General features: G+C 41.6%; 5 protein-coding genes across 5 annotated transcripts in view; 1 reads left to right on the forward strand and 4 right to left on the reverse strand.

Annotated features, from left to right (window-relative positions):
- Positions 1–5,254: 5,254 nt before the first annotated feature.
- Positions 5,255–53,190, forward strand: LOC129712906 (2-oxoglutarate dehydrogenase-like, mitochondrial). Its single transcript, XM_055661659.1, is given in 24 exon segments — positions 5,255–5,376; positions 8,046–8,256; positions 14,796–14,960; positions 17,094–17,196; positions 22,889–23,004; positions 24,544–24,698; positions 26,323–26,469; positions 28,644–28,734; positions 29,738–29,917; positions 31,857–31,985; positions 32,086–32,265; positions 33,289–33,441; positions 34,036–34,138; positions 34,558–34,686; positions 38,097–38,247; positions 39,843–39,970; positions 44,324–44,502; positions 45,313–45,384; positions 45,958–46,083; positions 46,734–46,806; positions 48,117–48,280; positions 49,734–49,817; positions 49,819–49,889; positions 51,037–53,190. Coding segments are annotated over 23 exon segments (2,997 nt in total). The 5' UTR covers positions 5,255–5,376; positions 8,046–8,058; the 3' UTR covers positions 51,137–53,190.
- Positions 53,191–60,721: 7,531 nt separating this feature from the next.
- c34h10orf53 (chromosome 34 C10orf53 homolog) lies at positions 60,722–68,590 on the reverse strand. The gene is made up of 3 exons (XM_055661660.1): positions 68,443–68,590; positions 65,314–65,433; positions 60,722–61,727 (listed from the first exon to the last, which is right to left on the reverse strand). Exons 1-3 carry the CDS (start codon positions 68,534–68,536, stop codon positions 61,663–61,665), a joined length of 279 nt encoding a protein of 92 aa, XP_055517635.1. The 5' UTR covers positions 68,537–68,590; the 3' UTR covers positions 60,722–61,662.
- Positions 68,591–74,093: 5,503 nt separating this feature from the next.
- Positions 74,094–99,450, reverse strand: chata (choline O-acetyltransferase a). The gene is made up of 14 exons (XM_055661661.1): positions 98,804–99,450; positions 97,155–97,346; positions 95,182–95,300; positions 94,040–94,093; positions 91,033–91,213; positions 89,992–90,169; positions 86,464–86,633; positions 85,713–85,813; positions 84,361–84,489; positions 83,723–83,845; positions 80,110–80,251; positions 77,560–77,622; positions 76,049–76,186; positions 74,094–75,553 (listed from the first exon to the last, which is right to left on the reverse strand). The coding sequence occupies exons 1-14, from the start codon at positions 99,008–99,010 to the stop codon at positions 75,281–75,283; spliced, it is 2,070 nt and encodes a 689-aa protein (XP_055517636.1). The 5' UTR covers positions 99,011–99,450; the 3' UTR covers positions 74,094–75,280.
- A 3,776-nt stretch (positions 99,451–103,226) lies between these two features.
- slc18a3a (solute carrier family 18 member 3a) lies at positions 103,227–105,890 on the reverse strand. The gene has a single exon (XM_055661663.1). The coding sequence runs from the start codon at positions 105,437–105,439 to the stop codon at positions 103,895–103,897; it is 1,545 nt and encodes a 514-aa protein (XP_055517638.1). The 5' UTR covers positions 105,440–105,890; the 3' UTR covers positions 103,227–103,894.
- A 22,000-nt stretch (positions 105,891–127,890) lies between these two features.
- The window catches only part of rgra (retinal G protein coupled receptor a), a 7,528-nt gene continuing 583 nt past the window's right edge, over positions 127,891–134,835 (reverse strand). The window contains exons 2-7 of the mRNA XM_055661664.1: positions 134,097–134,253; positions 132,884–133,005; positions 130,953–131,106; positions 129,607–129,724; positions 129,026–129,139; positions 127,891–128,171 (exon numbers count right to left, since the gene is read on the reverse strand). Of these exons, the coding sequence (XP_055517639.1) occupies positions 128,028–128,171; positions 129,026–129,139; positions 129,607–129,724; positions 130,953–131,106; positions 132,884–133,005; positions 134,097–134,253 (809 nt within the window). The 3' untranslated portion in view covers positions 127,891–128,027. The remainder of the gene's footprint in view (positions 128,172–129,025; positions 129,140–129,606; positions 129,725–130,952; positions 131,107–132,883; positions 133,006–134,096; positions 134,254–134,835) is intronic.

Below are 134,835 nucleotides of genomic sequence, written 5' to 3' on the forward strand. Positions count from 1 at the left end.
GTAACCTCAGTGTTTTCTGCTTTTATTTCAGCTTTCAAGCATCTGCATTTTTTTTGGTTCTGGAATAAACATGTTATTTGTGTCTGATGACTGTACTTATTAGTTTCACATAGAACAGAAGAACATTTAATAAATTGTCACATAGGAAATTAATACATATGATTGGAGCTCACGGGATTAAGAATAGATCAGCCATGGCAGAGCAGACTTGATGGGCCGAATGGCCTAATTCTGCTCCTATGAGTCCATTAACCTGTTAATGTGGAGTGTGACATCTAAACAGACTGAAAATGCAGCAAGGGAATAATCAGAAGGAGCTAAGGATACTTAACAGATTGGACAATATCTGTGGAAGAAAAAAATATTTCAGGACATTGACCCTCGATCAGGAATGATGGTCAGCTCCAATGAATGGTCATTGATCTGAAGTGTTCATTGTAATTCTCCCTGCAGAGATGCCACCTGTGCAATGAGAATCCACAGCATTTTCTGTTCTTTTATTTCAGATTTCATTGCATCTGCAGGACTTTTTTTTTTGCACAAGAATAGACTTGTGTTGTATGTGTAATGCAGATGGTATCCAGGATGGGGGGTACTATATAGATTGGGGGCCTCAGCTATTGCAGTGCATAACAATGACTTGGATGAGGGGAGACAAGCAATATAATGAAGAATGTTGAGAATATAAGTCTGGCGGGAAATTAAAATACAATGAAAATGTACATGGAAGTAGGAAATATAAAATTGAGTGGGCAGGAATGTGGAGAGGTTTCACTTTGGAGAACAAATCAGAGGAACAGAATATTTTTAACTAGTTTGAGAGACTGGGGAAATATTTGGTATGCAGAGTGATCTGCTTGTTCCTCGCATATGAATCACAGAAAATTAATCAGCAGTCACAGCAAGCACTCTTTCTTGGAATTCATTTCTCACACTGAGGACGTCACTGACAAGGCTAGTATTTATTGACCAACCTTCAATTGCCCTTGAGAAGATGGTGGTGAGTCTGATTTTATAAGTCATATAGTTACACTTCAGGATGGCATATGGTTTCAAGAATTGTATCCATGTGTCTTGTTCACTTGTCCTTCTAGGGATAGAAGTTACTGATTTGGAAGTTGTTAAGAGTGAAACAAGTAACTGCATTGTAACTTGTTGATGGTATACGCTGTAATGGTGCTTCATGTAATGGACTTGCCTTTGGAGCCTGCGATCCCTTGCCTGCGATTGACGCTCCAACTGCTGCCTACGGACCTCACCATTGAGTAGCTCACAGTCACGGGTAGAGACTGATGTCTTTAAGCTCCAAATTTGCAGGAGGTTCGACCAGCCCTGACCTGGGGTCCAATCGCCCGGCACGAGGGAGCTGAGATCCCCCCCAATGCGGGAGCTTGGTCGCCCGATGCGGAGAGCTCGACCGCCGGCTATGGGAGCCAAAATCGCCCCTTCAACAGAAGGCTCAAGGCCCTCGGCCGCAGGAGAACAAAGAAGGGAAAAGATTGAACTTTGTTTTTGCCTTCCATCACAGTGAGGAATGGGGATGAGTCACTGTGGGGGATGTTTATGTTAAAATGTGTTTTGTGTGTCTTGTTACTTTTTATTGGTATGACTGTATGGCAAATCAAATTCCTTGTATGTTGCAAAACACACTTATGATTATGATTAATATTTACTTCCCACATATCAGCCCAAGATGTAAGGCATGGATAGCCACAGACCTTATTCAGTATGATTAGTACAGATGCATATTTGATGGTCAGCATGAATATGGAGAATGGGTGGACCTGTTTCTGCAAGACTTAGTGCATTCAGGCATGGACTGTTTCATTTTCTAAGGAGTTATGAATGGAATTAAATATTGCACCATAATAACCCCCACTTCTATGTCAAAAGATATTAACCTTAATTCCAAAAGTGTTGGCATGTTGGATGAAAGAAGTACTTTAGGAGCTTTGTAGATCCCTAGTGAGTTCACTAAAGGAGTATCCCAATCCAAAACGTTGCCTATCCATTCTCTCCAGATGCCGCCTGACCCACGGAGTGACTCCAGCACTTTGCGTATTGTTCACACCCAGAGTTATGTGTGCACTCTTGGTCACTTTACCCAAGGGAGATTGAACTTGCTTATGTAGAACAGTAAGAAAGGCCCACTTTGCGTTGAGGGGACGGTCCTTCGTGGAGAGTTCAAGTTCTAAGTTCCCAGTATTTTAGAAAAATGAGAGGTGATCCTATGGGAATGGCCTTAATGGGATAGACTGTGGAAATGTTCCTTCCAAATGATGAAATTAAAACCAAGGGTTGTAGTCTCAAATTAGGGAGCAAGATGAGGTAAAAATTCTGCATTTCATTTTATTCTCCATCCCAATAGGTTTGTTTATTTTGAATATATTCAAAGGAGAAGAGATTGGTAGTTTTTTTGAATTCTAATACTTTGTGTGAAAGGCTGGTAATGTTACAAGAAAGTGAACATTTCCCACAAGCTGCCCCTTTTGCACAAAAAAGGAGACAGGAGAATTGGAGGCTTCTGCATTTATCAAACACACATGGACCTTAATTGTTCCTCAGTTTAGTACCAGGCAGATTGGCTTTAGTCTGGTGTATAACAAGCAGCTCCTGACTTCATTGCGGTTGACAGCTGACAGACTCTAATTGGCAGTTTCACTATAATTGCAACCTCAATTTTTCCCTAAATCCAGTCCAATTTCTTGGCAGTTCTTTTCCCCTATTGTTGCTCATTGAGCAATTATGTAGCCATTTGTGTCGGAACTTCGAAAACTTAATCCCACAGGACATCCCAGGCTGGTGGAGAACAGATTTAGGCTCAATTTTTGAATCAATTAGTGAATTAACAGCAAATACAGTTCAGATCTGAAAGACCTGCATATTCCACTTGCATTGAGAAAAGGAGGAAAGGGACAGACAATTATTTTCTCCAAATAAGGATTAGTTTTTGATTGAACAGACAGGTTTAAGTGTTCAAGAAAGTGTCATAGTAGTGGAAAAAGCAAAAATGAAATTAAACGCTGCAAAATGTATAATTTTAATATGCTTCAGAGAGCTGGTGTGTGAGATACAATCTCGACAGTCAGAAGTAAATCTAATTGCAACTAATATACATTTTATTTACTCGACAAATTACAAGATAATAGAGCTGTATTTTCAAAGATAAATAATGGATATATTTTCCTTAAGGCAGAATGCCAATTCATTAGATTGTGGCATGAATTTATATCTGTATAGGTCCATTTGCAATCCGAGTAAGAAAAGTGGATGAGGATTTATGTTTGTCCTTGGCAGTTTATTCATTGGGACATCACCAGCAAGGTCAGTATTTATTAGCCATCTCCAATTGCCCCTGAACTGAGATCAATAGTCTATATCCTAGGGCAGCTGAGATTCAACCACATTGGTGGGTTTTGATGCAAATATAGAGCAGACTGCATAAGGAAAGCAGATTTCCTTCCTTGCAGGGAAGTTGAAGGACATTAATAAACAAGATGGCCTTTCACAAAGAAGCTTGGTTACTAGAAAGCAAAGGACAGACACAGAGTAACTCAGCAGGTTAGGCAGCATCTCTGGAGAAAAGGAATAGGTGACGTTTCGGGTGGATACCCTTCTTCAGACTAACAGTCTGAAAGGAGAAAGAGAGATTTAGACTGTACTCTGGACAAATGAATGGAAGATGTACAGAAAGCTAACTCTGTCAGAAGAAGGGTCTTGACCAAAGATCATAGAGAAGAGCTATGATCTTTGGTCTTGACCTGAAACATCACCTATTCCTTTTCCCCAGCGATGCTGCCCGAACTGCTGAGTTACTCCAGCTTTCTTTGTCTGTCTTCAGTTTAAACCAGCATCTGCAATTTCTCCCAATAAATCTTGGTTACCATTACTGATACTAGCTTTCACATATTCTATATTTATTTAATTGATGCCATAAAGGAATTTTAACTCAGGCCTCCAAGTTATTAGTTCAGTTACTTAATCACTATGCTACCATATCCATACTATGCAATGTTTTTGTTTGATTCCACAGAAAAAGATACCAATGTAAATATCCAGTCAGAACTTAATATCAGCAGGCATTGCTGTGAAGTATTGAATAAGGCACCGCCTTTAGCAGCACATATTTCCTGGTGCTGAATACGCATAGAATTAAGAAAAATTGCTTTAATTAAAAAACAAACTGCCAGATGAGGTAGTTGAGGCAGGGACTATCCCAGCATATAAGAAGCAGTTAGACAGGTACATCAATAGGACAGGTTTGAAGGGATATGTACCAAATGCTGGCAGGTGGGACTTGTGTAGCTGGGACATGTTGGTCAGTGTTGGCAAGTTGGGCCGAATGGCCTGTTTCCACATCGTATCATAGAAACATAGAAACTAGGTGCAGGAGTAGGCCATTCACTGTCATTCAATATGATCATGGCAGATCATCCAAAGAGTATCACTCTTTGACTCTAAGACTCCAACCGGTTGCTCGATGTTGGAAACTCCTGAATGAGTGTTTAGAGTGTTTACGAGTGCCCCATCTCTATGATCTGGGATTCCAAATCATCATTGTGCACAAGGTCTAGCAGTAGGTGGGGTGGGGAAGAGAAGAGGAAGAGAGTCCCACCTGTGTAGCTGGAGGGGGTGGGGGTAACAAGAGAGACCCAAAATGGCCTATATAGTGGGGTGTCAAATTAAACTTATTGTGGGGGTAAGAGAGACTCACCTGTGTACCTGGCGGGGGGGGAGACTTACCTGTGTACCTGGAGGAGGTGCGGTGTGGGGGTGGGGGGGGTCCCAGGAGGAGAGACCCACCTATATACCTGGTGGGTGGTGGGGGGGGGGGGGGGGGGGGAGAGAGACCCTATATACCTGTGTACCCACCTATAGGGGGAGGGGGGAGGGAGGGGGGGAGGGGGGACCCACCTATATACCTGGTGTGTGGGGAGGGGGTCGGAGGGGGGTCCCACCCGTGTACCTGCAGGGGGTGCGGGGGGGGGGAGAGACACACCTATATACCTGGTGTGGGGGGGTGGGGAGAGACCCACCTATATACCTGGTGTGGGGGGAGAGAGAGAGAGACTCACCTGTGTACCTGCAGGGGGTGAGGGGTATGAGAGACACACCTATTTACCTGGTGTGGGGGTAAGGAGAGACTCACCTGTGTACCTGGTGGTGGGGAGACCACGTGACCCGACCGGCGGTTGGAACGTCACGTGACAGGGAGGACAACAGCCAACAGACGCGGTCACGTGGGCGTCTCTCTCTGTCTCCCCGCGGGCGGGGCTGCAGCCGAGGAGCGCGAGCGGCGGGTCCGGGCCAACGGCCGGCGGTGGCGGCGGGAGCGGGAGCGGGAGCGGCGACAGGGACAGGGACAGGCCCAGGCCGGTGAGCGCCGGGCCCGGGGGGAGGGGGAGGAGCAACTCGTCGTCCCCCACCCCCGGCGCTGGGCCCTCCGTCCCGGCCTCTCCTTACCCCCCGCCCACCGCGATCTCAGCTCGGGGTGTGGGGTCCCCGGTGTCCGGCCGCCTTCCCGCTCCCCATTCCTCTGTGATTCCCCCCCCCCCCCCCCCCAAGTCCGGTCTCCGTGGTGGGCGGGCGGCAGTTGTTCATCCTGCCGCGGGGCTGACAGCCCGCAGTCCATCGGCACCGCCCTGACCAGCAGCAGCAGCAGCCGCGCCTTCCTTCCCCCCCCTCCCCCAACGCCCCCCCCCAAACCTCATCCCCCCCCCACCCAACCTCACCCCCCCCCCCCCCCCCCAACCTCATCCCAACCTCATCCCCCCCCCCCCCAACCTCCCCCATCCCCCCCCCCAACCTCATCCCCCCCCCACCCCAAACCTCTCATCCCCACCCCCCAAACCTCATCCCCCCCACCCCCCCCTCATCCCATCCCCCCACCCAACCTCATCCCCCCCCCCACCCAACCTCACCCCCCCCCCAAACCCACCCCCCCCCAACCCCAAACCCATCCCCCCCCAACCTCATCCCCCCACCCACCCCCCCACCCCCCCACCCCCCCACCCAACCCCCCCCCCCCCCCTCACCCCTCCCTCCCCATCCCCCCCCCCCCCCACCACCCAACCTCACCCCCCCCCCCCCCCCCCCATCCCACCCAAACCTCATCCCACCCCCCCACCCCAAACCCCCCCCACCCTCCTCAGCCACCACCTTCCCCCCCCCTCCCCAGATACCACCCCCCCCCAACCTCATCTCCACCAGACACAATCACTACACCCCCTAGACATTATTACCCCTCGCGCCCTACCGACTGCATCACCCCCACATAGTTCCCTCAGCCCCTCTCTATCCTCCAGACACAAGCACCTCCCACCCAGCTCCCTCTGTCCCTCTCTATCCCTGATGCACACCCCCCCCCCCCCTTTCTCTCTCTCTCTATCCCATCAGATGCAATCACCCCAGTTGCTACCCCCATCCCGAGTGGTCTCCAAAACCCTCGCCCCTGTGCTCGGTCAAACTGGATCTGGTTTCAGACGCACTCACATTTATAAAAGCAAACTATTGTGTGCTTTCCCGACTACACCCTTCCCTTTATAGGCAATCTCCACCCATCCCAGATATTTGTGACATCTATGTGTTACTTAAGATAGATCAAAATGTAGGAGTGACTCATTGGTCAGGCAGCATTTCTGGAGAACAAGCACAGGCGATGGTTTGGGTTGGGATCCTTCTTCAGTATCTTATATATTACTCATCCTTTTTTCTGCATCTTTGGTTTGCAACCCTCCAGTTTCGGCTCGAAATGTTGCCTATTTCCTTCGCTCCATAGAAGCTGCCTCACCTGCTGAGTTTCTCCAGCATTTTTGTCTCCCTCCAATTCTATCTGTTTCCTTTCCCTTTACTGGAATGTGTGGTCTATAACTTTCCAGGATATTGTCTTCATTTAATTCTATTTATTACTCAAACATTTACTGATATTTGTGGTCTACATCCTTCCAAAAATTATGCAGCTCCAGTTCTGTGTTCTCATCCTTTTCGCTGTATCAGTGATAGACAAACTACCAAGATGCTGTAACACCTCCAATGTTGCTGTTGCTTATCTCCTTCCCTTTTTCAATGATCTACAACTTTCTGTGGTGCCCATTTCTAATCTTGCTCATCTCTACTTGTAATTGTTCCACCATTGACACCTCCTATCTTTTCCTTTAGGATACTTAAAATCGAATTATTTGATTGTTTTGGGTCATCTGCCCCAATATTTCTGAGGAAGTGTCGCGACCCGAAACATCACCCATTCCTTCTCTCTGGAGATGCTGCCTGTCCCACTGAGTTACTCCAGCAGTTTGTGTTTATCTCCAATATTTCTTCAGCTGGCGCAGTATTTGTTTTTTTCTTTGATAACTCAATGGTGAAGTGCTTTGGTATAAAAGTTACTTTGAATTGATTCACCTTTTCCTGGTTTTATTAGATACGGGTTTTGTGCCTGTTTATTTTGTTAAAGGATCTCTTTATGGATTTGTGGTCTAAATTAATTACTCCCTAAATAAACCTCACATGCATTACATGGAGCACAGGATCATTTTTAATACCATCTTAACTGCAAAAGTGATGTTTACATCAACCATTGCCTTGAAGTCACTGCAAAATTCAAGTTGGCATTCCTGATTTCACATACACACAACATATAATATACAGATTAAGTTTGTTATGAGTGAATCTGGAATCCAGAATCTATTTAATCTGGAATTAATAGGCAAATTGATTGCAAGCTCCAGGGAAATAAAAGTTTGGGTCTATTTTCACCCTGGAAACTGTAATTCATGGTTAATTCATATTGTGCATTGAAGATTCATATTGGTTACGTATCTCAGCTTGTTGTTATGAATGCCCTAACAGTGCACATTCCTGTGCATAGAAGTATGAGTGATACCATAACTGGAAGAAAAAATTAGATGTCTTACACTGACCTTTCCTGGCTTTATTACCATTAATTAGGAGGATGGAATAGAAAACAACATGGTGGGGAGAAGTAAGTTTGTTATTCAATGAGTGAGACAAGTTAATTTTATAATTATAAACCTTTTGATTTATTTTAGGTGGAAATTAATCATGATTCGACTGACGACTTTAGTTGCAAAATTTAAACCGCAGATTATCAAAAGATTTGCTCGGAATAATGCAGCTGTATTTCAGCATAGGTTTTACAGCATGCCTGTAACTTCAGAACCTTTCCTGAGTGGAAGTAATTCAAATTATCTTGAGGAAATGTATTATGCCTGGCTTGAAAATCCAAAGAGTGTACATAAGGTAAGACTTGCTGTTGATATCCTAAGTAAATAAAGTCTATTTCCTTGAATGCATTTGCTATTGAGAAGTTTCAGGTAACTTGAGGGATGCGTTGATAAACATGCTTTATTAATTAGTTTCACACAAACTTGAGGAATTCATTTATATTGGGGAAAACCAATGTCTTGAGGCACCTTACAGGTTCCTTATTGACATCAGCTATTAAGTTGTAACTGAACTTTCCGAGACCCAGAGTGATGTTAGTGTTGCTGATATTTTTATGCTGAGCAGTTTTGTTAATTATATGAGACTGTAAGATGACATGAGTTTCAATATAGTCTGGGTCATTATGAGCAATGTGGATTAGTGTGCTGTATCATATCTTAAGCAGTGAAACATAAAATGACATTGGACGATCTCAGAATTAGAGAAAACCTCTATGCCATCTCTGGAATGACTACCTTCGAGCTTCCTTATTCTTTTGGTTGTTGATGGCGTTGTCACAAATGTCATCTGTGGTTCCTCACGTAATTCTGAAGTTTGAACCTTGATTTAGAGTTAGCTGTACTAAGGGTGTGATGCTTGACAGTGTGGACCTTTGGTGCCTTTCACATAAAGCCTAGAGATCTCTTTGTTGCTTTCATTTGAAACTGTATTACACTGATCTTGTCAGGATCTGCCAGTGAGCCTTGTTCTGAGCCATTTGCATCATAATCTTGGGATTACTCCTTGCCCAGAAAGACGTCTCTTCAGGTTGTTTTGAAATGTTTGTGTGGAGGCATTTTCCTTCCACTTTGCCGCAAGCTCCCGACACAAGATCTATTTCGGGAGATATCAACTCTTGCTCACCTAGTATGCTAGTCTGATGTGGTCATTGGTTGCCATTTTCTCCCATGTTTGATTTACAGTTTTCCTCCATGTGTTTAAATTTCTTTAAGATTCCATTTGATCCCACTTCTGTGGGGGGGAGGGGGTGGGTGCGTTGTGTGTGGGCACACCCCCACCCCCCCTTTTCCGGAATAAAAACAAATCCCAAGAAGAACAAAAATCAGCCCGCGGGACGCGGTAGCGACGTAAAATGACTCCGTCTCTCCGTGCGCGTGCAGTGGGCGGGATTAGACGCCACCATTTTCAATGCACCGCCTCGACGCCCCGGGCCTAGTTTGGGTGAGTCGGGACCGTGAAATATTGTGTTGGGTTGCGGGAGGGGGAAGCTGTTTGATTTTTTATCGGTGATGTTCAACTACATGCGAATGATCCAATCCGACCCGCAGGATGATTTGTGGGGAAAAAAGGAGTGTCCACTTTTCCGGTCCCGGGGCTGCGGTGTCTCCCAGAATGGTGCATCGCCTCCATCCGCGGTGTCGGAGCCTCGCCGTCGGTCAACGTGGTGGCCATAGAGTGGTCCGCTGCCGCCGGGCAGTCAGGGAGACAGTTCTCCCATCGCCGGGCCAGGAAACGGGAAGGGACTGACTCCACAGCGGCCGTGACCAACACCAGGCTACTTCGGCCGGGTCTATTGCTATTGATTGCCTTCTCAATGTATCATTCACTATGACTTTGCCATGACTGCGCTGGAAATGTCAAAGTGATGATTGAGGATTGGAATGCACAGTTACCCATTCTCGATGGAAAATGGAACTTGAAAATGTGTTCGATTCACAGTATGGCTAAAGCTGTCTGCAAAGACCAGGACTTCCAAATCCCTGTCTCACACCTTAATCCACATTCACTATGACTTTGCCCAAACAGGGCACTGCAATTCTTGGAAAAGAAGAAAACATGAATTCTGGCTAAATGGCAATATCAGGCGTGTCACCCGTCACCTGCGGAATGACCCAGTTCCTTGGACAGCGTGGCTGCACTTGCCTGAACACTATGACTTTGCCATTTGGAAAGATAAAGTCACACTTCGGGAGACCAAACGTTTGGCACTGCAAGAAGAGAAGTCGGGCTACCAACAGTAGGCGGAATGACACAGTCCTACATCAGTGTACTGCGGATAAAGTCACACTTCGGGAGACCAAACGTGGCACTGCAAGAAGAGGTAGAAGTAGGGCCACCTACATCAGTGTACTGTGGAATGAGACATGCTTTGACAGCATTAACAAACTGAGGACTGCCATGCTAGATAAACTGGTCTGAGGTGCTATATTCGTGGAACCAGGAATGGCATGTAGGCTAAGGCCAACTAATGCCTTTGCATTAGTAGTAGGGGTAAATGGCAATACACATCCAGGAGCACCCGATGATTATGCAGCATCATGCCAGCATGTTTGATTGTTTGGTAAACTATAAGATGAATTGCGAAATTTATGTATATATATTTTTTATGTTATGGAATCAAAATCAAGAATTATAAATTCACATTTTAAAAATGGTTTCGCATTTCAGTAGTACTGATTTTCAGTATTCCATAATGATATTTGAGAATGCATGAAGTTGCGTGCAAAACACTGATTTTCAAAAATCCAGTTTCTGTGTAGTATTGCTCCATTGCATTTAAGTGAGAAATACCGATCCTCGACTTCCTCATACACAGACCACAGTCTGTTCGTATTGGTGGAAATGTGTCGGCCTCGATAACAATCAGCGCGGGAGCACCTCAAGGCTGCGTGCTCAGCCCCCTGCTGTACTCATTCTATACTCATGACTGCGTAGCCAGTCATAGTGCGAACTCCATCATCAAGTTCGCTGACAACACCACTGTTGTGGGATGCATCACTGATGGATGAGTCAGAGTAGAGAAGTGAGATCGAGCGAATGTCCATATGTTGCCAGCACAATAACCTGGCCCTCGACACCAGCAAAACTAAGGAACTGATTGTGGACTTTGGAAGGAGTAGGATGGGGACCCACAGTCCCGTTTATATCAACGGGTCGATGGTTGAAAGAATCAAGGGCTTCAAATTCCTGGGCGTGCACATCTCTGAAGATCTTTCCTCATCTGAGAACACTGATGCTGGTATTAAGAAAGCACATCAGCGCCTCTACTTCCTGAGAAGATTACGTAGAGTCGGTTTGTCAAGGAAGACTCTAACTTCTACAGGTGCACAGTAGAGAGCATGCTGACTGGTTGCATCGTGGCTTGGTTCGGCAACTTGAGCGCCCTGGTGAGGAAAAGACTACAAAAAGTAGTAAATACTGCCCAGTCCATCATCGGCTCTGACCTCCCTTCCATCGAGGGGATCTATCGCAGTCGCTGCCTCAAAAAGGCTGGCAGCGTCACCAAGGACCCACATCATCCTGGCCACACACTCATCTTCCTGCTACCTTCTGGAAAAAGGTACAAGAGCCTGAAGGCTGCAACGACAAGGTTCAGGAATAGCTACTTCCCCACAGCCATCAGGGCATTAAACTTGGCTCGGAGAAAACTCTGAACATTAATAACCCATTATCTGTTATTTGCACTTTATCAGTTTATTTATTCATGTGTGTGTGTGTGTGTATATATTTATACAATCGTATATGGACGCACTGATCTGTTCTGTAGTCATGCCTACTATGTTCTGTTGTGCTGAAGCAAAGCAAGAATTTCAAAATAGAAAAGTTCGGGACATGCATCAGGAAATAAATAGAATTAGATTGTGAAATAATTCCTTACGAGTCATTCGGCAATAAACTATCAATAATCCCACCTTCCTTTAAGAAACTTGCTGTGTCTCCTGAAATAATTCCGAATTATGATGCTTCTCTTTGGCTGTGACTCCGAGCCTAGGTTTCTCACAGATTTCCAGCACTGTGATCTGGTGATTTGGGAGAACTCGTGCGTGGTGACACGTAAATTATGTCGCGTAAATGATGCGCAAATGACGCCCAAGTGGGACAGGCCCTTATCTTTGCTTAGTATTTCTTTTGCTTTCACTTTTCCAGTAATTGCAGTATTTGCTTTTCAGTTTATCGTCTACTTTCTCTGCTGATAAATATGTATTCTTTTAACTTTAAACAATACATTTAAGATAGGCAAGCCTATTTATTTTAACTTGCCACATCTGATATTTGTTTTTGTGTAATTTCAAGTGTTTAAGTACATAAATTGGTTCAACAAACTGATAAAATATATAACAGCTCATACTATGGATTTGTTTCAATGTTCAAACAAAGAGGTGTGTATATTTAAGTAACATTATAATTTGCTGGAAGCTTACCACAATGATTTCTCACGTGTTCAAGCAGTGTCATGAATGTTGTGGCATTCATACTTGATCTGGCAGTGGGATTGAGGAGGAGGAGGTGTCAGCAGGCTTGTTCAGTAGATGGAATTGAATGTTATGATCATTTCATAAGGGGAAAATTAAAAGTTGGATCCTCCTGGTTTGGAAATGTAACATGCTGAAAGTCATGAATCTTTAGGTTAAATTTATGAGACGAGTGATTCAGTAAAAAATATGCAATTTTGTTACAATGTGGCAAATTTGTTACAAAAGGCATGAAAAGCAGAAATGTGGTTATGTTGAAACCACCAGTTATAAAAAGACGGGTTACCTTGCAACCAGTTTATGCCATCACACTTTGGAGGGCTGTAAAAGTTCCAGAGAGAGCATAGAAAAGATAAACTGGGGGAAAACTCCAGAAATGTGGAATTTCAGCCACAAGGTTAGACTTAAAAATTAGATTTTCCTTGGTACCAGAAATTTGATGGAGTTGGATAAAATTGATTCTTTTGGAAAATAACCAACAGGGAGCTATTCGTATTAATTAATGCTTCAAGGAGCAGGACAAATGTAAACTAAATTTAAAATTGTTGAGGATGCGCAAGGGGTTATGTGGTCAGGACATGCAGTTGAGGGGGTAAGGGCTAAGGAAATGGGCAATCAGCAGTTTTAAGAGGAAATTGCCAAAGCACTTGAGAGAAAGCAATTTACAGAGCTATGGTTTTCTATGCCATTTTGCTTTTGATTTCAGCTTCACATTACGAGTAACTTTTGATTTCATGTTTAGTATTTTTTTTTTTAAATTACTGTGCAGTAGTGGCCTGCCCATAAAATGTAAGTTTTTTGTTGTTAGAGGAAAGTTGATCACATTGCTGGAGAACGTATGCTCCTTGGTCCTACAACTAAATGCAGCTAAATTAGATCTCTTCATTTGGAAATTTATTACTTTTTAAAAGGTAAATAAAATATAATTTAAACAGCAAATAAAATCAATTTCTTTGAATGATAGTTTGATTAAGATTACATATAGTGACTGTGTTCCATATGGGTGAAATATTTAAACAAAAAGGTTGCAAAAATCAAAGTTTCAGTTTGGTTATGGCATTTTACTGATCCACATTTGGACGCCCATTCTAAAATTAATGTCAACTCCATACATATTTAACAAATTTATAGCCCCAACTTGTATGTATTTTTAAGAGGAACTGCAGATGCTGGAAAATCTAAGGTAGACAAAAATGCTGGAGAAACTCAGCGGGTGAGGCAGAAGGGTTTCGGCCCGAAACATTGCCTATTTCCTTCGATCCATAGATGCCGCCTCACCAGCTGAGTTTCTCCAACATTTTTGTCTACCTTTATGTATTTTCAACCTCTTTGGTTCTAGTTTGGCTATTTGTCCAGTACTGTGTCGGACCCATCTTGTACCTTTGGTGTTTTTCACTGTTGTTTGCTCTATGGTGAATTTGCTCATTTCCCCCCCTGCTGCTGCTTCTGTGTTCTTGTTAGCAGTAGGAAGTTTTTGTCACTGGATTTTGAGAGATGACGATGCACAAAGGTGAACTTCTCCAAAATTTGGAAGCTTGGTTAGATGAGTCTGCTTAAGACTGAATTAAGGATCAGAATGTGCCTCAAGGGCCAGGCAGTGATAAATCATCAGCCTAAGGTTCTACCTGAATCCATCCATGTTAAGTACCACACAGGCCTGTTGCCATGTGCCATGTACTTTTATTGCAGTGGTGCTTTGCTGTCTTAAAATATAATAATTTGTTGAGTTCAGGGACATTTGAGGCAGTGCTGTTGGTTTGCATCAATTTACAGGTCTTCATTAATTGTAAGTTGATATAATTAAATGGATACAACTTTATCTCACTTGTGTTTCTCATCAACCCTTCTCTTGGAAAAGGTTGATATTGTGATACGCTACAGGTTTGCAGTTGAAGAATTCTTGGGTAAATTAGTTCCATTGATTGTTAACATCAAAACAAATATTGTAGGCAGTGTGCTGCATGATTATTGTTCTGCTTTGAGATCGGCAACCACGAATCCTGATAATTATGCTGGTGATGTGATATATTTACATTGTAGTGGAGCTAACTTTTTTCTGCAAGTATTTAAGAATTTTTCTTGGACACCACTTCTTGGTGTAAATAAGTTACAGTTCAGATTAGTTCATTGTTATATACACCAGGGTGCACTGATATTTATTGTTCATGTGAAGCTTAGAGTGCGCAATACACAAATTATAGATATAACAATAAATATGACAAATGCAAAACAGCAGAATGGTGCAAAGATTCTGAAGTAATGCAAATAAAAGCTAAAGTACAATCACTTTGAATGTATTTTAAATGCGTCAATGTGTTTTAAATGTATTTTACATTGTTTTTTTTAAACTTTTCCTTGTAGTCCTGGGATACATTTTTCAAAAATTCCAATATGATGGCACCAGGAACATCGTCAGACAGCCCACCCCTTCAAGTTCAGAGTCAAGGGAGAACACAAACTACCGCAAAAGTTGAGAAACTGATTGAAGATCATCTCGCAGTACAGTCATTGATAAGAACATATCAGGTAAGCTTTCTCTGTGTTGAATGGCTGTTTGAGCTTTAAAAATTGCTCAGACTCAATTGACAGTTCTTGCCAAAATGGAACACAACTGAAGTTTTTGCATAAACAAGGTACTGCAGATGCTAGTTTACAGAAAAAGACAAAGTGCTGGAGTAATACAACAGTTCAGGCAGCATGGAGAACATGGATAGGTGACATTTTGGATTGGAAGCCTTCTTTAGATTCATTGTGGGTGGAGGAAGCAGCAAAGAAGTTGGCAGAGAGGAGGGGCAGAACAAACTTGGCAAGTGATAGGTGAAAACAGGTGAGGGTTTTTTGATAATCAGATGTTTGGATAAAGGCCAAAAGCTGTGAGATAAGGAAAGAAATGTGAATTGTGAATCCAGAGGAAGGAATGTAGGTGAAATGGGTAGGGGTGGTGGTGTGCAGCCACCGCACATCGCGTGATCCTGAATCCCTACTTTATTTATTCCCATTGACCTATTTTATTTATTCCCAACGGCTCCTTTTTTTAAATTCACACTGCTCCCGCTCCACCTCCGAGTTTGAAACTGACACGCTTGCTAGCTCAGCACTCTACAGTGAGAACATCATCCAGCTACAACAGGGAATATTATTCTCTGTCGCAAGCAAAATTTATTTGAAGAATGTTAGAACATGCTACAATGTGTGAATGTTAAAAAAATATATAGGTATGCGGTTGGGGAGAACTACAAAGGGAATTCTGCATTTCCAACTTACACCGTAAAACTTCAATGTTGAAAAGCACAAGAGATTTGCATTGCATAGATATGAGGCTGCCACATTGTTGGAGAAGGAGGTATAGATGTTCATGTTCCAACCAGATGTTATATATGCAGATTGGGTGCATTGTTCATCCATGAGTGCATGGAATTATTCTGAATTAAATCGGTTTGGAGCTGTTAGGCACAATTGCAGTAGACTGGCACAGCTAAGTATGCATTCTATTTAAATACAATGAAATTAAAAACCAGATGAAGTTGTTGCAAGTATGATGGAATTTAGCAGTTGGGGTCGCAAGTTCAGAATCAATTAGTTGTACCAAGAATGTGTGTTTTTTCAGTCATTAATATAAACCTTTTAGCTCTTTGAGACTTACTGCAACGCTTCCTCTCAGCTCATGGTGATATTTAAATTTGCAAAATTTTCCACTGTTGTTTTTGCTAACCCTTGAATGTTTAAGTTGAAATGTGATCCAGCAAGTGTAAACTATTAAACTGTTCAGTAACAGTAAGTAACTAGCACGAGCTTTGTGTACGTTATATCTAAATCCCATCATGTAAATCGAACCTTTGCTTCATCTGTATAAATTGGATGACTAATATTGAGTATTACTAGGGGAGAGTTTTACGGTGCTGTTTATTTTTCTTGCCTTAATTATGCACAAATTTTTTTTTTGAATATAGCTAATTGTTGCAATGATTGAGTTTCAAACAATGATGCAGCATCAAAGTTTTTTAATTCTTGGATTATAAATATTCTGTTATTAGGTTTGCCCACAATCAAATTTGTTGTGTAATTTTGTAAATATTGTATGTTTTATTTAAAGTACTATTTAAAATGTATTTAAATATTCAAAGTACAGGAATAGTAGTGTGTTTCAGGGTTAATTTCTGTCCTTATAAACATAGTGGTGCTTCAGGGCATGTCCTGGATTACTTGGCATTTGGTGAAAGTATGTCCCCATTGTTGAAACTTTGCAACATGAATCGTGTGTTCACAACCAATGGTAACTTAGGAATCATCCCAATTGCCATGATGATTCAGTATTTATGCTTATATTTCTTGTTGAGCTCTTTGTTATGTTTGAAGATTGCGGGTATGGAGGTGTGAAAATGGCAAATTCTTTGTGTTGTTGTCTCATTGGATTAGTCTTGAATCAGAATATCAAGGTGTATTGGTGTCCAATATTTGCAATATATGTAGTTTAGTGGAAAGTTGCTTTTAAATTTTATAGTACACATGGGTTTGAAGGCAAACCTTAAACTCCTGATTTAGGAGACCCATGTATGACCTAAGTTGTATAGATTCTATTCAACCTGCTGAAGTGGTAAAACTGCATAATTGTAAAGGTTGCCTCCTTCTCCACCCCTACCCTACAATTTCCTTTTGCAGATCCGTGGGCATACTGTGGCTCAGCTGGATCCATTGGGAATCCTAGATGCAGACCTGGACTCGTGTGTTCCAATTGATTTAATTACTTCCATGGATAAACTTGGTGAGGATTAGTTGATTATACAAGTTAATTTTTTTCCATTAGAGTCATAGAAATGTACAGCACAAAAACGCACCTTTTGGCCCACCACATTTATGCTGACCTCTGTGCTCATCTACACTAATCGCATTTGCCTCATTTAGGTCCCCATGCATTTCCTCTTGGGTGGCACGGTGGCACAGCAGTAAAGCTACTGCCTTACAGCGCCAGAGACCTGGATTCGATCACTACGGGTGATTGTACAGAGTTTGTACATTATCCCCGCGACTTGCGTAGTTTTTCTCTGAGATCTTCAGTTTCCTCCTGAACTCCAAAGACGTGCACGTTTGTAGGGTTAATTGGACTGGTGTAAATGTAAATTGTTCGTAGTGTGTATGGTAGTGTTAATGTGCGGGGATCGCTGTTCGGTGCAGACTCGGGCCAAAGGGCCTGTTTCTGCACTATCTCTCTAAACTAAAACTAAATCTAATCACTATGCCTATTAAGTTCCTGAATAAATGTTGCTTCAATGTTGTGATTGTATCCGTTCCACCACCTTCAACAGCAGCATGTTCCAGATAACTGCTGTTTGTAAAAATAAAACTTTACTGTGAAATCCCTTTAAAACCACATTAAACCCATGCCTTCTTGTTTTTAATAACCCTACCATGGTTAAATAAATCTGACTCTCCATCCAATCTATGCCTCTTAGGGTAAACAACCCCAACCTATCAAATCTTTCCCCACAACTAGATCCTCTAATCCAGGTGACATCCTGATAAGTTTCCTCGACATTCTCCAATGCAATCATATCATACCTTCAGTGTGGTGATCTTTACTGCATAAAATCCTCTGTACGATTAGATTAATCGGTGTTTGGAAAGTTGCAACATAACATCTGCACTTGTATATTCTACACCCAGATCTTTGAAGGCAAGCATGCCATATTCCTCCTTCAGTACTTTATCGACCTGTGCTGCTACTTTCAGGGAGCCATGAACTTTAACCCTAAGGTCCCCCCCCTGTTCATCAAGATTCCTTAGCACCCTACCATTTAATGTATATGGTCTACCCCTATTTGTAATTCTCAAAATCCATCATCTAGCACTTGGGTGCTAGTTGTATAGTCATACAATACTCAACAACGTACCTCGGTGACTGCCAATCACCACCCCCCCCCCCCCCCCCCCCCCCCCCCCCCGGACACGGACACTTATTATTTTTTATTCAAATCGTTTGCTATGTCGCTTTTCAAGGGAGATGCTAAATGCATTTCGTTGTCTCTGTATTGTACACTGACAATGACAATTAAAATTGAATCTGAATCTGAATCTGAACAGGCCTTTCAGCCCAACTTGCCCGTTCCAACCAAGATGCTCCATTAATACTAGTCCCACTTGATTACCTCCTATAGCAGCTTGTTCCATATACCCACCCATATTGTGTGGAAAAAGTTGTGCCTTGGGTTCCTATTGTCTTTCTCCTCTCACCTTAAACCTATGTCATCTGGTTCTTGATTCCCCTACGTTGGGTAAAAGACTATGCATTCACCCAATCTATTCCCCTTGTGATGTTAAACACTTTGATTCATCCTCCTGAACTCCAAGGAATAAAGTCCGAGTCTGCCCAACCATTCCCTAAAGCTCAGGCCTTCAAATCCTGCAAATATTTCTAAATCTTCTCTGTACTCTTTCACCTTGTTGGGATGAAATTCCATCTGCCAACACTTCACCTGTTTATCACCTCATTGATAAAAAGACTGCACAACTCTACATTAATAAGAATTAAGATTTTTTTGTTAATGGCACCTTTTATTTTCTCCATTTGAATCAAATTTAATTTTAGTTGTGTTAAGTCAGTACTTTGCAGAGCTTTATTTCCTTTGACAATGAGTTTTTAAGGCAATATTTTATTTCAGTTACTATAGGTTTGTTGAACACCATTTTACTTAGATTTCATAAGATTATATGTGATAGGAGCAGAATTAGGCCATTCGGCCCATCAGGTTTACTCCACCATTCAATCATGGCTGATCTATCTCTTCATCCTTGCCCCATTCTCCTGCCTTCTCCCCATGACCTGTGACATTGGTACTAATCAAGAATCTATTTATCTCTGCTGATAAAATATCCACTTCTGAGGCAACAAATTCTACAGATTCACCACCTTCTGACTAAAGACATGGTTGTACTTGAATTTTTGTTGATATACAGTCAGTCTATTTCATAAATGGCAAATACAATTTAAAAGGTATGTGCATGTAATTCTAACGGACACGCAATCATTAGCTCAGTTGTCATTTGGGCCTCGTAAAATTTAACCAGCTTGTTTCACCTCATTTGCTTCCTCACAGCATCGTGACTCAAAATCATCTGTGCAATAACTAATTGGCTGCAGGGGTATATAGTTATTTATTGTGTAGAATGAATTTTATTAACCAATTGGGAATTCAGCAGCCATTTTTGTGCCCTATTTTTGTGAAGGCTCAAATTCTATCCCGTTTTGATGCTTGATGAAAATGCATTTTCAACGCATATGTATTTTTCATTTTTGTTCCTTATGACCTTGAGGTGAATAAAATCGGCCTGCCTGATATGCAGTTCCATTGGATATATAGATATAGCTTTAGGTGAATTAAAGTAAATTGGAAATAAAACGGATTGAGCTGTGGTCTGTATTTTTAAATACGTCCAACTCATTGTTGCAATACCATCAGCATGATGGACACATTATTGCTGGTTGAAATACAATCTAACTCTTAGCTCACTAAAGCTATCAAACTTGGAATAACATGGAAACATTAAATTGAAAAAGTATTATATTAGTTTATATGGATAATATATATGAATTAGTTTCAAACTAGTGGTATTCAATTTACTATGCACGATTTGGCCTTGTAATAGTACAGTATATTTGACCAGATTAATTGAAAAGCTCAGCATGGCATATTCTGATTTATTTTTGGCAAAACTATCACCGTGGTAACAAAAGCAACAAATATTTTTTCCTGTGTATATCAATGAGATTGATGTTGGAATTGGATTATATACCACACCTCTGGCTTTCTTTCCTCGCATTCCTATAATCAGTATGAAGAAGTGTCCCGACACGAAACGTCATCTTTCCATGTTCTCCAGAGATGCTGTCTGACCTGTTGAGTTACCAGCATTCTGTCTTTCCTGGGCTATATATTACATCTTTTTTGCTCACCGTTGCAATGAAACAATTTCCAATTCCACAGTATGGCTTTATTGCACCTTTTTTTTTTCATGTTTTGAAGTTCAGCCTTTCCTTTCCTTTTTTTTGTTAAGATTCACTTTTCTGAAGCAATGATGGTGGGGAGTTCTGTACCTGTGATGGACTAGGCAGTGTTCACTTCTTTTTGCAGTCTTCTTAATTCAATGTGCTATGTCCAGGGTAGACCTTTAGAGATACGCACACTGAAGAATTTGAAGCTTTTGGCTCTCCATCTCCATCCCATCGATGAAGCTTTGTGGATTCTTAGCCTTTCTACTCTAAAGTCAACAATCAGTTCTTTGGTTTTACTGACGTTGAGAACAAGATTATTGTTCTGACAGCATTTGCTCAGTCGATCGACCTCCCCTCCATTCTCTGACATATCATGCATAATTTGTCCAACAATGGTTGTATCATCGCCAAGCACAGTACTATACACTGGAATAGATTGTCAACCTGCAAATGAAAATTGCAATATTTCGATAATAAGCTGCAGATTTGTAATATCAGATTTATGATTTAAATTGAATATTCTACCCCACTATGTGACATTAATTGCACAAATACTTATAAACTGCAGAAGTATATCATATGTGGTTGACCTAGTGTTAAACCATTGTAAATTTGACATGATCTGTTTATTTCATATAATTAGTATAATACTTTTTTATATTCCTTTGGTTTTATTTAGCTTTGCATTAACCTTAAGTGTACAGTGGAGGTATCGTGAAAGGCCAATTATAATGTTATTCTTTTGAAAGTTAGTATAATTTACATCTGCTTTGCTGTTATATTTATCACAGGGTTGCAGAAGTAAATATTGTTGATATACTAAATTAGTTTTAAATGTCTTATATGTTTCAAGGTTTTAGTTTGCACTTGACTATGTGGTCAAATTAGTATATTTGAAAGTACAGCAATTGGTGTTCCAAGTAAAAAAAACTCCCAATGTTCTATTAAGTTTCAGGTGATTATATTGTATTAGCAAATTTAATTAAGGTTTGAATTAAAATGCAAATTCAATATCACAGATGTCAAGGTTATTCTTTGAATTTTAAATTGCAACTCCTAGATCTTTGACCCTTTTTCCCCACAGTGAATATCTCAGTTTCGTCGAAGTGTTGTTATGATTATCACAAAGAGGAAAACATTGATACATTGAAATTGCCATATGTTCATCCTGTCAGACTACATGAAAATCTAATGATAACAAGACTTTTCTGATTCAGTTTTTAAAGGTTACGTTTAAACTTGTATCTTTAGTAATGCTGTCAGTCTTTTTATTGTGGAGTTTATGTCCGTGACCCATATCGGCAAAGATTTCAAAATGTTCTTATGATCTAACTGCTCTGAAATTACAAAGTCATTTATTTGCTTGTACAAACTACATTGAATGTTAAATTAAGTGTTATTTTATATTTTTATTTTTACAAAAGTCACAAATGCTGTGACTAAAATGCTCTGGTAAAATGTTTAATTTTTCAAATACTGTTTTATCAGTGGACTGACAAGGTATAATGTTTTCGTTTTTCCTCATAGTCTTGCAAATTTCTTTGCATTCATTTCAGTTTACCACCACACTGGAGTACTATTGTGAAAAATATCAGATCCTGGTGTATCTACAGGTTGTGATACAAAACTGTTGCTCAAAACTCTTTCTAAATAATTAGCTTATTTTTAGACGAGGGTGACGTCTTTTAAGTTTGGTTAAAATTCAATGGGTTTCAATATTTATTTTGCCTTGATATGCATTATTTCGCATAAAGCATTATTGAATGCCACGTGCTTCAACATTTGCCATCTGTTTGATCCACAGCAAATTAAAATTCACCAAATGTATGCTAGCCAGAACCAGCTGTCAATGTAATGAAAAGCCAAACACACCACGTGTTTTGCATAAACATGCAAATGTCCATTGAATGCATTTTAATGGCAAAAAGCTAATATTTGTGCCTGTCTATAAACATCTGTTGCTATGCTATTTTTCTTTCTGCATACATGAGAGTTTATAAGCTGGAGTTTATAAATGTTGTAAGCCATATTATAGATTGTTTAATGAGTAATTCAGTTTTAATACAGAGCTTTTAGTTATCAATCTTGCAATACAGTGAATGCCTTTCCCTACTGTATATACCAACTTCCAATTTCAATAAACTCTTGTTTGGATTAGTTTAAGGAAAGCGAATTTTCACTGGTGAACCACTTAAATTCTCACAGTGACTTTGCACTATGTGCCGTGTACAATAAAGTGCAGAATCCATTTGTAAATTTACAATATCGGATCCTTTGAACATAGTATGTGTCTTTTCTGATTTAAACTTTGGTTATTTCAGTGTAAGAAATTAGTCTTTATTGGAAGTCACTGACATGATATTCATTACTCTTTTTTAAATAGTTTTGTCTTTTAATCCCATTGTACAGTGATGATCCAATCTGTGTAAAGCACTTTCATTATTACCGTCTTTTCATAATCTTGTAGGAAACTATGGACTTTGTGAATCTGACTTGGATAAAGTTTTCCGACTACCTACAACGACCTTCATTGGGGGAAATGAATCTGCAGTTTCATTGCGTGAAATAATAAAAAGATTAGAGGTGAGTACATAATGAAACGCAAATGATTTTCAATTACTTAAATGGTTCACCATGTAATCTGGTAGCCACCTGTAAACCTATAATACACGCACATACCCACACAATGTGATGTTTGTACAGCACCTTTAATATGGTAGAATGCTACGAGAATGCTTCTTCATAGGAAAATGATTGTAATTGTCATCGCCAATATACCAAAAGCCTTCTTTATCACCCTGTCTACCTGTGACGCCACTTTCTGGGAACTGTGCACCTGTACTCCTAGATCCCTCTGCTCTACAACACTCCTCAGGTCCCTACCATTCACTATAAAGGTTTTTTCCTGTTTTTTCTTCCTCGTTTGACACCTTACACTTATCTGCATTGAACTGCATTAGCTATTCTTCATCCCACTTGCTCAGCTAATCAAAACCCTGCTGTAATTTTTGATAACCCTCATCACTGTCTACGATAACAGCTCCTTGAGTGTCACCTGTAAACTTACTAATTATGTCTTGCACATTCTCATCTAAATTGTTCATATAAACCACAAATAGCCATGGGCCCAGCATCGATCCCTGAGACATACCACTAGGCACAGGCCTCCAGTCCAAGAACCAACCTTCCACCACCACCCTCTGTTTCCTTCCATGTATCCTGGCAGCTAGCTCTCCTTGGATGTCATGCAATCGAACGTTTCAGAGCAGCTGACACGCAAAACCTTATCAAAGGCCTCGCTTGTACTTCTGTGTGACACCTCTCTATGAGTTAAGGATGTAAACTATTCATCTATCTGCTGTTATTGAATAGATTGTGTAGTGAAACAGCAGAACAATGGGGTGCAAGTCACAGATATGGCTTGCATAATGAAAGTTGATAAGTTAGGCAGTGTCTCGCTTTCTGTTACCTTCCTTGCTACATTCAGAAGTAAATTTCAGAAGCTTTATTACTTTATTATGGTTTGTCAATACTTGATGCTGCTTTGAGGAGTGTATTCAAGACCCAGTGTTATCAAATGTAATGATTAAAATGTATTCAAATGACTGAACTGCATCACAGTATGGTATGGCAACTGCTCTGTCTCCGACCGGAAGGCATTGCAGAGAGTGGTGAAAATTGCCCAACGCATCACCGGTTCCACGCTCCCCTCCATTGAGTCTGTCCAAAGCAAGCGCTGTCTGCGCAGGGCGCTCAGCATCGCCAAGGACTGCTCTCACCCCAACCATGGACTGTTTACCCTCCTACCATCCGGGAGGCACTACAGGTTCTCCCCTGCCGAACCAGCAGGTCGAGGAACAGCTTCTTTCCGGCGGCTGTCACTCTACTAAACAACGTACCTCGGTGACTGCCAATCACCACCCGCCCCCGGACACTTATTATTTTTTTTTATTCAAATCGTTTGCTATGTCGCTCTTCAAGGGAGATGCTAAATGCATTTTGTTGTCTCTGTACTGTGACAATGACAATTAAAATGAATCTGAATCTGAATCTGAAGAAGCAGCTTTCACTTTGAACTAAGTGGAGAGTATCTGTGAGGTCTTCAATTTTTTTTAAATTCAGGATGCCTACTGTCGACATATTGGCTTGGAGTACATGTTTATAAATGATGTGGAACAATGCCAGTGGATCAGACAGATGTTTGAAACACCAAATATCTTGCAGTTTACCAACAAAGAAAAAAGAAGGCTATTGGCTCGTTTGATCCGTTCAACACGGTATGAACGTAATATCTTTATATTGAAAGTATCCTTGCTATGGTTATCAAGCTTTTCTTATCAGTTATAAGATAGCGCAAACCACATAGCCGTGAATGGGCAGGTCTTTCCTCTTTTATCTTTTTATTGACTAAATAATGAATGCGGGACATTGTTAATAAGTAACATGGGTATAGAGATGAATAAAATCCAATTGGAATTTCCTAGCTATGTATATTTAAGACAGGAACTCCCAAGTGAAAATCCATGAAAAATAATCTCCAAGATATTATTGTGAATTGTGCTTCAACTGAGTAACTTATAACAATCCACGTTATTTGTTATTCTAATACTGTGGGAACTTGTGTTCAAACATAACACATGAATTGAGCACAGGAGTTGGCCACTTAGCCCATCAAACCTGCTCTGATTGTAATGTCTGGAATTTTTTGAGGATGTAACATGTAGAATGGATAAGGGAGAGCCAGTGGATGTGGTGTATCTGGACTTTCAAAAAGACTTTGACTGGGTCCCACACAAGAGATTAGAGGGCAAAATTAGAACACATGATATTGGGGGTAGAGTATTGACATGGATAAAGAACTGGTTGGCAGACAGGAAGCAAAGAGTGGGAATTAACAGTTCTTTTTCAGAATGGCAGGCAGTGACTAGTGGGATGCCACAAGGCTCAGTGCTGGGACCCCAGTTATTTACAATATATATTAACGATTTAGAAGTGGGAATTAAATGTAACATCTCCAAGTTTGTAGATGACACAAAGCTGGGTGGCAGTGTGAGCTGTGAGGAAGATGCTATGAGGCTGCTTCAGGAATGTTTCACAAACATATTGTGCACCTGTGGGCCCCCGATATCAATCTTTTAAGGCCGACTTTTCTGGGAGCCAGATTACCTTTTGAGGTCACACAGCAATGCAAAGGTCCACCTGGGGCATGCAAGTATCCTGCAAGATTAGTTAGGTCCCAGTCTCAAAATGGGACTGGTCTCTTCTCATAGAAATCAGGTAACCGAGAGGCAGCTGGTACTTTGGTCATGACTGTCTCTGGCACCTCTCTCCCCTTTCTTGATCTCTCAGTCTCCCATCATAGACAACAGGCTATTGACAGACGTCTACTGCAAACTTACTGAGTCACATAGTTATCTGGACTACCCCTCCCACCCTGCCTCTTGCAGACGCCATCCCCCTACTCTCTCTCCATCTTCACTGCATCTGCTTCTAAGATGAGGAGTTCCATTCTAGGACATTGGAGATCTCTTCCTTATTTCGAAAATATTGTCGTCATCGTCCTTCCCCGTCCCCCCTGCTGTCGTGGATGGATTCCTCACCTTCATTTTCTCTGTGCCCCTAGATCTGTTTCCCCCCCAACTACAGTTAGTCTGAAGAAGGGTCCTGACCCAAAACATCACCTATCCATGTTCTCCAGAGATAGATACAAAATGCTAGAGTAACTCAGCAGGACAGGCTGTATCTCTGGAAAGAAGGAATGGGTGACGTTTCAGGTTGAGACCCTTCTTCAGACTGGTCTCGGGAGATGCTGCCTGACCTTCTGGGTTACACTGTCTTTTTTGGTAAATGAGAATCTGCAGTTCCTTGCTTCTCCATTAAAATAACATTTGTGGTTAAAAGGTTTGAAGAATTTCTCGCAAGAAAATGGTCTTCTGAGAAGCGGTTTGGTGTGGAAGGATGTGAGGTGTTAATTCCTGCCTTGAAGACCATCATTGACGTATCTATTTCAATGGGAGTAGACAATGTAATCATGGGAATGCCACACAGGTATGACATTTCATTTTGATAAAGCCTTTTGTGTGGCTGCTCAAATTTATCTTCAACTTTTCTCATTAAGGGAATATACATGATGAGCAAGATGATTGTCCATGTTTCTCCTCTCCCCAATTGCTGACACGGGTTGCAATGTCCCAAACACTGTTGCATATTTTTATGGCCAGGCTTGGTTCTTGTGAATGGACTTGTTTGCTTACCTTCTCTTACCAACAGAATTATAAACTAGTGAAATATTAAGCAATTAACTACACAGGCAAATAAAAATCACAACAATAGTTGTGATACAGTTGACACAGGATGGTCATTTCAGTAGTTTTGTTCTGTTCATGGTGACCAGCATTATTGAACGGAACAGCTATTCATGGTGACCAGCATTGTTGAACAGAACAGCTATTCATTTAAGCAAATGCAGTAACTTATTTGTGTTTAATTGATATTTTCAATTTGCAGTGTAATTGGGTTAGGAGTATGATATCATTTTTTAAAATTCTATAATGTGAATACTTTGGCTTTTTTTCATTTAGGTAATAATGGATTGGTTTTACTGTTTCATTTATGTTTGATTGGAGTTTTAATGCTGAAGAACTTTCTACTCTTAAGCATGTTATCAATGCCTCTGTCATTTTTAATTGGAATAACATAATTTTTGCTTGCCAAAGCTGTTTAGCAAAAGTTACAAAGACATCTAGCGATGGAAAATTAAAAAAGAAAATTCAAAATTGCCAATCTATTAAAATGTTAGCTCTTTATCAGAATATTTCAGATAGTTACACATTCCTCACTTTCTCCACATCTCTGCATGTTTCTTCTTCACATAACTATCAAATTCCCTTTTGAAGCTTCTTGTTATGTTTCCAGCAGCTCAACAAACAAAGCATTCCATGTGGTAATCATTTGTTGCACAGGTTTTTTTTCTTTGCTTCTATTCTCTATCACCTCAGTCCTGCAGTCATTCATAGGTTCCTCTTGAATTACTCATGATCTATCAAATCTCTGCCCGTCTTCAAGACTCAAGAGTGTTAGTCCTTGTATATATTTCCATGAAATCTGAAAATGGTCAGTTACCTTCCGTCTATTTGCTGTACCTAAGCCAATTTTGTATCCCTGCCAAACCTGGATCCTTCATTCTATGGGCTTTAATTATCCTGACAAACCAAATAGGTAGTAGTTTATCAAGCATCATTTGGAAGAGCGTGAAACAAAATAATTTTCAAATACTTAAAATTTTGGTTTGGCAGGGATATTGTTCACGTGACAGCTCTAATCTGGCACAGAGTTCATTCTGGATTCCTCCATATTAGTGTTTACAAATGCTTGTCGGGAATCTCAAGACTTGTAATTTCACGTAGGAATACTTTAACACTTTCTTGAAAAATATTGAAAATGTGAAGGAATTCGTGGGTGGTTGCTCCTAAATCTGACACAATCATCCCCTTCATTAATCATAATTCCAGCTAATTGGATTTAATTTCGATTCTGTGAAGTAATTCTCTTTCGAGTTCTGTAATATTTTATCGGTTCAAAACTGCAGTTCCTATTTTCTGCCCCTGCCTTTCCTGAATTAAGCACGTGAAGAGTGTAGATAAAGATAAATATTTCCATTGGCTGAAGTGGCAAGAACTAGGGACATAAGAGTAAAAGTAATTAACAAAATAATCTAAAATAACATGCAGAATTTTCTTATGCAACATGCAATCAGGGTGTGGGCTGCACTGTTGGCAGTAGGAGGAAGGGTGGGTTCAATTGGAGCATTCAGAAGGGATTTAGTTGGAATACCTTTAGAATGATACAAACTTGAATGCAACAAATTACTTTTTTCCATGTTTAAGGAAGAACTGCACATGCTTGAAAAATCGAAGGTAGACACAAATGCTGGAGAAACTCAGCGGGTGAGGCAGCATCTATGGAGAGAAGGAACAGGCGACGTTCCGGGTCGAGACACTTCTTCAGACTGAAGAAGGATCTCGTCCCGAATCATCGCCTATTCCTTTTTTCCATGTTGTAATCTTTCTGCAATTCTGTGAATGCCTTGCTTTCAAGATTATTAGACCTTGTATCTTAGAATTTGGATTTTAAATTCCACTATCATCTTTTTCCACTAATATTTTTGGAACAATTCTAGTGGAAACATTTTCATGCATTAAACAATTTCAAAACTTTTCTAGAGGCCGGTTAAATGTGTTGGCTAATGTGATTCGGAAGGATTTGGAACAGCTTTTCTGCCAATTTGACCCAAAATTGGAAGCTTCAGAGGAGGTGAGTATCAATTGTGTTGGATACCATGTAATTCGTGCAGTTTCATTTGAAATATGGTTTTAACGTTTTCAAAATTAGCACTTTTATTTTAGGGTTTGTACAGTGTATTTAAGAAATGAGCACATACTGCAATCCACAAGACAGTTAAGACTTTGAAACATATACTGTATTGCATTCTATTAATATTTTGGCTTAAAATAAATTCATAAATTTTGTAAAACTAAATCTGTAAAATTCAGAAGAGAGATTTTGATTTACATATGCAGACACAAAGAAATACAGATGCTGGTTACCAAGGAAAGACACAAAGTGCTAGAGTAACTCAGCAGGTCAGGCAGCATCCCTGGAGAACATGAATAGGTGACGTTTTGGCTCGGGACCCTTCTTCAGACTCTGAAGAATGCTTCCATTAGGCACTAAGCTCTGTCTGGTTACAAGAGCTTGTAAAAACAATGTTTTGCCCATAATGGAAATCAAATGAATAGGAAAGAACAATTATGAATAATGAGGTGGAGATAAAACAGACATTTTAGACCCTATGTAAACTTGTAAACTGCATGCTTTCTGAACCTGTATAGGTTGGTTCATGGGTGCCAAATATGAATTACCAGGTGAAATATCTGGTTGAAATATTATGCTCTTCCAGGTTTCCATTTATTCAATGTAATGCCCAAAATGTCACTGCATGATGTGCAATATTCTGAACTCTATAGGTAGCAGCATACCTTATCTAGTATGCCTTCTTGGTGTTTGGTTGGACATCAAATGGAAAATCCCTCCTAATGTTCTTGACTAGAAACATATGCTCTGCTCTTGTTGGCAAATGGAAATATGAGCTATACTGGTGAATATGCTGTTCATATTTGTGTAATTACATTTTGGGTTAATTTTGAGCAGTCTCCAGTGTGATACTGATACTGAGAGGTCTTATTTTACTTGAAGATTAATCGACTATAGTTTTCTGTGAGAAAATAATCAACCAAAACATCTTTATATCATTAAGGGATCAGGAGATGTTAAGTACCACCTTGGTGTATATCAGGAAAGGCTCAATCGAACAACCAACAAACACATAACCATGTCACTTATGGCAAATCCTTCACATTTGGAAGCAGTCAATCCAGTGGTACAGGGTAAAACCAAAGCCGAGCAGTTTTATCGTGGAGACACTACAGGACAAAAGGTAAGTTTTTTATTTTTAAGTTTCAAATGATTAGCTTCGCTGTTTGCTTAGAGTACTGTTCTCAATTAAACATACTTTGAGTTGCTCGATCCTTAAAAATGGCTTATCATAGCATCATGCAGCAGGAGTCTAATTCAAAGATGGAATCCAAATATTTATTAGCAAAATGCTAATTGCTGGAGGAGCTTGGCAGGCCATGGCATCATCTGGGGACTGAATGGGAAGACAATGTGTCTTACATCTGCAGTTTTATTGTATTTCCTATTTAGTAATGTTTTGTATGTTTTGCGTCTTTAATTTAATACATGCCGTCTCTTTGACTCGTATTCCCAATCTGTTATAACCTTGGAAGTGCCTACACTTAACCATTGGTTAGGGTGAAAGCTTGGGAATATTATTTGATATATTTGTTAATATTTTGCAAAAGTAGAAAGAATAAATGTTTTGTTCATGTTCACTTGGGCATTTGACATTAAATTATTTTTAAATGATTTGGAAATTACATGGATGGAAAATGCCATCTGCAAGTAAGTGACCTTCGTCAAATGTCTTTTGAAAATGTGTTTAATGCTTCATTATTTTTGATTTGATGAAGTTGGTAATATCACATTGAACAAAAAAAACCTTATTTCCCAAACAACTTATCAGGTTATTCAAATAATCTTTCATTTCAAGAAATTATCTTCTTTCCGTCAAAATATTTGTCTGCAGAGCTAGTGCACAGGTGTAGGACAAGAGATATATGTGCTGGAAGGAAGAGGAAGCTGTTGCATGAACTGTCAATGAGCAACAACCAAAGGCCATATTAATCTATCTTATCACAATTTCAAGACTGCAATGAAAATATCATAATTCAGGAAGAATATACTACTGCAGCCAAATAATGCCAATTTATTACATTGTCAAATAATAGCTAATATGACAGCAATGCCTGATTTATTCTGTGCTGTTTAATGTTTATAAATTTAGTTGCCAAATTTGATGCTACTTCTAGGGGAAACCTGTAGGGGGATTCTGATGTGTGATCTCTCATTATTGATTTAAAAAATTGTCAAGTCAGAACGTGTATTTGATTAGCAAGAGCTTTACTTACCAGATTCAAAGGTACGATTAATATATCAAGTAAAAACTAGGCTGACCCTATGAAACTCAAATTGGATAGGGAAAAATATGGACGTAGCAGGGATAAAAGGAACCAAAAGATCTTCTGTAAAGTGGCTACCGAGTGGAGGAGCACATACAATAAAGATGTCGTTATTGATCTGGTATTTAATGACTCATTGCATTACTGAAACTGGGAGAATAGTACAGAACAGCACAAGATAGGCTTGTAACGGATATTAGTTGGGACAAAACAGAAAGTCATGTTGAGCGGATGTATCAACTGGAGGGAGATGGATTATGATGTTTGGTAATATTTTAGTATATTTTAATGATCTGGGTATGTGTGTGCTGATCTTTTTGACATTTAAAGAGCTTTGCAAATACCCAAGTAATCAACGGACAAGTGGTGGCTTTGATTTTTTGCTGAACATTGAAGTAAATCATTTGAGGAAAAAATGTATCCATTATCCCTTGCTAGGGAGCAGATCAGCTGCGTGTGCTCTTCAGGACTATAGGGGAAAGGAACTTCACGTTATGAGCAGTTAGAAGTAACAATGGAATAGTTAACTATAGTCACTGACAAGGGGGTTTCCACCCCCACCTCCCCTCAAAATGAATACTGGCTTGGCCTGCATGTTGCTTGTTTATTGAAGATGATGTCAGGTTTCCTGCGGCATTGTCCTTGACCCTTCCTGCAGAGGTTTTTATTTTAATAAAGGTATGTCAGGTTAAGTAATTCGTACCTTTTTTTAAAGGCTGAAGATTGCATTGGTTTTTCATGAAATACAGTGAGTTATCATGACTAATTCAAAGTTGTTTGTTTTTAACTTTAAAGGTGATGTCCATCCTTCTCCATGGTGATGCTGCTTTTGCTGGCCAGGGCATTGTGTACGAAACATTTCATCTCAGTGATCTCCCATCGTATACCACACACGGTACAATCCATGTAGTTGTCAATAATCAGGTACGAAAAGGCACATTTTACTTGATATGCAGTATTTTCTGACCAGTTAAATGCATTAATTTCCATTGCCAGTACTGAAAGTTATATGTTACTTTTATAGATTGGGTTCACCACAGATCCTCGTGTGGCTCGCTCATCTCCTTACCCTACTGATGTTGCACGTGTTGTGAATGCACCAATTTTTCATGTTAATGGTGATGACCCAGAAGCAGTGATCTATGTATGTAAAGTAGCTGCAGAGTGGAGGAGCACACACAATAAGGATGTCGTTATCGATCTGGTAATTAATGACATTGTATTACTGATATTGGGAGAATAGTAGAAAACATGATAAGATATCCGTTTAAGAAGGAACGGCAGATGCTGGAAAATCGAAGGTAGACAAAAATGCTGGAGGAACTCAGCGGGTGAGGCAGCAACTATGGAGCGAAGGAAATAGGCAATGTTTCGGGCCAAAACCCTCCTTCAGACTGATGTGAGGGGGCGGGAAGAAGAAAGGAAGAGGAGGAGCCAGAGGGCTGAGGGAGAGCTGAGAAGGGGCGGAGACAGTAAGGACTACCTGAAATTAGAGAAGTCAGTGTTCATACCGCTATGGTACAAACTGCCCAAAGCGAATTATGAGGCGCTGCTCCTCCAATTTCCGGTGGTCCTCACTCTGGCCATGGAGGAGGCCCAGGACAGAAAGGTCGGATTCAGAATGGGAGGGGGAGTTGAAGTGCTGAGCCACCGGGAGATCAGGTTGGTTATTACGAACCGAGCGGAGGTGTTCGGCATTGAAAAGATACAGGTGAGCTTGTAATGGATATTGGCTATAACCTGAACTCTGAGATGTAAATGGTAAGAAAGAGACAGGAAGAGTCAGGAGAGTACAATATGAAAGTAAGATTGGGTGGAATTTGTTATTGAATGTGATAATGCTTCTGAGCTCTGTGTGAGCAGAAAGTAGCACCAGGTTAATCTATGCAACACAAAACCAAGGTACCTTGATGTTAGAATACAGATGGAAAAAAAATGAAAAAGCTTCACCTTGCATCTGGCTGTGATACATCTTGCCTCTCCAAGTGTAAGAATTGAAATTGAATTGAATATATTGCAACAACTTTTTTAAATTCATTAAAACATGTATTTTAGGTGTACAATGCTTTTTATACCACCTTATACTGTAATTAATGCATGGCATGTTAGCAAGCTGATTATGGGCTTTTTGAAACAATTTTATCAGCAACTCATTTGTATTTTTTTATTACTCTTTTGCTTTCAGCTATGATATATTTGGTTGTATCCTTTTTATTTTCACTGATAGGTTTGCTATCGTAGAAGGGGACACAATGAAGTGGATCAACCCATGTTTACACAGCCTCTCATGTACAAACAGATTCAACAACAAGTGCCTGTTGTGAAGAAGTATGCTGATCAATTGATATCAGAAGGAGTTCTAACATTACAGGAGTTTGAGGTCTGCATATTTTATGTCTCTAATTTTTGGTGATATCTTAGGCTGGGTATATGTGTGAGCTCTTTCTTGCTTTGAAGTATGTTAATTTAATTCCATTCTTGTGACGATGTTTAACTCAGGCCTGCACTTTGGTTAAAATGTAATTTTGTATTCGCTGTTGGAAAATGTCAAATTAGCCAGAACAATTTGACGTGAATTATCGTCTCCTTCCTGGAAATGTCATTTTTCCACGTATGTCCTTGCAATGAACACCTGACCTCCTTTCAGATGGCATCTCTTCTTAGAGTAGTTAGGGCCTAGAGATGGAACTGTGTATAAAACAAAATTATCTTGCATGCTTTCCTAATTTTCAGTACCATTAGGTAATCAGAAACATTTTGAGATGATAATCGCCATCAGTGACGCGTTTGTGATTATGAACTTGTAAAATGAACATTGCAATAGTCGTTAATAGTTATAATGAAATTATGAATTCGGGTTATGGTTGAATGCATTTCTTTCCAGATTAACAAAATGTGATCCATCAAACCACGTAATTTACAAATAGTCCAGCTCGCTGAATAGTGATCTTCTGTATTTGAATGTGTTTTGCAGGAGGAAGTAGCAAACTATGATAGGATTTGTGAGGAAGCTTACACCAGAGCAAAAGATGAGAAAATTCTTCAAATCAAAGAGTGGCTGGATTCCCCTTGGCCAGGTGAGCAATATTTGGAAAGGTTTAAGGGTGAGGGCAGTAGAAGCATATCATTGACTCGTTCTAAAGGAGATGAAACCACTATATGAGACAGAAGTGCCGAAATAGGCACAATTGAAGTGCAACTCACGTTTTTGTGAATCAGCAATTTAAATAAACAAGCAAAATTGACTTTTATAGTTTAGATTGTAAAATCAGCTCATTCTCATTACAACCTCTAATTATTTCCAGCAAAGATAATTTATCTGTCTTAAGATGAGGATTGATCTTGCCTTGCTGTAACATTTCTGGACTCATGTTGTGCTAAATGGTGCGGCTCATTGTCTTGTAACATGTTTTAATTGATCTTTTGTTCAATCAATGCTATAATTTTCCACATGTACTGCCTGGTTAATGATCATCAAAACATATTTTTGTCTCAGGTTTCTTCGATCAGAATGGAGAACCGAAAAGTATGACTTGTCCTCCAACAGGCATTTCTGAGGATGTCCTGGATCAAATTGGGAATATAGCTAGTTCAGTGCCAGTTGAAAATTTTATCATTCATCGAGGTATCTATCTTTATTGGTAAACTGTATTTCTGAGAATGTGTATATGAAAATCTTTTTTATATAAAGATGTACAACAATGTTCCAGGACTCGAAGACCTGAGCTAAATAGAGAGGTTCAGCGGGCTAGGTATTTATTTCTTGGAGCGCAAGAGGCTGAGGGGTATCTTATATCGACGTGTAAAAGTTCAAGGGGAATAGATACGATGAATGCACACTTTCCTCAGGGTAGGATAATCAAGCACCAGAGGTCATAGGTTTAAGGCGAAGTGAGATTTAATAGGACCTTAAGGGCAAACCTTTACGCACAGAAGGTGATGGGTTATGGACCAAGTTGCCAGAGGAAGTGGATGAGGCAGATAGCATAATAACCTTTAAAATAAATCTGATGGGTACATGGATAAAATATGTTGAGAGTCAGTGTTTCATGTTGGGACACTGCATCTAAACTGAAAGCGTAGAGAAGAAGTAGCCAGTAAAAGATGTGCTGGAAAGGAGGTGGGCAAAAACTGGCAAGTCAAAGATGGATACTGGATGAAGAGGAGTTGATTGGCAGATGGCATCCAGGTTGGGGAGGAAAGGGTGGAGATAGCAGCAGAGGCTGGGATAAGTGGAGAACTAAAGGCTGCAGAATTTGGGATAGGGAATGGCGGTAAAGAATGGCACTGTACGAGGCAGGATGGTGGCAATTGGGACCAACAGAGGGAAGGGAGGGGTGAGCAGTACCAGGATGGGGTGGGGGATTATCGTGGGAGAGTGAGCGGGGATGGGAGGCAAAGAAATGCACTGATAGGAGCTGTGGGGTAAAGTGGGAAGAGCAGGGTAGGTGAGGGGACCAGGGTATTTAGAAGGAGAGAGACATGGACTGAGGCAATGCAGGTTACAAGAAATTGGAGAATTCAATGTCTCAGTTGAGTTGTAGACACCCCACTCCAGTTATCACCTACCCAGACTCACCCTGACTATGGAGGAGGCTGAGAACAGACAGACCATGAGGGATTAGGAAGGGGAATTCAAATGGATGACAACAGGGAGATCCAGAAGACCACTGTTCAAGTGTGCTCTACAGTAGCCTCATCTGTGTTTAGTCTCAACAAGGTACAGGAGGCCTCATTGAGAGAGCCAAATGCAACAGATGAGGTTGGAGGAAGTGAAGATGAATCTGTTTCATCTGGAAGGGCCATTTAGGTCCGTGGATGGAGACAAAGGAAGAAGTGTAGGGTCAGAGCAAACCAGGGAGTCACAGAGAAAGTGGTCCCGACAGGAAGCAGAAAGCAGTGGGGAGGGGCAATGGTCAGTTTGCCGGACCACAACAACAGCGGTTTTGACCATGTTGTGTTTTTTGCTGCAGTGAAAAATCTAAGACCTGAAATGGAGACAGACGGAGAAGTTATTGCAACAACAATATATAAATTAAATAGTGCCTCTGAAATATCCTCTTAAGCTCAGAAGTTTTCTCGTGCCCCAATAAACTTGATCTTTAAAATACTCTTGTGGATTGGAAACCCTCCACACACATTTAATTAAAAAATTAAAATCCTTAATACGTATGAGACTTAATATTTCAATCCCGGCGTTGATCTTAAGTGCATGTTCCAACTTTTTCTCATGCACAGTAAAATATTTAAAAGCTTAATTTAAAATTGTTTTCTTTTCTGTCCGTGAGGATTCGTGTCCCGTGAGCTGCTCAGTCGGCTTGGTGGCCCTACAGCTCCTGGACTGATGCCTGACAACAACCAATGCTGGGGGAAAAAATAGAATCCTCTGCCACAGAGATCACAAGAATTCTGTAGGCAGCTTCCTTTTGAAGCTAACGGAGTACTGCTGTTTTCGCCCTTGATTCCAAAAGTGGGCTAATTAGATTACATAGCAGTCAAAATGAAACCAAACCTGTTAAAAATCTAGAGGTTCACAGTTTTTGTTTGTTTGTGCTGTTGTTAGAGATACAATATTGATTTAACATTGCAAGTTTTTGAGCTTTGCTTGGAAAGGTTGGCCATCTGCAGTGCATCTGAGATAGTAGCTGTGATGTAATGTCAATAAGAACTCTGTTTAAGGAAGGGAACGTTTAGTCAGGTTCAATAAAATTAATGTTCCCATTTCACTGTGCATACATTTTTCCAGGTGGCAATGTAAACAGCAACCCATCTTTGGTGGTAATTGACTGTGCAATTCTGCTAATCACAGATTTATTTACAGGAAACCATTATGGTTTGATAGCATAAGAAAATCTCTGGGGTAATATTGCACAAAAATCTTGTTTTCATTTCTGCTTAGGAGTCTATGCTATGGAGCTAAAATTTACTGGCTGTAGTAATTAATGCATGAAATCGAGCAATGTTAGAAAAATGGAAGATTATGGGTACAGCACTGTCAATCTCTTCAATACTCAAATTATGCACCCAACAATAAGGTTAAATAAATATTTTGAATATATATCCAAAGGAGCCACACAGTTCTCAGAAGCAGTAAAGAGCAAAGCTATTATCCTATGAATTAATCATTTGGCACATTTTGCACAGACAATTTTCACAGTGATGTTTACTCACCAACGGCTGTTTATTTTGTTATATAACTTAATGTGCATAACAAAATGTTCTCAAGCCAAGCTGGAACTCCCTGTTCAAAAATAATTGTGCAAAATTTTATGAATCTTTGTTTACAATTTAAAACAAAAGTTACAAGAATTATTTTGTTGTGTAGCTACAACTGTCATTGCACCTCAAATGCTTTGCATGGGCTGCTCCATTGATCATGTGTCCATGAAAGTTATCATTTCAATTGTTAAATCTCCTAATTGGATGCTCAGTGTTCCTTAAGGAATTTGACATACATGAGTATGACTCTCCATCTGTTCTTGAATACAGCACGTACTAACAATATGTGTGCTCTATTTTAACTGCACCTCACCCATTTGAGGTTAGCATATATTTCACTTACTGTAAAATGGCATCATGCGCTACAGAGGAGAAGTAATTGACTTGTGTTTCCAGGTTTTTAATCTGGTCTTGGGTCATCCATTTAATTGCATACGTTATTCTTCAGCGTTAATTGCGACTGGCTTCCAATGTGTACCATGAAACTGCAAGCAGCAAAAGAATGAGTGAATAGTGTATGTACAGTTGGTAGTGTTGAGATCCTTTAAATCTTCTGCACAACACAATATATGTTCCGCCTTGCACTGCTTCAGTATTGAATTAAAGTTCTATTTTGTGTCATTTAATTTTTGGATATGATTTCAAATCTGACTCATCTTGAATCAAGTAACAAGCTCCTACAAATAAAGGAGAATCACGCACTAGTTGAAAATAAAACAATAATTTAACCTTATGAAATTGATGACTCAATAGCTTTGAAAACTTCCTGAACATTTTGCTAATTATCTGAAGAGCTATGTATAATTTTTTTTCCAGGTTTGTCTCGCATTTTGAAAGGACGAGCAGAGATGATTAAGGATCAAATGGTCGATTGGGCCCTGGCAGAGTACATGGCATTTGGTTCTTTACTGAAAGAAGGAATACATGTGAGGCTTAGTGGACAAGATGTTGAACGAGGTACCTTCAGGTAAACATATAGCGTTATCCAAGCATGTCCACTGCCCTTTTTGTATTTAATCTCACAGAAAGCAGTCAATATAATTTGTCTGGTTTTACTCTCTAAGGTCATGTCACAATCTATTCCTCGTGTTCTATAATTCAGTAATGTAGAATATCATGATACACAGATGGAGGCAGTTGTGTGTCCACTGACTTGATGAATACTGGAAGCTATCATTTATTTATTGTCATTTAAATATGGTCCTGGTGTAATTTTTATTGGAACGTACAAAATGAAGGGTAACACATTCCAAAGCCATGCTGCAATGGTAAAAATTATTTTATTTAATGTTAAATTCTTAATTTATGCTGCTTTGAAATATGCAAATTTCACAAAACTGTTATTAAACACATCTGAGGTTTTTTATTTCTAGGATCAGTTGTTAGCTATTTTATAAGAAATCTTAGTATATTAGTGTCAGCATTCACCATACAGTAAATTAATCTCGGGCTTTTTATGCTTAAATTGTGGTCACATTATTTTTACTTTTTCAATTAAATTTGATTGATGTTTGATGAGCTGTAAGCATAATTGTGAAAATTCCATTTACATTTGCAAGAAAGTGTAAAGGAATCTCAGATACTTGATGAACATAAAGTAGAATTCCATTTGTAGCCAGATGGAAAAATATACACATTTAAGTTATTTAATGCAGAACAATAGACAAATTTACTTGCTAAATTATTTCAATCTGTTTGTTGCATCTACAAAATACATTTTAATTAGGCATGGTCATTCACTTTTCCCCGATTAAAATTGAACGCAAATAAAAACAAAATGCTGAAAAATCTCAGCAGTTATCATTATTGTGGAAAGATAAACAGTTACCACTTCAGATTTGGAATCCTGCCGCAGAGCTGAGAAAAGGAAAACACGTTGTTCTGGGTAGCAAAGAAAGTAGGAGAGAGCAAAGGGTGGAATAAAGGCAATTCTCCTGATAAGTAATAAGTAATGAAGCAATTAAGCTCCTTTGTCTGTGTCATGTGTAGATAAAATCGTAAAGCCTGTACAATGTTGGGCCATTTACACAGAGGCTAGACTACAAATGAATGAAACAATGAACAAAAGGGGATGACAGGCAAAAAATACAGCCAGTCCTGAGACAAACAGAAAGAAACAACAAATTACCTCCAGCCGGTGAATTTTATATTGGGTGCTGCAGGCTGGGGTGTTGTTCCTCAAGCTTGCACTAAGCCATGTTATAACAGGAAGACACAGATGAGAGGTCAGAGTGGAAATGGGATAGTGAATTAAAGTAACAGGCAACTGGAAACTCCTGGATATTGAACGTAGGTGTTCCGCAAAGTGATTCCAGTGCTGCAATTTTTGATTTTTATTAGAGAGAACAGAACGTCTTTTTGAATTGATTAAATTAATACTTTTCGTTTGTTAGTTGTCTTTTAGTAAGTAGCTGGTGTATAAAGATTGCAAGGAAACATATTTCCGTCTGAATTACATCCAACGTAGAAGTAATGCATTTTGGTTGTACACCATTTGCTGCTTATTACAGTATTTCTTTGCATTTGTCTGGATTTTAAAGTCGAACATTATTGCATTCACAGTCATCGCCATCATGTATTACATGATCAAGAGGTAGATAAGAAGACCTGTGTGCCAATGAACCATTTGTGGCCAAATCAAGCACCTTATACAGTGTGTAACAGTTCGCTTTCAGAATTTGGTGTCTTGGGTATGTTAAATTATTTTTTCTTTGCTATTTCAAGTGTTAGATTCAAAATGAAGTAAAGACAATCTGTACAAAATTCATGCATAGTCAGAGATTGCATATATTCATGAGAAAAAAACCATTTGTTATAAATTTATTTATAAAACCATTTGTTATTTTGTAAAGATGGTAAATCATGTTTATTGATATTTGGTGCACTTTAACCCCATGTGATTTTTTTTTTCTATTACAAATCTCAAATTGTGGAGTACAGAGGCAAATAAATGATGGGTGTTTGTCCCAAACATTATGGAGGGCACTGTATATATTTCTGTGCAGATTGGTGCAAATGTTTTCTGTTGGAATGATTTTCAACAAACAATTTTTTTTTTGGACATTTTCCATATGTTTTACTGTTTTGTTGATGTTTAATTCCATGAACACAGTAAACTAACTCGGTGAACCAGAATTAGACTGGAGTTATGGGATTTTCCTCTATTCTCTTGTGTATCAAATAAGCAGGCACGAGACAAAAATCATTGCAAACAAACCTAGAAATGGTTGGGTTTCCAGATGTTCCTCTATAGTACTGTCATCTGTTCACAACTTGGAGGCTTTCTATCGTGTCGGTGTTGAACGCAAATTGAGCATCTGGGTTTATGAAGTTCTCCAGTGGGAGTATTTTCTGCAATGGTTGACATGTTTGAAGTTTACATATGATCTCACCTGTAACAGAATTGCAAATCCAGTTGACATTGTAAGGATTTCGTAATCCTTGAAATAAGTGGAGATTCTTATTTAGCAATAAATGTTCATTTCCCGGAGCAGTGATGTTAAATAATTACATAGCCCAACATTCTTGCATATTCTATGCCAGGTTGCTAGTTGATATGAACCATTTTAGTGTAGGATAAATTCAAAATTTAATTCACAACTTTATTGTCTCTTCCACTGCCTCTTTGTTCGGCTACTTGTCTGGCTTTTGGTCTCGGGCAATGTGAATTTTGTTTATCAGAGATAAACTTGGGGAAAAGGATATGAAAACTTTGGGGGGGAAATTGCAGATGATATAAATATGTTTCTACAAAGGGAATCTGCTGGAAAACATTCAACAGGCCATGTTCCCACCCAAATTCCATATTTGTGACTAGTTGTGATTGCATGTCAGAACTACTACATGGTGAGATGTTTATAATGTTTCCCTCTTTCAATTAAAGCAAAACATGTTAACACATTTATGCATAGTAGAATGGTCTGAGCATATTGTAGCCAGTACTATACTTTGAAGAGTAATTTTCAAATGTAGTCGCTGCTGTCATTTAGCCAGTTTCCTTAACACTTTCTAAGTTGAAATAAAACGTGATTTATAGATTACTTAACAACCAATACTAATTTATTGTTTGAGATAAGTGTCATAAACAAAGAGTTGTATAGTGTTATCTTGTTGTCCGATGGAGATCCATCAACATTCAGCCAAAGCATGAATTTTATTGATAGGACACCCATGGAAATTGGCAACTGACCTGTTAAACTACAAGGCACCCTTTCATTTTTCCTTTCTAAAGTTGCCAATGGACAATTGAATTATATGTTTTATTGTAAAGAGCTCTCTTAAAACAACAGTGCTGCCTTTTGATGACACACATGTAAGGTTTTATGTACGAGCTGCATGTTTACCTTTTGCTTCTGATCATGACTTGGTACATCCATTTCCAGATCCCATGTATTGTAATCTCTAGAGTTTTGCAGCTTTTTCTTTTTTGAGAATGATTTCTTTTTGATTTTGTTCAATTTCATATGTGCATGTATGATCAAAGTTGAACAGGCAGCTGGTTAAATTAACATCCGATAAATGTGGAGCCTTATAAAGGCAAGCCAGCTGGGTTTTGGCTGCTTTGTGGCATTTTCCACATGAGAATTGCACATTTGAATAAGTAAATTTAATCCTGTATCTTATGTGTGCAAGTATTTTGCATTTTCTGTAATTAAAAATGTATAGCTGGGATGACACCATGTGTTTTATAACATATTTGTAAAGGTCCCTGCTTTTATCATATAAACACATCAGTTCATCATACTTTTTACTTGAGATTTGACTTCTAAATTCTCAAGGCTATTCTTTTCATTCAGGATATCATGTTGAAAGTCTTCACCATTGTAAAATACCCACCATGTTGCTGTGCTCCCCATACTCGGGGGAATGAATTCAACCTTTGCTCTCATGGTTGTACTCTTGTGCTTCTGCAATCTCACGAAGACAAACGTTGACCTGCCCTTGCTTCTTGGACGCTTCACTCCCACTCCACTTAATTTGTGCATTTATTTCCACCATCAGTTTATAAAACTATATCCCTGTTACAATGAGTTACTTTCTTATAACACTCAGTTATTTTTACTTTCCATCTGATTTTTGAGACTAAGATAAGAACAAAAAAGATTCCACCGACTCCAAGATTCCAAAATGACTTTCAGTTTGATTCAATTCCAAATTTACTTTTTTGTAATGCACTGTGCTGAAACATTTTTAGAAATAAAAACAGATACCACAACAATATGGAAAATAAACAAATTTAATCACAATACAGTAAAAATAACACTTTTTCCTTTATTTTTTCGCATTTTGTCATCACTGCCAAGAATAGTGCTTATTGCCCATCACCTCATTGTTCATGAGAAGGTGGTGAAAACCACCCTTGAACCGCTGACCCTTCTGATTCAGTGCCCTGCATTCAGTGCTCATCCTGTGATCTTCTCTACAATGGAGACATCAAAAATAGATTGGATGATTGCTTTGCAGAGCACTTTAGTTCAGCCCATTGGCATGACCACGAGCATCCAGTTACCAGTCACTTTTGAAAGCCACTAAGTTTATTCAGCTCCGAACACATTGACAATAAGAACACCTACATCAGGATGCTATTTGTTGACCACGGGTCATTCTTCAACACCATATCACCTGTAGACCTCGACCTTGGCTGTGGGTCTCCATCTATAATGGGCATGTGGAATTCTTGACTGGCAGACCTCAGTTAATTAAAATTGGTAATAATCTTTCCTCCACCGTGATCCCCAACACCGCCACTCAAGTTGTGTGCCTTGTTCCTTGCTTGACTCCCTGTACACCTTGGCCAAATTCATCGCCAACCCAATGTTTAAGTTTGCTGATGTATCACTGTTATCAGTCGGACCTACAGCAATGATAAAATGAGGACCAGGAACAAGATTTAGAACCGTCTCATGCAGTCAGGGCAATAGCATACCCCTTTACATCAGCAAGACAAAAATATTTTAGTTGGTGATCTGAGGAAGCAAGGGGGTAATACAAACCTGGTTTCATCACCAGAGATTCTGTAGAGATGGTCAACAAGTCAATTTCTTAGACATTCATATCACCAGCACCTAACTTTCCGTAAGTTCAACAGCAATTTTTAATTGCACAGAATATATTGCAGGAAGCCAGATTCTTCAGCCTAAACAGTCTTTTCTGCTCCACTTGAGACATCATTTTTCCTTATCTAACTCTATTAGCATTACCCTGTAGAACATAGAACAAGTACCTCACAGGACCACAGCCTACAAAAACCATGTCAAACATGATGCCATGGTAAACTAATCTCATCTGCCAGTTCATGATCCGTATCCCCCCCATTGCTTACATATCCATGTGTCTAGCCCTCTTAATGCCATTATCAGATCTTCCTCGCCCATTTCTCATGGCAGCGCATTCCAGGCCAACCACTCTATGTAAAATAACTTGCCATACACATCTTTAAACTTTACCCCTTTTCAGATTCAGATTCAATTTTAATTGTCATTGTCATTGTCGGTGTACAGTACAGAGACAACGAAATGCATTTAGCATCTCCCTTGAAGAGCGACATAGCAAACGATTTGAATAAATAATAATAAGTGTCCGGGGGGGGGTGGTGATTGGCAGTCACCGAGGTACGTTGTTGAGTAGAGTGACAGCCGCCGGAAAGAAGCTGTTCCTCGACCTGCTGGTTCGGCAACGGAGAGACCTGTAGCGCCTCCCGGATGGTAGGAGGGTAAACAGTCCATGGTTGGGGTGAGAGTAGTCCTTGGCGATGCTGAGCGCCCTCCGCAGACAGCGCTTGCTTTGGACAGACTCAATGGAGGGGAGCGAGGAACCGGTGATGCGTTGGGCAATTTTTCACCACCCTCTGCAATGCCTTCCAGTCGGAGACAGAGCAGTTGCCATACCATACTGTGATGCAGTTGGTAAGGATGCTCTCTTTTTTTGTACAAAGTACAGCAAATAGTTAAAAGTTATCACATGGTGATTTGTAACTTTGTTACAGCTGTTCAAAAGTCTTAAATGCACATTCTGTTTTAATTTGTACTTATTTTCTAACCTAGGTTTTGAGCTTGGATTTGCTATGGCAAATCCTAATGCTCTGGTCTGTTGGGAGGCTCAGTTTGGTGATTTTTACAACACAGCGCAGTGCATTTTGGATCAATTTGTAAGCTCGGGCCAAACAAAGTGGATCAGAAATAATGGAATTGTGCTCCTTCTACCCCACGGAATGGAGGGGATGGTAAGAATTCTTTATTCAGTACATACCTAGACATACATATTGATGAGTCCTTTGGTAAAAGTATCACAGGTTGTTGGTAGTTTATTTTCAAAACTGTGTTTCACTGCTGGGTGGATGTTTGGATGTTTTGAAATGAATTAGGAATGTAAAGCACTGGGGCTATTTGATAATTTTCATTTAAGATGAATGTATATTCCCCTCTTGGAATATTCTTCCATTATATTTAAAAATTGAGACCTGACATCGAGTTATACAGTTCTCCAGCATGATATTAATGACAACTGCTAAGGAACAGTAGTTTAAAGAACAGAGAACTTATGGTCCATTAAGTTAATTTGACAATTTATCTCGCATATTCCAGAATACAGAAATAGACCTATGAAACTTAACCATTTTGTGAACTTACAAATAGAACTCTTTGCAATTCTTGCATTTGGAGACTTTCATATGAAAGTGTTCCCCAAAGGCATATTGGTCACAGAGTAAATGGTGGAATTGTACAAAATAAAAATACATCAATTGTATGCTTATTTCTTGGTAGAAATAATCTGTCCCTATTGTTATAGGATCATGTTAATAAAATATTATTCACTCATATTTGTTCTGGTATGTCAATGGATAGCTTAAAATAGTTGTGCATGCATTCTCAACGCTCGTGGAAAGTTTGGGGAAAAATTGGATCTGTTGTGTTCAGGACTAAGTTCTGGGTGCTTTGAGAATTTGCCCCACTTTGAACCATTGTACAGCTGTCAGTTTTTGTCAGGTTCCTGTTTATAGCAATTAATTAATCTTCCAATTATTTTTTTTCAGGGTCCAGAGCATTCTTCAGCTAGACCAGAACGATTCTTGCAGATGAGTAATGAAAATTCAGATGTATATCCTGTGAGTATGTGTCATTCTGTTATTGCCTTTTATTTAAGCTCTGTAGCTCAACATCTGTTGACAAAGTAATACAAAAGTACAACAAAAACTGACCAGCTCCTGTACCTTTACTTCTGGGTCTTTTTTTTAAAGTAGAAATATGTGAAAGTGGCACTTGTTGTTGCTTAAGTATGTAAAGGCACCTTGTGTTTTGCGTGTGCTTGATTTACACATTTTTAGAATAATGCATTTGATTAATTATTACCGAAGTTTAATTTACGTGCTCCTATTTTTAGAGTAAGGCGTTCAAATTTATGCCTGGCATTCCATGGCAGCGTAGTCACTTGCAGTACTTGGCATTTGTTTGATTTACATGCCTTTTGGTCTACACGCTGCTTATCCCATTTGTAAAATTATACTTTGATGTACCACTGTGAGAACCCTTTGTTTACATGTAGCAATGACATGGATTGCTTTACCATTTTCAAAGATTAAGGATGGTGTAAATAAACGTGGAGAATATTTCAGAAAAACATTGAGATGTTTTGCAACATGATTGCTGTTTGAACTTTTTGAATAATTCTTTTTCTTCAGAGTTATACGGAAGACTTTGAAGTAAAGCAACTGTTTGACTGTAACTGGATTATAGTAAACTGCTCCACACCAGCAAGCTACTTTCATGTGTTGAGGAGGCAGATCCTGTTACCATTTAGGAAACCGGTATAAAAATCCTCTACTACTTCCTCAGTTATAATTTCATAAGTTGTTTAAAATGTTTTAAAGGGATTGGCATGCTGTATGTTATGAAATTTTACAAGCAAGATTAACTCTGTACTCAAGATTCATTTAAAAATCATAATTCTAAGCAAGATTGGACCATTTGGTTCTGGCTTACTGCGTGCCTTCTTCATGTGTTCGGAAACTATAACATCTGGTGTCAAAAAATCTATTGTGCTCTAACCTTGATTGTATCCAATTGTCTGAGGTGGAGAATTCCAATAATTCATAATTGCATTTGTAAATATTTTTTTCCTTAGTTATCCCAAGACTACACCCCCTGTTGCTAGACCCTCCATCTAAAATAAGCAACTTGGCATCTTCTTTGAAAAACTGCTTCCCAACGAGTTTAGGCCAACCTTTTAGGACATCCCCTCAACTCAGGAATCAATCCTGCAAAACCTACACTGCACTGACTTTAGCGGTTTATTATTTCAGTATGGAGAGCATTGTCTCGTATAAATGGATAAAACCATGACAATCTCTGCAAAGCGTTCATCTGTATGTTAGACTGTGCATAAAATCCAGCATACATTTTGTGTTCCTGATCTCTTGCTTCACCTGCATATTTACCACTTGTGCTCTTTTTTCAGTTGATCATCTTCACGCCAAAATCTTTGCTAAGACACCCCGAGGCCAAGTCATCTTTTGATGAAATGGCTACAGGTAATTCATTTTAATATTTAAAAACATCAACGTTTTGCAAATAACTTTGTAAAGAGTTATAAAACTTTGAATGCCATATTGGGGTGGAGGTTCTGCTGTAGGCTTAATTAACGTGAATAAAGACATTGTCCAACTCATCCATGCTGCCTTTTTAAGCGAGTTCCATTTGCCCGCAATTGTCCCAGATTTCTCTCAACCTTTCCTATCCATGTCCTTGCTCAATGTCTGTTAAATGTTATTATACCTGCCTCAACCACTTCGTCTGGCAGTTTGCTCTACATACGTATCACCTTGTGTATGAAAAGCTGCTGTTCAGATTTCTATTAAAACATGTCCCTCACATCTTAAAAGATTAGAGAAACGCAAAATGTTTTTCTTGGAAAAGTAGAACATTTTTACCATAAATTAGTGATTGTCGCTTGAAACTTTTTCAAATTGTGTTCATAACCTCTTATCTACAATGAGTTGACTACCTAGAGCGAGTGAATATAAAGAGGATGTTTCCATTAATGAGAAGTCTAGGATCAGAGGGCACAGCCTCAGAAAAAAAGGATGTATTTTTAGAATGTAGATGGGGAAGAATTTCTTCAGTCATAGGATGGTGAATCTGTGGAATTTATTGCCACAGACTGCTGTGGAGGCCAAGTTATTGGGCACTTTAGAAGCGGAGATTGATATGTTTTGCCAAGGATGGGGTTGAGAGGAAAAAATAGATTAGCCATGATTGAATGGTGCAGCAGACTCGATGGATTAAATGGCCTATGCTTCTATGTCCAGTGGACCCACTCCCCAACACCTGAGCCTTCAAGTCTCCTATCAAAGTTTGCACTAATTAACATATTTGCCCCGCAAGTCAATTGTAGAACTTATTGTCATCTGGATTCCGATGAGCCTTTGCTCTGAAACCGTCAGAGATCACTGATCATCTCTTAGTTTAAATTGACAAATCTGCACAATGGAGTCACATTTACCAATGAGAGTCATAGAATTGTACAGCATGGACACTGCCTCTACAGCCCATTAAATTTATGTCAACCACCAAATTCCAGTGTACACTAATTCCATTTTTTTTTAATTCTCTCTGTACTTGGATACTTGATTAATTATATTGTTAAGTATAATAACAGCTGGGCAACTCCGGACAATGGACTTCCTGGTCTCACTCAAAAGTATTGGATCTGTGTGAAGATATAACGTATTGCACGATATCTTTGAATTGGGGATACTTATCTTGAAGGAACCTTGTGCATCGAAGCTGTTGTTTGTCACATGGGAATTTTAAAATGCTTTATCGATATTATATTTTCTAGGTACAAGATTCCAACGAATCATCCCAGACGCAGGGGTTGCATCAGATAATCCAAATGAAGTGAAGAGACTGGTTTTCTGCACTGGCAAAATTTATTATGAGCTTGCAAAGGAAAGGATAAACAGAAATATGGAAAAAGAAGTGGCCATCATCAGATTGGAGCAGGTAAATCCAGAGATGGAACATAATGAGAGAACATCAAAACACTTCTGATACTGTGAAGTTCAAACGGTAGAAGAAAATGCTGCACTCACTGAGCAGGTCAAGCAATGTTTGTGGAAAGAGAACCAGTGATATTTCAAGTCAAAGCCATTCGTTGGAACTGAGAAAGAAAGAAAGCGAGTTAGTTTTAAGTGGCAGAGGATGCAAATAGATGGTTAGCTCGAGCTAGAGTTGCCATGGGGATGAACTATAGATGAATATGTGTGGTGGATAGTTAATGAGGGTAGTTGGAGGGCAAACAAAAGGTGTAAAGCTGTAAATTCCAAAGTTGTAGGAAATGTCCCATCAGGTCAAGCCATGCAAGTGGCAGAGGAAAAATGAAGCCAATATTACCTAAAGCAGAGCTGGCCAGATCTGATACAAACAGAAAGAGCCAATTTACCGTTGTCAAATTTATTAGTCTCGAAGGCTAAACTATGCCCAATTCAAAATTGAATGTAGCACATGGCATTGGAAAAAGCACACATGAATCACTGCTTCAGCAGGTAGGGCTGTTTGAGTGCCTGGAAGAGGAAAGGGAAGAGGTAATGTCGTACTTGTAATTGTCTCTCTTCACTTCCCACCATCAAAAAGTATTTGACCTGAAACATTAACACGGTTTGCCATTCCACAGCTACTGCCTGACCTGCTGAGTATTTTTAGCATTTTTATTTTGTATTTCCAGCATCGATTGACCATCATGATTGAAATGGCAGTATAGTTAATTTCACAAAATCTATGTTCGGAAATTTAACTTTTTAATAAGTAAATTTGTGATCATATTTTTATGTACATTATTATTATGCCCAGGAATGTCAATGATTAGCAATAAACAATTAATTGGGAATGGTTTAGACTCTGGGAATATCTATCACCTGTCTGTTGTCATGTCTTTCCAATTGTTGGCTTAGCCATATGCCAAAAGATATTCCACCATATGAAAGTATATTCTGTAACTCCAAATATTAGTCCTTGTTAAAGGATTTTCATTATTATTTCATGTAATGCGAAGGTGGGTAAAACTGTTTGTTAATATCAAAGTCGTTATTTCCGCCAAGTTTCAATTTTGTAAATGTACTAACCTCTTTATTTATGCAATACATATTGCTGTTGGGAAGATATATATTGTTTTAAAATAATTTAAGTTTTAAATGGTTTCCTTTTCTGTAATCTTTGATTTTTTTACCTGATACATGTTGTACGCACTCTCCATGTCACCATTCTGATCAGTCATTAGATTATCTAAGAAACTATCCATTAGAGAACACACTTTCCATTAATAATATTTTGATGTGAAAATTTCAATAACAACCAGAATGCATATTTCTACATTGTGTTGGGAATGGAAATGAAATCTATTAGTTCCTGACAAATATTTTCCTGGAATTGTATCTGTAATCATGTATTCTGTTTACAGTTATCCCCATTTCCATTTGACCTATTGAAAAGGGAAACTGGGAAATATCCTGATGCTGAAATTATCTGGTGCCAAGAGGAGCACAAAAAACATGGGCTACTATGACTATGTGAAGCCTCGATTCAAAACACTATTGCATTATGAAAAATCTGTATGGTAAGCATCTTGGTTTATGTTGATATACATTACATTTTCTTCTTGTAATAATTAGGAAAAAGCTTAAATAATGAGAACAGGATCATGAACCTTGGGGTTGGTATCTGTGGTATGCTGCCCAACTTGTAGGGTAAAAGCCCAATCCTCCAATTGCCAGCTCACTTGGAGGTTTACTTGTGTGAGGATGATGCTCTGGGGCATTGAGGCAGTATCGAATGGGGCATTGAGTGTGAGAGAAAGGAAGTCATGTTGCAGTTTTATTAAAATTGGCCACTGAACTTTGAGTATTTGTGTGCAGTTGTGGTCAACCCCTTTACAGGAAGGATGTGGAAGCTTTGGAGAGGGTGCAGAAGAGGTTCAACAAGATGTTACCAGGACCAGAGGGTATTAGTTTTCTCTGGAACATTGGAAGTTGAGGGAAATAGACATAAAGTGCTGGAGTAATTCAGTGGGTTAGACAGTATCTCTGGAGAAAAAGGTGACATAATGGGCTGGAGCTCTTCTTCAGACTCCACATAATTAAAGACTACTAGACCAAGTGCAGACCCGTTGGGTCTGTTCCCCCAACGCACGGTTGCTGGGTGGGGTGCTGCGGTTTGCCTGCATTTAGTTTAATTTTGTTTAGAGATACAGCACGGAACAGCTCTGTGGCTCACCGAGTCTGCGCCGACCACCAATCCCCCTACACTAACACTATCCTGTACACTAGGAACGCTTTACATTTTTACAAAACCCAATTAACCTTCAAACCTGTATGTCTTTGGAGTGTGTGAGGAAACCAGAGCACCTGTAGTCAGGACCGAACCAGGATCTCTGGCACTTTAAGGCGTATGTCTTAGAATCATAAAGAATGTTACTATCTATAATCTAATTTGGCCTGCATTTGTGATTTAGAGCTGGCAGTTTTATTAACAAAATATCCCTTAGCCATCTTAAATGTCAACAATGTTTGCTTATTAAAATTCAGGATCATGATTTAATTAGCATGTTATTTAATAAAGCAATTTAACAATATATTTTTGAGTTAAAAAAAAAAATTAAAATGCAAAATGAATGTTTTTCGGGTAACATGCAGATACTTTTGTTCAAAGTTTAAAATCTGAATCCTATGCTGCCATTTAAATTGATTTCATTGAACTTCCTACAGTTATGTTGGGCGTGAACCTGCAGCTGCACCGGCCACAGGTAACAAGAAGGCTCACCTTGTAGAGCTGCAGCGAATCCTGGACAGGTGTTTCAACTTCTAAACATCTGGGACCGTGCTTTCTTAGGTCTTTCTTCATCAGGTCATATAAAATCCTGTGGACATTGAATTAGGTGTTATTTCAAGGACATTGAATCTTACTGTGGTGGAAAAAAATATTACTCAAGTAATTACTGTTCATTTGTATTGTCTTTATTGCTGTCGTTCATGTAAATGTGAACATTTTTAGTTATTTTCTACTTTACTATTAAGTTGGGGAAGTAAAATACCACTTTATGCAAATTGAGGACCAGATAAGAGTATATTCTTGAGTTGATTTATATATTACAATTGTTTCTTAATGCCAGCTGTAAAAAATATATTACTGTTTCTCTATAATTTCAAATATTACCCTTTTGGGCTTCCTATAATAATATACCATTATAATGTCAGCACTTAACTTTCTTGATCTTCAATTGTATATGCAACATTGCTAATTTGCCAATAAGGAAATGGGATACAATGGCACATGCTTCATTCATAAAGAATATTATCTCTCTGCTCTCAGTGCAATGATGTGATCAATGGAGTGTACAAATAGTGATTTTAAAATGTAACATGTTCCATTTGTGATGAAAGACCTAGTGCAATTTCATCGTTTGTTGGAGAAAAATTGCATCTTCAAGTTTTAGATTGACAATCGCATCTATCATCAATGAAAGCACAATTATTCTAGGAGGGTTATGCATTTATTGGAAAGGCTAGGCAAAGGAGATTTACATCAAATCAACAATACAAAACTATTCATTATACTACTTGATCTTAACCCATCAAGAAATAGGGACCATTGAAGCACCTTTAGAATATAGGGATATTGATTAAAACACTATACTATATAATTGTAAGTAACAATTTATCTGTCAATATAATTGACCTGAAAAATGCTAACAACGCATGTAAATGATTATTCTTCATCTTTGCTTGTGGAAGAAATCCTACATTCCATGGTTTATTATGCAGCATTCTATTTAATTTCCAAATTAGGTAGATGAATGTCTTTCTGATCAAGTCACTGTCCTGCTAAAATAAAAATGAACATTGGGGAGGTGTCAGCTAGCTTTAGAAGGGGTGCTAATTATCCTTTGTTAAAATATACAAAATAATAAGATTTATGTTTAAATATAGCTGAATCCCTTATTTTGTAAGTGAGGCAAGATGCTAAATTCTAAATTTAAGAACAAAGTTGAACTTGCAATTTGAGATTGCAGATCTTGCATCTTCATATAAATGTTACCACAGTTTATGTTGTGTAATTGGTTACCATTGCAGCAGCAGAGTTAGGTGAAGGTTAATTGGATAGGGAGTTGCTACAAAACTTTATCTTTATCTGTCACAGCATGGAGCTGTAAATGTAATCTCACAGTGTGTGTCAGGATTGGAATCTGGATCGGGAGCAAGGCATATTTTGATTTCTAATGTCACTCTCAACTAACATTGAATAACCTCAAACAGCAAAATAATTGTCTACGATACTGCAAAGCTCTTACAGTAATGAGGTGTTTCAGCTTGTGAGAAAAGTCCAAAAAATAAATCTGCAGGAGAAACTGTTAATAAATGTTCACTTTCAGTGGAATGGAGGTGATTAAATCAAGTTGGCACTTTCTGAAAATTAGCACTTGGCCAGCGCAGTTTACATTGTATGCATTAATGTAATGCATAATAAAAAATTATATTAGAACATAACTATATTTTTGTTTGTTAAATTTAGCAAAAAAAAATTGATGTAAATATAAACTAATTTTACTTGTTTAAACCAAGAAATATTGCTTATTGTCAAAGAAGTATCAACGATCCAATGGTGACTCTTCAATGTATGTGAGGCGAGTGATGGCAACACCAGCTCTGCATATGTCGGAGAATAAGAAGTAATTGACAAAGAATGTTACACTAAAAGATTGATGCAGCTATGCAGAATTTACAATGTATTTCCATTGTTGGTAGGGGATTGGTTAATTTTAAGCTTGTTTGTATTCTTATCATATAGCTGAGATGGATCTGCATTGAACTATTGGCCAGTCCGTTTCTTCATGGTGTGCATTAAAGTCTTTTTTTTAATCATTTCTAGTTGATTATTTAAATACATGTCAATTGTGTTTCCTGGAATGAACAACATATACTGGTTGCCTGAAATCTGAGTAGAACTTTTCTTCTAATTAATTTTCCTCCAGAAACAGACATGGTGAGAATGCACAACATGGAAAGTTCCTCACCCATCACAATATGTCCCTACAAAATAAAACCTTTACCTGGAGTATTTGACATCAAGCCATTTCCTACTTTTGCAACCAGTGCACTTTCTGGATGCTGGTTAACTTTGCTGTGACTGGCTAATTCATCATATTTGCTGTGAAGTGTATACAGCACTCTCAGAAACATGTTGGGTGTCAAATCCTGCAGGTTGCAAAAATCCCGTTTGAACAATCAAAGTATTATGCTTATGACGTAGCATGCCATTTTCTCTCGTCTGAAGTTGGCCCATGAGGACCCCAAAGATATCTATAAATCAAATGGGACACAGTATTCCAGAATTTATCAATACATTATTTTTTTTAATATTGAAGCCTTCATTTGAAATTGGGTAAAGCAGCGTAATAAATTGCTTAAGTTAATCATGTACAGGATCCTTCAACATTTATTATTTCACACCAAGTTCATTGTTATTTCACACAAAGGACGGTGGGTGTATGGAACAAGCTGCGGTGGGTGGTTGAGGCAGATGCTATTGCAACATTTATGAAACATTTAGACAGGTAAACATTTCTCCACATCAGTCTGAAGGAGGGTCTCGACCTGAAACGTCACCTATTCCTTCGCTCCATAGATGCTGCCTCACCTGCTGAGTTTCTCCAGCATTTTTGTCTACCTTTAGACAGGTACATGGGAAGGACAGGTTTAGAGAGATATGGGTCAAACGCAGGCAGGTGGGACTAGTGTTGATGAAACATGTTGGTCAGTATGTGGGTAAGTTGGGCCAAAGCACCTGTTTCCACACTATGAGCAGTTAAAATATAAAGAAAGTTCCATTCTCATTCCATGCGGTTAGACTCTATGAATTGCCCACAACTGGTCTTGCATATTCAGGGTACAATGTAAATTTGAAGTAAGAAAATACTTAATAATTATAAAAGTATGAAGTTTGCTTATCGGTGAGAGCGGTAAAGGAGCTACGATAAGCAGAAAGATGTCAAGTGAAATTTAATACAGTTACAAGACTATGCTTTCCTCTCACTTTGTTCTTTTTTGATGAGCTGTAAAAGGGGAAGGACATTTATAGAGATTGGTTGTTCAGTGACCAAGAAGTATAAACTGAAGATTGTCAAGGAAGAACATTTGTACAAGGGGCATGAGATGTCCTGCCAGAAACAGTGATGGAAGCAAAATCAATTTGGGTTTCTAAAAGGGAGAAATAAATATTTTTAAATATTCAATTGGACAGCTCTTCTCAAGACGAACACGGCAACTAGAAAGCTGCCTTCAAACTCCAAGATGTGAAAACTTAGAATGAGGTAACAGTAATTAATTCATTGTCCGTGATACACAGAAGACATTAGGTCAGTCTATCCAATAAAAAGGGATTCAAAGTGTTGAAGAAACGCAACAGGTCAGGCAGCATCTTTGGAGAACATGGATAGATGACGATTTGGCTCTCGACCTTTCTTCAGACCCAGTCTAAAGAATGGTTCCACCCCGAAATGTCACCTATCCATGTTCTCCGGAGATGCTGCCTGACCTGCTGAGTTACTCCTGCACTTTGTGTGCTTTTGAGTATTAACCAGCATCTGCAGTTCTTTGTTTCTTCAATCCATCCAATCATGGATTTACTGCTGATTAAGTCGATTTCTTGAGGAAAAGTCCTCTCTGCTATGCAGACATAGATGGGCAAAAACTGAAAACATCTTGCCTGTTGTATATGCACTCTATTCAAATTCCCTATTCCATTTATGCTTTCCTATCAGCACATCCTACTTAACATCTAATGACAATATTTAATAAAAATCATGTCTAATTACAATTTTAATATAAAATTTGAAAAGTAAATGCAAATAAATAAATTCTCTGAAGTGATTGAACTAATTGACTGTGATAAAATGTATTTTTTATATTTTTAGGCTTTTGGATTTTTTTAAATAAAAAGCTTTTAAGGCCAGAACATGAATAATGCATTTAACATTCAAAAAAAGACCTTTTGTGGAATAAAGCCAAGTGAGGCATTAAGCGAGTCTTTCGTGCAAGTTACTTTGCAGGCAATAACTTTCACTACAGACGTTTACCATTTAGCAGTGATATTCCTAAATATTTTGATACCCTTTTGATTAGGATTTACCCTTTTGGATAAATTAAGCCAAGAGAAAGAAAGGCCATGGTTTTAAGTTTGCATGGAGTTTGTACATACTGTAACTTATTCTTTTCGCAGACGTGCACTGAACTAACAAGAAATATAGCTTTGTAACACCCTCCTTCACAACACGTTTAAATGTCAAGGATGTGCTTTGAAGACATCAAAATAAAGATTGTAAATGAGTTACAATTGAAGTACCATTGATGCAAAAATGCCAGAGTGAAGATCCAGTGCAGATCAGAAATAGGTTGTTTTCTTTGTTGATTTTTTTAATTGTGACCTTGCTATAATGACTACCAAAGCTGCTTTGGTTGCATCTGTCCAAATTAAACCATGGACTTAGAATAAAAAACACCTGTGTAACTGAGGGAATACTTAGAGACACGCGACAGCAGATGCTTGAATCCAGAGCAAAAAACAACACAGCTAGAGGAAATACAGCAGGTCAAGCAGGATGTTAAACACTTTAATTCTCCTTCCCATTCCCACACTGACCAGCCTGAAGAAGGGTCTCGACCCGAAAAGTCACCCATTTCTTCTTTCCAAAGATGCTGCCTGTACCGCTGAGTTTCTCCAGCATTTTGTATCTATCCAGGTGGTAACAGATTGTCGAGGATTTGGGTCGAGAGCATGCATCAGGACTCAGAGGGACTTAACCAATGTATGAGCAAATGTGTCCTCCAGTATGTGCTAACTGTACTTTCATCTCCTTATTAATGCATGATGCATTTTGGTCAACTTTTAGTATTTGCTGTCTCAGTTTGCCAGCTCTGCACTAATACAGTAAATATTCACAAAACACATCCTCCTCCCTGTCCCCTTCTGCATGAGAAGGAAGCATTCCCTCCATGAGGCATTCAAACCACTATCCATTCCCCTTCTCACACCACAGACCAATGCAACAGCAAAGGCTCAGCGCCTGCTGTAGCTCCTCCATTTCTGTTGTACAGGGACCCAAGGACTCTTTCCAAGTGAAACAGCAACTTCCACATCCCACTTTGTCCCTTGCACCACCACTCCACTCCTCCCCCCGCTTTAAAATAAAGACCAATATGTCCTTTGCCTCCCGAAGTATTGGCTTTAGAACGTCCTGCAGATTTCTGTAATTCCTCAGAAATCTGTGCTGTCATTTTCAAAGGTTAATGATTTTGATGGTTTAAAAAAATTACTAGAGTTAATACAGCATGGATGTCAAATTGGTTGCCTCAAAAATATTCAAATTATACCCATCAATGCATTTTTCGCAAAACAACACCCAAAAACCAAAAATCATTTAAGCGTGACAACACCCAAAAAATTCAATCATTTAAGAGTGACACTGTCATCAGTGACATTGTCAATAATATCCACTTTTCCCCGCTGTGTACGATAAATGCGATAGGAAAAATTTCTAGGAATTGCCACTGAAAATTAAAATGGTGTTGAGGTGGATGATCAGCCATGATCGCAATGAATGGCAGTGCTGGCTCGAAGGGCCGAATGGCCTACTACTGCACCTATGTTCTATGTTTCTATGAGGGTAGACAGTATGATTATAAAGAAGTTAAATGGTTGCATAGGCTTGATGCTGCAATAAACACTGATTCAAATGTTGTAAACTCTTCTAGTTTTGCTGTCCTTCTTAATGTTAGTAGATCCCCAGAAGCTTGCAACAACCTTGTAGTAAACTGCGAACCATCTGTCATCCTCCATGTATTAAATATACCATGTTGCAATTAAACGGATAAAGATTAAATATTCAAGATCCATATTTTGTTGAATAGGCCCATGAAAGGGAATGGGTAATTTAATGAATAAATCTGTTACCTCTTTGCCCTTAATGTGGAAAAACAATGCATATAATCAGAGGGAAAGTTGTTCCATATTCCATTCACCTCGGATGAAAGCTGTGAACCAGATTCCGTGTGCTATGAATGATAATATCTTAAGACAGTTTTAAAAGCAGATGGGATGATTGTTTGAATTTAAAAATATAGTCTGTCTATCAAAACCATTTTGAATGTGAAGAAAAAGGTTACTGCCTGTTGCCATGACAATTGGCATGTTGACTGTATGATTTTAAAGTTCAGAATTTATTATCCATTTGGCTTTAGATTTTGAAATATGTTTATTAAATCATAAATTAACATCATACCAATACAGTATAAACTACTTTGCCTTTAATGCCTAATATAATGACACTTGAATCACAAATAAATTAAAAATGTACAGGTATGTAGGTTAATTGGGGTATACATGTAAATTGTCCCTTGTGTGTGTAGGATAGTATGTGCGGGGATTGCTGGGGGGCGCGAACTCGATGGGTCGGAGGGCCTGTTTCCGCGTTGTAACTCTAAACTAAACTAAACTAAAACACCCCTTAGCCTTCTGCACTCCAAGAAATAAATACTTCTATAAACAGCTTGCCAAACCTCTCCCTCCAGCTCAAGCCCTGGATTCCTGGCAACATCCTCTCTGCGTTCTACTATCGATGTTGGGTGACTAATTCGAAATCAAGCACTATGTGTATTACCGACCCCAGGGGAACAAGTAATTAACCCCTTTCAGGGTGGGATTCTGACAGTCAACACTGATCTTTGGCTGAGTCTGATCTCCAGTATATTCTCTGATGCATCTGTTGTCATTCCATCAGGTACCTACGGTGAATTAATTTGTGTTATTTCCTGCGTAACATAAAACTCTATTATGTTTGGATGCAATAATCTAGTGAAATGCAATTTTATGTTTGGATACCTGATGGAATCAGAACTCTCTCCACCATGAAATAGAGTATTGGATTCTACTCGATGACATTACTCAGGGAAACATGCCGACTAAAATGCACAATGCTTTGTTAATTTGGCTGCAACTTCTAAACCCCTAGCCGAACGTGTCTTGGCCTCTTTTGCATTCACTTGAATGAGTGTTTGGAGCCTTGGTTCACGGCCTTGTCATAATGCAGGGTGTACAGTTACAATAACTCAGTACTGGATGTGGATGGAAGACCAAGTTTCTGTGCCCCAATCGTTGATCCAGAGGTATGATCTGCCAGGACACGTGCCCTATGGAGTCTGGAGGTTATCTCGACCTGTATGTTTTCAAGAGCATATTTTTTAGTTAGGCCCACCGAATCCGCAAAGACTAGCAATCCCCGCACACTAACATTATCCGACACAAAATAGCGGTGTTTTTTTGTTACAATTATACCAAGCCAATTAACCTACAAACCTGTATGTCTTTGGTGTATGGGAGAAATCCAGATATCCTGGAGAAAACCACCTCGGGTCACAGGGAGAACATACAAACTCTGTACAGACAGCACCCATAGTCAGGATTGAACCCGGGTCTCTAGCGCTGTGAGGCAGCAACTCTACCGCTGCGCCACCATGCCGCCCACTCTTCGAACTAACTTCTTTTTTCTCTTAAAACAAACTTGTTTTCTCTGTTTCCCACTTCTGAAGACGAGACCCAGAGCTAAATTGGGAGCTCTGCTTCTCTTTCCACGGATGCTGCCTGACTTGCTGAGAGCTTCCACCGTTTACTGCTTTTATTTCTGACAAGATGATGAATAGCAGCACCCGATTGTAATAATGTTCCTCATGTTCTAAAGACCTCTGGACCGCTAAATACCTGACCAGAACCCCCTTACCACGGCTGACTTCTTGGTCAAATTTGCAATCATATATTTCCTGTTTTGAACTCCAGTTAATTATGTTCTTGGATCTAGAAATGTCCTACCTTGCTATGAACTAGCTCTTGTCATCTTATGAGCAGCTTAACCATGTTATGAAAAACACAACTCAGTGGGCCAGGCAGCATCTGTGGGTGGAATGGACAGTTGAAGTTTAGGGGTGGGAACATTGTGGTTTACTGAAGATTCCAGCATCTGCAGTTCCTTGTGTCTCCATTTAACCATATTATGTCCCCTCCAGATCTCAACACAAAAGGCCCGGAGGAATTGTCTTTGTTTGCGAGCTTCAGTGATCTACCACCTGTTTATTTTCCAAAAAAGTGAAAGAAAAATGTTCACGCCTTCCATGCAGATGATTCATAATACAGATGCCCACCTGAGGACTGAGATGTGAAGCTAACACAGCTCATGTTCCCAGCCTGTCAAAGCTATTTCACTTCATTGACACCACCTTCTTGTTTACTTTTCCGCACTATCAATCATATATTGTTCCAAATGATGGCTTTGTGCCTTCAGTTATTTTGTTCTAAGTCTTGGAATTCCTTACTTTAGGCAGTCTGTGCTTTCATACTCTTATAAACTTCTTATAGTTTAACAACATGGCACACTGTTTGGTGCAGATATTGTGGGCTGAAGGGCCTGTCCCCGTGCTGTAATGTTCTACGTTAGTTTGTCAGCTTGGTTTGTCACTACCACCCAAGAGCGCAAGAAATTGCAGAGAGTTGTGGATGCAGTTGTGTTAACCGGTGGCGCAGCGGTAGAGTTGCTGCCTTATAACACCAGAGACCCGGGTTCAATCCTGACTACGGGTGCTGTCTGTACAGAGTTTGTACGTTCTCCCCGTGAACTGCGTGGGTTTTCTCCGAGATCTTCGGTTTCCTCCAGCCCTCCAAAGACGTACAGGTATGTAGATAATAAATTGGCTTGGTATAATGTAAAAATTGTCCCTAGTGTGTGTAGGATAGTATTAATGTGTGCGGGGATCGCTGTTTGGCATGGTGCCGGTGGGCCGAAGGGCCTGTTTCAACGTTGTTTCTCTCAAAATTCTTGTTTATTAGTTTAATTTGGCATCATCAATTTAACGTGGCATACTGTTTGGCATGGGTATTGTGAGCTGAAGGGCCAGTTCCTGTGCTGTAATGTTCTGTGGTACGTTATTCAGCATGGTCTGGGAACACCCCCACCCAAGACTGCAAGAAACTGCTGAGAATTGTGGATGTAGCCCAGTCCACCGTACAGACCAGACCATTGACTTCATCTACACTTCACACTGCATTAGGAAAGTAGCCAGGACCTTTCCTACCACAGTCGTTCCTCCTTCTCCCCCCTTGAAAGCACATACTGCCAGACTCAGGAACAGTTTCTGCCCCTCTTTTATGTGACTTCTCAATGGTCCTCCCAAAGCCTGAGTGTAGTCCCACAACACCCACCTCATTGTGGACATTAGACTCTTTCTCGAGACCTGTTATACCACAATGCCGATAAATGTATATTCTGCACTCTAGTATTTTTCACTTCTCTCTGCTGTTTGTATTTGTGTTTGGTCTGACAGTATGCATGTACAGTATTTTCTTATTTGATTGGATAGTAAGTAAGTAAGTTTATTAGCCAAGTATTCACATACAAGGAATTTGCCTTGGTGCTCCGTCCACAAGTAACAACATGACATACAGTGACAGTTACGAATGACTCAGAAAACACTAAACATTAATAATAATAAAACATTAATGATAAAACACCATTGATCAAGCATGTGAATGAACCAACAAAATAGCATGCAAATAAATGCATTTCACTGTAACTCACTACACATGGCAATAATGAAATAATCCCAATACTAGGTTTACAACCAATATCAATTGCTTGTCCATCTTAAAATATCCCTAGGTGGACACAAAATGCTGGAGTAACTCAGCGGGGCAGGCAGCATCTCTGGAGGGAAGGAATGGGCGATGTTTCGGGTCGAGACCCTTCTTCAGACTGGGTGTGAACACAACTGAGTAAGGCGTTGGGGTGGGAGATTGCAACCTTCACGTGGTCCACCCTGTTTCGACGAATGCTATCAACCTGGCATGCACCAAACAGAAGATCAAACAGAACAAGTTGTGCACGTCAAACGCAAGAAGAGGTACCGCACTATTGAATCTATTGACACTGAAAGAGTATGAAGCGATTTTGCACAGTTTTTCCGTACCTAGTTTTTATTCTGAATAAAATTTGTGGAAATAAAGGAAAAGTATATCTCAAGCATTATTTGTTATTTTCTATAAACACCAGGTGCCGTTACAGCCAAGAAGACCAATATCTTATATTTGAACAGGAATACTATGACCATTTCATATGGATGAATTGACTTTATTTAATTCTATTATACTGATTAAAGAGTAAAACACAGAACTATTACATTCAGCTCCGCTTCAAGATGCTGATCATTCCCAGAGAGGAGTTTATGTTATTTGGCAGCGATGGGAGAAGCATGTGACGTGTCGAGAAGCAGTGATTCATCCCTCAGTGAAGCTGATCAATAGGCATGTCGTACAGCTTTCACCGCTGCCTTGCAGAGTGGGTCCAGCTTCCCATCTCCTCCTGAAAAGGAACGTGTGAAAAGAACTCAGTAAACTGGTTACATTCCTTCAATAAGATATCAAACATTATTTCCCAATGTGAACACAGGGTGTTATGGGGTGTGATGGATTATAGGGAGAAGGCAGGTGAATGGAGCTGAGAGGGAAAGATAGATCAGCCATGATTGAATGGCAGAGCAGGCTTGATGGGCCAAATGGCCTAATACTGTTCCAAGGGCTTATGAACATAAACTAGTCAAGTCGTCAAGATCAAGTCCCCCATGATCTTGTTGGCTCTGGATTTGCACCTTCTGATGTATAGTTCCTGTAGGGGGGGCGAGTGAAGTTCCCATAGTGCGTTCGGCCGAATGCACTACTCTCTGCAGAGCCTTCTTGTCCTGGGCAGAGCAGTTCCAAAATCAAATTGTAATGAAGGAACAAAGAGAATGTCTGTAACAAACATGATGTTAATTAAACTAATCTCCTCAACCAACACATAATAATAATAATAAGTTTATTTATATAGCACATTTATAGTCAATTTTCATTGACCCCAAAGTGCTTTACATAATTTAAAAATCAGTTCCATACAAAGCATAAAGATGGGTTAACAAAATAATAAAATGCACAAACAGGACACAACATGAAACATTCCATGCATATCCATATGTTTATCTAAAAGCCTCTTAAATGCCACTTTATATTTGCCTCGACCACCACCTTTGGCAGCGGAAATAATAATATAATTTGAGTATAAAATCTGCTGTCTACATTCAATCCCGATTCAATCAAGACTCTGTGCATTCACCGAGACTTGGGATGAACTGATATCTAAAAGCATCACAGCTATTGCAGCAACGGCACTCACAGTGACCAGCGGCCAGGCTGCTCCCACTGACCAGAGGCTGGGACACTCTTGGTGAGCAGGAGGCCCGGACAGGTGACGGAGGGGGACTCACTCCACAGAGAGCCGCATCCAACGGAGAAGCCGGTACGGACCAGCGGTCGTAGTCCTGAGGTCGGGTCGGGCCAAGGATGGAGCCTCGAGGACAAGGTCGGGCTCAGGTGGACAGGTGTTGTTGCTGAGAACAAAGGGGGGCCAGCGTGGGGGGGGGGGGGGGGGGGGGGGGTGGGGCACTGAGAACAAAGGAGGACCTGGGGGGGTTGGTGGCGGAAACAAAGAAGGTCTGAGTAGAAACATAGAAACATAGACAATAGGTGCAGGAGTAGGCCATTCGGCCCTTCTAGCCTGCACCGCCATTCAATATGATCATGGCTGATCATCCAACTCAGTATCCTGTACCTGCCTTCTCTCCATACCCTCTGATCCCTTTAGCCACAAGGGCCACATCTAACTCCCTCTTAAATATAGCCAATGAACTGGCCTCGACTACCCTCTGCGGCAGAGAGTTCCACAGATTCACCACTCTCTGTGTGAAAAAAGTTCTTCTCATCTCTGTTTTAAAGGATTTCCCCCTTATCCTTAAGCTGTGACCCCTTGTCCTGGACTTCCCCAACATTGGGAACAATCTTCCTGCATCTAGCCTGTCCAACCCCTTAAGAATTTTGTAAGTTTCTATAAGATCCCCTCTCAATCTCCTAAATTCTAGGGAGTATAAACCAAGTCTATCCAGTCTTTCTTCATAAGACAGTCCTGACATCCCAGGAATCAGTCTGGTGAACCTTCTCTGCACTCCCTCTATGGCAATAATGTCCTTCCTCACCAAGACCCTGTACAACTGCAGTAGAACCTCCCTGCTCCTATACTCAAATCCTTTTGCAATGAAAGCTAACATACCATTCGCTTTCTTTACTGCCTGCTGCACCTGCATGCCTACCTTTCACTTTGTGGTGACTCTTTTGTATACTTTGTTTACAAAAAACAATGCACCTAGCTAAGTACAGGTGACAATAAAGTATCATCATCGCCACCATCATTGGGAATTACTTCCAGCACTTTGAAGCGGGATAAATGGGATAACATCAGTCGTCCTCCCTTAATGAGACATCTCTAGCCAATTGGGTTTAGTAATGTGAATGACAACTGCTCGCTCGGCTGCAATCATCTGCTACTTCAAGGTTAGTTGACTGACAATAAAAATAATTGTGTTTTAATCAAAATGGAACTCTGATACTGAGAATCTTTGGAGACCATTATAAGTGTGACTGGCAGCTATGTTTGCTTAAGGGAGAAATAGTTCCTTGGCATGAACAAACAGTACCAGCCGTTGTTTAAAGTGATTTGTGTCACTGTTGGCGTGATTGCTTAGTTTAGAGATATAATGTTTCAATAAGATTTCTGGCCCCATCCATGTCGCGGGGCTGCTAACTGGAAGCATCCCGAGCTAATTCTGCTACCACCATCATCTGTTGCAACAAGTGGTTGTCGCCAGAAGCTTGTGTCCCTTTTCAGGACGGACGATGTCAGTGATGTCAACATTTGAAACATGGAAGATGGACTCAAAAGAAGAATACGATTTCTGCCTTCTAAACCCCTAAAATACTGATTCAAGGGTGGCACAGTGGCACAGCTGGTAGAGCTGCCGCCTCACAGCACCAGAGACCCATGTTTGATCCTGACCTCGGGTGCCATCTATGTGGAGTTTGCACATCCTCCCTGTGACTGTGTGGGTTTTCTCCGGGTGCTCTGGTTTTCTCCCACATCCCAAAGACGTGCGGATTTGTAGGTTAATCGACCTTTATAATATTGTCCCTAGTGTGTAGGGAGTGGATGAGAAAGTGGGGTAACATGGACCTAGTGTGAATGGGTGACCGATGATCGGTGTGGACTCGGTGGGTCAAAGGGCCTGCTTCCATGTTGTATCTCTAAACTAAACTAAACTCTTTAGCTAAGCTTGATAGAACAATCCCCATACCCTGAGAAATTAGTGAAGTCTATCTCCTTTCAGTACCTGTATTTCATTTCGTAAACGAGGGACTCCAGATGTAGTACTCCAGATGTAGTACTCCAGATGTTGCCTGGCTTTACCAACACCCGTACAAGTGCAGCAGTTTGGGTCAGAACCCTTCTTCAGACTGTCCATTCCTTCCATGGGTGCCGGCTGACCCGCTAACTACTTTATTTTTGGCTCATGATTCCAGCATCTGCAGTTTCTAACATCACCATTTAAAAAATGGCGTAAAAGGTACAGGAGCCTGAAGACTGCAACAACCAGGTTCAGGAATAGCTACTTCCCCACAGCCATCAGGCTATTAAACCTGGCTCGGACAAAACTCTGATTATTAATAACCAATTATCTGTTATTTGCACTTTATCATTTTATTTATTCATGTGGGTATATATTTATATTATAGTAAATGCCTACTATGTTCTGTGTGCTGTAGCAAAGCAAGAATTTCATTGTCCTATCAGGGACACATGACAATAAACTCACTTGAACTTGAACTTGAAAATATGGCTCTTCTGTGCTTCATAGACTAGTTTTATTCGGCGGCCTGTAATTTGCACCAACTGGGCACAACAATTTAGTCATTATTTAAAAATAATTGCTCATCTTGATGTCTCAATGCTTTAATGACTTGCAAATGGTAATATGATGCGACCATTATTTTTGGGCTGGTGCTAGAACCATTACCAAACTGCTTACCAAAATCAAGGTCTTTTATGTTACAGGTGTAGACAACCTCTCCTCTCACAACTAGTTCCACAACGTTCCAGTCAGGAGATTGTTCAAGGACCCACTGATGACCTTCAACATCCAGCATGGCTTCAAAAGAGGGCAAGTCAAGAGCGTTTAATTTATCACATGTACCAAAAACAGAACAATTAAATTCTTACTTGCGAAGATAGACACAAAATGCTGGAGTAACTCAGCGGGACAGGCAGCATCTCTGGAGAGAAGGAATGGGTGACTTTTCTGGTCTTGACCCTTCTTCAGACAGATCAGTCTGAAGATGGGTCTCGACCCGAAACGTCACCCATCCCTCTTCTCCAGAGATGTTGCCTGTCCCGCTGAGTTACTCCAGCATTTTGTGTCTATCTTCGATTTAAACCAGCATCTGCAGTTCTTTCCTACACAAATTCTTACTTGCAGCAGCTAAACAGGTCTGGAAACACAGGACTCATGGATAACATATTAAGCAACAGAATGTTCAATTAATTTAAAATAAACAATATTAAAGCCAAACAAAAGCTCTGGGTTCCTAATGCAGCCAAGTTGGTGTTTGTTGTGTTCAAGATAGTTATGAAGGAGAAACTGTTCCTGAAGATGTAGATCATAGTTTTCAGACTCTTGTACTTTCTTCTCGATGGCAGGAGTGAAATGAATATGTGGCCTGGGTGGTGTGGGTCCTTGATGATGTTGGCTGCCTTTTTGAAGCAGATTCTCCTGTAGATTCCTTCAATGGAGGGGAAGTCAGTACCCATTATGGACTACAGTCAATAAATAAGCGTCTATACTTAAATTAATTCAATCGATTCCAAAAGACACAATTTGCCTGTAATTTAGTAAGAATTTCATTGTTTCATAGTGGGTCAATATGACAATGTAACACTTTTGATTATTGACTTTTGATTGGGGAGTCAAGAGTCTTAACTCTTGGTTCTTGGCTCAATTGAAAAAGGCACAAAGTAACTGTGATGAGAACCTTTCCCCTTTGCGGACCCCCCTGCTGTGCTGGAACGAATAGAATCACTGAGGGTGCACCACATCTATCCTGGTGGCAGTTCAGAGGAAAAAATCCTCAGCATAAATCTGAGAACGTGCAGTTTTTCGCAAGAAAATAAGAAAATGGGACCAGGAGTAAGGTCACCGCCCCCAACATATGATACAATACGACACTTTGACATTTTTTCACACAGAGAGTGGTGAATCTCTGGAACTCTCTGCCACAGAGGGTAGTTGTGGCCAGTTCATTGGCTATATTTAAGAGGGAGTTAGATGTGGCCCTTGTGGTCAAGGGGATCAGGGGGTATGGAGAGAAGGCAGGTACGGGATACTGAGTGGATGATCAGCCATGATCATATTGAATGGCGGTGCAGGCTCGAAGGGCCGAATGGCCTACTCCTGCACCTAATTTCTATGTTTCCATGTTTCTATGACACGATACAACTTTACTTATCCCAGGAGGGGAATTGGTCAAATAAATGGTCAAATTGGTCAAATGGTCATTCAATGTGAATCAGTGGACTCCAAAGACAGAGAGCAATCTCATGCAAAGGACAATCTATTCATTCCATTCCACTGTTCCTTCACCAGACAATAGACAATAGACAATAGACAATAGACAATAGGTGCAGGAGTAGAGGCCATTTGGCCCTTCGAGTCAGCACCACCATTTATTGTGATCATAGCTGATCATCCACAATCAGTACTCCGTTCCTGCCTTCTCCCCATATCCCTTGACTCCGCTATCTTTAAGAGCTCTATCTAACTCGCTCTTGAAAGCATCCAGAGTATTAGACTCCACTGATTCACTGCTCTCTGGGTGAAAAAGCATTTCCTCATCTCCGTTCTAAATGGCCTACTCCTTATTCTTAAACTGTGGCCCCTGGTTCTGGACTCCCCCAACATCGGGAACATGTTTCCTGCCTCTAATCCCTTAATAATTTTATATGTTTCAATAAGATTCCCTCTCATCCTTCTTAAATTCCAGTGTATACAAGCCCAGTCCCTCCATTCTTTCAACATATGACAGTCCCACCATCCCAGGAATTAACCTGGTGAACCTACGCTGCACTCCCTCAATAGCAAGAATGTCCTTCCTCATCTTTGTATCGCATGTCATCCAAAAAGATTAGATAACATTATACATATCATCATCATCATCATCATCATAGTTGAAAACATCAACGAGCACGACAGTGATCACAACTTCTACTGAATACATCAACTTCAACTTCTACTGAACTTATACTTATACATAAATACAACATAATCGAACTCGTAGAATATGTAGACCAAAACACAGCACATGATATGCTCCCAGTGCTGTAGTACAAGTGGATGTCGATATAATTGTCTCCTTATACCTTTCCTGGTGAAATATTTTCGTTTCACTTTGGGACTTGGCCAGCCCCAACACTTTATAGTGTAAAGAGGAAATGTTAGTGGCATTGGTGGGAATATGAGTGAAATGAGCGGAATTGATCGAGTGGATGCCTAGTCTCTTGCCCGGAGTAGGTGAATCAAGGAGGACCAGAGGTTCATGAAGGGGGTAACGATTTAATAGAAATCTGAGAGGTAACTTTTTCTACACAAAGGGTGGTGGGTGTATGGAACAAGCTGCCAGAGGAAGTAGTTGAGGCAGGGACTATCCCAACGTCTAAGAAACAGTTAGGCAGGTACATGGATAGGACAGGGTTGGAGGGATCTGGACCAAAGACAGGCAGGTGGGACTAGTGTAGCTGGTGTGGGCAAGTTGGGCTGAAGGGCCTGTTCCCACACTGTATCACTCTATGACTCTATGGTGTATGGTATAATAAATGCAGAGTGAGAGGTGCAACGATTGCATGGTATTCCAGCATGTAATTATTTATAGATGAAATTTATCTTTGAATATGCAGATGTGCCAAGACGCCACGTGAGATCCTTCTTCCCTGTGGCTATCAAACTGTACCAGCCCTCCTCTCCCTTCTGTCGTGGGGTAGACTGAGACTGACACCCCCATCCCCCAAGCCTTTCCACTCGTCACTTTAATGTCACGTTTCATGTGTTTTTATGATCAGTTTCCTTCCTGGGATCAATGAGGTTCTATCGTATCGTAAATTCCCTTACTCTGGAGTCCGATGAGCCGCCAGGTCCTGTAGTCCACCACTCCATTCGCTTCATAGGGACCGTAGCGGATGGTCACTTTCTGGGACAGAGTCATGTAGACGCCAACTAGTTGTCTCAGTTCCTCCCCCCCGTTCAGCGCAAACTATGTCACATCGTCCTGACAACCGACAACACTAAATGTTGCTAAGGAAATGAACTCACTCGGCTCAATAGGGGGTGATGTAAGCTTCCGGAGGAGAGCAGGCAGTGGGGCAAGTTGGTGATGTATTGGGCAAAGATCTTATAGTGGAGCGGAGCTATAAGATCTTTGGTCTTGGGTAACTTTCCCACACTCACTCAAAACTGCTGGAGGGACTCAGCGGATCAGGCAGAGACCCTGCATCAGGACTGAGAGTGCAGGGAGAAGATAGAGGTGAGAGGGAGAGGTGATGCCGGTATCACGGACCCCCTACTTTTACCAACTTTTACTTCCCCGCTCCTTGCAAGTGAAGTGTTGACTTTCAGACACGGACAAATGCAGCAATGTTTCACTGCGTCTTAGAAACTTCCCCACAACTCTAAAGATCTTTGGTTGGACCAAGACACAGGTCTGACCTTTGTTGTCAGCTCGTGTAATCTTTCAGGGTGACTAATGACCAGGGTTGGATTGCTATCACTGTTTACAACGCTTTACAAGGGCTACCATTTATAGCAGGGCATCATTATATTCGTTGGCAAGTGTTCAACATAATGTAGTTAGGTTTTGTACCTTGTGTGTGATTGATTTTGTTCCATTAGTTTCTGGCTTGGAATCTGACTTTATTGGAATTGGTTTATTATTGTCAAGTGTGTCAAGATATAGTGAAAGGCTTTTGTTTGCTTGCTTGCGATCCAGTTGAATCAGAGTACAACCGTGCTTGCACAAGTACAACAGGTAGAGCAGAGAGAAATATACCAGAGTGCAAACGTTAGAATTTCAGCGATGTAACATTGCGGTTCCAGAGAAAAAAAGTCCACTGTCTGTAATGAGGTAGGTTGGAAGATTGGCTCTACCACCTAACTTATTGGAAGGTGGACACAAAAATCTTGAGTAACTCAGCGGGACAGGCAGCATCTCCGGAGAGAAGGAATAGGTGGGGTCACCCATTCCTGACACCATGTGACTGAGCTCTCGATCATAGATCGAGGGTACAGTGCGATTTGTGGCAAAAAACAAATTGCTGGAGGAACACAGTGCCCTGGAGGGTCAGGCAGCATCTGTGGATGGAAAGGATAGCCAACTTTTTTGGGTCAGGACCCATTTTCGGAGCAACATTTTTTGTTCAATTTTACTTGTACAATTTTTCTTGTTTTTTGCATTGAGTACAAATGTATTCTGAAGAAAGGCACCAGGAACAATATGAACAAGTTTCATCCCAAACCATATTTTATATTCTCCTACATTACAGCATCTGTGAAGGGAATGGACAATGGGATTCTATCTTGTCACCAGCTGTCACCAGCATAGAAGCTTCAAGACATTCTATTCTGACACACTGCATTGATAGTGAATCACATTCCCCTCTCCTCTGGAATGGTGTCACATATTTAGTATTGTGATATTTTTTAAAACTTGTTTATCTTTTAGAGATACAGCATGGAAAGAGGCCATTTGGCCCACCGAGTTTGCACTAACCATCACACTAGTTCTATGCTATCTCATTTTCTCGTCCACTCCCTACACACTATGGACAATTTGCAGAGGCCAATTAACATACAAACCTGCACACCTTTGGGATGTGGGGGAAACCAGTGTACCCACAGGAAACTCACACGGTCACAGGAAAAGCATGCAAACTCCACACAGAAAGCACCCCAGGTCAGGATTGAACCTGGGTCCCTGGAGTTTCCACTGTGCCTCCTAGTGAGCTGTGAATTCAAAATGCTTTGTGGATATGACTGGACTGGATATACATCTGCCTGATGTATCTGTTTCTGTGGTCAGAGTGGTGAGCGAGCAGATATTTGCATATCAACCCAACCTGAGCAAACTCATTTGTATTTAAAGTCGTACGGTGGTACAACATAATGGCGCAGTGGGTAGAGCTGTTGCCTCACAGCACCAGAGACCCGGGTTCAATCCCGACCTCAAATGCTGTCAGTGTGGAGTTTGCACGTTCCCCCTGTGATCCCATGGGTTTCCTTTGGGTGCTCCAGTTTCTTCCCACATCCCAAAGACGTGCAGGTTTGTTGGGTTATTTGGTCTCTGTAAATTGCTCCTGATGGGAAGGGGAGTGGGTGAGAAAATGGGATAACCTAGAACTAGTGTGATTGGTGATGTGTTTGGACCTGGTGGGCCAAAGGGCCTGTTTCAATGCTACGTCTCGAAACTAAACTAAGCTAAACATACAAAAGTAGTTGAACCAATATAAGTTAGACAAAAATGCTGGAGAAACTGCGGGCGAGGCAGCATCTATGGAGCGAAGGAAATAGGTGGCGTTTCGGGGAGATCAAAGGGTCTGACCCAAAATGTCAACTGGTCCTTTGCTCCATAGATGCTGCTTCACCCGCTGAGTTTCTCCAGCATTTTTGTCTACCTTCGATTTTTCCAGCATCTGCAGTTCCTTCTTAAACGAGTTGTAAGCATATTCAAGTTTATGGCTTAGCATGAAACCAATATTTAGATATAAAAGAACAGCACCATTTAATGAACTAAGGAATTGCAGGCTGGTTCAGTTATTAAATTAGCCAGAACAAAGGACCCAGAACAAATGCACAGTGATCATGCAGTGATGTGCTGGTCTGGGTCCAGGAATGAGGAATGACCTCCTTCCATGACCCTCACTGCACACTCTCAGATGAAACTCTCTTTCCAAACGCTGTTGACTGGTTGAGATTCCGTCTTTATAGACCATTGATAACTCACAGATAAATAGTTAACCTAACATCCTAGCACTAAAGCTCACAAAAGAAATATTAATTAATCAAGTCTGAAGAAGAGTCTCGACCCGAAATATCACCCATTCCTTCTTTCCAGATATGCTGCCTGTCCTGCTGAGTTACTCCAGCATTTTCAGTCTATGGTGTAAATCAGCATCTGCAGTTCCTTCCAACAAATATCAATTTAAAATGATTTTATATGTCCAGTGTGGATGAAGCTGATTTATAAGCCCAGCTTTGGACAAGTGTAAATGACCAATGAGCGCAAAATCCTGTCTGGACCTTTCAAAAGATTTTATTTTATTGCTGTAATTGCTCGGTGCAATCAGTTAGATTACTGCAGATGTAGTTAGTGAATTTATTGCCTAACAAAAATAGCTAACTAGAAGAATATCTAATTAGTTGTGAGAGGCAAGACAGTTTGTCAGAATGGAACGAGATAGGCTACACTAGTGTTGTGTTGATCTTCACACACACGCACACACACACACACACACACACACACACACACACACACACACACGCACACACACGCACACACGCACACACACACACACATACACACACACACACACACACGCATACACACACACACACACACACGCACACACACACACACACACACACACACACACGCACACACACACACACACACGCATACACATACAGGACGACAGAGCACAATGGGCTAAGAGTTCGGCTGGCGACCGGAAGGTAGCCGGTTCAAATCCCGCTTGGAGTGCATACTGTCGTTGTGTCCTTGGGCAAGACACTTCACCCACCTTTGCCTGTAATGGAATGTTACGGCGGCAGGCGCGGGCACACCGCGACGCCCTGTGTCTCCCTTTCAAGGGAGATGCTAAAAATGCATTTCGTTGTCTCTGTACTGTACACTGACAATGACAATAAATTGAATCATTTCATTTTTTTTTCATACACACACACACACACACACACACACACACACACACACACACACACACACACACACACACACACACACACACACACACACACACACACACACACACATGACACACACACACACACACACACACATACACACACACACACACACACATGCACAAGCACACACACATAATTGTAGCCCCTTCTATAGCTTGTTCTGGCAAGGGTACTGAGGAATAGTGAAAGGCTTGGACAGCGTGGATGTGGCAAGGATGTTTCCCCGGCGGGAAAGTCTAGGACTCAGAATTAAAGGACATTCCTTTAGGAAGGAGATGAGGAGGAATTTTTTTAGTCAGAGGGTGGTGAATCTGTGGAATTCTTTGCCACAGAAGGCTGTGGAGGCCAAATCAATGGATATCTTTAAGACAGAGATAGATAGATTCTTGATTAGAATGGGTGTCATGGGTTATTGGGAGAAAGAAGTAGAATGGGGTTAGTAGGGAGAGATAGATCAGCCATGATTGAATGGCAGAGTAGACTTGATGGGCCGAATGGCCATATCCTGCTCCTATCAATGACCTTATGATAATTTCCAGTCTATGTGACTCACCTCCCATAGATTTGTTCTGTAGAAAATGATGTACACATTATTCATCTCCTTTCTTGCAAACACCTTTCCACTCGATTTAAATAAGTTCTTATTCTTACCGAATGCAATGGCATATGTGTTAAAAGGATCATTTTTAATGGTGGCAAATGAGGTCACTTTACATTCCCAGTCCCAGCTTCACAATGGCCACTGCTAGGAATTTATTCAGACTTGATTCTAATCAATTAAGAGTGATATTTTTAATCACAAGTTGTCACATAAATTTACACTGACTTGTTCAGAAGCAGTGCTATTGAATAAAGCATTTAAGTCCAAACTACATCTTAAATACTGGGCAACTCAACAAGAATTGCTGTGATAAATCTAATGGATCAGTTTGATTACAGATAGAAATATAGAAAATGCAATCTCACAAAATTATTTCCCACCATGCTGGTCTTTATTAGTGCTCTCGGTTGCCACTTGCTTGTACTTTATAATATTTTTTTATATATTAATCTAAATTTATAAATACTTTTTATGACAATTCAGCTTCTCAGTGAAAGTGTTTGACATTTTCCAAATGATATTTTCAGTTGCGTAGCTTTTTAACATAGAAACACAGAAAATAGGTGCAGGAGGAGGTCATTCGGCCCTTCGAGCCAGCACCGCCATTCATTGTGATCATGGCTGATCGTCCCCAATCAATAACCCGTGCCTGCCTTCTCCCCATATCCCTTGACTCCACTAGCCCCTAGAGCTCTATCTAACTCTATCTTAAATCCATCCAGTGGCTTGGCCTCCACTGCCCTCTGTGGCAGGGAATTCCTCAAATTCACAACTCTCTGGATGAAAAAGATTTTCTCACCTCAGTCTTAAATGGCCTCCCCTTTATTCTAAGACCGTGGCCCCTGGTTCTGGACTTAATCCACTGATGGAAACTGGTTAATCTTCCTGTTAACCAACTGACTGGAATCTTCTGTTATTCGTTCATTCACCCTTCTACCCTTATCATTTTTTAAGTCTTATGCGTCCACGATATGTCAGAAACAAACAAAATATATTGGATTTGCAAGGATAGCAGATGCTGGGTTACCAAGAAAGACTCAGAATGCTGGAGTCACTATGCACAGAGTCACAGTCAGTAGGTGAAGCAATGTCTCTGGAGGACAACATGTATGAATGATGTTTTGGGTCTGGACTCTTCTTCAGACTGCTGAAATATATTGGACACCAAGATCATGACATGGTTCATAGTAACATTTTATTCATGTTATGCATTGGTTCAAGAGATGAGGGAACTGATTTGGCACAGGATACAACAAACTGGTTCCTAGTCTATTCTGAAATACACAATGGAGGACATTTTTAGTGGTTAGAATGTTCCTCCCCGAATTTACAGTATTTCATTAACTAACATGCACAATTGTTCCTAGTGAACTTCTATGTTCTTGGTCCATAGAACCAATTCTAAACACCAAGGCAGCATCAACGAACCATATTTGTAATGGCCAATGAATATAATATTCACAATCACACACAATAACTTACATTGAAATCATAAATAGATTGTCAGAAAATATAATATAATACCAAATACAACTTTCATCATTTTCCAACATGAAATACAGAATCATATTTTCTTAATTTCTCCTTAAAAGACATATATTTTTTTGTTATATACTTTGCAAAATAAGTATCTTTTATTGCATAATTATAATACTTTTAATAGGACCAGATACGCATCTTGAACAAAAATAGTTTCATCTGATTGCCATTTGATATAGAATGCACCATTGACTCTAACAACATCATTTATAGACTGCACGCAACATATGCCATGATACTCCAGGGAGGGCTAGACTGTCAGAGCTGCTTTGAAGAAGTACACTACAATAGCTTGCACAAGAATACTTCTAGAAAGGCTTAAACCAGGACACGTTAAACATTTATGATGAGCGTTTGCAACAACAACGACAACACATATTTTAGCACACAGCAACTTTTACATTCAACACCATTGGGGGTTTCTTGCTGATGGGGATACGGAGCTGTTGTCTGCCTTTTAAAATTATGTAAATACACCATCACAAAACAAGTCCATCAGGAAACAAAATGCATACGTAACTCAAGGATATGGATCCGATGGCACAAATATTAATACCAATAATGCAAAAATATATTTGGCAGATCTATGTATCAAGAGGTATGTACAGAACAAACATTTCTATTTTCCACATGACTAACACAGTGTTACAGTAGACTAATGGTACATTTAACTTCTTTATATTCACTTCAGTCACCATGTGCAAACAATAATGAGTTGATATGCCACCGGGTTACTTGCAGGCTTCAAACTAATACCAATTGACACAACTCTATTCTTTGGCGTAGAGAAATGATCATTTGACCATTTCACAGTTCAACCCGATTCGCAGACTTTTATTGGCGTGATTTTGTTCCATTTTGAGCACTGTATGTTGCATTCCCCAGAAAACAAAGCTTGGCTTTAGTGTTGTACTTCACACACAGGTCTTTCATCTCTTTGAAACTCTTCTCCACGGCTTGTGCAAACATGGCTGAAGAGGTTTCCTTGCAATTGTTGAAGGAGGAGATGCTGAAGATAATCTGATCCAAACGTGGGTTGTAAGCAACGCCATAACCATCGGGCACCACAGGACCATAAAACAGAAATCCATCCATTGTAGTTGGTACCTGTGGAGGAATGAAAATATCTAGTCGTTGAGATACGGAGCATGGAAACAAGTCCTTCAGCCCATTGAGCCCACACTCAACATCAAACACCCATTTCTCCTACACTAATAGTAGGTAGACACAAAATGCTGGAGTAACTCAGCGGGTGAGGCAGCATCTCTGGAGAGGAGGAATGGGCGATGTTTCGGCCTGAAACGTCACCCATTCCTTCTCTCCAGCGATGCTGCCTCGCCCGCTGAGTTACTCCAGCATTTTGTGTCCACCTTCGATTTTAACCAGCATCTGCAGTTCTTTCTTGCACTAAACCTACCTTTTCCCATTTTATTCTTTCCACATTCCCATCAGCTCCCTCCACATTCTATCACTCATCCCCACCCTCGGGATGATTCACCATTAACCCTCGGAAATGCACTTCCTTGGGATGTGGGAGAGAAATGGAAAACCTGCAAACACCACACGGAGAATGCTGGAGATTAGGAGCGTGTAAACAATGACCTGGCTGGTGGAGAGGTGGAAATTGTTGCTCATCAGGTATGTTTTATCAGTGAATAGTTTCGGTAAATCCATCTGTAGTTCTTTCGCCATCTCCTGCAGTCCAAGTAAGTGATTGTCAATTGCCATTCCCGTAATAGTCTGGAACATGGACCAAAATTGGAAAATAGTTATTTTATCTAAAGTAATATTAAATATAAACTCAAGTGCCTTGAGGATAGGCCATTCAGAAAATTAAACAAATACTCAGCAAGAATTAGCCACACGTTTGGGGTGCATCATCAGCCTAAAGCATCAGTCGAGGAAAGAGTAGGAGAGAAACCTGAAGCTTTACCACAGAACTGTGATGAAGCAAAAAGCATATGGAGTTTAGAAGGATGAGGGGGATCTTATAGAAACATAAAATTATAAAAGGACTGGACAAGCTAGATGCAGGAAAAATGTCCCCAATGTTGGGCGAGTCCAGAACCAGAGGCCACACTTAGAATAAAGGGGAGGTTATTTAAGACAAAAAACTTTTTCACCCAGAGAGTTGTGAATTTGTGGAATTCCCTGCCACAGAGGGCAGTGGAGGCCAAGTCACTGGATGGATTTAAGAGAGAGTTAGATAGAGCTCCAGGGGCTAGTGGAGTCAAGGGATATGGGGAGAAGGCAGGCACGGGTTATTGATAGGGGACGATCAGCCATGATCGCAATGAATGGCGGTGCTGGCTCGAAGGGCCGAATGGCCTCCTCCTGCACCTATTTTCTATGTTTCTATATGGACCAGGTCAAGATTACTAGATGAATTTTGAAAGTGAAACATTGAGGTTATTTTTGGTCATCGTTACTGCTTCTCTGTCAATTATGACCAAGCTCCCTTGTGTTATGGAAGTGATAGCTGTCAGTGAAAGAGAGTTGCTCATCCATGTATGCCCATCTCCTTAATGCTGATGCCATTTCTAAATGATGTGAATGACACTGAAGACTTTCCAAACGCCCGTTTGTGATGATGCAGCCTTTTGGTTTGAAGAAAACACTAACATAAGTTAAATGTAGCTCTTGCCAAATTTACATTCTTTATTTTGGAACCAAGTCAAACATGTCACCTAGTTGTGTTTTCAACTGCTAATAATTTGTGACATTGACTATCAGAGATTTGAATTATTATTGAAATAGATATCACATTTTCTGTCCCTAAATTATATATGCCCCAAAATCAGTGAATGGAAAACTGCTGAGCCTTAGTAAATTGAAACGTTGACACAGGAACTAGTACTACCATTGTGATATTATTTTAAAATATGGATTTTTTTCCCCTTGCCTTTAGATCATAAATAACACTCTTGCTCCTCTGCTGCAGGATGATATGAAAAATTAAAAGCTGGAAAATAATTTATTGAACAACTCATGAAAGTACTTTGCTCCACTCACTGTTAATGCAACTAATTAATTAATTAGACCATGAAAGACATAATCAATAACGCTTTTAATTTGCTAATGCGGCATTTGAAGCTGAAATTATTTCCACTTACTTGAACTGTGTAATTGATCTGTGCGTCCACTGCAGCCCACAGAAGCTCCATCTTCTTTGAGTCCTGAATCCAAAGGAGGTTAGTTAGTGCCATGTATCAGCATGAAGAAGAGTGTAATACAAAGGCTCCACCTCCCCACCTCCCTCTACTTAAACATGCAACATTTCACTCAGGGTACACTATCTCACTCATGCTTATCGTTCATCCATTTGCCTTATTTTCTTCATTCAACAACGCACTGGAATTTATTGCTATGGAGGACAAGTCAATTAATATTTTTAAGGTGGAAATTGACAGATTCTTCATTAGTACGGGTGTCAGGGGCGAAGGGGAGAAGGCAGGAGAATGGGGTTGAGAGGGGAAGAAAATCAGCCGTGATTGAATGGCGGAGTAGACTTATTGGGCCGAATGGCCTAATTCTGCTCCTATAACTTATGAAGCACGCACCATTGACTTCATTCTACACTTCACGTTGCCTCAGCAAGGCTACCAGCATAATCAAGGATGAGTCTCACCCCAGTCTCTCCCATCAGCCATGATGTCTGAAAATGCATACCACCAGATTCAGGGCCAGTTTCTTGCCAGAGCGGTCCTGACCTCCCATCTACCTCATCGGACACATTCAAACCATCGTTAATCGGACTTTACTGGAATTTATCTTGTACTGAATATTGTGCCCTTTATCCTGCATCTGTACACTGTGGACAGCTTCATTGTAATCATGTGTAGTCTTTTAGATGACTTAATAGCATGCAACAAAATAGCTTATCACTGCACCTCGATACAGATAAGAATAATATATTAAACTAAACTAAAGAATTCCCTCACACGCACACATCCTTCACCTGCTCCCAGAGATACTTGAAACAAATGGAAATATTTTTTTAAATTAATTTATAAAAAAATTAATTCATTCATCTGATGTGGACGGCTACCAATTGGAGGATTGTGTGCATTTCTGGTTACCACATTAGAGGAAGGATTAGGAGTGGGTACAAAAGAGATTCACCAGGACGTTGTCAGGATTGGAGTAGATTCACTATCAGGAGAGAGTGGACAAACTTTGATTATTTTCTTGGGAACGTCACATATAAGTTGACGAGAGGCATGGGAAGGGTAGGCAGTCTTTTCCCCCAGTGTGGCAATGTCAAATGTTACAGGCAATATGTTTAAGGTGAGAGGGGAAAGTTCAAAGAAGATTTTCGAGGCAGGTTTTCTATTATCCCAACATAGGGTGGTGGATGTCTGCAATATACTACACTGCACTGCACTACTGCAGGAAACATGTTCCCGAGCAGGAAACATGTTCCCGATATTGGGGGAGTCCAGAACCAGGGGCCACAGTTTAAGAATAAGGAGTAAGCCATTTAGACCGGAGACGAGGAAACACTTTTTCTCACGGAGAGTCTGTGGAATTCTCTGCCTCAGAGGGCAGTGGAGGCAGGTTCTCTGGATGCTTTCAAGAGAGATCCAGATAGGGCTCTTAAAAATAGGGGATATGGGGAAAAGGCAGGAACGGGGTACTGATTGGGGATGATCAGCCATGATCACATTGAATGGCGGTGCTGGCTTGAAGGGCCGAATGCCCTACTCCTGCACCTATTGTCTATTGCCTGTTGTCTTTGTCTATTGCACTGCACTGCCTCAAGGGATGGTGGAAGCAATGTTAAGGGGCATTTAGACAGACACCAGAAAGGGCAGGGAAACAGAGGGATACAGATCGTATGGAAGCAGGTGAGATTAGTTGAATTTGGCCAGTGCAGACATGCCGGGCCGAAGGGCCTGTTCCTGTGCTGTGCTTTTCCATATTTATTTATAACCCACCCCTTGTTGCCCAGTTTGCTTCAATGCAAAGGTGATTAGCAGTCAACCAACATGCATTGGGCTCGGCATCACCTTTAAACGGGTCATCTCTTTTTCTGTAGGATATCAATGAACATAATGGGTTTCAAGAACTCTGGATTTTTTATTTACAAACTTACAAATTTTGATTTTCCAGCTGTGGTGGGATTTGAACCCATCGCACCAAATTAGCAGTCTCTGTCACTCGAAAGGACTCCAGTATTGTAACCACTATAGCGTTTTATGAGCACTAACTCAGAGCAGTGACTGGAATAAATCAACATATTTCCCACAGAATTTTGATAACACAAGTACCAAAGTATCAAAAAAATTGCAATGGATATTATGACAGAAAAATTATCAAACAGGAAGAAATTTTGATATGCATAGGAAAAGATATATCTATGTGAGTAAGCAGAAAAATGAAGACTGTTGCAACCTTGTTTGTGTGACGGGTGATATTAATATTCAAGTGCTTAATGCAAAGGATCTTGCTTTCTCCTATCTTTGCAGAAGTATTTGAACTGCCGTTGGAAAACAAGGCTGTGTGGAATTGCACACAAATAGGGAATTCCTGCACAGATCTGTTCCCAATGGTGTGAGGAGGGAGTGAGGGGGGTGAGATGGCAGAAAGAGAGAGATCATTGTGTACTGTAAAGAAAGGAAGTCTGACAAACGAGAGTCGAGAACAGAGAGAAGAAGACCTACTGAGATTGAAGCTCTTCCATCGATCATTCCCTTTGCAAAATCAAGAGCCTCTTTCGTTGCTGATCGGATATTATCAACTCTACCCTCCTGGAAACAGCGAACAGAGGCACTTTCGTAAGTGTGGACCAGTCTTCCATGACACCTGGAAAAATAAAATGCTTTTTAATGAAACCATTTTTTAAGTAAAAGGCAACATCCTTATGGGAAACAATGCAATGCAGTGGAACCAAAACTATGGTGAACATTAAGCAGAATTATTTGGGGGAAATAAAAGTGCTCGATAGGGTAAGGGTAGACACAAAAGGCTGGAGTAACTCAGTGGGTGAGCCAGCATCTCTGGAGAGAAGGATGGGCCACATTTCAGGTCAGGATAAGGGTACATACAAACTCGTGAAAGAAGTAGAGTAGTCATCTTAAGAATTCATTTATGTAATAGAAACAATAAAACAGGCAGATCAAACCTAACTCTTGAAAACATCCAGTGAATCGGCCTCCACTACCTTCTGTGGCGGAGAATTCCACAGATTCACACAACTCTCTGGGTGACATTTATTTTCCTCATCTCTGTCCTAAATGGCCTACCTCTTATTCTTAAACTGTGTGACCCCCTGGTTTTGGATTCTTAAACTGTGTACACACATTGCATTTTTCTTTCTCGTTTATCATATTATTTACAGTGTACTATGTTTACATATTCTGTTGCGCTGCAGCAAGTAAGAATTTTGTTGTTCTATCTGGGACACATGACAATAAAACACTCTTGACTCTTGGTTCTGGACAATTTACATTTATTTTTTACCGGCCAATTAAACTACAGACCCGTATGTCTTCGGAGTGCGGGAGGAAGCTGGAGATCTCGGAGAAAACCCACCCGCTCACGGGGAGAGCCTACAAACTCCATACAGACAGCACCCACAGTCAGGATCGAACCCGGGTCTCTGATGCTGTAAGGCAGCAACTCCACCACAGCGCCGCCCTGCAGTACAATGGTTTCCATGCTCCCACTTTCCCTGTGGCATTGATTTAGTGCCAAACACATCTGCTGCTGCTCTGTGAAACAGTAACCAAACAACTGGTGGGTATAATTTAATGACACCAACCCACTTAGTTGGTCAGTCGGTCAGGCAGCATCTATGGAAGGAAAAAGACTGCCAACGTTTCAGGTCAGGCCACTCCGAAGAAAGGTCTTGACCTGAAACATTATTCCCTCCACCGATGCTGCCTAACCCTTGAGTTCCTCCAGCATTTTGTTTAATGCGTGAGATTCCAGCATCAACAGCCTCTTGTGTGTCGGTGGACTTAATGTTGAAACAGATAGAAGTTGTGTGTTCTCAGACAAGAATTATCCGTGCGTTCCGAAAGCATCCCATTTTGCAAATGCGCTGAGATGATATGTGATAAAAAGGAACGGCAGATAGACACAAAATGCTGCAGCAACTCAGCGAGCCAGGCAGCATCACTGGAGAAAATGGATAGGTGACGTTTCGGATTGGGACCATTCCTCAGACTTGCATTATGTGTCCATGTGCACTGAAATTATGTTGGAATGATTTGACAGTCTGGGTAAGGAGCCTGTCGTTATATCAGGAATGGAGTTTGTTTCTTCATTTTGAACACAGAGCAATATTGGGCACAGCCAATACTGTTGAAGTGGACAATGTCTAGCTGATTTAGAGGTGAAGGGAGATACACAAATCACAATGCTGTTGAAGTGGCGACAACCATCAATGTCCCCTAGCTGTAAAGAGGAATTAAATGTATCCAGCAATGTAAATGCTCGGTGAAGGGAGACCAAACTTCATAAATCACAACCCCGCCATCTTTCCAGCTTGGCCACTAAATTGCTGGAATACTTATCTTGCTGGCCTTGAACGTTAGCTCAATGGCCTCAGTTAGACTCTGGTCAAAGCCCCTTGACCTGAAGTTACGGGAGGCTTTAAGGTGAGTGGGGAAAGATTTTAAAGAGATCTACGGGGCAATTTCTTCACACAGAGAGTGGAAAGAATGATCTGAGAACGTTATATCCCCAAGTGCAATAGTGATGTTTAAAAGACATTTAGACCTCCAGTGAGGTTGCAGGGAAACCTGATAGAAGTTTGTAAAATTGTGAGAGGCACAGATAAGATAGACAGACCTTTTCCCCAGGATAGAATAATCAAATATTGGAGAGCATACACTAGCTTTAAGGTGAGAGGGACAAAGTTTAAAGGAGATGCGTGGGGCAACTTTTTCACAAAGAGTGTGGTGAGTTCCTGGAATGTTCTGTCGAGGGTGGTGGTTCGAGCAGATAAGATCGTGGTATTAAAGTGACTTTTGGATTTCCATGGAATGGATGGATATGGATTATCTGCAGATAGATAGGAGATGGTCTTGTCATTATGTTAGACCTGGGCATTGCCAGCTGAAGGGCCTGTTCACGTGCTGTACTGTTCTATGTTCTGTGTTCTATGATAGGTGCATGGATAGGAAAGGTTTAGAGGGACGATAGACACAAAATGCTGGAGTTACTCAGCGGGGCAGGCAGCATCTCTGGTGAGAAGGAATGGGAGATGTTACGGGTCGAGACCTTTCTTCAGACACTTGAAGGTTTAGAGGGAGGTTACACAAAAAAGCTGGAGAAACTCAGCGGGTGCAGCAGCATCTATGGAGCGAAGGAAATAGGCAACGTTTCGGGCCGAAACCCTTCTGAAGAAGGGTTTCGGCCCGAAACGTTGCCTATTTCCTTCGCTCCATAGATGCTGCTGCACCTGCTGAGTTTCTCTTCTTAAACAAGGTTTAGAGGGATATGGGTCAAACACAGGCAAATAGGGCAAGCTCCATTATAAAACCTGATTGTAATGGATACGTTTGGTTAAAGGGCCTCTATGACTCTTTAAGCCATAATAACAAAAATTGAAAGACCATGTTGTCTGTTGTAACGTAGCAGCTTCATCTTTTGGAAAAAATAAATCAAAGAAGAATATTTTTATTTGCAGCTTATTTTGAGTGATGGGGAAGGGATTCAGAAATAAAGTGTGTAGGAAATCAAATGCATTTGACAGAGGCATGATTATACACTGCTGACATGATTGGTGAGAAGAAAATGTTTGATGAATCCAAACAACCAATGCCATTTATATTGTTTCATACATTCAGTAAGACTAGTGTACATTGAGGGTTAAGGGCCTTATCCCACGTGCATGCGACTACATGCGGCAAGCGCGACCAAACCGGAAGCGGGGACCGCGCGGAGGTTGAGTGATCCCGTACGAGTTGACGTGAAGTTCGAGCGAAGTCCGCGGGAAGTTTGCGCTAGGCGTACGCCGTCAAGATGCTGCGTACGGCGTCGTGACGCTGCACACGCCCGTCGAGGCGGTGCGTACCGCCTCAATGCGGCTGCGGGTCGGCAGGCCACTGCCACGCGGAATTTTTGGGAAGCGTCAGTTTTTCGGAGCCCCGCGCGATGTCGGGACCAGCTCCGCACAACTCCATACGGCTCCGGCAATCGAAGTGGGACCGGCCCCGCGAGGCCGTACGGCTCAAGCGACCACGTTAGGTCGCGCTGGCCGCATGCAGTCGCACGCTCGTGGGTCAGGCCCTTAAGTGAAGCTCCAAAAACATTGCACAAACTCACCTGTAAAAAGACAGCTGCAAACCAACCTGGATAAAGGCATCTGGGCTCATCCTCTGTTTCTTGATAAAGTCTTTACCAAGAGTCTTCAGCCGATATATGTTTAAGTCCGTGTTTTCTATCAACCTGGAAAAAAGGAACATTACGAAACTCTAAGATGCATTTAACGTTGCCATTTGTCAAGACTCATTTTGTACAGACCCAATTATGACAAATTAGTAATTATGGAAATCATCAGGTGAGTAATGACAAACTGAGCACACCAATGTAAAGACAGTGCTAATTACTATTTAGTTTAGTTTAAAGATACAGCATGGAAATAGACCCACTGAGTCCACACTGACCAGCGATTACACTAGTTCTATGTTATCCCACTTTCCCATCCACTCCCTACACACATGGGCCAATTTACAGAGGCTAATTAACCTACAAGCCCTTGTGGCTTCAGGGTCTGGGAGGAAACTGGAGCGCCCGGAGGAAACTCATTTAGTCACAGTAAGAACATGTCAACTCCACACAGACAGCACCCGTGGTCAGGATCGAACCCGGGTCTCTGGCGTCCTGAAGCAGCAGCGCGAACAGCACTGCCCACTGTTCCACTCTTCACAACTAATTTCTCGTTTAATAAATCTGCAGCCTACCTTTGAAGTTTGTCAGCTGCTGAGGCTAAGCATCTGTGGATTTCGGGGCCACACTTCCATCTCAGTCTTCGAGGAGAAGGCAGCTCACACAGAGAGTCTGCTCTGACCGGCCTCCTTGCTGTCTCTTTACTGGAAGGTGGATCACATGTATTTAAAATATTCAAAAGTAGTGGTCTAAAATACATTACAGGCAAGCTAGCGATCTGGAGACACAGGTTAAATCTTACACCAGCAGCAGTTGTATTTCAGTTCAGTTAGATGACGGAATGAATAGAAGGGGAGGCTGTTAGTAAGGGTGAAGGAGTAACATGACAACAGGTGTGACGTGGATGCACATCGATGCACAGCTATGCTGCCAAAATCTGTAGAGTTAGTATGTACAGTCCTTGTCTGGAGGGATACAGTGAGGAAACAGGCCCTTCAGCCCAACTTGCCCACACCGGCCAACATGTGCCAGCTACACTAGTCCCACCTGCCCGCCTGTGCTCCAAATCCCTCCAAACCTGCCCTATCCATGTACCTGTCTAACTGCTTCTTAAACGTTGGGATAGTTCATGATTGTAGAACTGGCAGATTGTTAGTACATCCCTTTTGCTGTCTTTATCTGGTCTCACTCAACCAAGAAGTCCCCAGCATGGGAATGGGTTCCCTGTATAACATTGGGTATATGCAAATTGTCCGCAGTCCCAGTATAGCATTGGATATATGCAAATGGGTCCCCAGTATAGCATTGGGTATATGCAAATGGGTAGCCAGTATAGCATTGGGTATATGCAAATGGGTAGCCAGTATAGCATTGGGTATATGCAAATGGGCCCCCAGTATAGCATTGGGTATATGCAAATGGGTAGCCAGTATAGCATTGGGTATATGCAAATGGGCCCCCAGTATAGCATTGGGTATATGCAAATGGGCCCCCAGTATAGCATTGGGTATATGCAAATGGGTACCAAGTATAGCATTGGGTATATGCAAATGGGTCCCCAGCATACCAATGGACTCCTGATAATGGGGCCCTGCAGTGTCTGAGAGAGCGAGGGAATGGGGAAATCCTGAGTTTAAAAGTTGCATGGCAATAATAGATGCCAAACCATTGAAATTTCCAAACAACTTGATAATGATTGATCAGAGTTTCACAATGTGAGCTGAATGAATCATGGCTTCAAGGACGTTTTCTCTGCATTGCGGTAAGGGAACTGCTGGTAAAACAAATGTTGTTCTGCTCCTTTAGAAACAGATTTTTGCATCTCCACTGCCCATCTATTCTCTGTTGTAAACAGCAAATCCTTTCCTGAGTTTGATTTTTATATAAAACAGGATGGAGTACAAATAGCCAGAAACCGATAACATACATGTAGCAAAGTAGATGTTCGGCACACTGTATAACAGCAATCCCTTCTGATGGTGAATGCTCATAAACCAAACCACACACTCCATCCCGTCCAACAATGAACTGTGGGAATAAATGGAAATATGTCATTTTGTAATTCTGTTATTCTGGGATTATTCTAAAGTTCAAAAGTAAAACCTATACAGAAATGCCTTCTATCAAGAGTCAATTGTGCAGTTTTTCTTGATAATTGTACCAATAATATTTTACACCATATAACAGCCATTTTTATTTTGCATTGGTTGGTATTAACAATACATTGGAGGCAGCAGCTTTAACAGTGTTTTTTCTCATGAAGTTAGACAAAAATGCTGGAGAAACTCAGCGGTTGAGGCAGCATCTATGGAGCGAAGGAAATAGGCAATGTTCCGGGTCGAAACCCTTCTTCAGACTAATCACGAAGTAGCGGTTTTTAAAACATACAACATGTAAAGGGTTTCCCATAGCAAAATGTATGTTCAAGCAATATTCGGATTGATTGAATTGAGTGGACGATACAGCTGGGAACAGGCCCTTCGGCCCATCGAGCCCATGCAGACCATCGACTACCTCTTCACACTAGTTCTACATTATCCCACATTTGCACCACTGAATTACCAGGATAATATTTGTAAACATTACAAAACATTTATTTTTTACTTTTTTAATAGAGAAATACTTCCTCAATGAAACTCAATGGATAAGGTGATTTATTGTCACCCCATGTCTGTTACCTGCATAGTTTTGTCATACCACCGATTTGCGCTGTTTTTATGCCAACCATTGCCATGCATCATCTGCAGAGCCATGTTTAGATCAGTCAGTTCAACGTCAATTGGTTCGTCCAAGCAAAGCAGAAATATGCAACGTTCAATGGCATTCAGAGAGTCTCGGTTGGTTGAATCTGCAGTAGGAAGAATGGACCAAGTTAGCCTAAGCGACAGACATTCAGGTCTGTATTGAAGATTAGTTTAGTTTAGAGATCCAGCATGGAAACAAGCCCTTCGGCCCACCGAGTCCATGTCAACCAATGATCACCCCGTACACTAGCACTATCCTACACACTAGGGACAATTTAAAATTTTACCGAGGCCAATTAGCCTACAAACCTGCACGTCTTTGGTGTGTGGGAGGAAACCGGAGCACCCGGACAAATCCCATGCGGTCACGGGGAGAACGTGCAAACTCCGTACAGACATCTTCGAAGTGAAGTATGTGTTTCATTGTCCACCACTGCCATGTTCATCCTTATGCAGTTTCCAGTTTCTGACAGCAGGGGACCTACTCTTGACTTTAGTCATCTTTTTGTACATTTACAAAGGAGTGGAGTATTAGGACACACTGCCTGGGTATAAGAGTGAATGTTCCCACTCATCATTGCCAGAAACAAAAGACCAACAATTTGCTTAAATGATTGAAGTGAGATAATTGTAATTGTGGAACTATTGGAGTGATTTCGAGTGTTGGATATTGGATTTCCAGATGTTGTTAAACTTAAACTTGCACTTCAATGGTTATTAAATTAATTCATCTTGCAATAATAGACGAACATAGATTCTAATTTCTACAGAGGTGTGCCCTTACATTCTCTGCAATTGGAGACATATGTGTGCGATTGGCAGTATCTACATCGTGATCGAGGTCATAACCAAATATTAATTCAGGAAGTACTTATTAAAATTATACTACCAAAAACATTGGTATATTATCTGTGGGTCAATATTTATATGATGCAGAGAGTTCAACTAAATCTGGTGCTGTTGTGTGTAAAATTAGTTTGATTTTAGAATGAAAATATACATAGCAAGGCAAAAGTGTATTGTTGTCCCACACAAATTAGACTTGGTTGGACGAAATGTGTAGGAAGGAACTGCAGATGCTGGTGTACACCGAAGAGAGACACAAAATGCTGGAGTAACTTAGCGGGACAGGCAGCATCTCTGCACAGGAGGAATGAAGAAGGGTTTTGACTCTAAACGCCACCCATTCATTCTCTCCAGAGATGCTGCCTGTCCTGCTGAGTTATTCCAGCATTTAGTGTCTATCTTCTAGAAACATAGAAATTAGGTGCAGGAGTAGGCCATTCGGCCCTTCGAGCCTGCACCGCCATTCAATATGATCATGGCTGATCATCCAACTCAGTATCCCGTACCTGCCTTCTCTCCATACCCTCTGATCCCCTTAGCCACAAGGGCCACATCTAACTCCCTCTTAAATATAGCCAATGAACTGGCCTCGACTACCCTCTGCGGCAGAGAGTTCCAGAGATTCACCACTCTCTGTGTGAAAAAGGTTCTTCTCATCTCGGTTTTAAAGGATTTCCCCCTTATCCTTAAGCTGTGACCCCTTGTCCTGGACTTCCCCAACATCGGGAACAATCTTCCTGCATCTAGCCTGTCCAACCCCTTAAGAATTTTGTAAGTTTCTATAAGATCCCCTCTCAATCTCTTAAATTCTAGAGAGTATAAACCAAGTCTATCCAGTCTTTCTTCATAAGACAGTCCTGACATCCCAGGAATCAGTCTGGTGAACCTTCTCTGCACTCCGTCTATGGCAATAATGTCCTTCCTCAGATTTTGAGACCAAAACTGTACACAATACTCCAGGTGTGGTCTCACCAAGACCCTGTACAACTGCAGTAGAAACTCCCTGCTCCTATACTCAAATCCTTTCGCTATGAAAGCTAACATACCATTCGCTTTCTTCACTGCCTGCTGCAAACTAGGCTTGGCTGTACAGCTGAGCTAGAAGCCAATATAAGTAAAGAATAAGCAGCCCATTGGAAGGTAACTTTCCTTCACTAGAGGATATAGGGTTAATTCTGTGCCAGATATTGGGTTCAGTTAGAGTGAAGCAAATGGCGACATTGAGGAAGATTTGGTTTGAACGTTTGGAGTCAGTGGTACACATCATATTTCCCCAGAACAAATGTTAACGGTTTCTTTCCAGGATTATTTTGATTTTAGAATGTAAATATACATTGCAAGGCAAAAGTGTATTGTTGTCCCACAAGAATCAGACTTGGTTGGACAAAATGTGTGGGAAGGAACTGCAGATGCTGGTGTACACCGAAGATAGACACGAAATGCTGGAGTAACTGCTGGAAGGTGCCAAATAATAGGCCTGTCCCACTTACGCGACTTTTACAGCGACTGCCGGCACCCGTCACAGGTCATTGCAAGTCGGCGAAAATTTCCAACATGGTGAAAATTCAGTGGTGACCAGCAAGACGCTACGACTCTTTGGGCGACTGAGGAGACGACTCACGACCATACAGGTGACACCCTGGTGACATGTCGCGGGGTGAAGCCTGTACGGTCGTGAGTAGTCGCCCAAAGAGTCGTACCTTGTTCTGGTCGCCGCTGGATTTTCAACATGTTGAAAATTTTCGGCAACCTGTAACGACCTATGACGGGTGCCGGCAGTCGCCGAAAAAGTCACGTAAGTGGGACAGGGCCATAAGGGTATGTGGTTTAATGTACCACATGTCAATTGTCATTGAAGGCTATTCCACAAGATGATAATGAGTGCAGAAATGCATGGAGATGACAACTCTATAAACAGAGATGCAGGTTGTTTGATTGATTGAAAGATTCAGCATGGAAACAGGCCCTTCGGCCCACTGGGTCCACTCCAACCATCAGTTCACAGAAGTCCTATGCTATCCCATTTTCTCATCCACTCCCTTCATAGTGGGAGGCAATTTTTACATAGGGCTAATTAACCTACAAATCAGCAGGTCTTTGGGATGTGGGAAGAAATCGGAGTACCAGAGGAAGCCCAGGTGGCAGAAAAGAACAAGCAGTGGGTGATTCACTTGGCCCATATCTCTACAGCTATCAATTAGACTCTACTATCTCCTAACATGTATGACCCTGTATTGGTTGAGTGTAGATAAAAAATGCTGGAGAAACTCAGCAGGTGAGGCAGCATCTATGGAGAAAAGGAGCAGGCGACGTTTCGGGTCGAGACCCTTCTTCAGATGGACATTTTGAGCAGTCACATTGAGCACATTGTTAATTTTTGCATAACATGCATTCTAGTTATAACACCAAAAAGATAATCGACCTTCTGAGGAAGGTGCAATTAAGTTGAATTCATATATATAGTTTTCTGAGATCTCATTTGAATTGTTGCAAAAAAAGTCACAGGAAACAAATGCAAAACTAACCATATAGTTTGCATTGACGTAAAACGCAAAGTGGATTTGCCTGGCGGAGTTTGTGTTGCAGAATGGTTCTGCCTGCATACTTGCTACTGACCTCTCATAAGCACTTCCCTTGCCTCCGCCCACTTGGGTCGACAGTCAGATGTGAGGAGACCTAAAGGGGGTGACCTTTCGTCCTCACTCCCTGCCATCTTCACAATCCTCCTCAACTGGGTGATCAAGTCAGTTTCGGTCAATCGTCTGTACTTTATGACCACATCCAAAACAAAGAACTGGCACAAAACAAAGTGACGGAAGTAAACATTAATACAATCCTGCAAGGAGTTCATGCAAAATGTCGAGAAGCATGAATTATAGACCACTTTAAATGTCTTTGCATGTAACTCGTATATCGACATTCAACAAGGTCATTTCTATTATTTCGATCAGTATTTTTGTTAAATAGCAGAGACATTAGACTTTAGACTTTAGGCAAACAGCATAGAAACAGGCCCTTCGACCCATCGTGTCCATGCCGACCAGCGATCACCCATACACTAGTTCTATCCTACAGTCCAGGGACAATTTAGTGAAGTCAATTAACCCAGAAACCTGCAAGCCTTTGGAATGTGGAAGGAAACCGGAGTGCCCAGAGAAAACCCATGCAATCACAGGGAGACTGTTCAAACTCGTACAGACTGCACCCGTAGTCAGGATTGAGCCTGGGTCTCTGGCACTGTAAGGCAGCAAATGCAAGGCAACGTCTGCAGTTCATTGCTTGTACCTTTCTCAGTTCCAATTTTTCTTCATTTATTGATTTAAAAAAAAAAATGTTATTCATCAGGAAAGATAAATTGTCCTGAATTTATCAACTTTGAGCTCATTTGTCCATTCATCTCTTCTAATTTAGTTCAGATACAACATGGAAACAGGCCTTTCAGCCCACCACATCCATGCCAATCATTGATCACCCATTCACACTAGTTCTTTGTTCAAGTCAAGTCAACTTTATTTGTCACATACACATACAAGATGTGCAGTTTTCTCTGATTTTCTCATCTGCTTTTCTCTTCCACACCTCTCCTACTCTGGCAAAGACCACCCCACTATTAATTTCCATCTCCTCCACATTCCCCAATGTAAACTGAATTCTCACCTGGTTACGATAAGCCACGATCACTTGTTCCGTTCCAGGCATGACATTGATTTTCTGGGTTACCAGTGTGTCTTTTTGTTGGCCCGGTAGACGATAGGATGTGAAAAGCCTGTAGTACTGCTCCATGCACAAGGCATGTCCTGCTAACTGACCGCGGGCAAAATCAACAGGTAAGGCACGGCTGCAAAACAAGAAGGGGAAAGCGATGCTTTAATAATCCAGCTGCTGCCCATCCAATGGTGTGGGTGAGAAGATGTGTGGATGATACTAGAGGCAAATTGGAGGAACAACATCCTGGCCACTCACTCATCTCCCCGCTGCCTTCAGGTAGAAGGTACAGGTTCAGCCTGAAATCTGCAACATCCAGGTTCAGGAATAGCTCCTTCCCCACAGCCATCAGGCTATTAAACTCAACTCAAACAAAACTCTGAACATTAATAGCCCAATGCGCTTTATCTGATTATTTATGTGTGTATATATATATTTTCAATAGTATATGGTCACACACTGATCTGATCTGTATTTATGCCTACTATATTCTGTTGTGCTGAAGCAAAGCAAGAATTTCATTGTCTTATCTGGAACACATGACAATAAACTCTCTTGAATCTTGCATCTTGAATCAGATATTGCTTGGGCAGCTTACAGCCCAGTGGTATAAATCTGTATTTCTCCAACTTCAGGTAGCCCCGACATCCCCTCGCTCTCTATCCCTCCCCACCAAAGTCACACCAGCTTCTCGTTTTCACCCAACAAACAGCTAACAACGGCCATTTCCCTTTATCATCATTACTTTTTTGCATATCTTTCATTCATTGTTCTTTATCTCTCTACATCGTTGTCTATATCTCTCAGTTTCCTTATCCCTAACCATTCTGAAGAAGGGTCTCGACCCCAAATATCACCCATTCCTTCTCTCCAGAGGTGCTGCCTGTCCCACTGATTTACTCCAGCTTTTTGTGTCTTTCAATAGTAAGGACAATTAATTCCCCAATTTCAAGTAATACCCCCTTATCCTCCTCCAACCTTTCCACAGCCCCCCTCTGCCACCATTTCCCACCACCCCAGCCACCCTGCTTCTTTTCTCTCCTCCCTACACTTATCTCCCATGCCTGAGTCTCACATTTCCAGCAATCTGCCAACCACCCCCCTCACCTGTATCCACCTATCATCTCTCCAACAGCCATGGGCTCCACGCCTCCTTGGTCATTTGTTGCCGACCCTGAGTTGTTCTGGCCTTTTCCTGCCTCCAGTTTCTCCCCTCTCCCCACTCTACTTTCAGCCTGAAGAAGGGTTCCGACCCGAAACGTCACCATTATCTTTCTCCAAAGATGCAGCCTGACCCGCTGAGTTACTTCAGCACTCTGTGTCTATCTCCACCTATCACTTACCAGGTTGTGTACCCACCTCACCTCTTTACCATCTTTCTCCCCCTACTCCAGTCAGTCTGAAGAACAGTCCTGACCCAAAACAGCAGCAAGTGTCCACCCCTCCACAGTTGCTGCCTGACCCACTGAGTTACTCCACCACTTTTCTTTTTGCTCAAGATTCCAGCATCTGCAGTTTCCTTGTATCAAGTTAGATATTATCTGATTTAGGATTTAATGCATGTAAACCACATGTGGTTCAATAAGCAATGCCTATGCTAAAGTTGTACAAACTCCTGAACAACTTGCACATAAATTATTTGAGTGCTGATTTACAATTTTTCTTATAGATCAAACTAAAAATCCCCTAGCTGTTAGGGCATATATAATTAATTCACCAATATCTTATCTAATAATAATCAAACACGAAACCTCTGAGGTTTTGGACTTCGTAAACATAATTTTCCTCTATATAAATTAAAACACGTCAATTAAAATTGTTATTTTCTTTAATTTCTTTAAGACTTATAATGTCATTGCCCTTACAGATTTCTCCATCTTTGGAAGCTGCCTGAGTATTTCCAGCACTTTTAACATAATTACTCAATCTTTGCTATTTTACCAATATTATTCTAGTCATTACTCTCATTGTTACTTTTGTAAACCTCAAGTTCCAGAAGCAAAGAAACAATATTCACATCACAGTTTCCTTTCACTCTAACTATTGTATTTGAGTTTGGCTTGATTGGACTTATGGAGAGTATTATCTTGACTTGATTGGGTGGCATACAAAACAAAGCTTTCCGCTGCATCTCGGTAAACATGACATTAATAAACCTGAACCTAAGACTAAGCATTCCCTTGCATAGTAACGGACGTTTTCAGAACTTTATATGGCCTTCACCCCACCAGCCAGAAACACCTCCTACAAACCCCAGAATTTAAACTTTATGTCTGGCACCCAACACATTAGTCATTCTGGGTTGCTTGCGTCCGGATGGCATGAACATTGAATTCTCCCAATTTTGCTAGCCCTTGCTGTCTCCTCCTCTTCCTTAACCCTCGAGCTGTCTCCTCCCATCCCCCCGCCCTCGGGCTCCTCCTCCTCCCTTTTTCCTTCCTTCTCCCCCCCACCCCCCATCGGTCTGAAGAAGGGTTTCGGCCCGAAACGTCGCCTATTTCCTTCGCTCCATAGATGCTGCTGCACCCGCTGAGTTTCTCCAGCATTTTTGTGTACCTTCGATCTTCCAGCATCTGCAGTTCCTTCTTGAACACATTAGTTATTCTTGTTGACACTACATAAAGTCTTTGATCTTGGTTTCCCAAAAGGATAAAAGTGAAGTGAAGAAGGCTCTAGACCCGAAACATCACCCATTCCTTTTCTCCAGCGATGTTGCCTCTCCCGCTGAGTTACTACAGCTTTTTGTGCCAATATTCAGAATACCCCATACATTTTATAAATTATTCCCATTTCATGTCAAGAACAGATATTCAAAATAATTTGATGGCACATGTTAGAGAGTGAAAGTATTTCACTAAATAATCTTGGGTTTGTTGGAGAAACAACAGCAGAGGAATGGAATCATTGGTCATTTTAACTTATATAATTGGAAGTTTATTTCTGATTATCAATTACTTACGCATCCAGTACAATTTTGTAATCCAGTATTCCACAGATGAGACGCGCAGCAAACCTGCAAGGGGAAAATAAACTGATGTTAAAGGCACCACACGCCATCATCAATGGGAGCTCGCTCCAATGGAAACAGATCCCTGAATGAGGATCATTATACTTACTATCTATAATTATAAGTGACTGCAGTTACACACAAGATTGAAAACCATGTCCGGCTAGATAGCAACAATACTCATGCAGCGTGTAGGCAAGAACTGCAGATGCTGATTTAAATCGGAGATAGGCACAAACTACTCTTGCAGCTTCTGCAAGGAATGATGCCCAGGTTTGGTTACGTTTAGAGAGACACAGAAAGCTGGTGGACAAAAGTGCTGGAGAAACTCGGCGGGTGCAGCAGCATCTATGGAGCGAAGGAAATAGGCAACGTTTCGGCAGAAGGGTTGCCTATTTCCTTCGCTCCATAGATGCTGCTGCACCCGCTGAGTTTCCTCCAGCACTTTTGCCTACCTTCGATTTTCCAGCATCTGCAGTTCCTTCTTAAACACAGAAAGCTGGAGTAACTCAGTGGGTCAGACAGCATCTTTGGAGAAAAGGAATAGGTGACGTTCCAGAGATGCTGTCTGACCCGTTGAGTTACTCAAGCTTTTTGTGTCTATCTTGGGTTTAAACTAGCATCTGCAGTCCCTTCCTACACATTTGGTTTTAGTTTAATCGGTGGGACACAGTTCACCAATGCAAATAGATGGGAAGAACACCATGCAATGGATAAGCCTTGGTTCCGGTTTGGGTAATGTTACATAACAGTGGCAAACACATCGCCATCAACTACAGTGTACTTTTCTGCATGTGCAAAGGGTTTGATGAAAGCCATTCCCTTGATGAAACCCTGCTTTTGAAAAACATTTATTTAGGAACAGGTACAAGCAACAAAGCAGGAATTAGAACATCCACATATTCAGGGACTTGGTTTTGAAATGTTAACAAGAAATAATATTAATGTAGTGATTTAGGGCTGTGTTTACAATCTCAGCTTTAAGTGTCAAAAGCAAGGCATTGTAGCACAGACATATTGTTACGATCTTGCATTTTACCACATACTATAATCTGCGTGGTGTTACGTAAAACAGGGTGCATGAGTAGTTGTACCTGAGCTGATCACCCTCATCCTGGAAGTTCTGCTGAGGGAAGACCATTCCAGGGCTGGAGTTTACAGGAAGTGCAAGTGGGTTGCATAGATACATGGTATCCAACCACCAGTCATAAATCTTGGGACGAGAAGAAAGAACAGTTTATTGTTACTACTAATAAATCCACCACCTTCTCCACAGTCAACAATGTACCGTTGTGAGCTCCACCTCTCCTTGATCATCATTGCTGACTTTGACTTGTCCATTTTCATTCATATCTTCTTCATACCTTTTCATAGCTCTAGTTTCCTTTCCCCCTGACTCTCAGTCTGAAGAAGGGTCTTAACCCGAAATGTCACCTACTCCTTCTACCCACAGATGCTGCCTGACTCACTGAGTTACTCCAGCATTTTGTATCTATCTTCGGTGTAAACCAGCATCTGCAGTTCCTTCCTACCATAAATAAAAATGATGAGCCGACAATGACTTGTCAATAGCAGATGACTCATAAAGTTTGACAAGTAGCAGCAAGGAACCATGGTTGATAGTTTTCACCTATCCTGAACGTTGTACATCGCGACAAAATTAAATAAGTCCCTTCTTGCCTCACTTTGAGTCACTCTCATTGCTCAAATAATTTAGTGAAGAGCCACGTTATAAGTGCAGTGACACATCTGATTTATTCAGATAAGAGAAACCTCTATGTCAAACAGGGACAGGTTTAATGCAAAATGCTAGTTCCTGGATTCCGTTACAATATAATATAGTCGACCCTATCTGGAAAATGGAGATCCTAGTGCTCATATTCCATAAAGTTAAAAACAAAAACATGATGGAAGCATAAGGATGACAGGAAGAGATGGCCATTAAGACCCATGTGGCCGTTGTTTGGTCATGATTGGTCTTTCAACACAGCACCACTTTCTCATTTTTATCCCTTAATTTCCCCAACATTCAAAAATCCATCAGCCTATCTATTGAATATATTCAAAGTCCAAATCTCTACAATTTTCCTCAGAGAATATTGTAAAGAACCATTACTCTTGAACACATTTCTGAATGGGCAAACCCTCTGTTTGAGTCCCTGATATTTTGTTCCGGGCACCCAGCCCAGAGGAACATTTATCCCGGTGACTGTATTGACAAAGCCCATAAGAACTCAGTCTGAAGATGGGTCCCAAATCACAAGGTTGTCTTTCCATTCCCTCCACAGATGCTGCCTGACACAATGAATTCCTCCAAGCTTGTTATCTGCTCAAGATTCTAGCATCTGCAGTTTCATGTGTCCCCAATCAGAACCTTAATGTTTCAGTGAAATCACCTCTCATTTTCTAAGCACAAGACAATATAGGCCAACAGTCTGAAGAAGGGTTTTGGCCCGAAACGTCGCCTATTTCCTTCGCTCCATAGATGCTGCTGCACCCGCTGAGTTTCTCCAGCATTTTTGTCTACCTTCGATCTTCCAGCATCTGCAGTTCCTTCTTGAACACAATATAGGCCAAGCCTACTTCAATGAGTGAGACCCTTCCTCACTGCTACCCCTCTGTCCAGCCATCCATTATCCACCATGCTTTGTACTGCCTCTCCTCTTTTCCAGCTTTCTTCTCCCACCCCACAATCAGTCTGAAGAAGGGTCTGAGCCCGAAACGTCACCTATCCATGTCCTCCAGTTGAGATACTCCATTAATTTGTGACCTTTTGTGTATTAATTAGCATTTGAAGTTTTTTCTTTCTAATTTCTCATTAGACAACCCCCTGTTTCCAGCAATCTACATTATCTAGCAAATCTTAAATTTACACCTTGTAACTCAAGAATAACCTTTCTCCAAGAGACCAGACTTGTGCACAGTTTCTGAAGTGAAGTCCAAACAAGATCCATCACACATCGCGGAAGTAATTTTATTATTGCACCCTTTTCCTCGCAGCTGTTTCTGAAGAGCACATTCAGTCAAATGCATGCATCTCTTCGAAAGAATGTAGTTCTGCCGTTACCCAGTTAACTTTCTTTTCTTGGCGCTTCACCAAATGTTCCTGCAACAGTTCGCCCATCCCGCCAGTGGCGCCAAAACTTTCCACAATGGCTTTGGTGGTTTGGTACTGCTCCAGCGTGACCAAATGATTCACAGATTTCAGGTAGGTGTCCAGTGTCTCCTGCAGAGAAGGGACGGGATATTTGGGCAACACCTAGAGGTTACAGAAAAAACATTTCAACAACCATGATAAAGATTGATTAAGAAAATGTTGAACAGTGAAAACTATTAAACTGTACAGGCTTCATATGCAGGTTAATTGTTATAGACAATAGACAGTAGGTGCAGGAGTAGGCCATTCGGCCCTTCGAGCCAGCATCGCCATTGAATGTGATCATGGGTGATCATCCACAATCAGTACCCCGTTCCTGCCTTCTCCCCATATCCCCTGACTCCGTTATCTTTAAGAGCCTATCTAGCTCTCTCTTGCAGCACAGTGTATACATTTGTGGACTTTGTCGCTTTCGTGGCAAATTATGCTCTATCTTCTGGTAAATGTGCATCATTTATAACTTCTTGTGATTAAAATGGGGCATTGTCTGCATAGAGTCGAACAGCACTGACACTCCAGCCCAAATCGTCCATATGGACTATAAGACACCCCATCTACACTAGTCCCGTTTGCCCGTGTTTAGCTCATATCTCTCTACACCTTTCCTATCCATGTGCCCATCCACGTTTGTTTTCTAACAGGTCAGATCTCATAAATCTCAATATAGTCTCCCGTGCATTTCTGCGAAAAACGGCTTGAACTTTATTAACACATTCAAGTATTAGTAAATCCTCAAGAGACTTTCGTTACTCATTCTTGATGAGGATTGTGGCAAAACACTTTGCCCGCTCCCTCTACATCAGTGTCAGTGCCTAAGGTACCGGAAGGTAGTTAGTTAAACCAAGAAGGTACTTTGTAAACTAAAATAACTGGCATCCTTTCTCTCTACCCATTCCCAATAGAAAATGTAGTCCAGCCAGTTCAATATTTGCAATGTAATAATGTGTAGTAAATGGTCCCACGGTACAACACTTAAAGGGAAGGAACACCAATTGTTACACGTCTGTGTGTTACAACCTCCATCGTGTAGACATAGCGAGATACAACAGGGAAACAAGCCCCAAGGCCCAGCTAGTCGCTGTCAACCACCAAGCATCTAATATCCTACTCTAATTCATATCACACTCCAATAACTACACCCAGGTTCTCCCACTCACTTGGGGCAAATGACTGTGGCCAACTAACCTGCCAACCTGCATATTGCTGGGACGTGGGAGAAACAGGGGGTGGTCATAGGGAGAACATGCAAACTCCCCACAGGCAGTGACAGACAGTAGTCAGGATCGAACTCGTGTCCGTGGCGCTGTGCGGCCGGGGTCCTACCAGTTAAGTTATCAGTCAGAGTTATTACACTGCATGTCTGTGTGGAGCGGGAGAGTCGGTATCTCTGTACTGCATTGGGGAACCATTAGATTTTTGCATCTCCTCCACCCTGTGAGAAAACATGTGGTTGTCAAACTGCACATTTACATTATAAAACTTCCGCACATCAAATGAGATAACGATTTCTACTATCACGCATGCACCCGAGCGGCCAGTGTATATAAAAGCTGGCATACATAGCTGTTCCTGCGAGATCGGGGTCGGATCAAGTCCTGATTGGATTTACGGGGAACTATCATAGTCTCGTCGCGGCCACTCGTTATACCCGGGTGAATGGCGGGCACGCTGGTACAGGTGCGAATATTTCCTGCATTAAAGAGAAAATGCAAGTGGGTACGTTTCCAAATAGTCAGCGCGTTCATGTGTAAATCACAGTTCTTCATCTTCCATTTAACTCTTGATATCCTGTGACATTTATCCACCTTCGTAGTCTTATTTGTTTACAATGCTCTCCACCTGCTAATGAAGTGTGAGACCTCTGCCCGGCATGAACCACTTTTTGACACATATTGAAGGAAATAAGCACCACAGCACCACGATCTACAGCATGTTAAACAGTTGTAAGCACCTATGCAAATAACTGAGGATTAAACAGGGAAGACTGAAGCGATGAATGTGAATCAGACAATATTTCCGAACCAGAAACATGGATCAAAAGCTTTGTGGAGTAATTGGATCAAGTACAGAAGCAGGCCCTTCGGCCCAACTCGTCCCTCCGGTCCAAAATGCCGCCATCTAAGCTAGTCGCACCTGCCCGCGTTTGGCTCAAATCCCTTTAAACCTTTTCTATCCATGTACCTGGGAAATTGTTTTTTGAATAGTGTTATAGCATCGGCTTCAGCTACCTCCTCTCGTAGCTATTTCCACGCATTCATCACTTTCTAAGTGAAAAAAAAAAACAGTTGCCCCTCGGGTTCCTGTTAAATCTCCCCCTTCTTGCTTTAAACTTATTTATACCCTCTGGTTCTTGATGCCCCGACCCTGGGTAAAATGCTCCGTGCATTCACCGTATCTATTCCTTAATGGATTTATACAGCTCTATAAGGTCACCTCTCAGCCTCCTGCCCTCCAAGGAATAAAGCCGTTCCCTGCCCAGCCTTGAACTCAGGCCCTCGAGTACTGGCGACATATTCGCATATCTCCTCTGTACCCTTTCCAGCAAGTTAATGACACCCTTCATATCCATGTACCTGCCCAGGTGTCTTTTAAACGCTGTTATTGTATCCGCCCAATTCCAAATGAGTAAAACCGAACAAAAATACTCTAAATGCGGCGTCGCCAACATCTTGTATAACTGTAACAAGAAGCTGGAGTAACTCAGTGGGGCAGGCAGCATCTCTGGAGGGACGGAATGGGTGACGTTTCGGGTCGAGACTTCTTCAGACCAGTCAGGGAAAAGGGAAACGATAGGTATAACGGGTAATTAAAGGTTCCCAATGGACACTCTAACGAATCTATCCGTGGCCCAATATCCCGCAATCTATAAATGGAACTACAGTAACTATCTCGCAGCCTGAAGAAGGTTCCCGGCCTGAAATGGCCCCTGTCCATTCTCTCCACAGATGCTGCCCGACCCCGTGGAGTTAGTTCCACCATCACTATAGATCACTCACAGGGACACTGATCGTTTCCGAAGTTGGGTGTGAGCTATCGGCGTTGGTACTTACGGGGCCTCAGGAATTCGTGTGGAAGCGGAGGGACTGCAGCTTCGAGACAGAGCCCGTCTTCAGACCCATAGTTGGAACTAGATACCGGAAACTGGACGCTGCGCAACTCTAGTCCCTTCTCAGTTCCCCGGCCGTGTCAGCGATGGAGCTTGAACAGGAAGGATAGCGAGCTGGATTATACTCTCCCTCCACAGGGCAGAACACTCCCCCTTTCCCTATTCGCCCAGAATTACATCCGACACCAACACACGCAACACTGCATCCACGCACTTTCATTACAGAGGCCAGTGTTATTGGTTTGGGGCTGGGCGGCGAGAGGTGGGGGGTGGGGGTCGGTGTGGAGAGGTAAGGGGTTGTTTGTACGCTGTTTTTGTCTGGCAAGCTTCCCTTCTCTGCTAGATTATGCTTGTAATTCTCAGCAACAAATGCCCATAAAGTAACGTCTACAGAACCTGGCGTCGGTGGATAGACACAAGAAAAGCTGCATTCACTCAACTGATCAGACAGCATCTCTGGAGAGAAAGAATAGGTGACGTTTCGGACCTGATACATCACCTACCTATTCCTTCTCTCCGGAGATGCCGCCTCACCCGTTGAGTTACTCCAGCTTTTTGTTTCCATCTTCGGTTTAAACCGGCATCTGCAGTTCCTTCCTGCACGCTAGCGTCGGCGGAGGTAGTCCCTGATGAAAGATGATCAGCCTGAAACGTTGCTTCTATTCCGAGAGAGAGTTGGACTTTTACTGAATAACAGAGGCGTTCCCTGTATCCGATAGGCATTATTATCCTAAGTGCAATAATCTGAAGAAATTAAGTGTATGGACAAAAGTTGGCTAAGTGCTTCACATACCCCACAAGGGATTGCTCAATCAGACAGCCGAGGATAACTAACGGTGGCTGGTTATTCTGGTCGGCTTTTGCCTCCGCTGAAGTTTGCCGAACTGATGCAGGTTCTAAATAAAGGCCGTATAATTGTCACCATTGTAAACCGCGCCTCGCCCAACACACACAAACCGAGTTCACTCCTCCACAGAGAATGCTCATCCATGCGCCCCGTTAACATATTTCCAAACCACCCGCCACATACCTGAAACTACCTCCCAAACGGTGCAATTCTCGATTAGTTCCAATTTCCAGTCAAAAATATTCGAAATATTTTCGTTTATTGCAATATTTTATATTTAATTTAGTTATAATAGTCCATCCACTTTGATAGCATTGTGTGGACGAATTTTAAACACAAGCTCGATGTCGCAAGATCACATTCTTTGTAGTGAAGAATAGATTTGATTTCATATTGAATCTTGATTGTAAGACTTTTCACGAGTCGCGTTAGTGTTGTCTCTGCATTCTAGAGCTGTTCGCTTTGTAGCAGCTTTTAACATCGTGTCTATCGGGGAATAGGTGCCCGTGCGAATGGTTGTGGATTTGGGCTTGTGAGTCGCTGTTTGCAACCCGGCTCACGAGAGCTGTGTCCGTCGCATATGAAATCTGAGAATTATTTTGTTCACGCTAAGAGATCTTTCAGCAAAGGTAGACAAAAATGCTGGAGAAACTCGGCGGGTGCAGCAGCATCTATGGAGCGAAGGAAATAGGCAGTTGCCTATTTCCTTCGCTCCATAGATGCTGCTGCACCCGCCGAGTTTCTCCAGCATTTTTGTCTACCTTCGATTTTCCAGCATCTGCAGTTCCTTCTTAAACAAAAGATCTTTCAGCAAACCCGTTTTCTTCAGCTGGTGGAATAAAAACTCGGCTGAGGTGACTCCAATGAAACCAATAATAACTCCAAGGTGAATCAGAATCCGAGACTAGTGAAAGTTTATTTTAGTCATTCATTAATATGCTGTTTTTAGCTATTATTTTTTCCCCAATCTATGAACCGAGAAGCGGCTCTTCCGTGGGATTAGTTAATCCGTGTTCCGTTCCGTTTCTCGGCTACACCTCCTCCACACCGCCCTCTTAATTAATTATTTTGAATGTTATTTTTAATTTCCCATTGAAAACCGCAATCGAGTGAATTCCCACCGATTTGAGTCGGGACAATGTTTTTTTTTTTCAAAACTCAATCCATCGCGGGGGACGTGAATCACAATCTATTTTTTCCTCCACCTTGTCTTTGTGGCTTTGCTTCTCTCCGCGGTTTGCTGTTTACAGGGGAGTTCGGATCAATGGGATTTGAAGTGAGAACAATATTCGAGTAGGGGGAGAGGGGGGGTCCATCCGATATTAGTAAAAGAACGAAACACTTCTTTCATCTTTAATAGAACAAAATGCCACAGGCTCAACGCAAAAATGGTGAGTTGTGCAATGGAACGTTTATATTGATCGTTCTGCGTTTATATAATCGATACTTTTTTTGCAAATCTTTCATTCATTTGTTCCATCTCTCTCTACATCACCGTCTATACCCCCCGTTTCCCTCTCCCCTGGCTTTCGGTCCGAAGAAGGGTCTCGGCCCGAAACGTCACCCATTCCTTTTCTCCGGAGATGCTGTCTGAGCCGCTGAGTTACTCCAGCTTTTTGTGTCTATCTTCACGTTTATATTAAAACCAGGTTTGTTCGCCTGAAGTGGAATTCCCCAAAAATCTGGAACTTATGGAAACGTAACATAGTTGTGAGTGCGTTCAAAATTCGTATTATGTATGTAATCACATGTTCTCGAATGTACCTGGAGTGAATGCTGTGTCCACATTATCTTCTAGTATTTATCTGTTTACTTATTATTTTATGTAAGTTGTCAAAGTTTAAAAATGGTGGCCAGAGAAATAATTAAAACAGCCCCCTCGGCTATCAGAAAGCAACTCATTTGTGCTAATTTTGCGCTTCAAGCCATTTTTTGCCTTCCATCACAGTGGGGAATGTGGGGAATCCGCGGTGGTGGATGTTTATGTTAACTTTTATGTAGTTGCTTTTTTCCTGTATGGCTGTATGGTAATTCACATATCACTATACCTTAATTGGTCCACGTGCCAATAAAAGGCCTTTGAATGCTTTATTTGGAAATGCATGAACGCTGGCGTGACCAATTTACCGAAACTCACTCATCACCTCTTGTTCCAACCTTTAATCTGACACCAAGTTATGATATAGCAGCACATATAGGTGAGAATAGTCCGTGACAGAGGTTCATTCGCAGAGAGCAATACACCATAGTTTGTTTTTTTCAGTTCAACTCACTGGGGCGATATAAGGAGCATTCGCTACATAGTATTGTTTTTATTCCCATCAGATCCTTGAAAAAATTAATACACTTAGTTCTTTTAATACAGATGTACAACCTAAAACTCACACAGTCATTCGATGAAATTTGCACTAGACATTATTTAAATAATAAATGAGATTTACGTTTTAACGCAGAATCTTGACTGTCACATTTCCACTTTTGTTTTGTCAGTTTCTCCGTTCCGATAACACCCGAGAAAGTTGCGTTTACATAAATGATACAGAAGTATTGCACGGCAAATATGACAAAATGAAGAATCCGGAGTATATTAGACAGCTAGTACATCACGGAGTTAAGTTGCGTTACATTCACTTTTGTCCTGGAAAGATGGGAGTATTGGAGTCTCGCTGTTTCGGATGCACCGCCCTCAGGCGGTATCTATTCACTGGAGTCCTCTTGATCGGAGTCAACCAACACCGCGGACATGGAGTGGCTACCTGGCGAGCTGCCGTGAGATTTCTTGGCCGCCTTGCGTTCTTCCATTTTGATGGTGTCGTACAGTCCTTTTGGCCCCTCCTCCAGTAGGAGATTTCTCTCCGAGAGCGAGGGTTTCATTAGCCAGACGTTTCTCAGGAAGAGCAGAGCAGGGGCGTACAGGATGTTGACCAAACCCATGCCGAGGTTCAGCTGCACGAAGCCCGAATTGTGGACGATCTGCCCGGCTACAATGGGACCCAGGGCATAAGCGAGAGAGTAGGAGATGTCGGCTATAGCATACACACTACCGTACACTGAGACATAACGGATATCTACAAGGAAGGCAAGGGTGGGCAAGAGGGCCGTGTCCACCAGGGCTATCCCAAAACAAAGGAAACACAGTGGGATGATGAGTTCTTCAAAGTTCCTGCAGGCCGGGACTGTGCATGAACTTGCCCCGATAATAACCAAACCCAGAGCTCCGTAGAACCATTGTAAGTTGGGATATTTAGCCGCTAGCTTCACCGTGATGTACACGCCGAGGATGTGCGGGAAGAACGCCGGCAGCCACGTTAGTCCCATTTGCCATTCGCTGGCATTCATTGTTTCTTTCATCCAATTTGAGATAGTTGGCTCCAGGAAAGCCAGGGGGATGTTGCAGGTGGTGAGGGCCCCGGCCACCACCGCGATGTAAGGGTCGATCATCAGTTTGTAGATCGGCGTGCCCTGCTGCATGTTCTGGCGGGTTCTATTCGAGAAAGGCGAAATGACGATGAGCAACATGATGCCGTCCAGCAGGGAGATGAGGGAGAGCACTAGGAAGGGGACCCGCTTGCCCGCGAACTGGTACAATATCCCGCCGAAGGGAGGCGCCACCAGGCTCCCGAAGGAGATGAACGCTAACGCGATGCCCAGAGCTTTGCTCCTCTCCGACTCCTCGGTGTAGTTGTCCGCGATCATAGCGATTCCCGAAGTGTCGGCGAACGCGGAGCCCAGACCCTGCATGCTCCTCGCTATAAACAACATGGCATAACTCTCGCCAAAGGCAAACGTGACCGTGGAAAAGAATATAATGGTGAGTCCAATGAGTAGCGGGATATCGTAACCTACCCTGTCGATGAAAGTGCCGGTTAAGGGGTTGGATAGCAGCTGCAGGATGGCTTTGGATGCGAACAGAACTCCGATCTGTATGTCTTCATTTGGGTTTGGACTGCGCTCCAAGACCGTTTTTCGCGTAGCGTTGAGCAACGTTTCATTTAAAGTCAACGGGAGATACACCAGTTTGTAAGTTCTTATAGTTTCAAGGTAGTCTGGTATAATGGGCACTATCACCATGTACAGCATGTTGTCCAGTAACATGGCGATACATACTATCACCAGCAAGATCTTGCGTTGCCGCTTCGGTTCATGGACCGCGCCGCTGATCTGTTTACTCCGCTCCCCAACCACGTCTGAGAATTTCACCACGGCTGACTTGGCCAGCCCGACCACGGCTGTGGTGGCCATGCTTGTCCAAGCGGCGAGAACTGTCACAACTTCGGCCCAATCCTCGCCCTGCCCCGAGTGTCGCGGACGGGACAGTATTTATTACCTGGACGCGGAGCCCAGATAGAGAAGCGGTCCCACCTCCAGCACGACCATCAGCAGCAGCGGCAGCAAGTCGGTGCCGGGAAAGACGGGCATCGTGATCGGCTCTGAAGTCCGGGGGACTCTGCATCCAACTCCCGCCAGCACGGCTAAGTGGGGCTGTACACTCTTCAAACAGTGGGGGAGTGAGTTGTCGGTCCTGCTCGGTTTGGCTCAGTCCACGAATGGAGAGATGCTGGCGATTTGTGGACGGTCACATTGGCAGAATGTGGGAGGGCTAGTGCAACTCTGGGCTCCTCCCTCCTCTGGACTCGGGAAGCCCATTCACACCGAGGAGCGGGCGTTCTCCCCCGTCCCCTCGTCTCGTCTCCGGCTTCTGACTCTCGATGCTGCTCTTGTGCCTCAGCTGGCTCCGACCGAACCCGCCCCTGATGCTCAACCCCCCCCAGCTGATTGGGTCTTCTGCAATCTTGTGCAGTGTTTTGTCCGGTGTAGGAGACACGTTTCGGGAGATCTGCCTCCTCCTCTCACCCCGAGTGTGGACTGTACAGTATAGATTAGCCACAGAAACTATTTACACTGCTTAGGACGGAATAGATTTATTGCCAAGATAGACACAAAATGCTGGAGTAACTCAGCGGGCCAAGCAGCATCTGAGATTCTGACTGACCCGCTGAGTTACTCCAGCATTTTGTGTCTATCTTCGATTTAAACCAGCATCTGCAGTTCTTTCCTACATGTATTTCCTATTTGAGCACAGGGATTTGGCATAAGCTCTTAGTATTTGCAAAAAGGAAAGTGCTGGAGGAACTTGAAAGGCCAGGCAAGATGGGATGGACAGGAGACTTTCTGGTCGCGATCCCGCTTCCCCTGTCCCACTTAGGAAACCTGAACGGAAACCTCTGGAGACTTTGCGACCCACCCAAGGTTTCCGTGCGGTTCCCGGAGGTTGCAGGTGGTTGCCGGAGGTTGCAGATAGTGGAAGCAGGTAGGGAGACTGACAAAAACCTCCGGGAACCGGGAACCACACGGAAACCTTGGGTGGGGCACAAAGTCTCCAGAGGTTTCCGTTCAGGTTTCCTAAGTGGGACAGGGGCATTAGAGTCGTTCAGTTACTTCAGGACTTAAGGTCCCAGCGTCTGCAGTTTCTTGTGTCTCCAGTTCGCATCTGCAAAGTGTTTAACTTCTCCCGGGTATACTTGCTATTTGTGTAGGAAGAAACTGCAGGTGCTGGTTTAAACCGAATGTAGACACAAAAAGCTGGAGTAACTCAGCGGGACAGGCAGCATCTCTGGAGAGAAGGAATGGGTAGCGTTTCTGGTCGAGACCCCACTTTTCATTGAAGAAGGGTTTTGGCCCGAAACGTTGCCTATTTCCTTCGCTCCATAGATGCTGCTGCACCCGCTGAGTTACTCCAGCATTTTTGTCGTCCCACTTTTCATTGAATGTTCTCGCCGTTAAATGCACCTTATTTATAAAGCCATGGACATTGTAATGCGGTGAAAGTCAATCTGTCCACAGTTTGCTTCCAGCGTGATATTAACTAACGTGTTTGTTCTGCAAGAGACTAATATCATCGCAGCGCAGCGCCAAACACCCCACAGTGTCATTGAGACTCTCAGGTAAACACCTCGACAAGTGGACACACGAGGAACTGCAGGCGCTGGAGCTTAGAGCAAAACACAATGTGCTGGAGGAACTCAGCCGGCTCAGGCAGCATTTATGGAGGGAATGGGCAGGCGACGTTTCGGGGCGGGGCCCTTCTTCAGACTGAATAAGTGGGGGGGAGGGGTGAAAAAGATGTGTGTGTGTGTGTGTGTGTGGGGGGGGGGGGGGGGGGGGGGGGGGGGGGGGGTAGCCAAAGCCTGACATGTGTCGTGTATTCCCTCTCTCCGCCCACCCCACCCCGTCCGCCCTAGGCATCCTACTAGTTCCCCTGCTCGTATCCCCGCGTTGTCACCTTTTCCGCAGCCAACAATGGACCATTGTGGGCTCCAGCTTGTCCTTGATCATCCGTGCTGGCTTTCATTTGTTCTTTTCATACATTTGTTCCTTGTACCTTTCCATGCCTCTCCCCAGACTCTCTGTCTCAAGAAGGGTCTCGACCCGAAACGTCTCCTATTCCTTCTCTCCAGAGATGCTGCCTGACCCGCTGAGTTACTCCAGCTCACTCCAGTGTCTATCCTGACAAATGATACGTGGGGAAAGCACCACCATCCCGCTCCCCTGTATCCCTGTATCCACCTATCACTCCCCAAGTCTTGTCCCGCCCCGCCACATCTCTTATCCAGCTTTCTCCAGCTCCATCTCCATCTATCTGAAGAAGAGTCTCGACCCGAAACGTCGCCTGTCCATTTCATCCACAGATGCTGTCTGAGTTCTTCCAGCATTTGTATTTTTTTACCTGTTGGTTATGCTTATTGGGATTATAACCCCCCATCCCTTGCACCGTAACATCATCGGACGCCGACCTTATCCGATCCACTTAAACGCGGATGTAAATCATTCACATGAACGCGATCGAGTCAGAAGCAACTAGGTCGGAATATTTTAGTTATGGGGTGAGATTGGATGGGCTGGGCTTGTTTCCGCTGAAACAAAGAAGGCCGAGGAATGACCTGCCGGAGACCACAGAGGCAAAGAGAGGGTAGATAGCCGCAAGACGTGGTATGAAAAACAAGTGTTTAAGAAGGAACTGCAGATGCTGGAAGATTTTCGGCCCGAAACGTTGCCTATTTCCTTCGCTGCATTGATGCTGCCGCACCCGCTGGGTTTCTCCAGTACTTTTGTCTTCTGTATGATCCACTTAAAAAAAATTACCCCTCAGACCCCCTTTTAGCCTTCTACCACAGACCCTACCACAGTCTGTGGTAGAAGGCTAAAAGGGGGTCTGAGGGGTAAGATTTTTTTTTACACAGAGAGTTTTGACATCCAATACACTGCCAAAGGAGATGATGGAATCAGGTCTAAGAGACATTTAGAGAGATACTTAAACAGACAATGGTATAAGGGCAGACACACAGTGCAGCAGTAAGTCAGTAGGCCAGGCAGCATCTCTGGAGAGAAGGAATGGGTGACGTTTCGGGTCGGCACCATTCTTCCCTCCGACACAGTGGGAGAGGGGTATGGTTCTAATGCAGGCAAATGGGATTCGTGTAGATAGGCAAAAAGGGCGGTATGGACGTGGTGGGCCGAATGGCCTGATTCTGCGCTTGGCGACGCTGTGGGTCTGGAAGGGCGTGTTCCTGAGTCACACACAATCGTGCCATTCAGCCACCTCACTAACCCCATCGCCTCATTCAATGCCCCAGTGGCTGTCCTAGCCCCAGCCTCACCAATGACCCAATATTGTACCACTCATCTACACAATGACGGTAACTGAATTGGCCCATTGACCCTCCAGCCTTCGTGTAGGACGAAACCGGAATACCCGCGAAAAACCCACTCGGTCCAAATCGGAAGGAACTGCAGGTGCTGGTTTACACCGACGTTGGACACAAAATGTTGGAGTAACTCAGCGGGACAGTCAGCATATCTAGATAGAAATAATGGGCGACGTTTCGGGTCTGAAGAAGGGTCTCGACCCGAAACGTCACCCATTCCTCTATCCAGAGATGCTGCCTGTGCCGCCGAGTTACTCCAGCATTTTGTGTCTACCTTCGGTCCAAGCAGAGCGTGCAAACGTGGAGCAGGTAGGAATGAATCTGACTCTTTGAAGAAGTTAAATGACAGCCCGCTTGCGGCGTATTGTGCGACCTTTAGATCCCTGGTTTCAACTTTGTGGGATTATCTCCCCCCCCACCCCACCCTCTTATGTTAGAAGATAACAATTATATGGCAACTCGGCGGGCCAGGCAGTGTCTTTGGGGAAAAGGATTCTCGTTTCTTTTGCTCCAGAGATGCTACCTGGCCCGCTGAGTTTCTCTAGTCTATCTTCAGTATTAAAACAAGGAATCTGCAGTTCCTTCCTTCCTACACAATAAAGAGCCAGAGGCCCGGGTTCGTTTCTGACCAAGGGTGCTGTCTGTGTGGAGCTCTGTGTTCTCTCTGTGACCACGTGGGCTTCCTCCGAGTGCTCGGGTTTCCTCCCACATTTCAAAAACGTGGAGGTTAATCGGCTTCTGTAAACTGTCCCTCGTGTGTGGGATAGAACTGGTGCACGGGTGTTGGCTGGTCGGCGCGGATTCGATGGGCCGAAGGGCCTGTTTCCATGTTGTATCTCTAAAACTGAACTAAACACGAACCGGACTCTCCCGGACTCAAATGGCCGACTAGTCTCGTGTTGATCAAGGTACATTGGTGTGTTGCAACGCTCAACATTAAGTATAAAGCGACCCACGGACAAAATAACTACATCACACCTGAACACCTCTGGGTCCTTCTAATGTTTGCAGCACGCTGCTCTCGATGCCTTTATCTGCGCGGAATCTGCCGAATAAGGGTAATAGCACTCAGGTCTGCCAAGCCTGTACATTGGTGGGAGTACATTCTATGTCGAAAACATTGTGGTTCGAATCCCAATCCAGAGGCACCAGCACAGTATGTTCGCCGTTAGAGCGCACGGCTTAAGAGAGTGGAAGGTACACAAAAATGCTGGAGAAACTCAGCAGGTGCAGCAGCATCTATGGAGCGAAGGAAATAGGTAACGTTTCGGGCTGAAACCCTTCTTCAAACTGATCGGGGGTGGCGGGGAGAAGGAAGGAAAAAAGGAGGAGGAGGAGCCCGATGGCTGGGGGATGGGCAGAGGCAGCTCAAGGGCTATGGAAGGGGGGGAGACAGCAAGGGCTAACAAAATTGGGAGAATTCAATGTTCATGCCCGCGGGATGCAGGCTCCCCAAGCGGAATATGAGGTGCTGTTCCTCCAATTTCCGGTGTTGCTCACTCTGGCAACGGAGGAGACCCAGGACAGAGAGGTCGGATTGGGAATGGGAGGGGGAGTTGAAGAGCTGAGCCACCGGGAGGTCAGGTAGGTTCTTGCGGACCGAGCAGAAGTGTTCGGCGAAATGATTGCCCAACCTCCGCTTAGTCTCACCGATGTAGATCAGCTGACATCTAGAGCAGCGGATGCAGTAGATGAGGTTGGAGGAGATGTGGAACGCCTCATCCTGGGAGCAGATGCGGCGTAGGCGGAGGAATTGGGAGTAGGGGATGGAGTCCTTACAGGAGGCAGGGTGGGAAGAAGTGTAGTCCAGATAGCCATGGGAGTCAGTGGGTTTGTAGTGGATGTCGGTCAGAAGTCTATCACCTGCGATGGAGATAGTGAGGTCAAGGAATGGTAGGGAAGTGTCGGAAATAGTCCAGGTGTATTTGAGTGCCGGATGGAAGTTGATGGTGAAGTGAATGAAGTCAGTCAGTTGTGTGTGGGTGCAGGAGGTAGAGGTCGGGGATCGGGGATGGGGCCCTGGTACGTATTGAACAAGGATTGTTTGACGTACCCGACAAAGAGGCAGGCATAGCTGGGGCCCATGCGTGTGCCCATAGCTACACCTTATGTTTGGAGGAAATGGGAGGAGTCAAACGTGATGTTATTGAGGGTAAGGACCAGCTCCACTGAGAGTACAATCCTTCCAACACGTGGAAGATTTGCCCGCTCCCTCAAAGCCAAGATAAAGGGTCGCAGACCCAAATCAGGATGCTTCAACGTGCCTTGGCCCATACTTATATCCAAACAATAAGATTAAGAAGGGTCTTGACCCGAAAAGTCACCTGTCTATTCCGTTCTTAGATGCCGAGTTTATCCCGCCCCCTTCCACCCATATCCATCCCCCCAGCTTTACATTTCACTCCTCTCCTTATCTGACACCCTTTTGTCTCCTTTTCATCTCCAGCCTTTGTCACTTACTGCGTCCATCTATCTGCTAATCAAACTCTCCCTCACCGGTATCCACTTGACTCCCCCACCTCTCTTTTCCAGCTTCCTCCCCCCCCTCCATCAGTCTGAAGACGGATCCCAACTTGAAATGTGGAGAGTGCATTCTCTCCACAGATGCTGTCTGACCCTTTAAGTTAGTCCATCCCTTTATGTTTTGCCCCATGAGCTGTGTAGATGTATAGCAAGTGTGATGGCCACAATCCTACATTGTCGAGAGCAATAAGCAGGCTGTACTACGGGATCAATGTGACCTACCTATATTTTGACTTTCTGCCTGACTCAATACAAATGAAAGGACATTCTGCTAGAGTTGCTTCTCAATTTTAATCAACTATATGGCCAACTCACTTTTCGAAATGGGACTTTATTGACATACGTAGCTTGCCAAAAGTAAAGTAAGTAAGCTTTTAAATTTTCTGTGGCCAGAACATTATTCCTCTGACTCAGTGAGGTCAAATACTCATGCATAATTAATATAAATGTCCTTGTCATCACTTTCACTACCTTCATTTGCAAAATAGAACTTGGCATTGCGGAAAGCAAACATGACTCAGAATCATTGGTGGAAATGTCTTTCCATTCTTCAAGCCATTCACAAAAATGTCATTAAATCATGACTAAGCCTGAATATCATTATGCTATTTATATCAATATGCCATTATAAGTTGACCAACGTACGAGGCATGAATTGACAAAATGTTCCATTGCACAATAACATTTCATGGGTGATCTTGGATTATGACATTTGAATTTGAAAAGTCCACAGTATTACTTTCTAAAATGTGCAACATGGAGGCAGGTCTAATCCAAACGATGGCTATGAAACTATAAATTCAATAATAGCAAATTACATCATTGTAAATATGGATTTCAAACTCGTGCAAATAACAAAGTGCCGGAGAAACTCAGTGGATCTGACCGCATCGGTGGGTGAAATGGACAGACAAGGTTTCAGGTCTTCAGACCCTGTTGGTTCAATTGGTCCAAATCCTCTTGAAAAATTGGCATTGCCAAAGTCAATATGATTATTGAAGACATTTTCCAGCAATTACACTCTTGTATCAACATTTTCATCAGATGACAGAAGTTGCCTTGTGCTATTAGCTAATGTAATATTAATAACTGGCATAGCTCTCTCTGATTATAACCTGTCACGTGGGGTTTCCCTCAATTGTAGCTATTTGATCCTGTTGCAATATACATTTTCTCCCATTTACAAATACCGACAGTCAACTTCAAGTTCAAGTTCAAGTGAGTTTATTGTCATGTGTCCCTGTATAGGACAATTAAATTATTGCTTTGCTTCAGCACACAGAACATAGTAGGCATTTACTACAAAACAGATCAGTGTGTCCATATGAAGTTACTCCTTTACATTCTCCAAACTCTAGATACTGCTTTAAACACATTTCCTCTTGACATGGACCTCTGTTTTGGAAATAACATTTCTGAGGCAAATATTGGTATTTTATGGACAATTTACTGGGATTGCACTTTGCCCCCCAAAGGAGTACATTATATTAATAAATATTTCTTAGAATTTAGGGTCAAAAGGCTGCCATTTTGGAGATAATAATTCCCAAAAAATGATTGGCATTTGAACTTGAATATCACGTGACAATAAAAGACCTTTGAACCTTTGAATAATCTGGGTTTGAAATTAAATTCAGAATAGGGTTGTTCAGATTATGTTTCTGGAACATAGAACAAATAACAGCACAGCTTGGGAGCAGGCCCTTCAGCCCACATTGTCTGTGCCAAGCCTGATGCCAAGCTATCATAACCTCTGAAGAAGGGTTTCGGCCCGAAACGTTGCCTATTTCCTTCGCTCCATAGATGCTGCTGCACCCGCTGAGTTTCTCCAGCTTTTTTGTGTAACCTTCGATTCTCCAGCATCTGCAGTTCCTTCTTAAACACTATCATAACCTCCTCTTTCTGCACATGATCCATATCTCTCCATGTCCATGTACATATCCAAAGCCTCGTCAATTACACTCTCACATCTAAAAGCCTCTTAAATGCCACTATCTACTTCATTCATATCTTCCATGATCTCAAAAACTGCAGGACAGTTCAACATCTCCTTGTTTCCTTAAAATATCCAAGGTTTATGAACCAATTTGTAAATATTATACGCCTGATGTGCCCCTTTCCTCTATGTTTCTGACTCAGACATCTTTGACTGATGACGTTCAGCCCTTTACCCTGGCCTGCCAGTGTAAATTAATGCCATCAGCTGAAATTTGAGGTCATGTATTACTGTTTCACAAAGACTGGTGGAATATTTTGTAAAGGAACCTTTGGTGGAGGTAGAATGCATGGCTGAAAATTAGATGATACTATGCAGCTGTATTCCCTAGAAAAGATGATGCAGGTTGCTCAAGATTAAAGATATTTGACTGGACAGTATAGACAAAGGGTTATTGGAAGGCAGGAGACATACCAATATTGCAACCCTGCTTAACATCAGCAAGAATAATTAAACTAGTGAAGTGCACTCCAGCCAATTTAATGTCAGTGGTAAGGAAACTGAAAATAAAATAACATGGAGAAAAATTAATTGGCATTTGAAGTAGTATTGCCTTATAACTAAAAGCCAGCATTGATTTGTTAAATGGCAAATTGTGTTTGACTAATTTGATCAAGTCCTTGAAGGACTAATGGAGAGTGCTATTAAAGGGTAATGTAATTGATGTGCATTTCTGGACGTAAAAAAAAAACTCTTTGACAAAGTAGCATCTAGTGAGCTTGTTTGCAAAATTTAAATTTATGAGATCAAAGAGGCAGTGGCACCAAGGATATAAAATTGGCCAAGATGCAAAGTAGAGAGTCTGGTTGTTTTAGACAATAGTCACTAGGTGCAGCAGTAGGCCATTCGGCCCTTCGAGCCGGCACCGCCATTCACTGTGATCATGGCTGATCATCCACAATTAGAACCCAGTGCCTGCCTTCTCCCCGTATCCCCATTTCAGATTGGAGGGACCGATGGTGTAATGGGTCAAGAACTTCAAATTCCTGGGCGTGCATATTTCCAAAGATCTTTCCTGGTCCCAGCACACTGATGCAATTCAAAAGAAAGCACATCAGCGCCTCTACTTCCTGAGAATATTACGGAGATTCGGTATGTCAAAGAGGACTCTCTCTAACTTTTACAGGTGCACAGTAGAGAGCATGCTGACCAGTTGCCTCGTGGCTTGGTACGGTAACTTGAGCATCCAGGAACGGAAAAGAATGCAGAAAGTTGTGACCACTGCCCAGTCCACCACTGGCTTTGACCTCCCTACCATCGAAGGGATCTATCGCAGTCGCTGCCTCAAAAAGGCTGCTAACAGCATCATCAAGGACCCATACCATCCTGGCCACACATTCATCTCTCCGCTGCCATCAGGTAGAAGGTACAGGAGCCTGAAATCTGGTACATCCAGGTTCAGGAACAGCTACTTCCCCACAGCCATCAGCCCCACTCGCCATCAAACAACCTCTGAATTATAACACTTTATCTGGTTATTTATGTGTATATACATGAACTATGCTTATAGACACACTGGACTGTTCTGTATTTATGCTTACTATATTCTGTTGTGCTGTAGCAAGCAAGAATTTAATTGTCCTATCTGAGACACATGACAATAACCTCTCTTGACTTGACTTGAATGAGTTAGTGGTGAATTATTTTTTTAAATCTACAGATATTGGAAATGTGAAATAATAACAGAAAATACTGAATATTCACAGGTTCAAACAGAGTTAAGGTTTCATGTCAAAGATCTTGAAATAATTCAATTGTGTTAACCTCGGGTATGTTCTAGGACCGACGGATGCTTTGATATACTGTATATTAATAACAATAATACATATAATTGGTATATTAATTTTTAAAAAAAATATTTTATTTTATTAGAAGTAAGCACAGTCATATGGCACCAAAGTGCCTAATATATATTTTCATAATACATTTTATGTACAACTTCTTTTTTTTTTGTTACATTAAAAAAAGATGAGAATAAGAAAAAGAGGTTAGATAGTAAAGGATAGAAAAATGTGAAATATATAGTGTGTGAAGAAAGAAGACGAGTAAATGAAGAAAGTTGAGAGAGAAAATAGTGAAAAGAAAAGGAGATCATTATTTATAGTCTTGACCAACCCTCGTCCAGTCCTGAAACAGTTATTTTTTACAATTGTGTTGCACCATATGATTCCAAAAAAACGACGAATGGAGACCAACTCGTTATGAATTGGTCTGATTTATCCATTAGGAGGAATCGCATTTCCTCAAGATGAGCGGTGTCCAACATACTTGCAATTGGTATATTAATTATGTGGGTAACTGAACAATGTTTCAAAATATACAAATGAAATAAAAATCGGCAATGTATTAAACACTGTGGAGATTGGTAATACACTTAAAAAAACACAGCATGAACACTAGAATCTATGACCATCCACTGGGGAATTTTACCATGGAACAATGTAAGATGGTGCATTTAAAATATTGTGGTGCTCCAGTATTTAGAAACTGTTTCCTTTATTCAACGTTTTTTTATTTTGGATTCTCAAAATGTAAATCTCATGAAGAAATCAATGACAACCTTTGAATATGTTCTCCACTACAGTGCAGCGATGCTCTTATAAGAACATTGTGCAGGTAATTGCAAATCCGGATGGACATAGGTGTGTAACAGATACTACCAAATATTCTTCAGCAGGTGTGTTATATACTAAACTAACACTTCCTCCAGTTCCAATGGACATTCAGTACTTACAAGAAGTACTTGTAAGACCAAGTACTTATTTGTACTTGGAAACACAGAAAATAGATGCAGGAGTAGGCCATTTGGCCCATCGAGCCAGCATCGCCATTCAATATTAGCATGACTGATCATCCAAAATCAGTACACCGTTATGGCTTTTTTTCCCCAATATTCCTTGATTCCCTTAGCCCTAAGAGCTAAACCTAGTTTGTACATTAAAGCAGCATAGCCCACCAACATGTATAATAAATATACGTTTCTACGTTTTGCTACATGTTTATAGCATTTGTGGACATTCTTCTGTGAAATAAGCTTTTTTTCTACTATATATTCCATTAGATATGCGGGCACTCACTTCACCAATTAATGTTTCTGGAAGTTTCTAGTTTCGGTTTGGAGATATTTTGTCTTTAACTTGCAATTTTCCATTGCTTGGTCAAGATCTATTAGATTGAAACCCACGGTGAAATTATTCTTCCAGCAGTAGCTGGTCACAGCATTAATGTAACTACATTCTTGCATTATTGAGTTGTAAACATTAGGCGTTATTCCTCATCATTTGGAAAACAGAACCAGGAGATGTTCAAAGTGACATAAGCTGCCATTGCTGCCTTGAAATGAGCATCTTCACCAAATTATCCACATTGATGCATAATCTTTTCTGCCTTTGAACAGAAACACAATTGGAAAGCATTCAGCTTGTAGCAAAACTGTCCATTAATATAGTATACTTTTGTTGCATGAATCAGTGAGTCGAGACTGATGCACTGTGTTCACTAAAATTACTTGAAAGCACACTATTTCACATAAAATGACCATGTGCAACTGAGCAATGCTTAAGTAAAAAGGAATTTAAATGAACATCCATGAAGTGTAGTATTCTCAACATGCCTTAGACTTTTGTATTTGTAATTACATTGAATCAAACATGCTACTTTTAACATTACTAAGATTCTGGATGAACAATTCAGTTTTTAAATTCAAGCAGAATAAGATGTAATATTGCTTATAAAACAGAAAATATTTGACAGGACAGTCTGAATCCATGAAATGCGCAGTTAATGTTTCATTAGAATTTCCAGCTTTTTGTGTTTATTTCAAATGTCCAGAATCTGCACTGTTTTGCTTTTCATCGCAATATTCCATCAATACTCACATGATAGCACTACTTTATTTAGATATTTTCAAAAGATAGAAATTCAATTAATTACATTGTGAAAATACTATAGATGAAGTTATAAAGATGGGCCGACATAGTCCAGTGCACAATTCTCCACTTTGGAAATAAGACTAGGGCAGGCAGTTCACCTGTAGTGGAGTGGAAGGATCTTTGGATCACATCTCTTCAAAGGCTGAGATTGAACTAGATAAAACTTTTTGGAGCCAACCCAAGTCTGTCATTTTGTATGCAAAAGAATAGATTGCAAAAGCTCAGAAGCAATGCCAAAAAATGTACCATTACTTGATGAAGTTGTCCTGAAGTATTATTAATACCCATGGACCTAATTACTGCAAAGTAAATACCCAGCATAGATAGACACAAAATGCTGGAGTAACTCAACGTGACAGGCACCATCTCTGTAGAGAAGGATGGGGGATGTTTCGGGTCTGAAGAAGGGTCTCAACACAAAAAGTCACCCATTCCTTCTATCTAGAGATGTTGCCTGTCCTGCTGAGTTACTCCAGCATTTTGTGTATATCTTTGATGTAAACCAGCATCTGCAGTTCCTTCCTCCACACAACATAGATACCTTGAATGTCACCACAGATGATGGATAATACAGGCAGAAAAATTGGCAAACTGGAGCTGCCCACTTTTCCATACCCACTCTCAGTCAAATCTGCAGTTAAATTTTCTGGTGTGAAATAACTGCATTGATTCTCGCCTGCTAGTGCCCAGTGGCTTTTAAGTTCCAAGTCAACAAAATGAATCTTCTGTGACTTTCATACAGGGTGCAGCATTGCTTCTGAAACTCCATCACCATACATAGAAACATAGAAACATAGAAACGTAGAAAATAGGTGCAGGGGGAGGCCATTCGGCCCTTCGAGCCATGGCTGTTGTCCCCTATCAATAACCCATGCCTGCCTTCTCCCCATATCCCTTGATTCCACTAGCCCCCTAGAGCTCTATCTAACTCTCTCTTAAATCCATCCAGTGACTTGGCCTCCACTGCCCTCTGTGGCAGGGAATTCCATGAATTCACAACTCTCGTACAGTAGGCAACATTCTCATCCTAATCCAAGGTGTTCCTTCTACCTCCAACCTGGTGGAGCTGCCTTCACTTCCATCCATTTACACCCATCCACTTGCAGCCAGAGAGTTTCCTACAATGGCTTCTTCTCCTGGCCTTGAAATATTTCCTCTGGAGTTTGAAAGACGCAACTAATCACCTCATTCTCCATCTACGCAATGTCCTTTGCTGACTTTGTCTGTTGACTTCGAGCCAGTTTTCATAAGCACCACATTCCACAAACTGACCACGACCTTGTCTCAGATGATTCAAATTTATCTCTTGTTATCTGTCGGGAAAAAATAATGAGGTAACTAAGGCTGAATACATAACAAATTCTGAGGACACACACAAAACTGACTCGATACCCTTTGATAATGATTATCTTTGTGGCTAACCTAACCTAAGTGGAGTTACTGTCACCATTTATCATCATGAAGACCATTCACCTCCATCACAAATATAACCTGCCTCAACCCCGCTTCCACCCAGCCTGCCTTGAAACCTCATCAATAGTTCACTTGATAGTCCTTCAATTTCATTAAACTTCTCTTGATCCCAGCCTCTGCTGCCCATACCTAGTATATAGCACATTGGCACAGGTATGTGGATAAAGGTGTGGGATATGGGCCAATGGGTCTATCTTCAATGGGGCATCTTGGTTGGCCTGAGTGCGATTACCAGAGGGCCTGTTTCCATGCTGTATGACTCTATGACACTTTCTGATATTCCTGTTCTCACTGACCTGAACTAGCCCTTGTATATATTATTACTTTAAACCCATCTTCATACTTGAAAAAAACAATCTGCTAGAAGGACTAATTGGGCCTGGCAGCATCTGTGGAGGAAAATGGACAGTCAATGTTTCTGATTGAAACAATTCACTTGGACTATGGCTGTAGACTGTCCATTTCCCTCCATAGATGCTGTCTGGTTCTGCCAGCAATTTGATTTTTTGTTTGCTCCAGGTTCCAGCATCTGCTGTCCATTGGGCTTGGACACTCTGGAGTTTAGAAGGATGAGAAGGGATCTCATTGAAACATATAAGATTGTTAAGGGCCTGGACACACTAGAGGCAGGAAACATGTTCCCGATGTTGGGGCAGTCCAGAACCAGGGGCCACAATTTAAGAATAAGGAGTAAGCCATTTAGAACAGAGACGAGGAAACACTTTTTCTCACAGAGAGTGGTGAGTCTGTGGAATTATCTGCCTCAGAGGGCGGTGGAGTCCGGTTCTCTGGATGCTTTTAAGAGAGAGCAAGATATGGCTCTTAAAAATAGAGGATTCAGAGGATATGGGGAGAAGGCAGGAACGGGGTATTGATTGGGGATGATCAGCCATGAACACATTGAATGGCGGTGCTGGCTCGATGGGTTGAATGGCCTACTCCTGCACCTATTGTCTATTGTCTACATCTTTAATGAAAAACAAACCATACTATCCTCATTATGAACGGTTTCCACTATATTGTGTCCAGGATTCTTCTAAAAAAATATTAAAGCATCAATTAACTTGGCGAATATTTACATCTACCAAACTGAATATTATTTGCAAATATGAGTTTGCAAGAAATTTAGAATACTTACACATGGAAGGTTCAAACATGCCTATTGATTAAAAAATACCTAAAGTTATGTTTTATTTAAAGTTAAGGTTACGTCTTACAGTCTGGACATGTGCATACATCGCAAGAATTGGCGCCCATTTATTTTGTTCTATCCCTTATACATATTTAGCTCTTCGGCCCTGAGTTAATTTCCAAATTATTTTCAGAATTATTTCGTCCAATTTCGCTATTTTGGTAACAGGTACATACAAACCCATGAGAGAGAGAGAGAGAAGTGTGGTGAATTTCGATCAAGATGTTGTTATTTTGCCCAGTATAAAGTTAGAGAGACAGCTTTCGCGTTGACAACACGGAGGCGACAAGTCGGATGGGCACAGAGGAGAAAACATAATGTTAATTGAACCAAGTGTCAATCAGCGAGTGCGCTGGATCAGGCGAGGAATAGCGGTTACAAAAAACTGTTGGATTAATACATTCTAGATTGACATTGAGATGCATGAGATGTGTAGGCTGGATCGCAGAAAGGCGTGATTTTGTGTTTAAAATGACATTGAGAATCACAACAATGGCTTTGTACCCATCATATTACCATTGGACATCAAATGCTGGAGTAACTCAGCGGGACAGACAGCATCTCTGGAGAGACGGTGCTGTGCCGCCGAGTTACTCCAACATGTTGTATCTATCTTTGCTTTAAACAAGCATCTGCAGTTCCTTCCTACACACCACTGGGCCTACATTTTAGCTTTAAAAAAAAATTGATGAGGGCGTCTGGTATTTCACTTGTGGTTCCACTGATCACTTTTTCTAAGACATTAGCAAATGTAAATGTGTATTAAAATGTTTACAAGATTCACTTAATTTCCCCATTTTCAGAGCGAGCACCGAGTTCCCACACTGGCTCTCACAGCGAGCTCATAATTGGATAACAGCAGGGTAATGAAGGTACACGTTTACTGTCACAAATCAATCCGGGCCCACTTAGAAAAGGCGAACTCAGCCGAATGAAAAGCAGAGTGCACAATTAAAATGATTAACCCGTATCGACAAAAAAAATGATGCAATTTGTCATTTAGTCCTTCATGGATTCCGCTTCTCTTTCTTGTCTCAGTTGGGCTACTTAGAAAACAAAAAGAAAAAAATGTCGCAATGACATTGACATATCCCGTTGGTTTTCCCTATTTCACTGCCGCCCACTTTCTCGACGCTGTTTATCTGGTCGGACAGACCCCATAGGGAGAAGCAATGCTCCACAAATGTTCGAACCATCAACAACAATTAAGGAGATCTCAGAACAAAGCAGCGCCGAATGTCGTGGGGGTAGATACAATTAAAACCTCTCGGCTAACTATGATGAAACGCGCACTAGTACTCGCCTTTGTGTTGGCGGGGAACACCTCCCCTCCCCTCGCCGACAACAATAACCTTATTTCAGCAGAAAGCAAACACCAACCGGACACATTTCCCAACTTGTTGAAGGGGCGATGCTCCGGCTTCTCATCAGTTCTGCTAAATAAACCACGATAATAAAGATTAGAAGCCCAATTTTAATGATAAATGGACAATTTAAACGAGACTGGTCAAAAACACCAGGAGATATTTAAAATTATAACCTGTTCATTTAGTTTAATAGCCGCATTGATATTTTTTTAGAAATAGGAAATGAATTGGCGTGAAATGCAAATAAATATAGACTCAGAACTAAATTCAGTAAATAGCTCGGAATTTTATATTATAAAGTATTGATATTGACTTGGAATATGTTACAGAGACTGGGTCTGTATTCAAATTCATGCATCCCACTACTCTCTCCGACCCTGCTTGTCTCACCCTGTTCTGTTCTCTTCATTTGTTCACCTTGATTCCCTTTAATGTACATGTGCTGTTAGAAGCTGTCTTTGGTAACCATATTATGCAGCGGGAGCTACCGTTGAAATGTTTTAACACTTCAGTGAGAAGTTGCGGGTAATTGCAAACAGGGTTCTTGGTATAAGTCTGAAGAAGGGTCTCGACCCGCTGAGTTACTCCAGTTACCTATTTCCATCGCTCCATAGATGCTGCTGCACCCGCTGAGTTTCTCGAGCATTTTTGTGTACCTTTGAGTTACTCCAGCCCCCTCGGTGTTACATGCAGGTTTGACTTGACATTCATTTGATGAATCAAAACAATCTATTGGTTTATAAAAAGTTGTTATTAATCCTGAGCTTTGTATTATTCGTTTCCAATCCACATTAATTCCAATGATTCCAAAGAATACAAAAAGATTTGAAGTAGTTTTGAAACACTATTATTCGCTTGGTCTATTCAGGACCAAGGAGAGCGCTGGACAGCTCCGCGAGGCTCTACCGCCCCTATGTGCTGGACTGGGATAACTACAACTCTATCCACATCATCTTCACACCCAGGGGCTCCCTCTGCCGCTCTCTGTTTGCATTTGTTTTTGAAATGATTGTTACTTTAAGTATGAGATATTTCCTTTCAGACATCTTCTCACTTTAGCATATCAGTATTAATTCTCTGAGTTGGAAGGAACTTCAGATGCTGGTTTAAATCGAAGATAGACCCAAAATGCCAGAGTTACTCTCGCTGAGTTACTCCAGCATGTCTATCTAAATATTAACTCTCTGTTGTACTGCAACGTTCAAAGTGTTGGATTTTAGTCAGAGTAAGGCCCACACTGAGACTGAAAAAGATGGTGAGGGCAGGAAAATTCCAGGCCTGGATATCAGAAGTCTGCAGCCTGTGATAAGAATGAGTGTTACACATCCGACGGTCACTGCGGGTCAAGGACTCGATGGGTTCCCTGAGTAGACTGCTCAGATTGCCTGGTGGACTGTCTCATAGAAACATGGAAACATAGAATATAGGTGTAGGAGTAGGCTATTCGGTCTTTCGAGCCAGCGCAACTATTCAATATGATCATGGTTGATCATCCTGAATTAGTACCCCGTTCCTGCTTTCTCCCCATAGCCCTTGATTTCTTAATCCCTGATAACTATATCTAACTCCCACTTGAAAACATCCAGTGAATTGGCCTCCACTGCCTTCTGTGGCAGAGAATTCCACAGATGCACAACTCTCTAGGTGAACAAGTTTTTCCTCATCTCAGTCCTAATTGGCCTACCCCTTATTCTTAAACTGTGACCCCTGGTTCTGGACTCCCCCAACTCCCCCCTCACCAGAACTCACCACCAAGCACCAAAACCTCTCCTGGCTGCTGGTGAGAGAGGCCCTCCCAGTGCGATCCTGTGTGTACTGTCAGTGTCTACCTCCCAATGCATGTTGCCTTGGGGCAGTTGCTATGGAGAGGAGATGGCTGCCCCCCTCTTTGTACAGTATGGATTTGCTTAGAAGGCCTAAAATGCCATAAGGTCATAAATGATAGTTGTAGAATTAGGCCATTCGGTCCATCAAGTCTACTCCACCATTCAACCATGGCTGATCTATCTCTCCCTCCTAAACCCATTCTCCTGCCTTCTCCCCTTAACCTCTGACAGTTGTACTAATCAAGAATCTATCTATCACTGCCATAAAATATGCCAGGGTGCTAGTCACAGCTTATCACAAGCTGCAATGGAGCTGAGACTCTGATTTACAGGGTGTTCCCAGTGACACACTCAAAGATGAACATCAAAAGCTGCTGGATCATCATCAGTTCAGTGAAAGACAGACACTCTTTAGTCTGCCCGAAACTCATTGGTCTCCCAGCACAGCAAGAGGAATATGGGCCAAACACAAGCAAATGGTATTAACTTAGATGGGGCATCTTGTTGCCATGGACGAAAGGCCTGTTTCTGTGCTGTGTCATTTCATGACTTATCAACATTCTGATGAAAGGTCATTGGCCTGAAATGTTAAGTCTGTTTCTCTCTTCAGTTTACAGTTTACAATTTAGTTTATTGTCCCGTGCACCAAGGTACAGTGGAAAGCTTTTGCTGGGTGCTATCCAGTCAGTGGAAAGACAATCCATGATAACAATCGAGCCATCTACAGTGTGTAGATACACGATAAGGGAATAACAATTACTGCAAGGTAAAGCCTGCAAACTCCGATCAAGGATAGTCCAACGGTCACCAATGAGGTAGATAGTAGTTTAGGACTGTTCTCTGTGTGGTAGGATGTTTCAGTTGCCTGATAACAACTGGGAAGAAACTATCCCTGAATCTGGTGGTGTGTGTTTTCACACTTCTATGCCTTTTGCCTGATGGGGGAGGGGAGAAAAGGGAGTGGCCAGGGTGCTTCACAGATGCTGCCTGACCTGCTGCACTTCCTGGTTTATTTCTACTAGATATGCTCCTGTTATGTACTGTATAAAAAACACATGTGGAACGAGTCTCCGAATGCTCTTTCTATTGTGTCTATCATCCATCAAACGTTCCCTCCAGTTGTGAGAAAATATTCTGTTCTGTTCTTCTTGTTGTTTAATCCCAAGGAACAGAATTGTATCCCGTGGGGAAGTTTAGGAATGTAAAAACATCTTTTATCACTCAATGTCAGCATAGCGGAACATGAAAGGCTATCTTTACCTTGTCATCTCTAGGCTTCTGATTAATCCCAGTGCAATCTCTAGCAAAGGGAATTTAATCAGTTTTATACAATTGAATGAATCACAATTTAAAATATGCATTAATGCATAAATGTTGGTGTACATTAGTTATTAATGTTTAATCATTGTTACTTTGATGTTGGTACTGTGTGTTTGGAGGTGTAAGAGGGAGTCGCGTTTGTGCATGGGGTGGGCTTGAGTTTGTGTGTGTGTGTGTAAGTTGTGTTTAAGGTGTTTGAGATGTGTATGCGTAGGTGTGTGAGTGTGAGCGTGAGGGGTTAATGTGTGAACGGATATGCTTTGGTGTCCATGGTGGTCTAAGGTTAACGGAATAGGTTAAAGGATTAAAAGATCAATGAAGAAGGGTCTCGACCTGAAAAATCAACGATTCCTTCTCTCCAGAGATGCTGCTAGTCCCGCTGAGTTACTCCAGCATTTTGTGTCTATCTTCGGTTAAAGGATTACTATGGTTTAGCTCTATATTTTATAATGATCACCCTTTTATCTCTCCAAAATATATTATCATTAATCCTAAAATTCCAAACGAAAAATATGTTTTTAATTATTCACCATCACAGTCTAAATTAGTAATTGATAAATAAACAGAGACCCCCAAATATAGATGTAGATTGATGCATCAGTCAATGGAATTTCAATGACAGGTCAAAGTCCAATTTATAGTTCCATGGCTCTGGTGTTTACATAAGTGTTTAAATAATCTTTTATGAATTCCATCAGAATGTTAAGACCCACTTATGAAAGGATTTTTGTGAGATTATGAATGCCGACAATTCAAACTAATGCTAAATCCTCTTCAGGTCAGATGCTTAAAATGGAAATGTTGCAGCAAAACACTGCAGCATAAGAATTGCTTGCTGGTTTGTGTTTGTGTTGTAAAAACTAGCGAGGTGTGTACTTGTTGTAGTTAATTAAAACACTTCCTCTCCCTCACCCTGGCCACTCCCTCTTCTCCCCTCTCCCACCAGGCAAAAGGTATAGAAGTGTGAAGACAGATTCAGGGACAATTTCTTCCCAGCAGTTATCAATAGACAATAGGTGCAGGAGTAGGCCATTCGGCCCTTCCAGCCAGCACCGCCATTCAATGTGATCATGGCTGATCATCCCCAATCAATACCCTGTTCCTGCCGTCTCCCCATATCCCCTGACTCCGCTATCTTGAAGAGCCCTATCTAGCTCTCTCTTGAAAGTATCCAGAGAACCGGCCTCTGAGGCAGGGAATTCCACAGACTCACAACTCTCTGTGTGAAAATGATTCAGGCAACTGAATCATTCTACCACAACCAGAGCAGTGCTGAAACTACAATCTATGAGGTGGTCATGTCAGGCTGGGCCCCCATTGTTCTTCACGGCAGTCCTCCCATGCCAGGTCCCCATTAACCTCCCCTCCCCCCTCATACTCATCGACCGTGAGGCCTCGCCGCCACTGAGGCCCCATTGCCGCCGAGGCTCCTGCCACTGCCGAGGCTCCTGCCACTGCCGAGGCTCCTGTCACCTCTGAGGCTCCCATCGCCGCCACCTCTGAGGCTCCTTCGGCCCAAACAGGTCTCGCCAACCGGCTTCACTGCAGCCCCCTGGGAGGCTTGTGGGGCGAGCCAGGCCTACCGGGGTGCGTTCCGGTCGTTGCTCTGGTCGGCGGCGGCATGGTTGTTCGGGGGGTGGATCGGGCCTGCGCGGCTCCCCGTGATACACCCGCCATGCGTCCATTTGCCCTTTATTTGCATGGGTCTGCTGTCATCATTTTCATCTGCGAGCACACACTGTAAGTTTCATCTTAAAGTGTAACATTATTTAATTGAGATGCATCGTTCAAAACTGCAAGCGAAATTGCATTGATATTGGAAATTAGAAATGAATCTGATTTATTGCTCATTGTATGTCTTCTGCAATGGATAAACCCAATGGCATTTGGATGATTGCCTTACATCTGTACTGTACTCTTACTCTGACCTCTCTGACTTTCGTCTGTGGAGCATTGGTTCCAATGAAGCCCAATGTAAGATCAAGCAACAGCACCTCATTTCCCAACTGAGCATGTTGCAACCCAAGGCACTCAACATTGAATCCAATTCAATTTCAGCCTTTCCATTCTTGCATCTCACATATTTTTGATTGATGAAAAGATACAGCGTGGAAACAGGCTGTTCGGCCCATTTAGTCCACGCTGACCATCAATCACCTGTACACACTAGTTGAATGCTATGAAAGTGGGATAAGATAGAACTAGTGTGAACAAGTGATCGATGGTTGGCATGGACTCGGTGTTTCCATGCTGTATCTCAGATATTGCAGAGTTGAACTGATGTCATAACATGTACCTGCTCAATCAATAAAGCTTGCGGATGCTAATAAATTTATGTTTAGTCTTAGTTTAGAGAAACAGGTCCTTCGGCCCACCACGTCCACATCGACCAGCGATCCCCGCACATTAACACGACCCTACACACACTAGGGACAATTTTACATTTTATACCAAGGTAATTAACCTACAAATTAGCATGTCTTTGGAGTGTGGTAGGAAACTGAAGATCTCGGAGAAAACCCACGCAGTCACGGGGAGAACGTACAAACTCCGTACAGACAAGCACCCATAGTCAGGATCGAACCCGGGTCCAAATATGGTCCTAATAAGCTTATGATACTTTCCCACAGTTGTAATCATTGAATTTGTGGAATTTGCCTCAGAAGGCAGTGGAGGTCGATTCACTGGATGCATTCAAGAGAGAGTTAGATAGAGCTCTTAGGGCTGGTGGAATCAAGGGATATGGGGAGAAGGCAGGAACGGGGTACTGATTGTGGATGATCAGCCATGATCACATTGAATGGCAGTGCTGGTTCGAAGGGCCAAATGACCAACTCCTGCACCTATTGTCTATGTTTCTATGGATGATAATATGCATAACAATCCTCTCAATGAAGAAATTATCAGTTTGATTTTTCAAAGTAATAAGAACGTGTTTTCCAATTAGTGTCCCCAAACGATGTCTATCTTAACTTATAAATCTGCAGGTAATTTAAAATTTTACATCTACATACATTGCCTGTCAGCAAATTATTTCTCAATGTGGTTGTGTTGTGACTCTTCTGTGTTGCATAATCAAATTGTGTGTTTGAATTGAAAAGGAAGTCATTCAGTCTAAAAGGTTCACATTTCAAATATTGCCATCCTTCCAGTGGTGTTCAATGTACATGTGGCACGGTGGTGCAGCAGTAGAGTTGCTGCCTCACAGCGCCAGAGACCCAGGATCGATCCTGGATATGGGTGCTTGTCTGCTTGTTCATGTGTGTGTCCAAATGTTTCTTTGCCCTCAAACAAAGTGAAATGCTTGTAATCCTGTAATCCTTTTGGTTGAAGGAAGTTTGGAGCCAAAATGTGTACATGTATATTCCCGTTGTTTAGAAATACAAATACTTTTTTACATGTTACGGAGTAGGATGTTGTGAAAAGAACATAGTATACAGGTTGGGTGAATAGTTTTGCTCTGCATTTCGGTTTGTTTCCCTCTGACAGTTCTGTTTACTTCATTTTTCCGTCTGTTTCAATTGGTTCCATTTTCTGTCCTGTTAGGAAGGCCCATATCCCTCCTCTGTAATTAGGATTTCCGAGTGCGTAGACAAAAGCATTGGCTATGGGTGAGGTCTTTGCAAGAATGGCTGGAAGCTGGAAACACAGAAGTAGATGAGAACACCGCTCTATTTACAGCGGGTTTGCAAGTTTACTAAACCAATGTAAACAGCAATCCTATCTGAGTCAGCAACCCAAAACTGCAACTGTACGTATCCAAAAACTAAGACACACCAGTTCCTTAGCAATGTTGCAACTCAGTTTTGAAATCTAATATTAAAATTCTCTCTTGGCTGTAATATAACAATATTACAAAAATAACTTCCAAAGGATTTTTAAACTTTTTCGATCATATGTGAACTTTGTCACCAAGGCCGGCATTTATTGCCCATTGCGGGGGAAAAAACAACCTGCTAGTGGAACTCAGTGGACGGGGCAGCGTTTTTGATGCTGCCTGACCCGCTGAGTTCCTCCGGCAATTTGCCTTTGCTCAAGATTCCAACATTGGCCATTTCCTGTCTTCGTTTATTGTCCCGAACTCAATTGCTCTTGAGAAGTTGATAATAAGATGCCTTCCTGGCCTGCGGTGACATTTTAGACAATTTCCCCCCCCACAATGACGTTGGCTGGGGAATTCAAGGGTTTAGATCCAATGGTAATGGTGGGGTGGGGAGGGGGGGGGGGGGGGGGGGGGGGGGGGGAAAGATTCTTGATTATTTAGGGTGTCAAAGATTAAGGGGAGAAGGCAGAAGAATGGGGTTTAGAGGGAAAGATAGATCAGCCATGATTGAATGACAGTGAACAGATGGGCCGAATGGCCTAATTCTTTTTCCATGTCTTATGGTCTTATGAACTTACACCCAGGGCCCTTGGGCTGAAATATCTAACCCAGCTTGTGGCTCTTTTGTGCACATTTCTTTCTGAAGATACCAAGAAACTGCCTTACTTACCATTCTGATCTTTGGAGATATGACCATAACATTTTTGACGACAGCATACGTGCACAGGAGGCTATAAGGACCCCAGCAGATGAGAAGGATTGTAAAAGGCAGCCCTGTATTAAACTGGTCGGAAACAAACTATTAATTTAACATAGTTCAAATCAACAAACAATTGTATCGCACAAAGCTCGAGGCATCTGTTTATGTGCCAGACCAGTGAATCCTTGTGGAAACATTGGAGATGCTCCCTGTCTTCACCATGTGTGTTGTTTCACACTAACGATACCATAATTCAAAGCCGACCCTGGCCAACCCAATCAGCTGATCCCAGAGAATTTCTTCATTACTTTTTACGTTAGTTCAGTTTAGTTCAGTTTAGTTTAGTTTAGTTTAGTTTAGTTTAGTTTTAGTTTAGTTTAGTGCCATGTGTAGCGAGGTATAGTGAAAAGTCTTTCTGTGAAACTTTCCCTCCTCTTCATCAGGATCAATTCCTTACTGGACTTAAAGGGATATTTCATCTTCTCAATGTCAATTAACAGAAATTCCTAAAATCCTCCCTAAAACTAAAACTAAAACCATGACTTTTTTACCTTGACTTGTCCAGTTTTCTTGAATTTATTCGCACAAGATTGGTAAGAAGACACCAAGATGAAAAGTGGAAGAGCAAACTGGAAAAGTGCCAATGGAATGAAGAATGAGACAAAGTTTCTGAAAAAAAAAAATGGAGATGAGTGTCCCAAGATATTTGACAAAGTTAAAAGATTTCTAACAGTTGTTGCAGAATGTTGAAGTTTGTACAGTTCTGATACCAAGGCATAGTTTGATTTTACATAATTTGAGACCATATTGGTACAATATTCTCATTATTATTTAATGCAAGCTCAATTTTCCAAAGAGTCATGCGTTTCCCTCTTCATCCAAAATAAGCAACCTAAAGATGATTTTATATTTTTGGTTCAGAACCGGACTAAAGCAGTTTCTAATTCACATTAGGTCCAGATCTGAAATCAGATCTGATACGGGTCATTAATCAAATTTAATCTCAGTGTTATTCTGCAATGATGAATCCAAGGTGGTGTCCAACATGTTTGGTGCTGTGATGAATACCTCAAACAAGAATATCATTACCATCATGAAGATCCCCAACATCAATATCTTGAGGATTAACTGGAGCTTTAACTTGGTAATTCTTGTCATCATTCTATTTATTGTTTGACCCATTTGTGATTCCAGTCACATTCTATGTGTTAATGCATAGCCGCCTTCCAAAGGTCAAAAATATTTATTTATATTAATCTACACCAAATAAACCTTTTTGGAGTTTTGTTTAAAGGGGCAGCATGGTGGCACAGCGGTAAAGTTGCTACCCTACAGCGCAAGAGATCCAAGTTCGATCCTGACTACGGGTGCTGTCTGTACGGAGTTTGTACCTTCTCCCTGTAACCGCGTGGGTTTTCTCCAGGTGCCCTGGTTTCCTCCCTCACTCCAAAGATGTACAAGTTTGTGGGTTAATGGTCTTTGGTAGAGAGAGTTATACATTTTCCTTGGTGTGTAGAATAGTATTGGGGTGCGAGAGGATGGTATGGTAAACTGCTCTGAGGACGCTCCCTCCATTGAGTCGCTTGTCGGCGGAGGGCGCTCAGCTGAAGGACTGACTGGACTGTTTACCCTCCTACCGCGCTGTATCTCTAAAGCTCGAAACAGCTTCTTTCCGGCGGCTGTCACTCTACTCAACAAAACTGCACCAGGACCCCCCCCCCCCGGACAACACGTTCTGCAGGAGACTGGCAATAATAAATTGAATCCAATCTGATGCCAGCCCTGGTGTGTAACGAGGATCGCTTTTGGTGGTGAATGCGCTGTATCTCTACACTAAAGTGCATCCAATGTGCTGCGGGTTTTTTATGAATGACACTAAATAACATCATTTACCAACCTGTCACCTTTCGAGTAGTCCAAAGTGCAGCAGGTTCTCAATGGCTCATAATCATATTCACCCCAACCCAACAAAGGCATGAGTGACCAAAATCCAGCAAATGCCCAGATAAATAATATAACAACCATGGCATTGCTCCATTGTAATTTTGACCCTGTAACAGAAGATTAAAATATCAATGCTCCTTCATCCAGATAAATGGAAATTTAAGTCTACAACTGAGACGTACCAGTTAGAATTTTAATGCTCACTTTAGAAAATTGTTTAAACTATCATTCGGAGCAATTCAGAGTGAGGATCCGTGTGTAGGGAATGGGGAATGATGGCGATGAATGAAATAAATCTGCTTTAGCAATCAGATGAGGGAAAGAATGGGATTATTTTCACAGGCATTACAGAGCTGAGTAGCATTCAGAGTGCTGGGACTCATATCCCTGATAAAGCATAGTTGAATAAGTACATTGAAATGACGGAGAGCTTCCATTTACTTGGCAAAAATAAATTCAGAGATTACTCGAGCAAAGACCAACTCCACAATGTGCTGTAGTCAGCCTTTCACTAATCTTTGATTTGGCAATGAAGAGTGCATTCAAATGAGGCCCCAGTGAAGTTGGTTTAAAGGTTGCGTTGGCTACAACATCAGCAGGCTCAATGGATTAGGAATACTTTCTGCTCCACATTTGCAGTTTGATCACATTGCTGACATCCAGATAAATAAACTCGTTTTTCTTTCTTCAAAGAGACTCAGTGCACCGTTACACAACTTGTCACGTGCAACTATTGCACGATATTTTCATGACTTTTTGAAGCTTTTTGTGTCTTTTCTAATCTAAATCTCTTCTTAAAGTGGCAAAGGAAATGACAATTAATTTTGGTTTAAGAGTTTCCTGAAATCTTCCCTCAAATTTAGTTAAGAACTGGCAAGCCACAAATAAAATTCAAGAGCATTTATCAATTAAATCAGTACAACTTGTGGTTTGAAATATAGAATCATATTTAATATACAACACTAACTTGGCATCCTGTTTGGCACAGAGCCTGTTCCTACACTGTAATGCATTATGTTCTATGTTCTAACGCAGAGGCCGTTCCACTGACTGGATAGGATGCAACAAAAGCTTTTCACTGTACCTCGGCACATGTGATAATAAACTCAAACTCAAGGAGGCCATTTATCCCATCTTGTCTATGTCAGTTGTAACAGGGATACTGAGTCCAGTCCCATTTTCCAGCACTAGCCCTATGGCCCAATGGTTTAGTTTAGTTGAGTTTGGTTTAGAGATACAGCACGGAAACAGGCCCTATGGCCCACCGAGTCCACTCTGACCAGCAATCCCTGCACATTAACACTATCCTACACGTATTAGGGACAATTTTACACATATCAATTAACCTACAAACCTGTACGTCTTTGGAGAGTGGGTGGAAACAGCTCCAGACGTGGGTCCCTGCTACCTACTACTCTCTCATCTCCTTGTCCTGAATCATAGAGTGATACAGTGTGGAAGCAGGCCCTTCAGCCCAACTTGCCCATGCCGACCAAAATGTCCCGGCTACACTAGTCTCACCTGCCCGTGTTTGACCCATATCCCTGCAAACCTGTCCTATCCATGTACCTGTCGAACTGTTTCATAAATATTGGGATAGTCCCTGCCTCAACCAACTGCACATCTCCTCACTCAATCTTCGATTAAATATTTTAAACCACTCTCTTGTGATTTTTGATTGCTCCTCCAAGGGAATTAGATATTTTTCTATTTGCAAGGCTCCAGAAAACGTACATGATATTCCATTCATCATATGGTCAGACCTTCTGTGTTGTCGTTGAGTCTAAAGCTTTCCTCATCTCTGTGGCTGATTTTGTTATGATCTGCAAACATCTTTCTCATGCTGCCCCTTTGCTTTGATTGAAAATGGCCAGTGTTACTTACTGCTGCAGTTTAGATGGTATCGGTCCCAGGCAATTGCTGCACAGGTATTAATGCTGGCTAGTGCTACCAGAAATCCTTGGAAGCCGTGAATTTGGCAACCTTCTGGGCCATAAGGCCAGTACCTGTGAGAGACGTAAACATAGAAAATAGTTGCAGGAGTCGGCCATTCAGCCCTTCAAACCAGCACCGCCATTCAATATGATCATCCAAAACCAGTAGCCGGCTCCTGATTTCTCCCCATATCCCTTGATTCCCTTTAGCCCATAGAGCTAAATCTAATGCCCCTGTCCCACTTAGGAAACCTGAACGGAAACCTCTGGAGACTTTGCGCTCCACCCAAGATTTCCGTGCGGTTCCCGGAGGTTGCAGGTGGTTGCTGGAGGTTGCAGGTAGTGGAAGCAGGTAGGGAGACTGACAAAAACCTCCGGGAACCGCACGGAAACCTTGGGTGGGGCAAAAAGTCTCCAGAGGTTTCCGTTCAGGTTTCCTAAGTGGGACAGGGGCATTACTCTCTAAGCAAGAGATGTGATGTGCTATGAAATTGTGAATGTTGAAGTCTTCTTCTGGTTACTGTAGATGCACAGAAAGATCTCAAAAAGCATGTGTACACAATGTGGAAGAAAGATACACATTTGGAGTTGCAGATCAGGAAAATCATGGCATCAAATACTTTTTTTTTGGACTATCCTTTAGAAAGGGGGTGAGGAGGATCTTTTTTAATCAGAGGGCAGCTAATCTGTGGAACCCAATGCCACAGGGATCTGTGGAGGCCAAGTCAGTGGATATTTTTAAGGCAGAGATAGACACATTTTTGACAAGAATGGGTGTCAAGGGTTATGGGGAGAAGACAGGAAAATGGGATTAGGAGTCAGAGATCAGCCATACAGGCGACCCCGGACCACATACAGTCTGTATGGTCATGAGTGGTCTCCTATGATTGTGGGACGTCTCCATAGAGTCGTAGCATCTTTCTGGTCACCACTGAATTTTCAACATGTTGAAAATTTCGGCGACCCATCACGGATGCCAGCAGTCAGCTGTAAAGGTTGCATAAGTGGGACATGCCCTTTACTCCAGCACTTTGTGTCTATCTTCAGTATAAACCAGCATCTGCAGTTCCTGTCTACAGCTCTGGCCCGGATTAGTTTGCCCAGGTGACTAGCTGCCGTGTTGCACATTCTACGCAATTCTTTCCGATCCAAAGCGTGTTTACCTCTGTAAGCTTGAAAACGCAGCGACTAATGCGTTCACGCAGATGCCAGTGTCGGAAACAGCCAGACTGGCGACGAGGAGATTACTCGGTGTCTGGAGGTCCTTTATCTTATAAAAGGACAAGATTGTTAAGCCATTCAGGAGGAGTCCGATGAGTGCTGCAGGGCAGGTCAGAAAAAACACACACACACAAACACACTGTGAGGGCGACTTCAAATACCAAATTTGATTACATAATTGTATTAGAAATATCTTATCTAGTTAAGACGAAAAACAGAAATAGCCTCAGTCCGTTGAAGGGCAGATGCAACTGACTTGAATCTAGGGAACAAAGCAGGCATCAGAACTCGGCACAATGCAGGTCAAACATGGAAGCTTCAACGTGGAGGCTGAAGAATTTAGATTGTTTCCAAACCCCATCAATATCTCACGTACACAAATGCAATGAAATACAATGGAATTATGGAGATGATTGTTACCTTAGGGCATTTATAATACAAAGGTTTTCTCCTCATTAATTCAAATTAACCCCACTCAACTGCTGCTGAAAGTCTTTTAGTTTAGTTTAGTTTAGAGATAGTGTGTGGAAACAGGCCCTTCGGCCCATCGAGTCCATGCTGACCAGCGATCCCCATGTACTAGCACCATCCAACACACTAGGGACAATTTACAATCTTACCAAAGCCAATTAACCTACAAACCTGTACGTCTTTGGAGTGTGGGGGGGGACCCGGGGTAAA

Source organism: Leucoraja erinacea, chromosome 34, assembly GCF_028641065.1.
Source record: "Leucoraja erinacea ecotype New England chromosome 34, Leri_hhj_1, whole genome shotgun sequence".
NCBI classification, from domain to species: domain Eukaryota; kingdom Metazoa; phylum Chordata; class Chondrichthyes; order Rajiformes; family Rajidae; genus Leucoraja; species Leucoraja erinaceus.

What these genes read in the sequence shown, in the direction of transcription:
- slc18a3a (XM_055661663.1), bottom strand. Translation starts at nt 105,439, where the DNA reads ATGGCCACCACAGCCGTGGTCGGGCTGGCCAAGTCAGCCGTGGTGAAA.
- c34h10orf53 (XM_055661660.1), bottom strand. Translation starts at nt 68,536, where the DNA reads ATGACTCTGTCCCAGAAAGTGACCATCCGCTACGGTCCCTATGAAGCG. An exon ending in GCGGCTCATCGGACTCCAGA is followed by an intron (nt 65,434 to 68,442) that starts GTAAGGGAATTT and finishes CCTCTTTTGAAG; the next exon opens with CCATGCTGGATGTTGAAGGT. An exon ending in CATAAAAGACCTTGATTTTG is followed by an intron (nt 61,728 to 65,313) that starts GTAAGCAGTTTG and finishes GTTCCTTTTCAG; the next exon opens with GAGGAGATGGGAAGCTGGAC.
- chata (XM_055661661.1), bottom strand. Translation starts at nt 99,010, where the DNA reads ATGAAGAACTGTGATTTACACATGAACGCGCTGACTATTTGGAAACGT. An exon ending in AAGAAAAGAAAGTTAACTGG is followed by an intron (nt 95,301 to 97,154) that starts GTAACGGCAGAA and finishes TCTCGTCCCAAG; the next exon opens with ATTTATGACTGGTGGTTGGA. An exon ending in GGTATGACAAAACTATGCAG is followed by an intron (nt 85,814 to 86,463) that starts GTAACAGACATG and finishes TTATTCCCACAG; the next exon opens with TTCATTGTTGGACGGGATGG.